General features: G+C 41.8%; 7 protein-coding genes across 17 annotated transcripts in view; 1 reads left to right on the top strand and 6 right to left on the bottom strand.

The window, feature by feature from the left end:
- LOC119915705 (guanine nucleotide exchange factor DBS-like) overlaps positions 1-18,207 on the bottom strand; it is a 37,671-nt gene extending 19,464 nt beyond the window's left edge. The window contains exon 1 of the mRNA XM_038735407.1: positions 17,997-18,207. Coding sequence (XP_038591335.1) covers positions 17,997-18,192 — 196 coding nt within the window. The 5' untranslated portion in view covers positions 18,193-18,207. The remainder of the gene's footprint in view (positions 1-17,996) is intronic.
- A 12,005-nt stretch (positions 18,208-30,212) lies between these two features.
- LOC119902878 (radixin-like) lies at positions 30,213-58,189 on the top strand. Its single transcript, XM_038719262.1, has 15 exons — positions 30,213-30,397; positions 32,355-32,448; positions 42,258-42,341; positions 43,881-43,976; positions 44,613-44,735; positions 45,092-45,243; positions 46,093-46,176; positions 46,397-46,543; positions 49,250-49,346; positions 49,453-49,616; positions 50,073-50,203; positions 50,555-50,715; positions 50,912-51,004; positions 52,016-52,252; positions 55,071-58,189. The coding sequence occupies exons 2-15, from the start codon at positions 32,437-32,439 to the stop codon at positions 55,233-55,235; spliced, it is 1,746 nt and encodes a 581-aa protein (XP_038575190.1). The 5' UTR covers positions 30,213-30,397; positions 32,355-32,436; the 3' UTR covers positions 55,236-58,189.
- A 1,215-nt stretch (positions 58,190-59,404) lies between these two features.
- Positions 59,405-76,457, bottom strand: LOC119902862 (probable ribonuclease ZC3H12C). 2 transcript variants are annotated; one of them, XM_038719250.1, is made up of 7 exons: positions 76,266-76,457; positions 75,200-75,292; positions 65,705-66,591; positions 65,364-65,503; positions 65,031-65,265; positions 64,585-64,691; positions 59,405-64,411 (listed from the first exon to the last, which is right to left on the bottom strand). In XM_038719250.1, the coding sequence occupies exons 3-7, from the start codon at positions 66,520-66,522 to the stop codon at positions 62,841-62,843; spliced, it is 2,871 nt and encodes a 956-aa protein (XP_038575178.1). In that variant the 5' UTR covers positions 66,523-66,591; positions 75,200-75,292; positions 76,266-76,457; the 3' UTR covers positions 59,405-62,840. The 2 variants fall into 2 exon arrangements, with proteins under 2 accessions (XP_038575178.1, XP_038575171.1); XM_038719243.1 differs by lacking the exon at positions 75,200-75,292.
- Positions 76,458-79,967: 3,510 nt separating this feature from the next.
- LOC119902815 (mitogen-activated protein kinase kinase kinase kinase 4-like) lies at positions 79,968-118,185 on the bottom strand. 10 transcript variants are annotated; one of them, XM_038719186.1, is made up of 33 exons: positions 117,913-118,185; positions 117,512-117,577; positions 106,668-106,724; positions 100,972-101,097; positions 100,581-100,691; positions 100,405-100,495; positions 99,070-99,200; positions 98,875-98,929; positions 98,707-98,785; positions 97,688-97,863; positions 97,442-97,514; positions 97,140-97,350; positions 96,849-97,010; positions 96,352-96,438; positions 94,684-95,160; positions 92,674-92,826; positions 91,502-91,771; positions 90,465-90,565; positions 89,928-90,067; positions 89,601-89,695; positions 89,406-89,414; positions 88,102-88,280; positions 87,732-87,861; positions 86,984-87,277; positions 85,439-85,556; positions 84,812-84,982; positions 84,488-84,631; positions 84,056-84,190; positions 83,820-83,920; positions 83,557-83,706; positions 83,312-83,471; positions 83,023-83,162; positions 79,968-82,721 (listed from the first exon to the last, which is right to left on the bottom strand). In XM_038719186.1, the coding sequence occupies exons 1-33, from the start codon at positions 117,967-117,969 to the stop codon at positions 82,638-82,640; spliced, it is 4,533 nt and encodes a 1,510-aa protein (XP_038575114.1). In that variant the 5' UTR covers positions 117,970-118,185; the 3' UTR covers positions 79,968-82,637. The 10 variants fall into 10 exon arrangements, with proteins under 10 accessions (XP_038575114.1, XP_038575118.1, XP_038575120.1 ...); XM_038719190.1 differs by having other exon boundaries at positions 84,812-84,979; XM_038719192.1 differs by having other exon boundaries at positions 87,732-87,840.
- A 2,596-nt stretch (positions 118,186-120,781) lies between these two features.
- On the bottom strand, positions 120,782-124,731 carry chst10 (carbohydrate sulfotransferase 10). The gene is made up of 6 exons (XM_038719183.1): positions 124,577-124,731; positions 123,875-124,018; positions 123,665-123,789; positions 123,344-123,569; positions 123,050-123,155; positions 120,782-122,603 (listed from the first exon to the last, which is right to left on the bottom strand). Exons 2-6 carry the CDS (start codon positions 123,978-123,980, stop codon positions 122,051-122,053), a joined length of 1,116 nt encoding a protein of 371 aa, XP_038575111.1. The 5' UTR covers positions 123,981-124,018; positions 124,577-124,731; the 3' UTR covers positions 120,782-122,050.
- Positions 124,732-126,575: 1,844 nt separating this feature from the next.
- Positions 126,576-128,961, bottom strand: rpl31 (ribosomal protein L31). The gene is made up of 5 exons (XM_038719171.1): positions 128,867-128,961; positions 128,246-128,349; positions 127,859-127,984; positions 126,732-126,844; positions 126,576-126,647 (listed from the first exon to the last, which is right to left on the bottom strand). Exons 2-5 carry the CDS (start codon positions 128,347-128,349, stop codon positions 126,616-126,618), a joined length of 375 nt encoding a protein of 124 aa, XP_038575099.1. The 5' UTR covers positions 128,867-128,961; the 3' UTR covers positions 126,576-126,615.
- Positions 128,962-129,818: 857 nt separating this feature from the next.
- zc3h13 (zinc finger CCCH-type containing 13) lies at positions 129,819-143,374 on the bottom strand. The gene is made up of 20 exons (XM_038719159.1): positions 143,217-143,374; positions 142,261-142,437; positions 141,920-142,023; positions 141,589-141,703; positions 141,265-141,376; positions 140,937-141,103; positions 140,643-140,791; positions 139,970-140,170; positions 139,644-139,811; positions 139,193-139,518; positions 137,397-137,867; positions 137,037-137,285; positions 136,426-136,921; positions 136,232-136,344; positions 134,510-135,751; positions 133,715-134,383; positions 133,476-133,619; positions 133,083-133,283; positions 132,611-132,774; positions 129,819-131,473 (listed from the first exon to the last, which is right to left on the bottom strand). The coding sequence occupies exons 2-20, from the start codon at positions 142,426-142,428 to the stop codon at positions 131,270-131,272; spliced, it is 5,463 nt and encodes a 1,820-aa protein (XP_038575087.1). The 5' UTR covers positions 142,429-142,437; positions 143,217-143,374; the 3' UTR covers positions 129,819-131,269.
- Between the last annotated feature and the right edge of the window lie 439 nt (positions 143,375-143,813).

The raw sequence follows: 143,813 nt of genomic DNA, 5'->3' as shown, positions 1-143,813 counted from the left end.
GATGGACATCTTGTGTCACTGCAAATCACAAGTGCACCCACCACTAACTGGTTACTATAGTCAGAATGTATCCAAAATATCAACTTGAGGGATTTCATAGAAAAAAAATTAGTGGAAAAACAACAAATTTCATCAAGTTGAAACAAACCATCCATGCCTATAGAGGTGAATGGTGAAGGCATATCAGACATTCAGGCGTCGGGCTCCTTTTCACTTGTGCTGAAACTCTAAAACTCCCTGCTTTGTCCTCAGTGGAGTGAATGAAATCAAACTATAGCAGCTAGGCTGCAAGTGAACCCCTTTACCCACCAAACACACACACACACACACACACACACACACACTAGAAGTGGGGCAATGCAGCCAAACACAAATAGTGATTATGGGGGGCCTAGAAAGAATGTCCCTCCGCCTCCTTGTACCCTTCCCCCAAGCCCTGACACCCCCTCACCATTTCATTCATCCTTTTTTCAGGGGCTTAGCTGAGGGGCAAACTGATACATAACCCTAAAGTTTCCCCATTAAAAGTAAATATTAAACCATTCAGCTCTAAATTATCAGGTTCACATCCTAGTTTGCTAGTGATATTTACTTTCCAGTCAAAGTTTGTCTTAATTATGTCCTGATATAACAGATATTGCAATAACATATGTCCAAACATCCATGCATATTTGCAGGATTTAAATATGAGACAAACTCAACGACAAATAAAAGCCTACTGAATCTAACCAATCCACACTCCTGAGTGCTGAATGCCTATTTGTGTGTGTTTGTGTATGTGTGAGAGAGAATAAGCCCTGGATTTAGAGAGGTGAAAAGATAGTGAGGAGCAGGAGGGGGAGGAGAAGAGGGAGAATGAAGCAGTCGGAAAAAAAGAGCGCAGAGGTGCTCTTGTCTTAATAGGATGAAATGGAGGACAGGTTTTCTTTACACATGCCTACATATTTAATGTGTTGGCCTGGTGCTAGTTGATACTGGGGATGTGTTTTCTCTGTGGTTGGGGGGTCAACAGCAGTACCACACTGTACGACATGTCATATACACACCACTAAAACTTACATTACATACTGTATTCTACTAAGTGGCTATCTCTTTCTTTCCAATTACGATCCAGCAATAATTTCAGATGTTACTGAGCAATGCATGACAGTAAATTATAATAAAAAGATAGTTCCTGTTTCAATAACAATACATTAGAATAACACTGTTTCAAGAAGTGCTACTTGTATTGTCTCACTTTGTAAATGTCTAGTGGAAGTTAAACATTTTCAAAAACAATATCCCCACCATCATCGCCAGATTCAAAGCATTGCTCGCTGTTTGGTTAGTTATTATTGTCTCTGTTGTTGAAGAACTATTTTGATAATGGATTAATCATGTTGGTTGCCAAAATATTTCCTGGCCCCAGATTCTCTAATGTGAAACAGTAAACTGAAGATCTTTGGCGGTTTTAGACAGTCAGTTTTAAAAAAGCCACACACAAGCAATTTGAGGACATCACAAAAACCAGTCTTGGTTTGGAACATGCAGACTGTACACAATGTTTGGATTTGATTTGGTGTCAGTACTCAGAGGTGAAAGAAAAGCAGCAGCCCAATTAAGTCTCATAAAGGTACGGTCCATTACACATGCACAAAGCATAAACAACTGACGGAAACCCAGCAGACGTTGTCTATTACTGTCTAACTGACAACCACACACACCTCCTCGCCTTTGTTCTGCAGTCATGTTCCTACAGGTTTTCACTGCTGAACACATTGTCAGTTCAAAGATGGCTGCCAGCTGTTCTCTGCTGGTTAAAGGCTACCAGTGCTGGTGGCTGGTCAAAGTTCAAAGCCACAGGAAGCTGAAGAGCTGTCTGATGTTCACTCAAACACATACACACACACGCACGCACACCCACCCACCCAACCACCCCTGGCTGAGGACTATGCAAACAAAAACTAGCATGAAGGGATGGACACAAAGGTGCACCAACACAGAGAAATTACCTCGGACATACAGAAACAGACATATATACACAATGCAGTCATCGCGGAAATGAACAACTCTCATCAGTGTCCACAGCTAACAGTATACATCTATTTGATTGTTTGTTGCTGGGATAAAATTACAGTAATCTTTATTCATTTAGTGCACTAAGGTTGCGTTGACACAATTAAAATTGGTTCTTAACAAAGTTGGAAAAGAGAATCAAAGGACTGCTTTGGAAAAGTTGGACTTCAGGAATGCATTCATAAATATGCTTCAGCTCTCTTCATCCCAGTATCAAAATGTAAAGCAGACGTTTCATGAGGTAGATTTAAGAAGGGCTTTTGACATGTAGAAAGTAGAAAAACAAGGTTTCAGAATGTAGGAATTCTTGTGGTGTCCAAGTGACTATTGGAGCCCTCAGAATGCACTAGTTTTGTGCTACTGGTTCCCTTTAATTGTGCATTTAAAAGTAATATTTATATTTACAGGTTACATCTTACACTGCCTAATCTACAGGTATGTGCATAATTCCTACCCTATATGTAATATATCTACTGATAAATTGCTGTAAACAAGTGAAGGAATTACTGATGACAAGCTCCAGGACTTTTTGGTGAACTTGGCGAAATGATCTTTCAATGTTTAGACATCATCTGTACTGCGAACATTTGAACTTAATGTGACAATTAAAATAACTCATTGTTATCAGATACGCACCATGAATAAATAATTATCATTTCAGAGATTCAACGTTCTATTCAATATTCATTTGAAATAAATGTATCTCAGAAGAATGGAAAGATATATATTATATTCAAACACTTGCAATAGCTGCACATTTCTGTTGCTTGTCAGCTGGATTCAATAGATGTTTCTGAGATTGATGCATAAAATGATAATTATTAGTATGTAGGACTCCCTTAATGTACTACAATAATGCTTGTTTAATATGCATCCCAATATTCCAGGCCAACCAGGTTATAATGTGAGTACCATAGGAATAAATGGTGATCTAGAGTATGTCTTATGATCTTAGATATTGGTCCCTCCTAATCAATAAAGTAGATGTCGCAGAGACAGACGTCCAGCACTCAGGCGTCACTGAGACCTTCAGCTCTCCATCTGCTACTCTGGTATGCACCAAATGGAAAGGACAGACTTGGAATGTAGACTTGAGGGCACTAGGTTGGAGAAATGAGGTGTGCGTGTGTGTGTGCGCGTGTGTGTGTGGTGAGGGTGTGGCTGAGGGGTTAAAAGTTGCTACACTAGTATCAAATGCCAGCAGAGAGATGGTATTCTGCGCATGCATGTAGGATGCATGCAAGGATTTGCCAGCCGCTCTGCAGCTGTGTGTGTGTACTTGCACTTGTGTGAGGGAATCCAAGGTCTATTATCTGGCATCATAATGCCAGAGAGCATTATTAGGGTTTACTAAAGTCCCATCTGTCACTGCCGAGGGTTAACACACACACACACACACACACACACACACACACTCCAGACCACTCTTGGCCCTGTGACCCAGTTGTTGTACCACCCCCTGCCCTGTGTGTGTGTGTGTGTGTGTGTGTGTGTGTGTGTGTGTGTGTGTGTGTGTTTGTTTGCGGTGCCCATCCCCACATGTAAAGTTCGAATTAGTGTGGATCAGGAAAAACAGCAGCCAAACAAATATTAAAATATTACTGACGGTCACATAAATTCAGTCCTGATTGTTTGTGTTCTTAAGCTGTCGGTGTGCAGCCAAGGGACACCCAGGGGTTATTGAGGAGAGTCCACATTAATTTCACTTTTATTTCCACCTATATGACCAATAGGTTCTCTATGACCAGTGCTTCCTCCCTGCATTCAGTGTAGACACTCCAGTCCAACATTCAGGTTGAGTCCTATTATTTTAATGCTGCAATGCAGCAAACTGAAGTTTAATCCTACATGTATGTCTTGGTAAGGTCAAGAAGGAGAAATAGTGTGCTCTGCCCCCATTAAGCAACAGTTAGAAATCCAGAACAATGGCTTCAGGCCTGACTCTATCACTGGCAGTGAGCCCTCATCTACTGAATAGATGGTGGCATCATCATCTCAGCAAAACAACACACTACTATCCCCCTGTCTGCAGTCTACACTGCAGTCACAACACACACAGACATGCAACCACGGAGACTGGGTTCCCATCCAACGCTTGAGCAAACTGTATTCAAATCTGAAAGAGAGATTCCATTATCTGTGATAACAAAGGATTGGGCTTCCTGAGCGTACAGATGAATAAATACATAAATTGTATAAAAAACTAAGGTAATCATTTGTATTGGACATGTTGTTACACCTGCCCAGGGTCAAATCATGTAAAAATCTAATGCACTTTATTTATTCAATAAATGTTTCGGTTGCCATTTAACATAAAGTGAGCATAAAAACTCCTGCATAGCCTCAAAATAAATAAAGAGAAGTTGAAACTCATACCGAATGTTAAAACAATAGTTCCATATTTTGGGAAGTACGCATATTCGCTTTCATGCCAGAGCTGAATGAGAAGAATGATGCCACTCTCATATCTGTCCAGTAAGTAGGAAGCTAAACCCAGCAGCCAGCTAGCTTAGCTTAGCATAAAGACTGGAAGCAGGAGGAAATAGCCACTATGGGGAATATCCCAACACCTCTAAAAGCTCACTAACTTACATGTTATATCTTGTTTGTCTTTTCCATAGAAAGACTGCAGTATAAATGACAAGTTGTGGTTTTATGGACGGGGCTGGAGTATGTTTTGGTTGGGGGGTTACTTCCTGGAGTTTCTACTGGTTGTGAAAATGTCAAAATATTGCTTTATGTTATATTAAAAGTGGCCAACATTTACTCTAAATCTCACACAAAAAAACCCTACTGTATTGATAACTGAAAGTAAAATTGCCACCATTGTGGCAGCAATCCACATATAATACATGGATAATTTTGCTGAAATGTCAATATTTGATAGTTAAGCAGCAATCATGGCATGACCTTTCTGCACCAAGAAGTTCTGCCATAATGTCGCAATCTGTGCCAAAGTGGCATTGAACCTCCGCCTGCTCTAAGTGCATACAGCAGACCCGTAGTCTCATGGAAATGTATGGAAATGTACACTGTTGAGGCCTAAACTACAAAGCATGTACTCGCAATCCTGTGGTTAAATCTAGGTCCTCCTCTCTTCCTCTCTCCTCCATTAGAGTAAAGAAAATGACTGTAAAAGCTCAGCTCAGAGTAAAACCAGTAGATATAACAACAGCCTTTTTTAGCTGCCTCTGGTCATATACCTACCAGTCATTACACTTCACAGAACATGAAAACTGAGAAAGACAGAGTGGGGGAAGAAAAAGAAAATCACATATGTAGAAAGAGAGAGAGGGAGGCAGCAAATACGTAAAGAATCCAAGAGGACTGTGTTTTTACTTGCCCTAAAAGAAACCTGCAGCTGTAGGAAAAACCTGACACTACTCTTTTACACAATGACATCATGCACTGGAAGCAAGATGTATCTTCTGTAATAGTCTTAAAGTCACTGAGGAAGTGCTGGTTTTTGGGGGGGGGGGGGGGGGGGGGTGTTGTAGAAAGCATTTATCACAATGACTGTGGATTTCATTATTATAACTAAACCCTGTTGTAGGGCTCTGTGCATAGTGCTTTAGCATAATGGGCATGTGATGACATTGTTAAGTGGTTATGCAAAGAAGTTCTGAAAAAAACAACTCAATTTCAACACTGTAGCACTCTACAGAAGACTTGTCCCAGCCCTGAAATTTGATCCTGATCAGCTGATCTGATTTTGTATCTGTGGTGAAGTTGAGTAGGTCATAATCAAAAGGTTAGCAATCCTCAACAGTCACTGATCCTTCTCTTCAAAGCTTACATGTAGGGCATGATGAAAAGTAAGATCTGATTCAGGGCACGCTGCCCCAGGGCAGCTCGTAAAAAGGGGCACTCAATTTTACAGTTCAAGTTAAATTTACTGCAGGTGGAGCACCTGAGAGACATGGCAGGCAGGGAGGGTCATTTTCATGAAAAAATGCTTATGCCAAGTGTAGGACCCAGTGTTTCTGTGGCTTGACTAGGGACCAAAAGTTATGACATATCTCCAATGTATCATTTTCCCCTTTCCCAAAATTAATCAAATTAGTTCAAGCTGTTGAACTGAATGTGACAATATATCATGAAGTCCTCTTGGCTCTTGCCATCATCTTATCTGCCCTGAGGGATCATTAAAAAGATATTCATACCACTTAATCGAATGTACTTCTTTGTATTGAGTTTTTTGATTATGTTATCTTGCTTTTGTGTCGATACAGTTCTTGTGTAACTTGTGAGCTGTAAATGACTCTTAAGGACAAAGTAAATTAACTGGAAGGTACACTACAACAGCTGCCGCTGCTGCTGGTAAATCCAATGCAAACAGGTCATTTGAAAACAAGATAAGAGAGACACACACATACACGGATCCACATCCACAGGTTGCATTATGGGAGCTTAGCTGAGACTTGTCAGCTTCTAATCTTGACTTGGCAAAAAGCAATGCCAGGAAAGGTTGATGCCTTGGGTCTAACAGTCTGCGTGCGTTTGTGAGTGCCCAGCTGTATCAGCTCATAAGATAACCTCAGTCCATCTGCCAGTAGAGCAAACGTGATCGCTCCCTCTGCACCGCAACACAAAACAAAACACACACACCTGAAAAAGCCTGCAGACGGCCAAGAAAAGCATGACAAAATCTTTATGGATTATTATCAACACTGTGGTTTCACAGGTTTTACTGCACATCAAACTGAATAAAAGAGAGGTGGTCCACCATTGAACACACTCACACACACACACACACACTCACACACACACAGAAACACAACTGAGAGTGGTGGAGGGGGGAGGAGATGTTGACATTCAAACCCTCAAAAGGGTTTTGTCCACAGTGTTGCTCCGAACTGACAAGAGGAAACACACTGTTGATGGGATGAATGTGATTAACATGCTGGCAGTGTGCTCCGCTGTGTACTGTACTGAGGATGGACAAATCTCACGTTAGCATCCAGCTCACTTCAACACACAGTCAGGACCTTGGGACAAAAACACACTCTCCGCTTCAGATTGGATTATGTAACTGTCTGATGGATAGTAATGCCTTGAGCAGGAAAAGCATCTTCGGGGGCAATGAGACCAAATCAATGTGGATAGCAAAGTCAGGTCATGTTCATTCATTAAGCTCATTCACAGAGGGTTTACACCAGTTTCTAAACTGCTTTTAACCTCTGTAGATAAAATGCTGGGAACAAGAGACACAGCGATGGTGACTTCAGTATGTTTGCAATGATAAGTGTTTTGTCTGTCTGTCCAACACTTAGTATAATATATCTTTACAACTAGAGACCAGATTGCTGTATTTTTTAAAAGATATTCACGGTCCACAGAAGATGATTCATAATGCCGTTGCTGAATCCTCGACCACAGCGTTCTCTTTTTAATGTACACATTGTTTGATAAAGATCCCTCAAATTAATTTTTAACCAAGATTTGTACTAATAGTGATATTTTACAATTGCAAAAAAGAATCAGTGTTCTCTCAGGACAAACTATGTAATGGTTATACTAAATTACTTCAAGCTAATTTCTGTACCATAGTTTCTTGTAAGTCATCGTCCAACATATATGCCGATACCAGTATTCATAGCACAGTGCCAATACAGTTTTTCAGTCATTTCAAAATTGTGTTCTTCTACAGAGATCATTATGGACAGTGCAGTGGCTGACACCTGCGTTATAAGTGTTCGGTTATACTGTCCGGTTACTAAAAGTTAATCAACATCATCCACCCAATCAGAAAAAGCACAAATGTGTGGAAAGATTCTTGCATAGTTAGCTTGTAACATTCTGAAAGAATATTTGTTTTCTAATATAATTAGAACAGTCTGTAGGGATTTGGCTTGGGAACGGGAGGGTTAGTCCACTACTGACCACTGCTGAAGGTGCCTCTGAGCAAAGCTCTGAACCCCCAACTGCTTCCCAGGTGCTGCACAACGGCTGCCCACTTCTCCTACTTAGGATGGGTTAAATGCAGACAGCAAATTTTCCCATGGGGATCAATAATAATAATTAAATTTTCCCTTTTGTGATCACGATCGATGATTCGAACGAATCGATTCCAGCAAAAAAAAACAACAACATTAAGGCAGAGTTTCCTTTTCCTATTTCAAACTTTTCTCACTGTGAGACAGTACGAAGAATATTAAATGTGTTTAGGTTTTTTGCTTTGACACTGCTCGGACTTGGGATTTGTCTCAGACTCAGTTTGCATTGTTAATTTGTGAGCATATTGGCCGTTCTCTGGCACTACCCTGGGCTTTAGACAATGTGTAGCTCCAAATAGAAAAATTGGTGAGTTAATTCAGTTCTACGCCTTCATCCTTCAGGATATGATGAACAGCTTATAAAGGCATCTAGCAAGACTTCAGATTACATGGAACATAAACTTGACAAACATAAATTTAGGCTTAACTTCACCACCTGGTCAACCTATTATGCCAAAGTGTGCAGTTTGCTGTTGTACGTGATAACAGCTGGACCAAGACAAGAATGCAAAAACACACCCACACCCACAAACACACAGAAAAGCACCTGCAGAATTCTCAGTCTTATCTCTCTGTATAAAACTCAAGACACCCAACACACACACACACACACAATCTAATAACAAATTAACAGTCTACCTCTCTCACTTGCCTCAGACACTCAGTCACATAGACACTCTACCTGTCATCATCTTCAGTTGCAACCACAGCCTGGTGGTATCGTGACAGAGTTGAGAGACTCGGTTTAGAGACATTGTTTTGCTGGAACATGTATGCCCCCTGATACACACACACACACTGTTAAAACACATTCACACACGGCCACATATTCAGTCAGAGCACATCACGGTGGAAGTTCAGGCAGTCCATTGCGCCTCTGCCGAAGACTTCAGCAGCTTACTGAGCTGTCACCGTACAGCAGAGCCCACACACACTCGCACACACCTCCCCCCTCCCCAGCTGTACCAGCCAGCGAGGCGGAGTTTCAGACGGCCCGCCCCCAGTCTCACATGTCTCACTGTTTTCCCGGATACATACAGAAAATATCCATGTGATAGAATATGTAAGTCTCTAAAAAGCAAATCAATAAACCAAACAATGCACTCAAAACATTTACCCTTTGCAGTGCTTCCCAAAACTGATAAAGAAGTGACAATAACTTCTAGTACAACATAATTCTTATTGTTCATTGTCATAATTCCCATGTATAATCTGTCTCCAGTGTGGTTAAATGACATTTAGTTGATAAATTAGATTTCTCCAATCATACCTTTCTTTGTTTTGAACATCAGACAGTATGAGATATGGTCTAAATTAGCTAAGAACAAAGAATGTCTTGGCCGACACTAATCAGTTTTTATGCTGGATGTCTCTCTCTGATTTAAGCAGAATGAAAACTAAAGCAATAGTAAGAATATATAAGTGAGTATGCACAAGTTAGCACAGCTATACAATACAAAATATGCTTTTACACCAATCTTAAAAGCCTTCTTTGGGGTGCAAAAGTTGTTTTGTAAAGTGGGGCGCTGTTAGATCTGCACCTATGTTATGCTCTTCTCCTGTGATAGCAGCTCTGCATTTTGACTGGACCTTCATGCTCCAGGCAGATGCCAGCATAGTTGAAGCAAGTGCTGCCTTGCTGCAGGGGGATGACCAGGGGGGTGGTGAGGCCGGTTAGCTTCTTTTGGAAAAAGTTTAATCTTTACCAGATTAAATAGCAATAGAGAAGGAAGCATTCCCACATATTTGGGCTTTGCAGCATTTTGAGGAGGAGCACCACTTTTGCACGGATAACAACCCTCTGTCGTCTCTTAAATGTCCAAATCAGAGACTAATGAGATCACCATTGTTTCTGCAGTACTATGCCCTCGACATTAAACACGTTAAAAGGAACAAACGTCATAGCAAATGCATTGTCACATGCCCCTCTGCTCTGAATTCATAATGCCATTGTGACATTTTTGCACTGCCCTTGTGACTTACTATTGCTGTTCCTGTTTTCTTAATTTGCCTTTCAGGTACCGTGTTTGCTGGCGGGATGAAGGCTAGGTATATTTTTCTTCTGTTCGCTACTTTTCAGTACACTTTTTACTATCCATGTGGTTTTTTTGTTAGAGGAGCTGATTGAAGTGCCCAACCAGATCGAGAGCCGTTTTAGGCTCAAAGCTGATGGCTGGCATGAAAGAGTTGTTCATAGCCTTTTTAGTGAGAGATGCCACGAAGTTGGAGTGTCAGATATCCCCGATTCCAAACAGCATTTGAACACAGAGTAATGAAATAAATGTAAATGATTTATGGGTGTGTACTGTACACAATTCAAATACAAGACTAATGCCAAAGAGAACAGAGGCCTCTTTCTCTCCGTTTCCCCCTGCTTTTCTCACACTCTCTCTCTCGCACACACAAACACACACAATGCCAATGAAGACAGCAGGGGGACCCAGTGTGCCACACACAGAAGCAGTGAGAAGTGGGACTGGTGAAAATGTTAATAGACCCTCAGGAGCTCAGTTCATGAAATACAGCCATGCTGAGGCAAACACACATTTTTCAACTGTCATTCTATTGATTCTGTTAATTCAAAAACGTGCCAGCTCTCCTCCACATAAACAAGGAATATACTCCTCACATCCTGCTGTATGCATGTAGGCTGATGCAGAAACTATATATATATCTCACTAGCCCTGCTTTCTAAGATCATGATGACATTAAAAAGGGATATAGTCTAAGTACAAACTGATGCTTTAGAGTTAGCACTTCACTAAAAAGAAATTGTAATGATTTTACAGGATCAGTGTATTTGTCAGAGTTGAGAAAGTATCAGGGCTTGGAAAACCCAAATTTATAATACAAAGGCTGTGTTACAGAGAGGCATGGAGTTTAAAAGACATGGGTTGCCAGTAGGGAGAGTCTAATGAAAGATGCAGTTAATGAGTGCATTATGGGAAGTGTAGGTTTCCATCAGACTCATCTTCAGACCTCTTCTATCACCCTGCTGACCAGAACAAAAGGGATAATCCACGCTCACACGCATGGACACACATGCGTGATAACACACACCCACCCACCACACATGCAGTGAAACCCCTTACTCACTCTCAGTGTGATCTCTTGAATTCTGTATGATTACATCAAATTCTGTGAGGACACTGTAGTTTCATGTAATCCTGTGAAAGTTTTTTCTAACAACAAGCCATGGGTTACAAAAGAGGACTTCTAAATCAGAAAGAAATGGGTGTTTATGCTGGTGATAAAGTGGAAAGTAGAGAGGAAGTACTCTTTATGGACAATGACACCAGGAAAACATGGCAAGTATCAGAGATCATCACTGGAAATGGATATTGGGAGCAGAGATGTTTGACTTCAGTGAACAGCAGGGGGCAACCATTGACTTGCTTAACAAAATGTGGGAAGAGTACCTCACAGTAACCAAGGAGGAAGTTGCAGCTCTGTCAGCTATATGTTGCTAAAATCATGTGCCTGGGAGTTGGCCAGTTTCAGTCCTCTACAGACTCCTCTCATATTCCTGCTGTTTTTTTTAATTATTATTTTAAATCGATGCTTAAAAGGACTGTAACATCTATAAATGGACAAGTGGATAAGTGCACGTGATTAAGAACATCTTGAATCTGTCAACTGCACTTAATGGCAAACAACCTCATTAGCTCAGGGCTCAACCCAAGACTAGATTAGTTGATCAGTTGGATTAATAACTTCCTCACCAGAAGAACTCAACTAGTCAGACTTAACTCCACCATTATTTCTGTTAAATACATGAACACCAGTGCAGCCTAGTTTTGTCACCTTTACTCTATACATGCTACAAGAATGACTGCAAACCACTTAAACAGGACCACCGCCATTTCATGAGATATGCAGATGATTCAGCAGTCATTGGTTTGCTGAACAGAATTACCAACAGATGAACGTAAAGAAAACCAAAGACATAAACAATGCGTACCTCCCCATCATGGTTAAAAATGTACTCATTGACAGAGTGACAGTACCTGGAAGTTGAAATTGATAAACTGAAATTTGATGAATGCGCAGCAGCCAAATATAGCAAAATTAAACTACAAATTCACTTTCCTTTGAGGCTAAAATCATTTCACAGACACTTCTGCTGTTACCTTTTCTAATCAGTCTGTTGTGTCTTTCCATTAGCCTTATCTGCTTGTTTGGGAACACACAGCAAAGACTAACTCAAATTGGAAAGGGCAGTTAAACAGGCCAGCAAACTCATAGGCATCAGTCAACAGTGAGTGGGAGGCCTATACCAAAGACAAATAAGTAGCAAGACGAGACAGATAATGTCTGATGACAGCCACCCCCTGCATGGGGAGGAAGCAGGCGTTATAGCAACTCCTTCAATTCAATGGCTATTATATTAACGAGCAGCTGAGGAGATTTTGCCAGTTATTCTTCTTCTAAAAATAGAAATGCTTTCATCATCAGGGGTATGAAATAGGGACTAAGGCATGACCCGGGGAAACTGTGGTAGACATTATAGAAGGAGTGAGATTAGTCACGAGTGGATGAAAAACAATGGATGTGTGAGATTAAGAATTAGATTAAGGCTACATTGAAGATCAATCTCTCAGTCTAGTCGGAGATGAGATTATCAATAAATGAAGAGATTCAAGAGAACTAGAGCTTGGAAGTCTGAATCAAAATGTCAGATGTAGATGATAGAGCACGTTGGCTGTGGGACCGGAAAAAGCAGACTGTTTATAATGGTTCATTTCCTGTCTCTGCTGATTTATGCTGTGACAACTCTGACAGCAACCGCTTTCTCCCACTGGTGGCCGATTTACAGTTCCACCCTCAACACTCACATTTTAGGCAGAAAAATTACACCATAATTATTATTACTGAGCTAACTGAAGACACATTTCGCCTTTTGCCTGAAGTATGTCCAAACATGTATCACATCTCTCAGTTATTGACTACACACTGTATGTGTGCATGTAAAAATGTTCCCGGCGCATCAGAAGATAAGTAAAGATGTTCAAATGTTCAGTTCACTTTTGTAACTAAATTAGGGCTAATTCCAGTTTATTGTGTTAACCTCATTACTTTGGTGAGTACAACGTCATCATAACTGAAAGAAATTCATGATCAAAACTGTGAAAATAAGACCCCAATTATAAGAAGAAGAACTATCCCAGAATAACCACTTTTGTACATATCTATATAAGAGTATGGTATACTGTATTACAGAAAAAAATATTTTTGAAGTCACTATCCAATTATGCACTAGTTAGTCAAAGTAATAATAAAAAATGTCTAAACAGTTATGAGAAATAAATGGCAATCCATGGATCCATCAACCAGTTATTTATGTGCAAGGACATTACTCCTGACATTTGATCCAGGTAATGAAATATAGTACTTTATTTGAAAATTACTCCCCATGGCCGAAACACATTCAACATCTGAAATCAGCCGCATTATGAACTTCATTATGACGTCAGCTTCCAACTTGTCTTAGGAAAGCGTCCTCATGATATAGCACCTCAAATTAAATTTACTACTTTAAATATTTCCAGGACATATGTCCTTCATATGTTTAACTTAAATGGAATAAAAAAGGCTAGGAATTAATTTAACAGGACAGAAAAGATGAGCAAAATGTGATGAAGACTAGAGAAGAAACATATGTGTGGTGTGTGTTTGGGCATCAGTTAATATAACACAAGCAAAGCCTCTAAAATCAACTTTGAGTTAAAAATATTGCATGACTTGTGAATGTGCATGTGTGTGTTTACATGGGATGCAGAGCAGACTTCAGTGTGTGTAAACGGGATGTAAAGGAGACCTGTTTGTGCCTGCATGTGTGTGTATATAAGGGATGTGGTGCAGACTACAGCTAGAATAACTCCCAGCAAAATTATTTATTTGAGACCCCCCCCCCACACACACACACACGTCTGCGTCGTGAAAGATTAGACACTATTGACTCCTTCCGCTCTAGGATCAAACACTATTGGCCAGCTGGAGCGTAAACAGGAAGTCACCAATTGAGAAGTGATTCATGGGCCGAAACAAGCAGCAGAGAAGTATGAGAGAAAAAAAAGGTGTGAACGAGCGGAAAGTTTGGGGTTGTAACAACATATCAGACAGCACCTAACAGGCTTTTTAAATCAGTTATTGGTGAAATTAAATTACAGAATAACCAGTTTACAGCCTTCAAAAAACAGTTGCAATGTCTGAAAGATACAATGAATAAGTGATAAAGCAGAACTGTAAGACTATGAGCCATCTTCATCCAATTTGCCTATCACTTCATTTTCTTTTTGGTAAAAAAGAAACATTCAAATGTCCATCAGACTCTCTTCCTCCTCAGCATAAGGCTAGTAGCAGGCAGTCATTAGGCCAATTTCCTGTTGAGTTTTTGACATGCTTGACATGTGGACTTCTTTATATGTCAAATACGTTTGACAGAAAGCAGCCTACATGGCTGGCTTAAGGGGTAAGACAGACTCCTGTATCCTGTCAACCAGCATGACAGAACAGTTTCCATAAATGTCATTGTCAAATGACATCCAAAACTAAAAAAACTTTCTGTTAATGCTGGGTTAGATATTTTTCATTTGCAGAAATCCTGGTTGATATGTCAGTGAGGACATTTTTCATTTGACAGTGCAAAATGCATCATGTGAAGACAATGGGATGTCCAACAAGATTGAGTTAACTTTTACAGTTTTATAATACATTAAATTAATTCTTTTAGTATGTCCATCCAATAATCAATAGGCATGTTTACATTTGTTAAAATGCTTCTATTCAGACATTTTTGAAGGGTTTTTCGATTCTTTTCAAGGTAGAAGTCTGTGAAACCACTAAAAGTCAGACTGATAGAATTATAGTAGGTGGGTTAGTCAGGTTGAGCACAGAAAAAAGCTTTCTCAGTCATGTCTTGAAGGATGTCAAAGGAACCTCTTTCGTATATGAGGGGAATGGCAGCACTTGATTTTGAAAAAAATATGGTGCAAGTGTGATCCAAACAAAACAAACTTTAATTCGACGTGATCTTGTGTCTAGATAATACATGAGTTATATTTGGGAATAATCTGTAATGCTGTAAAAAAAGAAAAGCTTTTAAAAAGGCCAAAAAATGAGAATAATGCTTTATACTTTGTAGTAATAAACTGCATATGAATTCTTCAAGTCAGTCAGATATCTGTTCATAACTGTCTTTGCATACATGTGAGTAAGTAAATATCTGTGCAACATTAAAGTAATTTCAACCCTTGCTACTTTTTCATCATCATTTTTCTTGTTTTACAAGACGCAAACCCTCCTCCAGGTTTCTTATGACTGAGCGCCATGACCTTGTTGACAGTCAGTCAGTCATTAATCCCACATGTTGTAGAAAGACCCAATAAACAAACAAATTCAATACTGCTGGGATGCTCTGATGACGTTATGTACATACACTACACAGCTGACAAGTGTGTGTCTAAGGCGCATGCAGTGCTACAATAAAGACTCAAATCCGGCACATCCCTCCAATAAAGGTGGCCGAAAAGATGTGTTTGAGTGAGAATTACTGTGGTAGACATTTCTGTGCTATAATATGATCTGATAAAATCTATATTGGGCATACTTACTGGACTTATGTGATCCTTTTATTATTGTAACCCAATGAGCTCTGGGAACACCAGGAAAAACACTGCAACCTCTTACGTGCACAGCCTTGCATTAAGGGAAAACACTTTAAGCTTCTGATATAAGAAACAGTTTATCAGTTTATTTTCCCCTGGTCAGGATGAGGACAATGAACTTGAAGGAGAGGAGTGTGTGTGGAAGGGTCAGGGTCGCTCACACAGACAACTCAGATGATGATCAGGGATTTTAACTTAAGGTCACAAGGTGTCAAACAAGTCAAAGAAACAAAGAGTGTGACAGAGAGTGGGATATCATGGGAAAGACGGCTAAAATGATGGGAAACAAATTGCAAAATCACAAGAACACCCTTGATAGAGGGAGTTTTGCCACGCAGGAACCAAGACTATCATCCGTCACGATGGACCATCATAAGGCAAACACCAGGGGAAGTTGCAGAGAAGACAGCAGCTGACCATTATGTAACCATGACATTTTGGTGTTTCGGCAAAATCAATGTTTATTCACAAATACTGCTAGCCCAAATACTTTTTAATCAATTACTACACTTTAAAAGCTACAGTCACTTTTGATTTTTGTGTGACATTTAAACAGAGGACTACAGTGGAATTTACTAGAAGCAAAATGTAATTCTGCAGGTTAAAAGCACATCCATCAAACTTTAGAAATGTGAAAAAAGTCTGAAGACTTTAAAGATGTGAAAATTAATGGATGGCCTTAAAAGTGCCTAGGCTGTTTTGAAATAAAATCAACATAAAAAGAAATTATCTCGCATCAGGTCTTAGCATCAAGATTTCGAATCACTGAACAAAAAAGTCTTGACTTGACAAAGCAACAATAATGAGGAAAATATGATCAAGAGCAAAAATGCAGCACCTGTCTCAGTGACGCAGCCTTTATACAATAGTTCTTACTAAAAATACACACATCATCTCTAAATACAGACCAAAGCCCGCAGGAAGTGGACCAGAATAAACCTGAACAATCACTGACACGTACCAAGATTTTAAAAAACCATCAAGCTCACACTGCACTGTCTGTGTGATCACTGGTGAGCAAACACACACACACACACTCACACACACACACACACACGCTGTCAGATAATAATGCCACCTTTATTGAACCACCTTGAGTAAATACGGACTTAGTAGTACTTTTTTCCCCACATGAACTTTGGCATCCTCTGATGGGCCACAGAGGAATAAAGTCAGTATGTTTTCTTGTGCAGCTTTACATCCACCATGGGACATAATATCGAACTCCTGGTTACATGGAAAATGGATGGATGAAAAGTTACCTGACAACTAAGCCTACATTTCGTACTTGACCAGCAAGATAAGGTGTGCCAAGTGCTGTGATAGTGTGTAAGCAGACAGCTTAACTCAAACTGACATAGTATAAAGCCTGCTCTGAGAAAATTATCTCAAAGACAACTTTTTGGACTTGATAATCACCCCTTGTAAAAAGGACAGGAGCTATGAAGTGGATTTAGGAGGTAGAAGAGAAGCTTGGAAATGGAAATGGAGACAGATTGCCAACGCAATGCAATTACTTCTTTGTGACTCAAGTTTGTCTGTTTGCCCAAGTGCAGCTGTAATGAATGCTTTCTCTTCATAAGAGGCGCACTCATGACAGCAGTGTCAAAAGGGACCAAAATGTGAATTGATGCTTTTCTGGATGTTTTAAGGGTGTGTGTCACTGTTGAGAGTAGCTATGGAGAGCTTTTAATAAGAATTGAGGCTAATGGAAATCTGGATAATGGATCAAAGATGGGAATTGCAGTTATTTAATGGAAGCAGTAAAATGACTCAGAAAGACCTCTGCAAGAATATTTAGAGAAACAGGGGCTAGTAGAATAACAAATTGCATGTGATCATCATGTGGCAACATTGGAAGCAGTGATATAACCACAACTAAGAGAAAAAATGCATTTGCAGATTATGCCCTTCACTCACAATGATGTACTAAAATGATTTATGCTTCACTGCATCGCTACTACTGCACATATGAACAGTGAATACACAATAATTAGTTCAAATCCAATGTTTAACAAGACGTACTCATAAGCATTAAAGTTGACCCAGTTTGAAGCTGACTTTAGGAGAATATCTGAATCGGTAACATGAAAATATCATGTTATGGTTATATTCTAAATGTCAAGTCCAAACAATTCCAGAAATCTTCATTATTCCGACTTTAGATTTCCGTCTGGATTTCCACTAACTCTGAGTCAACATGAGCCTTCATATGCACCGACACACCTCACACACCACACTTAAAACTTAGTGACACACACACCCCTGCAAAACTCACCATGCAACAGCTGTTGACAGCACCGGCTGTATCTGTAGTAGCTCTCCATCTCCTTTAGCGAGATGCACACAAACCTCTCTCTTCCATATTCCTGTTTTCCTGCGCATTCCTTCATCCTGTTCCCGTGTCTGTTCTTCTCTCCCTCCCTCACCACCTTCATCTCCACAGGTAGAGAGAAGAGTATCACCTGCCTCATCCTGCTCTCCTCATTCGTAATTTCCAAACCCTCCCTGCCTGTCTCTCTCTTGCACAAACAAACACACCTATCACAGTTTCTTGAGTTATTACACCACACCTCTTTCCTCGGCCCTGACTGAGCAAGAGAGAATATACTTACAGTATATATATATACATACATATACACACACACACACACACACACACACACACACATACATACATACATACATACATACATACATACATACATACATACACACACACACACACACACACACACACACACACACATACATACATACACACACACACACACACACACACACCCTATGAGAGTTTGCTCTCACCTTGTCTCAAATATAATCCACATTCAGGATTAATAAAATCACTTGTCATGCAGTTTTGCAGAAGATGCTGCCACACATGCACACAAATATTAAGGACTGAGCCTTTAAAAATCAACCTGGATGTGAAAAGATGTCATAAAAAGTGCAGATTTAATATTTTTAAACACGTAAAGCAAGTTCCGCCAGGACCTGATAGTCAGTGTGAGTCCTCCAGCACAGATCTAAGTTGCCGCTTTGTTGCTAAGGTCCTTACTTTAAACTGAGGAAAGCTATTTATCTGCAGCATTAACACAATTACACAACAACACATGTTTGCTTCTACATTGATATTACCAGTGTTATGCACACTCAGTATCATTGGTGGCACTGTACATGATTCAGCAAAATGTTGCAAGTCAGATGTGTTCATAACACATAAAGAGCCTGAATGGATTACATTGTTTGCATAGATAAGCTCACAAACACAAAATCAGCCACCCATCCAATCTCTACAAACTAAAATTAATCCTCTAACCTGCCTGGTTTGCTCACATGGACAAATATTGATTAGGCTGTGCCACATGCTCAACAGATTCCCAGAAGTGGAATCATAGAATTTCATTTGTACAACACTCACTGTTAGTCTGCGTGCATTTGTGATTCTGTTTTCTTACTGCTTGTTGAAGGCCGCAGCAGAGGCTGGCCAACATGATGAAAACACCTGTTCACCAGTGTGCTTCTCTTTCCAATCAGTTTCTTTGACTTTCTGTTTGGCTGCCTGTTCATCTGTCTGATCTGTCCCTCAACTGTCTAACTAGTGAAAATACATTTCTGCTGCTGGTGTAGTGAGACATATGGTAAGTTATCGTTTAGCATATCACAAGGGCTACATCAGGTAATCAGTTACCAAGGTCAAAACACCAAAGAGGGCTGCGTTCAAGGAATTACACTGCATAAAATTACAGCTAGTGCCCCTGCTGGTCTGGTGAGTACATTTAAAGGAACACTAAGGCGTTTTGGATACAGTGTATTTGTTTACTGTCTTATTGAATGTTAGTATTATCATCTAACAGATTCATTGCTGTGAGAGTTTTGTTAGGCCTAGCTTAACACAAAGACAGGAAGCAGAAGAGAAACCATTTGTTTAGCTCCCTTAACAACTCCAATGCTTTCATGTAATGCTATATGTTGCTATGGTGGAATATGGTATGTGTAGAAATAGAAAATGACACATTGTGACACAGTTTAGGTTTGGCATTGGAGCTTTTTACTGGACCTAACGACTGCACATAGCACCTAACAGGGTATTTTCGTTAAACATTATTTAATTTATTTATTTTTTTATTAGTTTTTCATGTTGTTCAACCAAAGGAACACTGTTTCTTAACCTTGTAGTAGGACCCCAAAAGGGGTCAAGAGGTGAGCAGAGTCAGGAGAGAACTGTAAGACATTCCTGGTGTACTGATATTAATTTGAAATGATGTAAAAGTTAAATCCACTGAGAAAATAGACTACAATTGTATGTAATGCAGATACACACTATAAATTCATAGCTTTACATGCTAGGCTCATGAGAAAAACTCAACATACTACTGTACAACATGAGGTCAATCATGGTATACTGGTCCAAAATAAAGCTGATATATTACCTCTACTAGTCATGGATAATGTTTGCACATATTCACATATGCACAAAATCAACATGGACATCAAAACCGTGCAACTAGAGATTATGTAGTCCCCAATAGGAAATTAAATCCCATTTGATTTCCCCACTGATAATGATTTAAATAAGGTATTTTTTAGTCAGACATTCAGACAAGTAATGACTAAATTCAAGAATATGACACTTCTGCATAAAGAAAATCTGCTATTCTGGATTTGTAGAGAGAGAAGAACATTCAAAATAATATGACATCTCATGTTTGTTTGCCTCTACAGTCTCTATAGTCAAATTTCAAGCCACCTGAAGTATCAGAGATATACTGTAGCATCAGCAGGAAGCTAAATAGTGAGGTTCTTCTATTATGTTTGAATAATGAGGGGGAACCACAGCAGGGGGGATCTCCCGGTGGTGATAGGAAATCATGTCCCCTCATCCTGTCACATCGATTTAAATTACAGACACTCCAGTCCAGAACACTCTCTGAACATAGACGTCCAGTTAACACAAAATACACACACATGAACACACACACACACACAGACAAACTAACACTAACCTATTCTCCAGGTCAGTCTGCGGCTCGTGCTGAATGTGTGTCGGGTCAACAGACTGATAGATATGGACAGATTGCCAAGTAGTCGACTCAACTCCTCTTGGCCCTCTTGAAGTAACTCCATTAGAGACATTGTTGTATCAGAGTAGGCTTCATACTATGTCAGTGAACTTATTCAAGCTGCCTGCCTCTCCCCCTCCTCCTTGATCAGGCTGCTGTGTTTGCTCATGTGAATGTGTGACTGTTTACCTCACTTCATGTCTGCTTTGAGTTTATCAGACATCACAGGAAGAGGGGGGTGGAGGGAAGGCCATGACATAAACCCCCCTGCAGCCAATTATACTAACTTGGCATCTGTGTGTGTTCTGTCCTATGTCATAATTACTGAAGCCCAACAAGAAAGGGGAATGAGAAATTTGTTTATCAATGTGTTTTTCTGTGTGTACACACAAGATAAACTCCAAGCTTTCTGAACAACAGCTACCAAATCACACTGGCCACATGAGGAAACTAGTGACTGATTTTTCACACCAAGGCTACTGTAGCCAAAATTTAATTGAATTTGCTGTGCAGTATACTGAAAATACTCACATTTACACCATACACCTCGTTAAATTTTACTAACTGCAATTGGTAATTTAGTGTTTTCACACTTTCCCAAGCAGAAACAACACTGCATGCAAAATTAGTATGGTTCTTTTGAGAGAAATGGTATTTTTAGGTTCAGTATGAATAAAGATATGTTGAAAAGTGAGTTGATTGTATGTGGGGAAGCTTGTTCTTACCTAATATAATGTATGCTATACATTACATTTTACATAAATATTACACCAACACAAATGTCACTTTATACACACTTAAGACCAAGAATTAGCAGAACTGGCAACAAAATGATTTGCAATTGAGATGAAACAGCTGCCTTTATGATCACAACAAGCCATCAGCCATTTTTTTCCATCAGCACAACAACATGCAGGCTCCAAAATTCTAATAAAAGTTAAATCAACACGTCTCTAAAACAGCATTAACCAGAACATGATAAGCTTTATGAAGATTAGTTTTGCTAATGGACTGCTTTTAACCAAAGCACTTTGCAATTTGCCTCTCATTCACCCATTCACACAGACTCTCACACCAATAATGCCAGAGCTACCAGTCAAGTTTGTTGCTGAAGGAGGAACCGGGGATTGAGGCCACCAACCCTGTGATTAATGGACAACCCGCTCTACCGTGAGTTCACAGCCGCCCACAGCATAAAGTGGACCTAATAAACTGGTAAGTGAGTACATGTGACAGTAATATTGTAAAGTATATTTTTACATTTTCTATTCAAAAAGGAATTTTCTGACTGTTTAGAACATTTTGTTATTAGGTCAAGTGACGTGCAAACAAGCCAACTGTCAGATGACTGTCAGCGTTTAATCATCGATCTTCATTATAATGAAATCAGCAAAACACAAGAAGTTCACTTTTCCTGGTGTCAAGGGAACTTACACTACTCAAGTTAGAGAATTTCAGTGCAAGAAAGTAATAAATAGGAAGTCATAGCAAAGTTCTGAGGCTTAACGATTGATATAAATCTCAGGAGGACATGTGGTAAAACCGTTATCTCAGGTGTGTAACAAATTAATACTACGTTCATTGACCGCCTGTTGTCTACAAATTGTCAACCTGTCAGAAGCCAAGAAAAAACACAAGAAATGTAAGAATTAAGAAAATTTGGGTACGTTTATACAACTGGTTTATACGACATCTTGGTGCTTTTAATTTTATCTTTTACTCAAAAAGCACTTGATGACATGATGCCAAGGATTGCCAGAAGCTACACTAATCTTGAGATAGCATGGTTCTTTTGAGAGAAATGGTATTTTTACGTTCAGTATGAATAAAAATATGTTGAAAAGTGAGTTGATTGTATGTGGGGAATGACATTCGAAAAGCTTGTTCTTACCTAATATAATGTATGCTATACATTACATTTTACATAAATATTACACCAACACAAATGTCACTTTGAGTTGATTGTATGTGGCCACAACAATGTCAGCCAAGTACCGAAGGTAACTTAATGGCCCTTCTTTTAGTTGTTTTAATTGATGTTTCTATATACCGGGAGTCTATGACTTCTATACTATGAAGAAGTGTGCAGCAGCTCAGACAATAGGAGTTTATGACTAAGTGGATTAAGGGTTTTCTTGGGCATCACTGGTATTTGGGAGAAAACTAAAATTACACTGGTGCCATCCATAAAAGGTCTCCACCTCCCTTAGACTATCACATTATCTTTATTTCATCTAATTTATCATCACACAATCACACGAACATTCCCAATTTAAACTTCAAAACGTAGCAAACAAAGATGGTCATGCATTTGTCATTACATGGCATTCTGCTCTATTAGATTTATTAATCAATCAAAGAGTCACAGTCCGGAAGATCAAAACATATGCCCTCCTTCGCTGGAATGGCTTCGAAACTAAATCACACTGACAACAAATGAAATTATTAGGGCTTATTCTTGGAAAAGCCGATTCTCCAACTGCTGTCTTGGAAACTGTGGCATGATTTAAACTGGTTATATCATTTAATACTATTACAATCTATTCATACCGGTACTATTTATATCTGCCTTTCAAACAATAATGGCATGGCATCTCACTTTTAGCAAAGAACTGAAGGCTCAGAGATCACAACAAAGAAATAAAGTAGCTTCCATGCAACAGGTTGTTGCCTTCTGGAGCAGTGCAACCTGCCGCTGCATGTACTGCTGCCTGAAGAAATTTATGTCTGATATAAAGTTACAGGTAATTGCAACATTAGCTGTGCATGATAATCCTTTCTGTTCGAGTTGACGCAGACGCAAAGAAACACAGATGCAATATGCTAACTAGATCTAGATGGTATATCAAGAAGAATACCAGCTTTATATATGATAGTAAGCTGAATGAATCCAAACAGACTACATTTGTTTTCTTGTCTACTATCCTCACCTGACAAATTTTACTAATCAAATGAAACACCATATTGCGATATATGTCGAAGTGTCCTTGGGCAAGATACTGAACCCCGAATTGCCCCTGGCGGCTGTTCCGCCAGTGTATGAATGTACGTGAATGTTAGTTTCTGTTTGAGCACTTAGCTCAGTGAATGAATGTGTGTGAATGGTGAATGCAGATGTAGTGTAAAAGCGCTTTGAGTGGTTTAAAAGACTAGAAAGGCACTATACAAATACGGAGCATTTATATTTACATGTGAAAGCCCTTATACTTCAACTATCTGCAATTTGCGAGCGACAATCATTTGTGAAGCGGGATATTGCAACCTGTGTGTAAACTGTGCCGGCAAATCACTTTTGGACTAACCTGCTGCTAAGGATTCTTTCATGCTGACTGTCAGTAAACAATGTCAAATTAAACTGGCTGTATACGATGGGTTTTGCATAATTTTTTTTCTCAAAATGAGAAATAGAAGCACATTTAAACAAGAAACAGAGGTAATTAGTATCTCAGTACTAAATTCTGTATCAAGGATCCTAGAGAATGATATATGTATAATTAGAAAAACCTGATTTAAGCAATTCCTGGGAGGTATCAAGAAAACACAGCAATTGTTAAAAACCAAACAGATTGAGAATGAATGATGCGAACACAACACTTCCAATTCCTGGTGTTAAAAATGCTCTAATTTTCAACACAAATGCATGTGACGTGTCTTTTTTGTGTCATTAATACATCTGCTGGCTGATTGAATTATATCACACCACACCAGCACATTAACCCCAAAACAATCAAAACCATGTAAAGGTGGCAATTCCAGATCACCATCCAAATGTAATCAGCTGATCATTGGACAAATGGCTCTGTCAACCAAATTTCAGCCAAATGTACAACAAACAGAAAGGTGTACAGAGGTGAAAACCAGAGGCTCGTTTCAATGTCAGGTATAAATAAAAAAACTGCTAAACTGTCAACTCTCAAAACAATCCTGATGTGTCTCAGGCAGAGCAGGCCACAAGATTATGATACAGAAACCCATTTAAAGCTAAGAGGACACTGAAGAGATGCACAAAAGAACCTTCTGGCCACGCTGGGTAAAAAACGGGCAGATATTGCAGGCATCCCTACCACTGACTGTCGACAGCACCTCCAGCGTTTGCTCCAGGTCTTCTGGTACCGACAGCTGCTCTCCCATCCTTGCTTCTGGACACCAAAAGTCAGCAGACTTTATGTCTTCACATGAACTTCACAGCTCCTAAAAGAGCACAGATGCCAAACATCACTAAAACAACAGCTGTAAGAGTTCTAAAAAAAAGAAACTAAACCATGACCATACTTGAGCAGTAGACTCACGTGAAAGCAGGAATAATGAGAACAGAAAGAGACTGATGCCCTTTCCATTTAATTTGGTGAGCAGTGTACAGAGAGGGAGGGGAGGAAGGAAGACAGACACACACACGCGCACACACACACAGAGGACAGCAGTGAGGGCACTTTTGCAATTGCGTAACACATAACAACATTCATACCTCCGTGTACCAAACACACGTCTGTTGTCAGTGGTGTTAACAACATTACTGATGCTAATTTTATCTTTTCATTCAATTGAGCTGTGCAGCAATGTATCTTAACATTTGGACGTGTGCGGTGAATTTAAGGCAACTACTTGTTAATTTATCTCCTGCAATTTTAGCATTGAATATACAAAGTATGTTGGTAATTTTTTTTTAATTGGTTGCATGATTCTACCAAGCAAAAACAATCCATGTCTTCCCAGTAGATGAATGCCTCCAGCAATTTGTGTATGCATGTCCTGAATGATCAAAGTTAAAGGCCCATACTGTACTCAAATATAATTCTGTGTATTTTTCAGCTGATCATAGTTCTAGTGTTAGTGGCAATCAATTAATTTAGCCATGATATAAAGTCTGAAAAAAATCTGATCTACATGGTGTCAAAGTTCAGTTTTTTAAGTTGTTTTCTGACACGTGAGGAGTATGTGCATTAATATCCAATGTTGCCTTAAAAAACTCTCACACACAGATAGTGCACACACACCTGATTACTTCTGTAGAGCAATCAAAGCAAATGTATCCAATTACCAATCCAATTACCAGTTCCCTGACAGTGGCTCCTTTCATTGCTTTGACAATAGAGCAGCATGCCCTTAGTCATATGAACGGAGATCTTGTGATGTGGTGATATGCCAAGTTTTAAATAAAGACCCAAGACTAGTTCCACATGCAAAACAATGTGACACTTCTAACAGCCAAGTTCACAGACTTGGTCTAGGGGATGTCCAGAGCACATGGAAATAAAAGAGTCAACAGATTTTTAGCGCCATAGATATACAGAAAAATCGTTCACCAAACCTTTTTACTTAACTCAAGGGATGACTTCACGTAACTCACACATGCATCTATGTGAAGTGAATGAATGACCCATGGGTGTAATAGTATGCAATGTGCTGAACATTGAGAATTATGCATGATCAATTATTTAGTTTTTAATTTAATTAATTAATTTAACATTAATTGAATTTGAATTTTGTTGGTGATACTAAATCACTTAAGTGATGAGCCCAGTGGGAAGGAGGTACATCCCTGTTCACACTGTAGAATATAGTGACAGCAGACAACATATAGGCTTACTGGTCACTGTATTGAAAACCTACATGTTCTGGGTTTCAATAGAAGTCAATTAAAGTTTCGAAATGGAATATATATATATTTTTTTTATTATATAAATATTATAAACACATGAGGACAAAATTTGCCTACTCAAACACAGTAATTTACCTGAAACCTCATTCCAAAATCTAAATATGATTTACCTGTTAAAATACTATGCAAACCAGAGGCTAATAAATTGGGAGCAATTCTTCATATCAGCAAGGGCCAACACATCAAGCAGCAGAGATCTGAATCAAATTCCATTTGTCCCTCACACCAAACTGCAATTCTCCAGGGGGTTGGGTACTCACATTTGTCCAATATGTCAATAAAATTAGAGAACTAATGATAGGCTATGCCGAAATGCCAGGCTGTCTGTGTTCATTAAAACGTTTAATGTGGGGTGAACAGCTTTCCTTTTTGCCGATATGCAAACATTTAATTTGCCCGACTGGTAATAGAGTTTGGCTTGCTAACGTCTTCATAAGGAACATTCGGTGATGGCTCTGTGAATTAATTAGTGTGCCTACCTACAGACCTGCGCTGCCTCCGCGCGTCCTATAATGAAATTACACTGAAATAACAAATGTGACTTTCACTTTTCTGTAAATTGAAGGTGTGCTTCATTGTGTAAATGTTTATTGTAAATGTTATTAGTACCAGATTACTCGGTTGAATAAACAGTGTGTCCTTACCTGCACGTTATCTCCAACCAAAAAAGCTCCGCCTACCCGTTGGACCCAGTTCAGTGTCCCTCTTCCTCCTCCTCCTCCTTTTCTGCTTCATCCTGTAGGAGGACATTTTACTTGGTCTGTTGGTCCCAGGCCATTTCTAAGAATTGATTTTACTAAGTTATCGGAATAACTTGAACTTCTAAGAATTTGAGATCAAGAGTAGAGTGTGGCTGTTCAAACTGTAGGCCTACACACACTGGCATAAGTGGAATGATCAGATAAACTTAAAACATTCCTGATTAGATAGAAATCAGACAAAAATGAGAGTGGAAGTGGGAGGAAGACAGGAAGGATAAAATAATTACAGAAGGGGGAGGAAGAAAAGAGTCCGGAAACAAAAGTAGGGCATAGAGGATGGTGGATGAGGATGAAGGAAGAAGGGATTGACAGTGACTGTCATGCATGATACCAGTCAAATTTTATAACATTCCTACACTAAAATCAATAGATTGTCCAATATAAATGTCATTTTCAACCAGAGGAGTTTTCAGAGCGTTGAGCGCTGCACTCCATTGTATGAGAGGGGGGCAAACATGATGTTAGTGCACCATGCAATAGGATGAGAGGTTCACCTGGAAAAGTGTTGCAATTTCACATTTACCTTTATGACAATAGTTTTAGTGGAAGACTGAGAACAACTGTGTATTGAGCTAATTGTTGGTCTGCAGGACTTTCCTACACAAGTGTCAAAAACCTGGACACCTCCAAGTTGTCTGCAGCTTACACTAGTTTGACAGGTCAGACTCCTCCGTCCTGAAATTTGTCTTTTTCTTCGTTTTAGGTTATACTCATGACCCAGTGAGACATTTCCTGGACTCATTTCTTGACCTGTCATTATAGTTGGAGCATGCTGTAAGTTTTACTCTGATCCCTTTTACTTAAGGTGACAGCTTTAACACAGAAATGCATCTGCAGTATTGTTGTCTTTAAGCAGCTGCACCTGTTTTCTCACTATGGTGGGATGGATTGTAAGAATGTGTTAATAGGGTAAGGTGACATTAAACACACTCTGAAATCCCTCCTCTTTACCAACAAATGGAGGGGCTTCTGAAAACCCATCTGAGATACCAGCAACAGGAACACCATGACACCTGTTGGTAGAACAAAATAAGTGCAGAAAATGACTTCTGAATCCACACAGCAAACAGAGGAGTGTAACTATTTATTTCAAAATGTGACATTTTTTAGAAACCACTGTGAGGCATATAAGGGGGTAGGACAAAATGTATAAAACACATTAGTAGAGAACAAGAGTTGTCAACTTTTTGTGCACCAAATACTTTGATGAGACACTGATGGACAACATTATATTAAATTGTTCTGAGCAAAATTATCGCTAGGGACGATTCAGTATTGCTGGTTATTAATGCCCTGTTAATACGTCAATTTTGAACATCCTAAGATGCCAGATAACATCTTCCATTTTAGGTGCTGTCGCTATGCTGCTTTATCAGTTTCTGAGAGGAAACCCTACATACAATAACTACAAGAATGAAAATGATTCCCCACTAAACTGACCTTGTATGAAATGATTTATTATTAATAAGTAATCAATATTGATATGCTTACTTATGGAGAAAAATGTACCTAATACAATATCATAGTTAGCATTTAATAAATCTAATTTAACTTTTGTTCTTTCATGAACAGTTGAATGGGAATCACAGTCTTCCCGTTTAAGACACCACATTTGTTTTCAGGAAGAAATTCTTATGAACTGAGACACATACGGTTTGTTGTTCACCTTCTGGGTAGGAAGGAGAGGCTGTAGAGGATGTAGAGTACAATTGCTATCAGAAGAGGTGAGGTTGTTTCTATATCACTTGGACTAATTTTGGGGGCATTTACTTAACTCTGAAATGTATAATTGTTACATTATATTGTAAAATAAGCAATCAATTGACGGCACAATGATTTGTTTTATTTGCGGCTGCCGCACTTGTCTCATTCACTTTTTATCTCCTGATGTGCTCCTCTACAGGAGAGAGAGTAAGAGAAATCTTCTGTGTGGTTACTGTATTTTAGGGCTTCAGGATCATCATATAGGCCGAGACCAATTCTTGATATTATAATTGCGATTGTAATGTTGACTTCATAGAACTACTATTGTGCTAAATACACATTTTATGTAGGCCTATTCTTTTACAGGATGTAGACATTAAAAATCACATTATGGCTGTCTAGTTTACTGAAATAATTTGAATACATTGACTAGAAGCTTACGACATCAGAGGATTATATTTCATTGTTTTGATAAAAATTTTTGCTAGGGACAATTCAGTAGTGCTGGATATTGGGTGGGACATTTCCCTACCATCTCTACTAAATTCTGCGTCCTTAAGGGTGCCTGAGTAGGGTACTCATTTAGCCTATCAAAATAGAATAGAATATCTTTATTGTCATTGTAACAGTACAACGAGATTAAGTGCAGTCCTTATTCAGCGCAAGACAGGGTAATAAAATATAAAACACTAAAATATACATAAATATACAGATAAATAACAACAGACATATTCAGACATTCATTCAACAATATTGCACAGTCCCTTGTAACTTGTAAAAGTAAAGTGACAGTGTAAAGTGTATTTGTGAATTATTTTTTATCAGCATTTACTGCACTGATGGCTGTGGAATAGAAACAGTCTGTTTGTTCTTGTTTTTGAGAGTCCTCACTCTGATATTAATCACCCCCCATACACCTCACGGCACGATGCATGCTCCATACACGCCTTGCATCAACTCTGCGGCTGCTGACAGCCATATTGTACATCGCCACAATTAGCTGCGTCAAGTTTAGAACAGACACCAAAGACAAGACCGGAAATCGGGCTTTTCTTCCATTCAAAGTAATCTAAAAATATCAATATAGGTTGAGAGAAACTATCTGGGTAAGATACATTTGAAGGTTCAGCTCCTATGCGCTCTCCTATTATGTTTGATAGCAACGTCATTGTGTATAGGAGTACAAGAAGCTTTTGGAGAGCCAAAGTTGCAGTGTATCTACTTCTTCTCCTCTCCCGTTTCTACGAGGCTTTTATTTTTAAAGTTGAGACCGGAAGCCGCGGTATTATATTCCGGCTAGCTCGACAGCGGCACCCAAAATCGCCTTATGGTTAAGACTTCAACGGGTTTGTATGTCTGCGGGAATTTGTTTCAGTTAAAGCGCTAAAAGATAAGCAACGAGAACTACAGTGGATTTATCACCGTGGATATTGTGTTACATTTGAAGATACCAGGATTTCGTATCAATTGAAAGACAGACTTCGTCCCCCCGGTGAGTTGCCTCTCCCTAAAAAGATGAGCTTATCTTCAAGTTTGATGCACTAGCGGATATCCTCGTGCTCGGCCAGTTCATATCTTAAACGACGCGGTAGAAACGCTTCAAGTTGTGCCCCTTAAACTGCCTGTAAACGCACCGTTGCTTGATTTACGTAACGTTGGACAAAATCACAATTTATTGGGATGTTTCTGGTTTTCATGGCGAATGTGGTGAATTAATGCTGACCAACATTTTAAGGCTTTAAAACTTCACGTGTGCGAGGGAGGCAAATCTTGGCCAGGCTTGTCCCGTTACACCCACTAGCTTCAAAATGTCAGCGTTTCAACCTTTTTTTTGTCTATGGTTTCAGCGCGCCACCTTTTTACGAAGAGTATTTAGGATTGATAACGGCTAACGTTAGTGTGAAAGTCCGGATAAACTATGCTTGTTTGACACGACAAACGTATCTGTTTTAATTTGTCTCCGTCTTGTCATGCCGTTGTTGTAGATCACGTTATGAGAGGACTGTAACATTGTACACCATTTGATAAAATTGTGGTTAATTTACAATGTAACGGAAGCCAACACTCCGCGGCAAATGCGCAAAGCCAAACTGCTTACAAGCTACAAGTGGGCATGTCTTCATCTGGAGTAGCGTTACAATAGCCACATCTTAAATTGTTAGTCGGCTTCCTTACACAGTTTAACCATAACCATTATTTTTGTCACACTGCATTATACTCACTGTCATTGTTCTTTCTTAAAAATGCAGTTGGAACCTGTCATAGTCTAGTTTAGAAATAGTTTATGCTGTAACAGAGGATTCACTGGACATTCATTTCAAAATGAAGTAGGTGGGATTAGGACTGGGCAATAAAACATAAAATACATTTTATAGCGATATAATTTCTCTTAATAACAATATAACTGTTCAATAAATGTTTGATTTAATTTATTTGAATTACAAACGAATTAGCACTTCATTCTTCTATTAAGATATTTATTGAGATAAAGGGACTGAAAAAAGATTTGATGTAATTTTACTCATGCATGTTTGTTGAAAAAAGATTTTATATATTGTTTTGAATGTACTACCTCAGATTTGTTTAATGATCCACTGTTTGGTATCAAATGTTTGTTCTGACCATAAAGAACAGTTTGAAAACACAGTTGATCTGCTTTCACTCAGAAGCAAACATCAGCATTTAGACTAGAAGAGAAATAATGATTTGACATTTTTCCTGATAATTATTGATATCGAATGAAATGTTTTATAGCAATAACAGTTTTGGCCATATTGCCCAGCCATAGGTGGGACTAATGTAGTTGCCAATTTACTTCTACAGGATTGTATAAGACAAGAACTGAATGCCACTTGAATACCTCAGGAATGCGAATGCCATATGTAGCAACACAATAGTTTACCAAATTTAAAGGATTTAACAACAGTGTTATGTGAAAATTTGTAAAAATCTCAAAATGACAACAAGTAAAGAAAGTATAAAACCTGGTTCCTTTACACCCTTGCAATCGTTACCATATGTACACCATGTACAGCAAAGTGGTAATGCATGTTGAGATGGCATGCATAACCACTTTACTGTGCATCTGGCTGTGCACTTTTGTGCCTTGTAGCCATTGGCTGATTTAGGGATGGGATTCATTTCAGTATTTTTTTTCATTTTGTCACTTCTCTTGTGTACATTTTTCGCTCAGTTCAGTGAGCGTTTTATTTCCCGTCTCCCATAACTTCATAATCGGTTATTTTCTGCTATAGGCATGATTTTGCCAACTCCAATTTCAAAGGGGAATCACTATTTTTAATAATTCAAATGTAATCTTTTGTTTCTTGCCAAATCATTTAGTTTCAGAGAGAATACAAAAACACAAGTACATTATGTTGTATGTAGCTGCTCATATTGTTTTACTCATGTATACTATGTGCCTGAAAGAAAAATTGTCTTGCTTCCAGGTCCTGTGATACAGGTGTTGTTGCCGTCCTGTGACGGATTGATCCTCTCAGCTGTCTGGTGTGAAGAAGAGAGGAAGCAAAAATGCCAAAACCGGTAAGAGGCTGAAAGGAGCTAAATAAGAGTTGGCATGCACTACAAACATCTACAGAAATGCACCGCTAAGGGGAAGAACGGAAATAACACTTGAGTTAGGCATGTTCCCTGCTAATTGATTCAGATTTCTTGATTTAAAAATGGAGTTGGAGAGATCTGGATACATGATATGAATCAGAAACATGAAAGTTGCATGATTGTTCCTGCCTGGTCTGCTTGTATAAACAGACTCTTTAGGATTGCTCTGTAGTTGCCATAGTAGTAGGCATGCACTACCGCCCAAAGCTACGTTTGTGCATTCTGGGAAGAGGCAGTTTCATCCCAATGGCTGCTCCCACTCCTCATACTCCTCTTCCAAGTAAACAACAGCCAGAGTGTGAAATGAACTGCCTGGCCCACAGGCCTTGCAACTGCAACACTGCTGCCATTGTTGCTGAAAGGGTGGAGAGAATGCCAAAGTCCTGGGATGTGAACAACACCAAAACAAAACCAATTTGATGCAGTCCCTTCATGGCTGTCCCACCGTTGTCATGCTGCTTTTTCATCATAAACAGACTTGGGAGGAGATCCCACATGAGTCTGAGGATATTGCATGTTTCCCAATTAGTACAATAAGATATTTTCACATTATGAAATTGTCTAGCCTTCTTGTTACTGTAAGAAATCAAACTATGACACAGCAGTACTGAGTATGGAAATATTAAGGTGAAGTGGCTAAAGCTTACGTCAGAAACTTTCCTATGAACTGGGAACAACAGGCTTCAGGCCTCGCCACAAGTGAAGCACATCTCCTGCCGAGCTCTTGAGGTGGTGGGTGTTTGTGTGTGTCTGTGGGTGTGGAAAGGGGGGTTGGGAAGCTACAGAAGAGGAACTGCCAGGCACTGATGTCAACCTCCATTTCCCCCCCTTGTCCCCTGAGTCACCAGGGCACCATCCCAAAAACAGCTCCTAGGAAAGTGCTGAGCGTGACGTCTCTGTCATGGCACTGAGGCACTGACATGATAAACGGACGAAACAATAGCAGGGTCAATCAGACATGACATTATTTAGGGATTGGTGGTAGACATCAAAACTTTTGAAATAGGCCTCTTGCTCCGGCCTTTCAGTGTCAGCACCCATAAAGGCATCAAAACAATGGCAAGGCTGAGTAACTTAAGAGTTTTTGTGATCTAGCAGAGAGGGGGTACTGCATTTGTTTTTCAGTAGGGATTCTGCAGTGACAGTCACATAGAACTTCAGAGTTTCTTTTAAAACACAGAAACACATGGTTCTAGGTCATGGTATGGCGTTTGAAGTCAACTGTGAGCGCATCCTGTTGCGTTCAGTTGAAAGTGGAGCTGAAATTTTCTCAGTTTTGATTTTCACCCCTATGTGGGTGTGCAAGAAGCTGACTGATTAAAGTTGTGGTTACAGGTTGTTAAGTGATATGTCAAAAAACAGATGAAACCACTGTGTTGAGATTTTTAGTGGCAGCAGAGCATTTAAAATTACATACAATATGTTGCCTCGTAGGTATAAACCTTTTGCTAATTCAGAAAATGTTGAGAATGCTTCATAATGTAGAGATGAACAGATTGTTTAATTGATAGTAGAGAAAATGGTACAAAATAAATGCTTGTCAAAATTTATCAGAGCCCAGTGTCACAACTTTAAATAGCCTAAATTTAACTTAAAATGATATAAAGCAAAGAAAAAATATTTGAGAAACTGGAACTAGCAAATGTATAGCACTTTTTCTTGATAAATAATTTAAATGATGAATGTATTATTAAAATTGTTGCATTTGAATTGTCTTTTGATTGACTAATCATCTTACTCTGATCCATCAACTGAATCAGTGACTAAGCAAAATTCAAGTACAATTTCTCCCAAAACCTAATTGCAAAATTGAAGTTAAAATAATTAGACTGACACACATTATTTAGGAGCATCACTTAAATGGATGTGCAACTACCCGGCCCTCCTACTGACCTGTGAGCCATATAAACCATTTGCCATTGCCACACACCTGCCACCCCAGTGCTCCCACTACAATCGTCTGTCCTTTAATCGTTGTCTTGTTTTAAAATGATGTGTGCCATCACAACCATATATTGTCTAGACTGGCCCCTACCGAAGTTGCTGCAGGAAAGTGTAAGTTTAAATTTGTGCATGTGCAAACACATGTTGCACTGTTGCTCGTAGTAATAAAATTTTGTTGCACTGACTCCAAAAATGGTCGCAAAATGTGTGTAAATGGTTGCAGTCTGGGGCCCTGCCTCCTGTTTGGTTGCCTCTGTAGGGCAGGCGAATTATGAGGTGATAGCAACCCATTGGAAGAGGGCCCCTCGCTGGCTTCCCAGCTTGTTTTCCTGTTTGCTGGAGAAGGGTCCCTGCTGTGTATATTGTGGCTCAGTCTATGTCGACATCCTGTTTCTGTGAAAGTACAGAAGCAAGGTGAAGAGAGGATTATCACCTGATGAATGTTGGGAGAAGGAAGGAATCAGATGGATGAACAGAAAATGTGGCAAAAATGGTAAATCGAGAAAGAGTATGATGGGAATTTGTTGTAGTACTCTGGAGATACTCTTTGTTTTATATATTAAAAGGTAGGACAATGGTGGTGGTTACGGGAAGGGAGGAGTTGGAATACTGGTGCTGGGAAACGACAAACTGTTTGCCAGTTGTGGTTGACCCTTTGCCTCATTTACAATACAAAAGCCAGGTCCATAATCAAGTAAAGTTAAGTAAGGCCCTCCTTTTTTCCTCTTTATTATCCCTCTAGTGTATGTTGTAAAATCACTGGAAGCTTTTCAGACACTGTCAGTACAACAGTCGGCTGGACATGGATAAGTAGATTCTTTTTGTCCTCTTCTGAAAGGGATGCTTCCCACACAGCGTTCACCTTCCCCCAAAGGATGAATGTTTGTGTTTGTAGGTAGCAGTGATTCCTCCTCCGCTCTTGCTCCTCATTCTATTCCTCCCTCCCTCCCTCCCTCTGAAGCTTGCCTCACCCTGCAGGGGGGGTAATCAGAGGGACAGACAGCTGCTCAGGGCCCAGCAGGCCAGATTAGCAGCTCTACTGATTGAAGTGTGTGTGTGTGTGTGTCTGTCTCTTAAAGCTCCTCTTAACAGCTTACAGTAACTTAACAGCTGCACATTTAACAAGGGGCCCATCTGACTGAGAACTCATCTTCACAATTGAAATGGAGAGGGAGATTTAGAAACATTCCAAAAGGGCACAGAGAAAGAAAAACCCAAATGATACAGCCACTGGTTTTGAGACTGTTTGAGAAACTGATTGGCCCTCATTTGTTTACTTGCTTTTCAAGTCAGTGCTTTAGTGCAGTCTTGAAATATACTCGTTGCAACTTGAGGTCTGTTTAGTGACACTGCACATGAAGGAGGGAGAGCAAATTATAGTGTTTTGTAGGAGATAGGAGGAGACGCACTTGCAGTGCCAGTTATCTGCAGGGGAGGAAAAAGATGGAAAAATTGTCATGTGATTGGAAGTGGACATTAAGTTCCCCACAGAAGCAGCAGTGTTGTGTTTCATCTCTGCTGTAGCTGCCAGAAACTATCCACTACCATTCTAGCCAGTGTGCCGATGTCCACCGGGTGTTTGAGCGAAGTGTCTCGCTCTTGATTCACAAAAAGCTCCTATCTCTGCTCCAGTGTCTTTACAAGTCAGGTCCACAAATGTGGTATTCAGCTTAAAGCGTTAATGTACATAAATACCATATGTATTGACAATTAATTAACATAAAAATCATACCTAAAGATGCATTTTGTTTCTGACTTTGTATTAAAATATAAAACAAAAGCAAAAGTATCTCACGTTTTGAAATGAGTAGCAAGAGGGAGAAGAGAAAAAGATGGAAAATAGAGAGGGAGGTAGTGAGACAGATCAGTTCTTCCTGCTGCTAATATACACTGTTCTGGAAATACAGAATCAGGATGGTGTGGGGTATTACTGTAATTAAACAGTAAAGTAAAGCACAGCAACAAAGCATCTGTTACCACATCCAAAATGAGTTGCAAATAAGTGTTCAGAAAGCTTGCAAACACGACAAATGTAAGAATTTTGGAAATGTGGCTGCTGAAGAACAGGCTTCTTTAGATGCTGCACTTCTGCAACGCTTCCAGCAGACATTGGAAATGTGACAGAGATGTGTCGGACCAGTGTTGCAACTTGAATGTGACTCAGCTACATCAAGTTGAATTTTAAAGGCACGTTCAGATCATGACTCGCAGGCTGTATGTTGTGGAGGCATTAAACACCTGAATTTGCAGGTAGTGTGCATGCTGTTATCTGCAGAAGTTCTAGTAATTTGGCCCTTTTATGAACTGTCAAGTAGCCCAGTCAGTGTCATATAAGGACAGCCTTGCAAAAGTCGCTCCTTCAAGACTTCTCAGTTGTCGGAGTGTGTGATTAGCTGTGTCAGTGCCTTGGCATGTTTTTGTCCCCCTTCTCCTCCCCTCTCTTTGCAAGAGACAGAGTGAGAGACAGGATTAACTGACCGTCTGGTCCATGCAGGATTCCACCTCTCTGGTTGGCTATGTTTTGGCAGAGAGACACACAATGGTGGGCCCCACACAAATGCAGGGGAAGGGACATTCATGGCTGGTCACTTGGAAACCCCAGCTTAGCACTACATTCTCCATAACTACTCCCCTCTCAGAAAGTCAATGAGGCAGCTGCTCTTGAAAGCAACACAAAGTCTGCACAGATATTTTGCTGATGTGGCTTTTATCAGGGTTTGTGCACTTGCAAAAGTAGACAGATGTTGCTTCAGCTGACTTCATTTAGTGTAATGGAGTTTGTTGTGGAACCTTTTCACAAAAAAATCAGCACCTGAATAATGCACATGCCTATTTTCTAAAGTTGAAAGTCACTGATGATAAAACACTATGGACAGTGTTTTCCCCTATATGCATTCAGGAGCAGTGGTTGTTTGATTGTCCAAGCGGCAGCGTCCAAGTGATGGTGAACGTGAGTGGAGGAAAATATTCTGGCAGTAAATATACTGTGTTGGTTACAGTGTGTTAGCTTCTCAAGACCAAGAAAAGTCTGTCTGTTTCCCCAACTGATGGAAAAAATGAAGCCTGTTTGCGCTAAGTTAGCGAACATCTTACCCTCCCCTTCAAACTGCAGCTGAGCAGGAAAGCTTACACAGTAGGCTGCTATGTAACTAAACATTAGCTCAATTTATAGAGAGTAACTGGTAGCTGTATTTTATTGCTACTTACTTGTCCAATGTTGAGAACATCAGGTACAAACTTAGAGTAAACTGGTGTAGCCTACAGCTCTGTCCTGTACAGACTGGTTCATCCTAAATTATTTTTCAGGTTTCAGATGAGTCTGAAAAAGTGGTTGTTAGGAAAAGAAAGTATGGTGGTGACTGGAGGAGCTGAGGTTAGTAAAGCAAATTAGTGATGCAAACTAGTCCTTTTAAGCTAATGAGGAGACGTTTCTTTTTGGATTTTAATGTGCAAATAAAATGCACCTCAGAAGGGAGGAGGTTTCTCATGTTGCCTATTTTGTATAATTAATGTCTAAAGATAAATGTCAAAAGCTGTAAAATGAAGACACAAAAGGCAAACAAACAGTCCTATCTGTAATGATTCATTTTAACAGGGTTTTCCCGCCGTTGAGGCTTAGAGGTGATGCCCAAAACATGATGTGCCATAAATGTAAGATCACTGTGGAGAGCATCATAACCAACCGAATTACTTTCCCCAAATCTAAAGGTTGTAGTTCCTCCCCAGTAGACTGATCTTTGGGTGTTGTTTATTATCTGCTCTAGCTTTTCCAACTATTTGTTCAGAGAGATGGTGAAAATAATGGCCCAATATGATGTGAATTACATATTTTTCATTGGAAAACTTAAAATTTTCTTGGGGGAGGACCCCCAAACCCCTGACCATGACTAGCACGAACATCACCAAAACATTCCTCCTGAGCTCACAAAAACCTATGGGAAAACTCTGAAATTTGAATTGAGACATGTTGGGTTTTCTATTCTGACATAGTACGCACTACGCGCACAAAAAAAAATTTGCTTCACCTCCGCTGCTTCAACAACTCCATCCTAGGGGAAACGCTGATGGATGGCATGTTCCATTTACCTTGGAAATTGGAGCTGGGAATAACGTCACACCCAAGTTGACCGTGTTCCAGTGCAAGAGATTTAAGTAGGAAAACCAAGATAAATGCTTCTAGCCATTGTTAGCGCATACAAACACCGTTGCAACATGTCCACAGATGTAAGTTGGACAGTACTATGTGTACGATTTAATGAGACACAAATAAAGACAGAATTGCGATAATTAGTAAATTACTACAGCTTTCACTCTGTTGATGATCAGAGTAGGGCTGCAGCTAACGATGATTTTAGTACTCGAAGCATCTACAGATTATTTCATCGATCATTTAAGAAGTACTTTTGCTTGGCAGCGGTGTTAGTTTCTTTTTCGGTGGACATACGGTAATATTACTGAGTTGTTGTTTTCTTTTAGCTTGAAATAATCCCATACTTTGGACACTTTATTTTTCATCCCTCGCAATTTTCTCTTTCTTCCTCCACTTTGCAAACAGCGAAGTGCAAAGAATTTGCGTCAATGCTTTTTAGTGATCAAATTAATCGATTTAATTAATTCGAGTATTTTTATTTTTTTTTACAAAGTAGGAGAAAAGGGAGTAAACGGTCAAGGAATATATGAAAGACCCTTTTGTAGAAAGTATTCATTGCTAAATCATATCATATTTTGTGTGCAGGACATACACAGTGTAAAAAGAGAAGGTTGGAGGTGTTAATGCTTTCCACCTCTGCTAATAGATTTTCTGAGTAATAGTTCCTCTTGGTTAAAAGTTGTATAGTAGCCTCTGAAGGAACTTTGCAAAATATAATTGTTGGCTTCTTGTTTATTATTTTTTCTTCTTTCTTTGTTGTGGTTGATGGTTTGTAATTGGATTAACATGAATCCGTAATCTGTTGTTTGTGTATATGTATCAGTAAGTCAAGATCTGGTTTTCCTAGTTAGGAGTTCTGTCATGTAACCATATTCTTAGCACCCTCATTGAAATGATGTTCACAGTGCTGTGTTAGGGTGCCATGAATGATCTAGACTCACATGTAGGAACCGAGAAAAAACTATACTAGGACTTAATTATGAGGCTTACCACACTCTTAGCAGTATGTAGAAGTTTTCATCTGAGAGTGAAAAAAATAAAACGGAAGATAACAGCGTGCTTGGGTATACCTTGATATCAGAACCATAAGGTCTGGTTTATTTATGTGTTGCATCATTTTCAAATCAGGTAATTTACATAAATACAAAATATTTGCTTTTGTACCTGAATTTAGTTTATTTTCCTATTAAGTGTTAACTGGAAGATCTTGTGTAAGCAGAACAGGCACACTTTTGTAGATGCATGTAAGTCTCACAAAAGTTAACATTTTATCAGTCTTTAAAGAAATTTGTTGATTTAAAAAAAATCTATCGACATTTTATGACCTCACTGAATTTCTTGTTGTTTGCCACCTGCTGGCACCTCTTAACAGCTAAGGACAGTCACTAAAAAAAACTCCACTCAGACATTGTACTCTGGTGTCACCTTGCCTGAAAAGCCATATCTTATTTTCCTCCTCTGCAGATAACTGGCATGTATTGCAATGTGGGTTGATTTCTCAGACAGGGATTAAGCCTTGGTCTTGATGTGGACTAAAAATAAAGTGCCTCTCTGGGTGGAATCTTCACTGAAAGACACATGGCAACTTGCATGCCAGATATGTGGTCTCAACGAGCACAAAATATTTGTAATGCAGCATCTGCATTGATTTGAAAATTGACCCTGACTGAAAGCAATCATTTAGTCACTTGAGACTTAATCTTGTGGAAGCTGTCCACATTTTTCAACCAAAATAAACTTGGCCTTAAACAGGTTAGATTATAATGAACACGTTTAATCCTGTTTAAAATATTGTTATATAGAAGGATTGTCGCACATTACAGTAATGTGTAGGCCATGCAGGAGTCTATAGTCTACAGTGTGGAGAAAGTGCTGTAACTTTTCATGGGTAATTAATGAGCGGGAGATAGAGGCAGATACATTGTGGTCTGAGCTCCATGTGGTGCAGGGGAGTCGAGCTATGTGCTGTATAGACACAAGTTTCATGGATTATTCATTGCAGGGATATTGAGAGACACAAAGAGGGATGAAGGCAGGAAAGACAGTGAAGAAATATTGAGAATGAGAGAAATGCAAAGTAAGCCTTCTGAGGTTTTGTGTGTACTTGCTCAGAGGAAAAGGAAGGTTCCTCAGTTTCTTCTTTCGGTGTCCCTTCTCCTTTCTCTCCTTGTTTGAATGGTTGGCTCATCTGCAGTAACCTCGCTGTAATTTAATCTCAAAGAGAATACGCCCCAGATCATCTCTCTTACTTCCTGTTGCTCGCTATCTCCCCGCTCTTTTCCCCCCTATCTTCTTGCACTCTTGCTTAACTTTTTGCTTTTGCACTCTGCCTCTCATTTGGTTTCTCGCCTTTCTGTACACCGTGCGCTTCCTTCTATTTTGTCTTGGGTTGCTGAGGCGACATATAGTGTGTGCGTAGGTGTGGGAGGAAGCATGTCGGATGCTTTGGAGGTCGACCCTGCTCTGTTGTGTGCCACCAGCTGCTGCTATAGGCCTTCTGCCGGTGTTGTTTAACAGGCCCCAGCCAGTGACTGAGTTTTACTCTGTGCTCCACCCAAACAGAGGCCCTTGAGTGCCTGGAAAGGTTGGGCTTGCTCACCCTGGAAGTACAGGATGGAAAAAAGGAGAGAGACATGAATTTACACAGTGCATTTACTAAACTTTGGAAATTACTGAATAAACATTCGTCAATTCCCTTCGGTATGAATACTGTAAATTCTTAAAAGATTGTTGCTCGACTGAGAAGAGTTAAACAGTAGTGTTGGTACATATATGCTGTTTGTCACAGCCTACAGTTACGTGGTGTTCCAGGTACTTTTGTTTTTTAGAAAAAAGTAACCCAATGTTTGAAAGAAATACATTAAAGAGGAAGTGGTATTTTGTGACAAATTAGTATACCTACTATATATATATATATGAAGCAGAAGCACATTGGTGACTTTTTCACTGTTTCCTGTAGGAACTTTTTCAGCAGCGGGGGCAGGCCAACACCTGACTGCTGCAAAATGTACATAGCGGAAACCCTGTTTTGTTTTTTGTTTTTTCACTAAAGGCTGTGTGTTCTCACCAAAAGTAATTTGGACCTGTTATGCATCTCTTTAATCTCTTCTCATACCATTCCTTTCCGCAATATTCAAAACATCCGTTTACAACAACAAAGTGCTTAAATGTCCATATATTTATTTGAACCTATGTATTTGCTCCAAAGAGTTAGTGTTGCTTACTGAAGCTAATAAAAAATTTGCATTACAATTGGCCAGTTGAAAGCAATCATTGGGAAGCATCAACACGATGCAAAAACTTAACTGCAAAGAAAACTGAGCTTACGTTCTATAATGTTGCTGTGATTGATGATGGAGATACGTTTAGTTGAGATTAGAAAAATAAGGCATTAATAGTAATGAGCTCAATGCTGGCATCATATTATTGTAGTATGCCAGTTATTGTTCCAGGCATATATGATGTTACTTTTTTGTAGTTTTAACAAAATACTTGGTTTCTGCACAGTAGAAAAGATGTCCCATCCCAGGGAGATATGGTTCTTTGTAATGAGTCAGGCAGCAATGCTGTATCAGATGTAAAATCTTTGCCTGAGCAATAAGGCAAACAAAGTAAACATCTTGTGTTTCGTTTCTAGATCAACGTCCGTGTGACCACCATGGATGCAGAGCTGGAGTTTGCCATCCAACCTAACACCACAGGAAAACAGCTCTTCGACCAGGTGAGCGTGAGTGACGTAACCACAGATGTAGACTGGAGTGGTTACCAAAGCCAAATCTGCTTAAGCAGCCTTTTGAAGTTGGCTTTGGTGCCCTACTTAATTTACCTTAATTGTGTTTTATGTTCAAGAGTGGATTATTACAGACATGTTGGGTGCGGTCACTTGACCCTTTGGCCATAGGCGGACTATATTTTAGTAGTTTCTGACCTGAAAACACTAGTGTTGAAGCACATTTTCACACGATTTTCAGAAATTTCAACTTCAGCTGCCGATGTGGTATGAATCTCGATTTCCTCTTGAGACTATTCAGCAGAAGCACTTGGTGGATGTTCATCTCACTCATCTCCATCTTGCCCCCTGTGAGCTGTGTCATGTTAATTTACTCAAACCATACTATGCTCGTGACATGGGGGAAGTGACCGATGCTGTTTCTCTTGATGTGAAAGTTAGTCCGGCAATGATGGTTGATTCCGTAGTTTCAGATTCTGTGGTTTTGAAGCATTTCTCAGTTGGGTTGCTTGTTGGGTTACTTACCAGTTTCTCATAGGGTTGAGCTGTCAGCACTAATCAGTAGGTTTTCTGTACTGTTTGGTGATACCCCCTCCCTTACAGATCTTATTGAGCATGATATGTAGGGGACACCTCACCTATCATTTCTCGTGGCCCGGTTGAGTAAGGAAGTTTTCGTTGCTGGTTTCCCAGTTGGCAGCCAGAGTAACGTTGTTGTTGATTAGTGGGTTCGGGATCCCCTGATTATGACAACTGAAAGCACCTGGGCCCAGTGTCTTTGAGTGTAGGCTATTCCGCAAGAGGCTACTGTTGAGACCAGGTCAGACCTCCCTGCAGGCCAGCTCCCCGGTTTCCCCTTAAGTTTGGTTTTCTTTGGATTATTGCTTTGTAGTATTTACCTTGTTTTCGCCTACTACAACACCTTCTCACATATATATTCATGCAGCCATCATCCTGTGCAGACACTACTGAAACCACAGACTACATACCTCATATGTTAATTCGAAATAACTATTAATTTGGCTTATTTTTGTTAAATAAACATATGATGTTAACCATTTACCATGGTGTGTCTCCCTTTTGTTGTGGCCTTCTGAGCCGGGTCATAACACCCCCATCATAGTACTTTTAAGAAAAATAATAATAAATAGAGCCTATGTTCCAGTCAGCCCCAAAGGATTTAATGTGCTCCAACACTCGAAACAAGTGTGTTAACCTTGTGGAGCATCTTCACGGACTGGAGTAGTCTAATGTGAAAAGACTGCTGCATGAAAGTGTGTATCAATTGTGACAACAAGGCCCATTCGGTGTCAAGCTGCAAATAGGAGATTTCAAAGACTTTTGTGTCCTTTGAAATCCAACTGGAGGCAAACATTTTTAAACTGATGTAAAATTGTTAGTTGCTGCTAGTGTTATTGGTTATCGTCTCATTTATTGTGATGATCATCTGCTAAAATTATGTACATAGGTGTCGTTGTGGTTGAGTTGTTTAAGAGGCCAGCTGCGTAACCATGACGTTCCTGTTCTCAGGTGGTGAAGACAGTGGGACTGCGGGAAGTCTGGTTCTTTGGCCTACAGTATGTGGATAGTAAAGGCTACATCACCTGGCTCAAACTCAATAAGAAGGTCAGTCTTCCTCTGCTTTAATCTTCTCCTTTGTCATAACAACACACAGCTTTTTCATTGACACGCCTGCTCTTTTACTGTCGTCTTCCCTTTACTGTCTCTCTGCGTCCTTCTCTTTTTCATTCTTTCTCAGGCTCTTTCTGTTTTGCCTACACACTTTATCTGCTTGTCTTTCGTCCAGACATTGTCTGTTGTTGTCTGGGTCTGGAGCCTCAAACCAGTTTGTGTTTATGAGCATGGATATGTGTTCACTGAGGCCCTCCAGCCAATGTAGACCAATGCAGGGCTGTCTGCATGATCTGTGACAGGATTTCTTCTAACTAGCAGTTCTCCAGTGGAAACTACTTTGTATGCATGTTATGTAGAGCCCAGCACAGTAGCACATGTCCTGAAATAATAAAAGATCTGTCCTGACTGACAGTGACCAGATTACAAAAGTGTTATGTGATGAAAATGCTTGTTTATGACAGTCCCTTAAATTATATTAAAGGAATTTATGAATAAGATGATTTTAAATCAACCTCCTTTTTGATCGTTGAATCACAAATCTTTGTGGTGACTTCCTCCTTCCAGGTCACACGATGAGATGTAGCTGTGTTTATTTGCTAATTAATAGATATTGTCTTTATGGTCAAGGTGACCCAGCAGGATGTGAAAAAAGAGAATCCTCTGCAGTTTAAGTTCAGAGCCAAGTTCTTCCCTGAGGATGTCTCAGAGGAACTAATCCAGGAGATCACACAGAGACTCTTCTTCCTGCAGGTAACAAGCCACTTACTAGGCAAGTTTCCACCCAAATGTAGTGAAATGACCACATTTCCAGAAAATCTGCAAAAGAAAATGCAAATGAATGATCCTTTCCATCCTTTACTGAAATGTGAATACTTGGAGATGAGTGCATCGAATAAAACAATTGTTGGTTCCATTGCACTTTGTCGCATCTTGTTTTTAATAATACAAAAACTTTTTCACCTCAGTGAAGCATAAAAATGTGTTTGTGACTTTTCTTGGAGATTCCAGTCAGGAATTTAATTTTTTATGTTTATGGGGAAAACGCAAAGTGACTAAATTAAACAAGTACCATTAGGTAACTCCTTAACTCCCTCCCATTCTGCCAGGTGAAAGAGGCCATCCTGAACGATGAGAACTACTGTCCCCCAGAGACAGCTGTGCTGCTAGCATCCTACTCTGTCCAGGCCAAGTATGGAGACTACAGCAAAGATGTCCACAAGCCTGGCTACCTTACCCATGACAGACTGCTGCCTCAGAGGTACACACACACACAAAAAAGGGCTGCAGCTAACGATGATTTTTAGTATTCAAAGCTTCGATAGATTATTTCAACAATTCATCAATGCTTCGTTTAAGAAGTACTTTTGCTTGGCGGTGGCTGGAGGTGAGTAAAAATGTGCAGCTCCCGACACCCAGTTAACTCATGACTGTGAGGTTACAACTCACAGCCCAAAAAGAACAACAAACTCACGCGTGTACATTTTCAGCTGAGGTCTGCGGCTTACTTTGGCTAGCCTTCAACTCAGCAATCAATCATGATTTCAGTTAAATGCTAAAGTTGCTGTTACGGTTACCTTGTCTGTGGTCCGCTGGCAGAACAACGGCTGCTTTTTGTTCAGGTGCTGTTGCCGAGGCAACATAAGTTTCATTTTACGGTGGACGGACGGTAACATTACAGAGTTGTTGTTGGGTTTTTTTAGCTTGAAATAATCCCACACTTTCTTCTTTGTCCCTCGCTATTTTTTCTCTCTTCCTCCACTTTGCAAACAGCTCCATTATAATCACGTCGTGTTCACAGCATAAACGCAATGTGCGACAGTAATAAATGTCAATGTAAAGTTACATGGATTAAACGAAGCATTGATGCAAAGAATTTGTGTATTTTATTAATCGATTCAGCCCTATCACAACCTATATGGATCTGCTGTGAGCTGATGAAGAGGGATGTATGGGAGGTGTCCCTTGAGTTTCCATACGCAGGCCAGATCTGTTGAAACCTGCAATGTGTCCCCTTCCCTGTTGGAACACTCAATGATTTCCTCTTGAGGAAATAATCTGTGTTGTTCAACATCCCTTCAGGTGAAGTCATGTGTGTTTGTGTGCACAGAGTCTTGGAGCAGCACAAGCTGACCAAGGAGCAGTGGGAGGACAGGATACAGACTTGGCACGAAGAACACAGAGGAATGCTCAGGTATGTCGATGTGTGACAGAAGTTTCCCCACTTGATCTGAGAGTGCTGACCTATACCTTTTGTATTGGAATGTGTGATTTCATTGTATGACTAGGTGGTCATTAGCTTTATAAAATTACTTTTATAAAACTGTTTAACTGATGTTAATGTGGACATTTTCTAATTAAAACCTATAGAATAAAAATATCTTCTAACTCTTTCTGCTTTTCCTCTTCTCTAGAGAGGACTCTATGATGGAATATCTTAAAATTGCCCAGGACTTGGAAATGTATGGCGTCAACTACTTTGAAATCAAAAACAAAAAGGGCACACAGCTGTGGCTAGGCGTGGATGCCCTTGGCCTCAACATCTATGAGCACGAAGACAAGTAAGGGACACACACAGACTTTGATTTGATTTGTTAAGTTTATTTACAAAATAATTGATGCATTCTGGGGGAAAAATAATAGTGAAGACTGTTTTGAGTTAGCATAATATAATAATAATAATCCTTATTTGTAGAGCACTTTTCAAAAACAAGTTACAAAGTGCTTTAACAAGTGTAAAGAATAATACAAAAAAGATAAGAGCATGAAAATTTAATATAAAATTAGTAAAATACAATAAAATAAAAGGGATAAAATTAAGTCAAATAAGATCGGGAAAGGCTCTCCTATAAAAGTATGTTTTAAGAAGGGACTTAAAAGAGTTCACTGACTCAGCCGACCTGATTTCCTCGGGCAGGCTGTTCCAGAGCCTCGGGGCCCTGACAGCAAACGCTCTGTCCCCTTTAGTTTTCAGTCGAGACTCTGGAACAGACAACAGACCTCTGCCCGAGGATCTCAAGGTACGTGCTGGTGTGTATGGGACTAAAAGGTCAGAAATATAACAAGACGAGAGGCCATGAAGAGCTTTAAAAGTGATCAATAGAATTTTAAAGTCAATTCTAAAACATACTGGGAGCCAGTGTAATGAAGCTAAAATAGGAGTAATGTGGTCATATTTCTTTGTTCTGGTTAAAAGCCTGGCAGCTGAGTTCTGGACAGTCTGGAGTCGATCAATAGATTTTTGGGTTAAACAGGTGAAAAGGCTGTTGCAATAATCCAGGCGTGATGAGATGAAGGCGTGTAAAATGGTCTCGGTGTCCTTAAAAGTTAACATAGATCGAATTTTAGCTATATTTCTAAGTTGATAAAAACATGATTGAACAAGCTTTGTGGTGTGCTGCTCGAAATTTAAATTACTATCAAACCAAACACCAAAGGCTGAGGCTGAGAAGCGTTAACCTCAGCGTTCAGATTCAAATACCAGTTTGTGTCATGTTTTGGTATGAATCCTAATCAACATATAGACACATGATTGCGAGAAGGCTGAAGAGCTGTGGCTTGCAGTTGATTACTTAACAGCAGCAGACATGAGGAGGAGGCTTATGACACAACATGTCACAACCAATGTGTGTCAACGCTTGTTGTCACAGTGGCGTCTGTTATACCTGCTGTCACACAACCTCACCACAATTAGAGATCAGAGGTCTATGTCTTATTTATTTGCAAATAACAAGAAACATATTTCAGAAGTTTGCAAAGATTTTGCACAAAGTTGAAATTAATATTATCAGCTCACAACTGGAGGCAACCTTCAGCTGAATTGTTCACACTGTGAAGCACTAGGTTTGTGCGTTACAATCATTTAAGCATTTTGATTGTAGAGCATAATAAGCAAAACATAAGCAATAAGCAAGCTCCGTTCAGCTTGTGTCTTTGCCTGCAGCTTTTTTATACAATGTTTCATCTGAGCATAGCTTTTAATGCTTTTATAGATTTTCAAGGATTTATGTCATCCAATAACCAAATGACAGGGATGATGTGGCTTCTGACTTTGCATGCTCTTTCTGTAATGACCACGGAGCACAAACTATAAACTCTCTAGAACAGTTCAACTTGATTGATCAGACTTGTAAAAAACTGGCTGTTTAGCTTTGACATTGACTTGAGTTATGACAAATATTTTGGTTTTAGGCAGAATCTTTACCTGTCTTCCCAAGCCAGACAGCAGTTTTTAAACCTGAAGTTAGCTGGAGCAGTCACTCTAAATCTGAAACTGTGTATAAGAATATGGATCCATTTGCCACTAAATATTACACCGTTTACTTGGTGTCCACAGAGCTGCTCTTACAGTTACTGTCAGTGAAGCATGATCCAAAAGCTTTTGTAAAGAATTGTGACCAAGATATGTACTGAGTGGGATATTTACAGTAAAAAAACAACTTCTTTTGGTATTCTTATGGAGAATGTAATGGTGACGCGGTTTCAAAACTACCTCAAACTCTTTAGCATTTCTGTATTGCATTTTCTTTGTTTGATATTAACTTATCGCATAAATCAGCCAGGTTAGCTCTACCGTTTTCTCATATTAGCATAGAGGCTCGATGCCAACATGAGATGCACAATGTTCAACAAGTTTAGAGGAAGGAAAGATATTTGTCATGTCAAAAGTGGAGAAAGGAAGACTGTCTGTCCGTTATAGGGAAGTCTTTCCTGTCCTCTGGTCAGAGATGTTTCCCCCTTTTGTGGAATAAAAGGATAGATTTAACCACATCTGCATTAGCGTTTCCTGTCGCTGCTTTTCCCTTCCTGTCCGTTATCTTAAGTCATCACAACTGCCATCCCTCGTCTCTTGTCCAGGTGACAAAGGAAAGGATATAAGGGAGAGTTTGTTTCTCTCCTTAGCCCGTACCATCCTCATTATCACTATGTACTCTGTCTTTTCATTTCTTTCCATTTGCTTCTTCTTGATTAGAGAACACCCACCATCCTTCAAGCTCATGACAGGAAGTCATATTTTGAGTTTAATCCGCCTTCTTATCATTCCTGTCACCATTCTTAACCAAAACAAATAAATTTAAGATTGTAACGTAACCTGAAAGAGTGTTCAGTCTCATGATTTCTTGTAATGTGGTCTGTTTATACAAGGCACCATCTGCTGGCTGAATGTTATAAAACATTCTACAACCAACCTCTATTCTGGATATCCTCATGAGTGGGAAGAGGTGAAATTGGTAACCACTTTTGGCCTTTTCTTGTTTTTTTTCCAGGTTGACCCCAAAGATTGGCTTCCCCTGGAGTGAGATTCGAAATATCTCTTTCAATGACAAGAAGTTTGTCATCAAACCTATTGACAAGAAAGCACCTGTGAGTGTCAAATTCAAGTATAGAAAAGTTAGTGCAGAGAGCATGTCCTGCTTCACATTAATGGATGTATTTTCTGCCCCTCTCTCTTTTTTTAAAAAACATGTAGGACTTTGTGTTTTATGCCCCGCGTCTGCGTATCAACAAGCGGATCTTGGCATTGTGTATGGGTAACCATGAGTTGTACATGAGACGGAGAAAGCCAGACACCATCGAGGTGCAGCAGATGAAGGCTCAGGCCCGGGAGGAGAAGCACCACAAGCAGATGGAGAGGTACTGCAGAGGAACACTCAAATCAAATATTATGTGTTTTGAAATTATTTATATGCCAAAGTTTTGCAGATCATATGAAATGTATAGAATTGTTCATATTTGTTAAGCAGTATACAGTGTATTTATGGTTCAAAAGTAATAAGTGTACGGGGCTAAAATAATTCCACTTAGTCATTTTGGCAAATAGTGTTTAGGGCAACTACCTCCCACTTCACTGACTTTTGACAATACAATAATATATGTCCACTGGAGGGCAGTCTTGTCTCTTTTACATACATTATCTGAAGCAGAAGGAGTGACATGAGTATTTTATTCAAATAAAGGTGCTGCAGCTTTATTCAGGTCAGAATAGGAGCACTTCATTTACTGTGTTTCTCTGTATCATATAGTAAAACGTGTGTTTCTCACTCACAAATACTAAAGAAATCTGAAACATGCAATTGCAAAACTTCTCAGGGCTCAGCTGGAGAATGAGAAGAAAAAGAGAGAGTATGCGGAGAAAGAGAAGGAGAGGATAGAGCGTGAGAAGGAAGAGCTCATGGAGAGGCTGAGGCAGATCGAAGAGCAGACGATGAGAGCTCAGAAAGGTACCAGTTTTTCTTTTTATTCATCTATCTGGTAACTTGTCTTTGCTGCTCCCTCCCTCCCTCTCCCCTCCTTGTGGCTGTCAAATTAGAGAATCTCTCTAGGGCTGGGAGTCAAGGCCAATTTATTCATCACGCTCGTGTAACCAGAATGAATTGACAAGTTGATTGAAGCCATCACTTCCCCTTTCCTCTGGTTGTTTAAATAGTTACTTCATTTCAAACTTTACGTATTTGTAAGCCCTCTGTTCTGATTTAACTGCCTGAAACATTAGTGTCTGACTTGACGTGTGTAGAAATTTAGATAAAAGTAGAACATTTATGTTACATGTTTGCGTGTCTGCCCTTTCACAGAGCTTGAGGAACAGACTCGCCGGGCCATGGAGCTGGAACAGGAGAGAAAGAGAGCGAGAGAGGAGGCCGAGAGGCTGGAGAGAGAGAGGCAAGCAGCTGAGGAGGCCAAGGGCGAGCTGGCCAAACAGGCTGAAGACCAGCAGAAGACCCAGGAGCAACTGGTGTGTGTGTGTTTCTTTTAACTGGTGGAGTGAGCAATTATTGGCTGGCTTATCTGGATATTTATAGGTTTTTGCACACACAATTTTCTTGTGTGTGTTTGATTATTTAAGATGAGTGTTTAAAATAGACTACATTCTTGTGTGTTTTAAATGTAAAGTATTTGTAACAACAGGGTCTTTTTTTTTGTATCCCCAGGCCGCTGAACTGGCTGAGTACACAGCCAAGATCGCTCTCCTGGAAGAAGCCAAGAGGAAGAAGGACGAAGAGGCCACAGAATGGCAGCACAAGGTACAGGACTCCTCCCCCCCCAGTCCTACAGAGGCCAATGTTAGAAATTAGATAAACATTCTAACACTTAGAAATCTTTCAAGCTGCATACCAGGGCAGCCAGTGGAGGCTGGGACAGTATTCAGTTATAACAACAAAAATATTAATAACAACACTAATAATAATAATTAATATAATATGTATTTGTTAGCTCAGTGTCATTCTATTTTGAAGTCTTTCTAAAGAACAAATGGGGTTACTTTTTAGGAATGACATTTTTGGGGCATTTTAAGCCTTAAGTAGAGAGATGACATGAAGCGAGGGAAAGGGATGCAACAAAGGTCCTCGGTCAGACTCAACCCAGGATGTCTGACAACATGGTTGCCATCTTAAACCCTAAGTTACAGGGGCGCCCCAGGATTCTAACTAATTAGAAATCATGAATTATTTCACATATTAAAGTGCTGGTTAGATATAAATTGTATGGGTTTTCACCCACTTCACCCAGGGACTTGAATCTATTCAGAGGATCTGCGCTGCATTTGATCTAAAAAGAATTATTATTTATTACATCATGCTGGCGGAATCAAACTTTAACAGGATTTCTGTTCAGTTTATTTTAAGTGGAAACCTGTAAATACCAGAATGGCTGACACATTTGCTTATATTAAATTCTCACTCAGCTCATTCCATCCTATGGAAATCTTTTCTAATTTAATATGCAGTTTTGCATATAACGGCCAGTTCAGAATGGATACAGGAAAAAAAGTGCCTCTGATCATGGCTCAGTCCGTCTTTCACACACAGCTCTGCATTATGTTTGCAGATTGGGTCTGTAGGAGTCAAGTTACACTTCATATTCGTAACAAGGAATACCCTGTGGGCAGTGAAATTGTAGTCAACAGCAGATGTGTTTACGTTCAGTGCATAACATGGCAGATGTCACAGTGCCCCAGACCATTAGCTGTGTCTTTAAACACTGATGGTCTACCAGTGTAAACACACTCGCCCTCTCCTTGCCCTCACCTGCAGGCTCTGTCAGCCCAGGAAGACCTGGAGAAGACCAAGGAGGAGCTGAAGACGGCAATGACTGTGGTGCCAGCACCTCCAGGCGGCAGCGCTGAGAGCGAGCACGATGAGCAGGATGAGAACCACGCGGAGGCCAGTGCCGAACTCTCCAATGAGGGCGTCAGCCAGCTAGACCTCCGCAGTGAAGAGGCGCGCGTCACTGAGGCCCAGAAGAACGAGAGGGTCAAGAAACAGCTGCAGGTGAGAGCGGAGGGCGTTAAGGGTTGGATAACTGCAGTCAATTTAGGCTGCCAGTGAAGTCTGTCATTTTTCTTTTAAGGACAATATCAAAACTTTTGACATAAAAACGACATTAAAGTTCCTTGACAAAATGATAATAACCCTAGGAAACACTTTTTCCAAGGCCAAATGAACTTTTGAACTCAATATAATGTTCATTTAAATCCCAAAAAAATGTTATTAAAATACCATCAAATAATTGTACCCCTTGTGGAAAGTGACCTGGCGTTAAAATGAGGTCTAAACCTTTCCAGATGAATAAAACCTTTAAAATAAAACCTTTAATATATATCTCTTTAATCTAAACAAAAAATAATTCCATCAGTTTAATTTAACCAAATGAGATTTGCGTCTCAAATAACAACGAGATTATACTATTTTCTAACAGCAGTTTTGTTGCAAAGAAGAAACACCAGCCAGGCAATGGCACATAAGGGTAAGATAAGGCATACGTCTCTGTCCATTCTTCTTTAAACTCCTGCTTTAAACAGGAGTAGATGTGCTGGCTTAGACTGTAGCCTGGCTTTAAAGCAGACCTAGTGATAATTAATCAAACAAACAGATAAAATCAAATCTCTTCATGTCTACCATAACTTCAAATATTACAGGGGCTGTAGATCTAAGCTGGGCTACCGTATAGGCCAGGACTTGTACTGAAGCTATGGCAAGAAGAGTTCAAATATCTACTAAATAGTTTTATTTATATCTTAATTAACAAAAAGATAGAAAACAAAAAGAAGGGGCTGTGTCTCCACTGCACCTGCAAGCCTGCGTTGGACTACCCAAGGGACTGTGCTTGATAGACAGGCCTTGGCCAAACCTACATAACTGCCGACGCCTCCTCCAGGGTGTAAAATAAGTTATTAAATAAGATTTATTTGTTCAGTGAACACTAAATATACAGTACAGGCCAAAAGTTTGGACACAGCTTCTCATTCCATGCGTTTTCTTTATTTTCATGACTTTTTACATTGTAGACTCTCACTGAAGGCATCAAAACTATGAATGAACACATGTGGAATTATATACTTAAAAAAAGTGTGAAATAACTGAAAACATGTCTTATATTCTAGTTTCTTCAAAGTAGCCACCCTTTTGCTCTGATTACTGCTTTGCACACTCTTGGCATTCTCTTGATGAGCTTCAAGAGGTAGTCACCTGAAATGGTTTTCCAACAGTCTTGAAGGAGTTCCCAGAGATGCTTAGCACTTGTTGGCCCTTTTGCCTTCACTCTGCGGTCCAGCTCACCCCAAACCAACTCGATTGGGTTCAGGTCCGGTGACTGTGGAGGCCAGGTCATCTGGCGCAGCACTCCATCACTCTCCTTCTTGGTCAAATAGCCCTTACACAGCCTGGAGGTGTGTTTGGGGTCATTGTCCTGTTGAAAAATAAATGATGGTCCGTCTAAACGCGAACCGGATGGGATGGCATGTCGCTGCAGGATGCTGTGGTAGCCATGCTGGTTCAGTATGCCTTCAATTTTGAATAAATCCCCAACAGCGTCACCAGCAAAGCACCCCCACACCATCACACCTCCTCCTCCATGGTTCACGGTGAGAACCAGGCATGTAGAATCCATCCGTTCACCTTTTCTGCGTCGCACAAAGACACGGCGGCTGGAACCAAAGCTCTCAAATTTGGACTCGTCAGACCACAGCACAGATTTCCACTGGTCTAATGTCCATTCCTTGTGTTTCTTGGCCCAAACAAATCTCTTTTGCTTGTTGCCTCTCCTTAGCAGTGGTTTCCTAGCAGCTACTTGACCATGAAGGCCTGATTTGTGCAGTTTCCTCTTAACAGTTGTTCTAGAGATGTCTAGAGTGTCTGCTGCTAGAACTCTGTGTGGCATTCAGCTGGTCTCTAATCTGAGCTGCTGTTAACCTGCGATTTCTGAGGCTGGTAACTCGGATGAACTTATCCTCAGTAGCAGAGGTGACTCTTGGTCTTCCTTTCCTGGGGCGGTCCTCATTTGAGCCAGTTTCATTGTAGCGCTTGATGGTTTTTGCGACTGCACGTGGGGACACATTCAAAGTTTTCGCAATTTTCCGAACTGACTGACCTTCATTTGTTAAAGTAATGATGGCAACTCGTTTCCCTTTACTTAGCTGGTTGGTTCTTGCCATAATATGATTTCTAACAGTTGTCCAATAGGGCTGTCGGCTGTGTATCAACCTGACTTCTGCACAACACAACTGATGGTCCCAACCCCATTAATAAGGGAAAAAATTCCACTAATTAACCCTGACAAGGCACACCTGTGAAGTGAAAACCATTTCAGGTGACTACCTCATGAAGCTCATTGAGAGAACGCCAAGGGTTTGCAGCGCTATCTAAAAAGCAAAGGGTGGCTACTTTGAGGAATCTAAAATACAAGACATGTTTTCAGTTATTTCACACTTTTTTGTTAAGTACACAATTCCGTATGTGTTCATTCATAGTTTTGATGCCTTCAGTGAGAATCTACAATGTAACTGGTCATGAAAATAAAGAAAACGCATTGAATGAGAGGGTGTGTCCAAACTTTTGGCCTGTACTGTATATTGATACAATTAAGTGTAGCTGTAGTTGCTTCGCATCAATCAGATGTTGACTAAAATGATTGAGGTGTATTTTACCCTTTTTCCTCTTCTGCACCGGTTTCCTTTTTTTCCCCCATTCTTCTCCTGTGCAAGCTCTTTATTGCCCCACTGTTTTTCTTTGCTTCTTCTTTTCGTTTTCTCGTCTTTTTCCTCCCTCTATCTCATCACCCTCTTATCCTTCCTTCTCTTTGTTCTCTCAGACATTAAGTTCAGAGTTGGCCGATGCCAGAGATGAAACCAAGAAGACACAGAACGACGTGCTACACGCAGAAAACGTGAAAGCAGGCCGAGACAAATACAAAACGCTGCGGCAGATCCGACAGGGCAACACAAAGCAGCGCATCGATGAGTTTGAGTCCATGTGAGAACAGCACCTCCGTCCCCTCGCCACTCTGTCCGTCAGGGGGTGCCTGCTCCCAAACTTTCCCCTCAGCAGCTGCTCAATTTTCATGGACAACAGATGCTGCCGTCCTTGTAATCTTACCAAGTCCCCCTCAACACCCTCAGGCAACCTTGAGAAATCATCTTGTCACACTTTGCCAAAGTCCTGCCCCACATTTCCACTCTCCACTATGGATTTCTCCCTCATATGGAGCTGCCTACACGTCACTCTGAAGAAGCAAATATCGTCATACTGCAGAGACCTGTAATCCTTATGCACAGGGCAAAAGAGAAACTATAAAACCAAAAATGGAAGCAATTGGATTTTTTATTTTGAGCAAACGTGGCCATAGAAAGCTACTTTTTGCTGTTGTTTTTTTGTTTTGCTTGATGACTTGTATGCAAAGGTTTAGTATGATTTCATTACTTCAGTTAATGATTACCTTTCCTCTCCTTGTTTTTAAGTCGATCCCCTCTGCTTTTTTTTGACTCGTTTTATTGATGACGCCCTTCTTTTTAATTGTCTGTCGAACACTTTGATGCTAGGTTTAGTCCTAGGCTAAGAATAAAGACTGGAGTTGGGGATAAATGAGTTTTCCATTCAACGTCAAAGCACTGCTGTTACATCATGTCAAAACATATCACAAGCTAGTTATGCTAATATTCTTAGAATCTGTGACTCATTAGAGAGCTGAGGTCATTTCAGTCAATTCAATCAATTCAAAGTGTGTTTTGAATGTAACATTTATATTTACATACAAAATGACGCTGCAGTGTTTTAATAGTTTAATTTCAGGCTGAATATCAAGAATGGCAGTATTTTTCATTTTTCTGTGAATGAAACTGAAGTGAACTGACCCTCGTAGGGAAAAGAGCCACCCAACTTTTCACACGGCAGGTTTTGATGAACGAATGTAGCAAAGTTAACAAAGGGAAAGTGTTTTTTTACATGCAGAGGTGATAGGCTAGCATGTAATGAGCTTGTGCCACTGAGCTATCGGCCTCGTGCTTAAAAGTGTTATGAAGATAAGCTAATTGGTAGGTGTGTGTGCGTGTTTTTTTTTTGTTGCATCTCAGTGTTTAATTCCCAGTCACCATAGATGTTTTTCTCTGCCTACCAGCTCACAAAGGAGCCCAGGGTATTAAATGGACAGACAGAGAAGCAGAGAGATGAGTGCTTTGTCTAGGCTCTTTGTCTGACTGTCCAACCATTAGAGTGTGTGTGTGTGTGTGTGTGTGTGTGTGTGAGGGGAAAAAAAGCATAAACAAAAATGTAGATGTGTGGTAGCTGAGGCCTGGCCCCTCTCTGACTGGGGAGCTTATGAAAACATCAGTCCTGCACCTTGGACAAATCTCTACCTCAGTAATGTAATATTAGCAGTGGTGACTGCCAGTCAAACACTGAGGGTGCCCCCGCCCCTCCAAAACCCCCAAAATAAGGTCAATGTTTTACTTGGTTGCTGTTACATCCTTGTGCAGGCTATGTTTTCTCAGAGCTCAGTGTTAATGCTTTCAAGAGAACATTAAGGGTCTATGTAAAACATACCTCCTCTAGGTTAGCAAGTGTTGTGTGTCTCTCTTTGCTCCTTGCTCAGATGTTTTGGTTCATTCTAATTTTGTCTGGAAATAAAATCCCAAACAATGAAGAAGGTGAAATAAATAAATGCTGCAAATATCAGAATGGAGATACTGTAAAGAGTTCTCTTTTTAAAAAGCTAGTTCATTTTGGCATTACCTAACAGGGTCCTGTGAGGCATTTGGTTCTTAGGAGCCACAAGTTGTTGGTGGTGACAGGCTGGGTCTACAGAGCTGCCTGGACTCATTTTAAAAAGAGGCTCTCATGCATAATAATGAATATGGCCTTCATTGTCTACTCAGAATTTTGTCTGTTGCAATTTCACTTTAAGGAGACGGTGTGCAGACCAGCAGTGGATTAATGGGACTGCAACTTATGAATATTTAAAAAGATGAGTTATTAGTAAGTCTTATGTGAAGGGACCTTGCTATTGTTATTTGTGTAAATCAAAGGCCAATTTTCTTCCCCTGAACTCCTATAAAAAAAATTCCTGTCTTACATTAACATTGCTTAGACAACAAATTGACTCCATCATTTGTGGGGTGGAAAATTTGTTCCAGGGTGCATTTTTTGAAATGAGTGAACGTTAAGTTTTCCTTTTTTATTTTATTAACAATATGATGAAAAATGTTTATTATTTGTTACGCTATACTTGACAGCTGGTGTAGGTTGATATTTTTTTAATAGTCAAGAGTTTTAAAGTTAAAGCTGGGGTAGGCAATTTATTCTGAAGTATTTTTGTTTTTAGTTGAAATTGCATACCGACGGCAATCAATAAATAAAATGCTCTGACACAAATGTAATAAGAATCTGGTATCTGTGGCTACGCGGAACTGTAATAAGCACGGCCAATCATCTAGCTGTCTATTTCTCCAGTGTTGCCTACCCCAGCTTTAAAGAATTTGTATGAAACAAGACACTGAAGCCTGCCTTTTGTGTTTAACTTCAGTGTCCATTGTTATTGTTGTGTTTGCCATAGCAGGTGGGGAAAAAATTATCCTGTGCTTCCAGCTCATATTTTTGTATTGTGTTCAAAGGTCCTAAACCAGCAGCACACATCGCTATGCTGAACAGCTTCATTCGAGGGGAAAATTCTTGTAGACACGTCCACACCCCTAAACCCCCCCACATTCAAGCTGTGAGGCTTCAGTTAGTTTGTCTTCACAGCAGAATGTTATTGGCCTGCCTGTCCCTCCAATGAAGCCAATGTCTGCGATGATGCCTGCTCCGACACCAGCTGTCACTTTGCCGCTTCTTTTTTTTTTTCTCTCCATATGTTCATGTTAGTATTCTTTAAGATAGAAGGCACAGATGGATTGCAGTCCATGTCATTGGTTCACAAATAAAAGTTTTAAATTTTGAGCATGTGTTTTGACCCATTTATATTATTTAATGACAAATTTAATGGCGTTTGAACGTATTGCGGCTCATTTTACATTTTGCTATATGATCGGCTTTAATAAAAAATGTATCTGCATTCTGTAAAAAATACCCCAAAATCAACAATTGATATTGTTATTTTCAGATACTTAGTTTAAAAATGTTGTTGAAGTACCATAAGCGGTGATTAAGTCATCTTGGTTTCACAGACAGTCCAGAACCCCGAAATATCCAGTTCAGTCATACAACACTATGTAAACCAGGAAATATTCACATTTGAGTCTTTTTAGTTAAATGATTCAAAATGACTAACCAGTTAAATGGTTGCAGATTCATTTTCTGTCAATTGACAAATCAACATATTGATTAACTATGCAGCATTATACTTGGCCAGATTTTCCCGCTTTGTGCTTGAAAGTCCCATCAGGCCTGACAGATTGGTTGGGTGCCCCAGTGAACTGTGATCTACTGATTACTAGTTCTTTCCGCAGATTATCATTGGGGTTAAACTCCAGACTTTGCCTTGTCAAAGACTTAACGGTGTTGTCTTGACAGTTCGCTGTCGTATGAGAAGTGAATCTTACCCCCCTGGTCTGAGGTCATGAGCCCTCTGGAGAAGGATCTAGTCTCATTGCTTATGCTTTCAATTAAGACTGGGTCGTCGTTGCTAAGAAGCATCCACATGCCTTTACTTCCATGTTTCAGAGCTGCAGCTAGCAATTATTTTGTCTAGAAAATGTCAACGAAAGGTGAAAAATGGCAATTTAGTCTCTTGAAATGCCTGGTTAAATCCAAAAGACATATCCGAAAAGAAATCCTCTCATTGGAGAATCTGGAACATGGAATCTTTGCTTGAAAGTGAAACAATTAAGTAATTGATTAATTGGCTACTGATTTCAGCTCTAATTTTTATCTGCGGAGGATAAAATCAGATGAAAGCACACGAGTCTAAGAACTCTGAATACACACCACATGGTTCCAATACAAGTTTGATTACAAATTACTGTTAAAGATAGTTCTTATCTTATGAGAGAATTGTTACTTAAAATACTAATATATAACTTTTACAGGAGAACAGCAATTGTAATGCACAGACAAGCTTTCTAAATAATTTTCTTTGTAAATGGAATAACTGGAAATAGTTGACTGAAATTGGGAGCCTTCCATAACTTCTACAATGTCAATTGACAATACATGTTTTATAGCAGTACTCTTTAATGAACAATCACAGTTACAGTTGAAAATGTTACAATAATCAATTAGTTACACTGTTATACTGGCTAAATGTAAATATAATTTGAAACAGAGGGTTTTTATTCTGTAAGAATGTTGTGGCATTGTATTATTTACAGCACAAAAGTCAGTTTATCATGATGGTTTCCATTATCATCATCTATGACTGAGGGCACTTCCAAAGCAAACAATGTTGAAGGAAAGTGGGATGCATTCCAAAACAAGCTTCCTAATCCTTTGGAGTAAATGTCAAACTTAATAGAAAACAAGATAGCATTGCCACTTGACTTTATATTGTATGTCAAGAGATTTATGAAATAAAACATTAATGAGCAGAAAAACAAGCCAGGTTGTGTATAAGTAAGCCTAGAGGCATCTCAACAGCTAGCATCATGTCACAGTAACGGCAAGACAAACTTCTAGGAAACAAACACATCTATGTACACAAATGAAAGACAAGGAAACATGCAGAAACCAAAACAAATCAAAACATGCATAACAGTTAGCTGAACATAGTTCAGAGTATTGGATGTGTCATAAGCACAATGCCATGAAGAGGCATTACTTTGGGCCCACGCTCAGGTGCTACACTGACACACAGTGCCAGGAGGCCAGAGAGAAGGCGCTTCTTCAATACACACAAAGGTTCTCGCTCACGTGTTATTGTACAATTATTCACTATTTGTACAATGTGACACGTTGGACAGGAAAGAAACCAGTGGGCTTTACGTAGCTGGCTTGTGATGAACTGTATGACGAGCTCACTCTGCAGACTTTAATTCCTTGGTGGCCATTTTGAACTTGCGTTACGCTTTGGTAGGACTCAACCTGATCCGGTACAACCAAGCTATGTCCTGCTGCTAACCAGTTAGAAAGAGACAACAGGAATTATTAATTATTTACACAAAATAGTCTCAAGAACCCAGATCAATAAACAGTCAGCTATCATCCTATTCTGGCCACAGGGCTAGGTTTAATACAGCAATCTAGCATAGTCATAGATAGGCTAATGCTGCGGAATATTTAACATCCTAATAAAAGTGCAACGTATGTCTGAATTCATTTTGGAGTATCCCAGGATACGACAGGCCATAGGCAGGTTATATCCTGAACAGGTCAGGTGTGAAATACAACAAAATGTTGTAAAACAAAATTGCTTAGTAAGTGCTCAGGTAGCCTCAGGAGTAATAATTCTCCTGTTTGTGAAGACATTTTCTTCATTTATAAGCAATTTATTTCAACATACCCCTATGTAATGCACTGTGGCCATAGACATTTAAATATGTCTTAAAATATCAAACACATTTGTTTGAAAAGGGCTAGTAGGTTAGCTAGCTAAACTTCCTGCTAAGCAGTTGTTCTCGAGATGTCTTTACTGACTGGATAACTCATGGTTCTATGAAGACCTCATCTTTTTGTTGAAGCAAAAATGATACGTTTGCAGATACTCCAAGAAGAGCTTTGGTAGAGACATTCAAAATGGCCGCCCTGGGATATTAGACTGACCCAAATACAAAACTTTACCTATTAAACATGGTTGGGGTCTTACAACTCAATTTATGATTTAATTGAAACAGAGTAATTACTGATAAAACATCAATTCTCTATTATTTCAAGCATAACGTTGTGTAATGTTAGCTTAAGGAAATCCACCTCCTGACTTAATAAAAAAGCTAAAAGAAAGCTTAAAATTAACTGACCCCAACCTGACCATGAAAAAACAGACTTAATTCACTTCTGTTTTCAAACCAGTAAACCAAAGCATATTTCTTACACATGATTTAATTGGAGCTCCTGTAAAAAATAAGCCAGCTTCAAACCCAAAAGCGCAGATAAGGAAGTTGTGATGCCTAAACATAGTAGGCAGACGACTCCTTTTGTTTCCTAACATGTGAAATAATTGTCTCAAAGCAATTTCCACAAGATTAAAAGTTGGAACATCTCGATTGGAACATAACTGTTGTCAATGCACTTCATCATATAGCAATACATCAAGAGTGTTTGATAAATACAGATCAACAAGTCCATGTACTGTATATAACATCAGCGACTTAGTTAATGATACAATTTGTATCAAACAAGGTTTTTCTCCGTCTAGCATGGATTCAGCTGGGATCTGCTACAGACAACAGTAGACTCTGTTAGCCAGTAGAACAGCAGGGAAATCTGTTAAATATATTTACAATACATACATGTTTGATTTACTGATGTCCAGATGTTCTGTCTGTAGCAGATACCAGAGTTGACCCAAATCAAAGGGTCCAGAGAGAGAGAGAGAGATAGAAAGAGAGAGAGAGAGATGTCCCTTACTAAAACTAAGGTACACACGACAGGGTCACCCATCTCTACAGCTACAACTCTGACCAAAATACCGATGTCATCTCAAATAAGACGACTATCTTTCGGACACCATCTCTTATCAACATGGAACCCCCCCCCCACACACACACAAATGGCCGCACAACACACACAAGGAGATTAAGATAATAGACAGACCTCATTCAAATAGTAGTTTGAAACGGTCATGTGATAACGGTGTACCAGACGGGGATTTGCCACATAAAAATGAAGAAAATGGCATGGAAAGATCAGGAATTAAGACTGAATACTTAACTGTGACACTTTCTTTATAGTTATGAAGTAGAAAATCCTATCCATCTGGTGCTTTAAACATGCAAGAAAGGAAATTCTCAGGTCTGACAGTAAGTACAGTGTACAATGCACACTGTGTGTGTGTGTGTGTGTGTGTGTGTGTGTGTGTGTGTGTGTGTGTGTGTGTGTGTGTGTGTGTGTGTGTGTGTGTGTGTGTGTGTGTGTGTGTGTGTGTGTGTGTGTGTGTGTGTGTTCCATACAAATCAGAATCTGGCCATAAAGGTGGTGGAAATTATTAAATAATCCTTCATGTCAAGGTATTTATGTATGCAATACTGACTCACTAGGTTATGATTTGGTTGTAAAACCACAAAAAGTGCCTCTTGAGAATTTTATGCATAACAAGTCCTGCATGTGAAAGATGCATATAATCACCTACTAAATAAATAAAAGAGAATAACTGGGCAATCTAGACCAATATCCACAAGTTGCACTTTGTGTCAGACATAGATTTTGTCAAATGACTCGCTCTCTCCACACTTCTTAAAGTTGAGTTGATTTAGTTGCCGCTGCACAGTGACCAGAGCTGGATTATCTTCAGCATTTTATTTCCTTGAAACTTATGCATTGTCTTAATGTTAAAAGGCTTTCTTTGCAGACAATCCAAAAGCATTCCAGTATTTAAAATTCCACTTTCAAATGTTGCAAAGGCAAATTCCAGTTTGCTCTGCTGATGACAGACAACATAACTGCTGTTTTCTTATGGGAGATACATTTTCTTTCTTTCTTTCTTTCCTTCTTCCTTCCTTCAGTAGCCTGTTTGGGCTTTCTCTGCAAGGATGGCGGCTGCCAGCTGCTGGGGGTCTGTGACGTGGGGGCTCCTGGCCATCACCCGACTCACCAGCTCCGAGGGGAAGATGTTACACAGGTTCATGTAGACTTTCTCCCTCACGTCCCCGTACCGGCTGTGTGCAGGGGATTCCGGGTGCTGCGACATGTAAGAGGGAGGAGCGTGGGAGGGCACTGTAAGGTGAGCGCAGTGAGGCTGGTAGGGCGGGTGAGGAGAGCGGGCTGGAGGCGGTGGGTGGTTTAAGTAATGTGTTGGGGATGGGTGGAGAGCTGGATGCGAGGAGTGGTGCTGGGCGTAGCCGTCCTGAGCCCACGGATGCCAAGATGACTGGCGAGTGTCTGGCAGGCTTTGATAGGCGGACGGCTCATACCTGGAGGGCGGCAATGGAGCTTGTCTGTAGTACGTGTCCCAGCTGGGCAAAGCTTTTGTACGGTGGTGATGGCGCGATGTGGAGAGGTGTTCATACAAATGTGAGTCTGACACACTCTCTGCTCGTGTGGGGGCCAGGCAGCTGCCAAGAGGAGAGCCTGGAGGGTGAGGGTTGGACTGAGGCAGAGAGTGGTAGTCGCCTGGGCAGCTAGAGCGTGCAGCTAGCGGCTGATGCTGGAGATGAGGGGGCAAGGGGTAGAGAGGGCGCTTTGGTGGAGCCTCTGGCGGAGGCTGATCGTGAGCACAGCTCTGCCCACGTGCCACAATCAGGTGGTAGTTGTGTGCTCCCGTATTAGACGTGTGGCTGTGTTGGATATTTCCATAATCTGCAGAATGAAGGCTACAAAGTTCATGGTTTGAAGCGGCATGATGGGGATACAGCCGGCTGTGGGGATTAGCAAAATGGACGGTGTCTTCCAGTAAGGTGTCTGGGTGGCATCCAGGACACAGCCTCTCACTGTAGGAGTCACAGCTGCTGCTGCAACTCACGCTGCTTTCACTGCTGCATTCGGAGCCTGCTGAGCCCATTGAGCCTATCCGCAGGTCTGTGTCATTGGGGAAGCGGCAGTCTGGGCTCCGCCTGGAGGAAAGGCTCAGGCCAGAGTAGGCACGTGTTACTGAGTAATAGCTCAAGTCTGGAGACTCACAGTGCGGGTAAAGGTCGTGGCTGGGGGCAGGTAGACTGTGAGGAGTCGCTGCTCTCGGCTGTTGCTCCTGAGGAAAGCTAAGACCGGATGGAGGGCCGCCTCCTGGGGCTGGGGACATGGTGATGCTCCCACTGCAACTACCACTACTGCTGCCGCCACACATACTGTTCTTCTGGCTTTCCACCCTCCCTTTTGCCAGCAGCTTCTCCTCAGCATCGCTGTACGACAAAGCTCGGATGCTAGGGTCTGACTGCCTTTTCTGGGCGCCTTTCTTTGCCTCGATGCTGCCAGCTGGCACACTGTGGCTCTTCACCAGCCCGGTGTCCCCCTGGTTTTTTGTGGTGACACAGGTCTTGGCACTAGCACGCAGCTCATCAGCAACAGCACGCTGAGGCTGAGCACCTCTTTCTGGGTGGTAGTACTTACACTTGTGGCCGTAAGTGCACTTCTTTCCTGGAGCAAAGAGACAGATTACAAAGTAAATATACAGACGCTCTCAACAAACACTGCAACTTAAGTCAATATGTAACCTGCACAATCATTTCAACATTTTGAAGACACACCGTCTCCACTACACAACATCCTTAATGTTATTGGTCAGATTTTGTGCATAGCTGTGTTCTCACCATATGGGCAAGGCTGTTTCTTCTGCTCAGGCATGACAGGTCTTTTTCTCAGGAAGTTGTCTAAGCTGGGGCCATGACGACCAAGAGGGTCATCTGGGGGCATGAATCTGAGAGACAGGAAGGGAGGATTAGAAAGACAAGGTAGTTACTATAAGATTAAGGACAATGGTGTTTTTAAAAGTTGGTGAATATTAAGTTACATCTCCTTTCCTGTGTAAATTGATTGGGGGAACAGGTAAAGTGGAGATAGACGGAAGTAAATTAGCTGTAATTCTCCTTTTAAAACCAAGTGAAAATATCAGTTGCCATGGCATTTGTTAAACCAAATGTCAGATGTGTAACCAACAATTTTGGGTTCAAAATTAGAGACGTAAATTTTAAGATTCTTTTGATTCCAAGGCATCATAGTCATTTATATTGACAAAATCTTTCCCACTCCTACTTACTTGTCATTGACAAAGGAGTACATGAGCAGCCGCTCATCGATGAACTTCTTCCACTCTGGTTTCTCATTAGCCAGGTCTCTGTAGTTATCATTGGAGACAATGATGCCGTCTGACTCATAGGCCAGTTTGACAATGAAGCGGTCGTCATAGCAAACCACTCGCCGGCCTTGGACACGCCGCGACGGAGTGAAGACCAGGATCTTTTCCTTCTCTAGGCGACGCAAGATCTCCTGATCTGTACAGGAGGGGAGATATAGTAAGGCTGAGAAAATGCTGTGCCAGAATAATCTCACAACTTTATCGACTGCATATGTGACAGTGTCGCGCACTGACCTGTTATAGGGGCATCAGGGCGGGACTGCTCTTTCCTCCACGCAGGCACAAACACTGTGATGTCATGATGGCCTCGCTCCAGGAACCAGTCTACAGCCAGCTGGATGCCCTGGCAGGAAAACACTTCCTTGTTGCCATGGCTACAGGACCCAGTTGAGTGGCAAAAGGTAATGGCAAATTAACATTTGGGGTGTTAATATAATATAAAGTCATTTTCTACATTATACAAGATGGTACATGAGGCATGTTGTAACAGTCTGCTGTGTGGAATCAATAAAGAGCATTTTATAGTGACTAAACTACATGTCTTTATTAAAACTGTTACCACACAGACTCCTCACCTCATGGCTACATTACTGCCATCCACCACAACTGGCCGCAGGTTGTCCTGGTCACACAGAGAGTCTGAAGGACAGGGTGAGTCCGACCTCTGGCCATCCAGTAAATCAGAACAGCCACAAGAGGAAGAGGAGGATGAAGTAGATGAGGTAGAGGCTAATGATCCAGCCGGCGCCTCGCTGTCTGACTTGGTGCCCAGTTTAACCAGCTCTCCCAGTATGTCATTGATGAGGGTGTCGGGGCCAAGCTTAGACAGCACCAGTCGCACAGTCTCCTCAGAGTAGCCCAGCTTCAAGGCAAACTCCAGCTTAGCCTGGTATTCCTTCCCGCCAGCCTCGGATGCTGGGTCCGATGTGGAGGAATTGGGTGGAGGCTCGGGTGGGTACTTACATGGGGAGCTGGGTGAGGACCGGGCAAGATTGTCGTGTTCAAACTCTGATGGGACTTCAGATGGCGGCTCAGGAGGACCTTCAGTGCCCAAGTCCACACACTGGGTCCGACAAAGCGGCTGGTGGGTGTTCTTACTGTGAGTTAACCCTCCCTCTCCTTCATCCGGGTCGGGGCCAGCAGCGAGAGTGGCGCTGGAAGACAGTGCCGGCTCACACTCTGCATCAGACCCGGTATTTTCCTCCGCCACGGCCGGTGGAGGGGAATTGGCAGTGCTGCTGTTACCGGAGCTCTCCCCCTGCTCCTCCATAGCAGAGGCCCCGTCAGCGCCGCCAGCCTGCCGGTCAGCCCCTGCTACGTGGAGATACTCCAAATCCAGCCCCAAATCCAGGATGTGGCCTGCTCCTTCCTCCACATGGTCCTTGTGGCCCATGGATCTGTCACAGACATCCAGCACACAGGGCCGCCTGCTGCCCTCTCACAAAGCTCGACTCATTGGTGCCTAAAGGAACAGACAGAAAGGAGGATGACGTTCGTGTGAGATACATGGAAATTAGGTACTGACTGACATACTGTATCACTTTAAATACTTGGTCTACAATATACTGGGCCCTAAAACCAGTAGTAGTTACAGTAAAGTAAATACAACTTGAATATTTGACATTTTCTTTTGTAATGATCAGCCCTGGTAATCAAATGAAAACGTTGAGAAGGCTGTATTGTTACATGAGAATTTAGAGTCAACACTGACTCTAAATTCTGAAATTTGAGGAAAATCTGACTTTTTCCATCTTTATTTTCTTAGAAACATTTTTGCCTAAGCCATCCTAACAGTGTAAGCCTCTGAGCCGATGTTGTTTACACTGGCGCGGGCAGTTGGGGACTCCACCGAGGCACAGACTGGCTGACACAAAGAGCCGATGGGGCCTCTCACCCTAATTAATGGACTCCCGCGTTTTTTTCCCCCTTTTTTTTAGTCTGGCCCCAGTGTATTTTAAAGGGCCACGCCACAGCACATTAATCTAAGGGGGGAGCAGAGGGTGAACCGTTTAAGCAAGCCGGTAGCGATGGGGCCGCTAGACCCTTCCTCCTCATATTCTACCTGGTAATTAAGGCCCATATGCTTCTTCCCACTGGGTTGGTGGAATCGCTCATTAAAACAATGAGGGGCCTCTAGGCTACCGAGCCAATCAACGTATTGCGTTCAAGCACGAAGGACATGGGATCTGGTTAGGCTAATCTGATTGGTGTCAAAGGTTTAGCTGCACACAAATTATAGGGAGCGCTTTGGAAAGTTAAGATGAAATCATGAAACTGATATGTTAATCTTTAGAAAAAAATGAATTAGGCTACAGGACTGGTGGTGTATTCTGACTGGACCGCGTTAAATTCCTTACTGGCATCTTTGAATGTTTCAGTATGTATGGTATTTCCTTCACACAAACAGTTGTTTCTTTGTTTGGTTTAGGAAACCCTCCAAAAGGAAACAATAGTATCAATTTCTACACGTGTAATTTCACAGTTAGACTTTTCCAAAGGCACATGCACAACCAAAAAACCTGGTTAGACTTCAGTATCTTCCAACCCAAGAAACAACTCAAACCCACGTTATCTGGACGAAACAGACGATGGAAGGGGAAGTGACTTAAAGATGGTGGGCGGGAGGTGGGAGACGATGGAGGGGGGGGGGAGGTGAGTGTGCATTTTATGAAAAAGGGCTGCCTAGCAACGCAGCTGAGCTACTGTTGCTAAGCTACAGCTGTTGAAAGCATTCACCCTTAAAATGCCAAGACAGAGGCTGTGGCGTTCAGTCGGCGACCCGCCTTCCACATCCATTACAAAAAAGTGTCTGGTGTGGGGGATGGAAGGGGAGGGGGCTTAAGTGTGCCTCACTGGCAACCCACCCTGCCACCCAAGACAACAACAGACCTACAGGAGTGATTAGAACTGGGACACTGGGATTAATCAATGTGGGCGTTGCATGCACAAACAGACACAACGTCTACCTCACAAAGTGACTCATACTGCTGTGCAGAGAGTGGGGCTATTGGGAACATTTCATGCGCACTCCTCTCTGTTGATGGTCTAAAGTGACACATCCAAACTGTCTTTCCATTCAAGTTTCTCTTAAGGCCAGACATCATCAAGCCTCAGCGCAGGTGCGCCTTATAGAGGGGAAAGTTAATATCAAAATTATATTATACACTATATAAACCATTATCATTGAGTATTTATATTTCAAATATAATAATAAAATCAATGATCTCTTTGTTTATGACAATAAAAGTTTCCCATTGACCAAAAAGTAAACATCCACATTGACCGACCACCCCCCTGTATCTGCATGAAATGGTTTGGTCTTGCCTAAGTGCACTGATCAGTGAAGGTGTTTAGTTACAGCCAGGAGATGCGCCAGAAATATAGTGATCACAATGTTGCCTAGTAAACCAAAATCTGGTTTTCGAAAAAGGAAAAAGACAGAGGAAAGAATGTCAATCTGTAACCCAGTATTTCACCAAGAAAGGTGGGCAGCCTTTAGTCTGTGAGTGGTATTAACCTGTTGGCTTAATGTCCACAGTGAAATAAGCTAGCTAGCTACAGACTAGTGTTAGCCTACATTTCATCAACATTTAATCAGTGCAGGGAAACGTTTAGCAAGATATTCATATTAAATCATTGTCCCCGCCCCTTTTAGCAGACTAACAACAGAGGAGTCAGCAGCACCCCTGTCTCCACATAACTGTAGCCTCCCTGTCCCAGTGAAGAAAGTGAGCAACATGGTGATAATGACATGCCAGTTAGCATCATTCCAGGGACTCTGAGGGGATTTTCTCCATAACGAGAAAGAAAATAAGATATTTATTAATGACAGAAAACACAAATTATTTTCTCACATAATGATCATTATGAAATAAAAACAACCTCCTGTCTGGACTGTACTTTGTGAACTGCATACTGTATGCAGACTCACCAGCAGTAAATATTGTGCAAGTACTAGTACTGAACTACAAGAAGCAAGACAGTTGCAAGCTTTTAATTAGGAGTTATGTAAAGCTTTTGATGGGACAGTTAGGTCTTAGAGATGTGGTGACAACAGCTGCGCAGAGGGCGCCCAGTTAGATTTTTTTTGTCATGGGGCCTAAAATTTCTGCTGGCGCTGGTGCCTCAGCGTGAGCAGAACATCACCGCTGTGTCGACATAACGTTACACTAAGGACGCAAACAGAAGTAGATCATCACTCATATCTAACTACACAGAAAGTCTTCTGATCACATTTGTGTAAAAAGCTAATTACAATAAATCCCTAGAATTAACTTGTACCTTGGATCAGCAGTAGGGCCGGGTATCAAACTAGGTCTGCTGACACTTATCTAAGTCAGTTATTAAATGGTAAATGGTCTGTACTTGGAAAGTATAGGCCCTTTCCAGTCTTCCAGCTACTCAAAGTGCTTTTATGCGACATCACATATTGGACAAGATGTGACAGATTCTTATTAAATAAATACAGTTTCTTCATTAGTGTCATTATAAAAGGTCAGTGTTTCCACTGTTAGCTACAGTCAATAACAGCGCGATGATCGAAAACAGTTTTAAATGCTATAGTAATCTGGTGTCATTATTTAACATAAAAATGACTCAAATGAGTTCCAGAAACTGGACCGGCCAAGATTTTAAATCAAGGACAAGGAGAGCACTATTATTGGATTGGTATTAGAAGAACAAATTGCATCAGAGCAATCCTATTATAAAACAATACTTTTGTAACCAACCGAAATGTGTCAATAGCACCAAGTACCAAAAACTGTCAAGTTTTGTCAAACTAGTATCCCCATATCTGGTCAGATTTCTAATTTTGTGTACTATCTGATCAAATAGCCCCTCATTTAATTTGGCCAACTTTGCACTATTTTATTGAAGCAATTTTCTTGTCCAGCTGCTTGTGTTAAGCCAACATTCAACATTTGAGAAGTCTGGCTTTGTGACATGGAAGGTTTTTTACAAATATAGAGAAAATGTGTTCCTCACAAATGGTAACAAAAAAAGTATTGTATTGTGACCCGTAAAACTCAAATATCTTATCAGCACTAGAACCGAAAATTTTAAATGACACCCTGGCCACTAGTACAACTACTACATGTACAATGGGACACAGATCCAACAATGCAGAATAGTGCAGTGGAAATGGATTCTTCAGGGTTTCACCCAGGAAGTAGTAAGCCACACATCTCATCTAGGCTTAAGCTGGCTGCTTAACAGCAGAAATGTGAACAGTGTGCTTGTCACTATTAAAGCCTGTTCAATGTGTGAACTGATTAAATGTGAGTCTTGCAAAGTGCAGTTAGGATTTGAAAAAAATCTTCTAGTGTGGTCCACGTGCCACAGAATAATGCATTCAGTGCATTTTGAAATACCCAAATCAGGCCTAGTCTTAACGGACCAACAGCAGAGAGACCTCATCACACCATCTCCAGACCTCCAGGCTGAGTGGGTGCATCTTTCAAACACCAGCGAGCCAGCTCCCACACACAGCAGCCCTGCTGGCTTTGATGGAGGCAGTAATGAATATGTAACACGGTCTTTACAGCGCTTTGTATGTGGGAGCTTTGTGTAAAAAGTGTGTGTGTGTGTGTACAGTGGGTGAGAGAGGGGGTAAAGGGTTTTGGGTTTGGGAGGTGGGGGCACAGGGAGGACTAGAGGGGGTTGTCTGGTATATAGCTGCATGCCCGACACTGTTCAAAAGTTATTGTAAAAAAAAAAAACCTAAAAAAAAAATCGGCGGGCGTCCCGGGCATAATGATCAGCCAAGGGAATACTGTGTGTGTGGGTACTGGTGCATCTAGCTGGCGCGCAAGGCTTTCCCTGTCTGCAGCAGGGCAACAGATGTCTGCTGAGCGCTACTTGCAACTGGTGTCTCCCCTTCTCTCTCTCTCTCACACACACACACACACACACACACACACACACACTCTGAGGACACACAGTCAGATGTAAAAGTTGCGCACACACACACTTTCCAGGCAAACGTCTTTAGCAACCTCGTGCAGGTAACACTGTTGTGCCCTTTGCATCATCTCTATGGCCAGGGGTGGTAAAAACACGACTTTATGACACTTACCAGACCTTAAAAGATCAACAAACAATGCAGAAAGGGGAGTAGATTAGCTCATATCCACAGACTTAGATCCTTGAAAACCCGATTGCAAAATACTGAAGTGAAAGTGAAAAAAAAACTAGTCCTAAAGCTCCCACAGCAGCTACTTCCAAGGCCAATGTTTGTCTTTGCTGCAGGTACAGCAGAGCATCCAACTCCAGCCAAACACCGCTGTCCTCAGTGTCTGAGTGCCTTCCAGAGCTGTATTTTTTTTCCCCCCCAACAGAAGCAGGCAAGTTGGACAATGAGTGGCAGAACAGATGGACCAACAATGTCTGCCATTCCCTCGTTTAGAGTGGCTGCTTTTCCACCAATCAGAGCGGCGCAGCCGTACAATGAGGAGCACAGACAAGGGGAGGAGGAGGGGAGTGGCTGTGGGCGAATGCCTGCAACACCCAGGTTCCCCAAGGCACGCGTAGTCAACGTGCACGAGCACACACGCACGCACACACACACACACACACACTCTTCTCTCCGCAGTCTGAAAGGGTTTCCCCTGTGTGGCCGATGAATCAACTGGCTGAACAATAGAGCTACACAATGGGAGGCTGGGGAGGGCAGCTGCAGTGTGAGGGCTGGTGCTATTACGACCCGGGGCAGCAATGGAGAACACCTGGCTACAGAGCACCACAGTCACTCTCCAGTCTTTGTCCCTGGCTGGGGGTAGTGATGGTGGTGGAGGGGGTTCAAAACAGAAAGAAAAGGCCGTGGCTGGCTGAAAGACTAGCGTGGCCTTTAAGAGAGTGCAAGAGGAAAGAGGAGAGTATGGCTGGGCTGAAAGGAAAAAAGGACAAGTGTGGGGGGTGAGGGACATCAAAAAGTTTTATGTCCCAGTGAGTATGAGGAGGGGAATTGTTCCTCATTGTTGCGGCACACTTGGGGCAGATGACTCGGAAGCACAAATCTTTGCCTTTCTGTCTTTTATGTGATTGTGAAGCCTGTGTTCACATACAACAGATTTTGAATGACTTTGAACGTTCATATTAATGTTATCCAAAGTAATATAAAAATATATCCACCAGTGTCATTGATGTAAATACATATTGAAAAGACAAGTTCCAAACTGCGTCACGGTACACATGCTAACTTTTAACACTTTGGTGCAGTATTTTAATATACCAGACTACTGGAATATGTACACAATATGTATGTGGCTGTGTGGCACTCTGGAAACGTGGAGGCTGCATTGATATGGTTGAAAAGGGAAGTGCAACAAGTGGGATGCAGCAGACACTCAACAATTGTACTAGACAGAGTTAGTTACATAAGAGAAACTGCTCTGTTCAAAAACACAGTTTAACAGGGCAAATAAAATGCACCAAGCAAGCCAAAGAAGAACATGTAGTAGCTTTGCGTCACACTAAATATTTGTCGTCTCCATATCCCAAAGCTTTTTCTTTATTAAAATAAAGTTCTAATTTTATCATCAGGTACACACACACACACACACACAGTTCAACCACCAATTAATGCGTCCTTATCTCAGTTTAAATCTTCACAAGATATATCATCAAAAAACTCCACATTATGGACCCCAGCAAGCAAACAAAAGAAATACTCAGTGTGTGGTTCAATACAAAAGTTGGCCAACGAAAATAAAACCAAGTGACGCCTCTCGCATCTAGAAGACAAGCTAAGTAATTCTCCGACAACACCGGAGCCCCTCCACCGTAGCAGACTGGGCCTCTTTTGGGCTGGTGTGTTTGGTTTCGATTAGAAACTCTCGTTTTATCATATCGCGATATTGTCGCAAATGCAATTACTTGTTCCACCCTACTCACATACTCACTGCTGAACATACTGAGCTTCACCTCCAAATCCACAGTTTATGAAAAGGTAGCAGGGATATCCATAAAGGTTAAGTCTTTGTGCATATCATACTATAATGCTCATTCATGTTGTCATTGTTCCTGGTGCAAAGCAGATCCTTCAGGTTTCAGGGCTGTCGCTGGGCAATACGGACATTCAGCTCCCTCCAAAGATTTTCTATTGGGTTCAGGTGTGGAGACTGGCTAGGCCACTCCAGGACCTTGAGATGCTTCTTATGGAGCCACTCCTTAGTTGCCCTGGCTGTGTGTTTCGGGTCGTTGTCATGCTGGAAGACCAAGCCACGACCCATCTTCAATGCTCTTACTGAGGGAAGGAGGTTGTTGGCCAAGATCTCGCGATACATGGCCCCATTCATCCTCCCTTTAATACGGTGCAGTCGTCCTGTCCCCTTTGCAGAAAAGCATCCCCAAAGAACGATGTTTCCACCTCCATGCTTCACAGTTGGGATGGTGTTCTTGAGGTTGTACTCATCCTTCTTCTTCCTCCAAACACGGCGAGTGTAGGTTAGACTATAAAGCTCTATTTTTGTCTCATCAGACAACATGACCTTCTCCCTTTCCTCCTCTGGATCATCCAAACTTCAGACGGGGCTGGACGTGCGCTGGCTTGAGCAGGGGGACCTTGCATGTGCTGCAGGATTCTAATCCATGACGGCGTAGTGTGTTACTAATGGTTTTCTTTGAGACTGTGGTCCCAGCTCTCTTCAGGTCATTGACCAGGTTCTGCTGTGTAGTTCTGGGATGATCCCTCACCTTCCTCATGATCACTGATGCCCCACGAGGTGAGATCTTGCATGGAGCCCCAGACCGAGGGAGACTGACCGTCATCTTGAACTTCTTCCATTTTCTAATAATTGTGCTAACAGTTGTTGCCTTCTCACCAAGCTGCTTGCCTATTGTCCTGTAGCCCATCCCAGCCTTGTGCAGGTCTACAATTTTATCCCTGATGTCCTTAGGCCCCGTGTCCACCAAAGCGTTTTTTTCTGACGCCAGCGTCTTTTTTCAATTCATTCCAATGGGAGCGCGGCGTTTTTCCAAGCTGGTACATAAAATATATACTTTGAATCATTTATCACCATTGATGAAGCCCACAGTGAATATTACAGCGTTATAGCATTATTTGGAGGAGCATGCAATTCTCGGCAGGCAGGCAAAACTCGGCACAAAACCGGTCGCTGAGAGTTGAAAAATGTTCAACTTTGGGAAAAAGCGCTGCGCTCGTCACTATCACTTTTTACCCAGCCGTAAAACAACACGTTACTGGCCTTTAAATTACTTTGTTTTGATATCTGCATTATGTCAGCCATTGGCCACCTATATCTAAATATCGGCATCAGCCATTGAAAATCCCATATCAGTCGACCACTATTGCAGAGGTCTGAATAGTTACAGTATGATCAAGCTTTTTAGCATCAGAGGGGAACATGTCTACCAACAGAAATATTAATTTAGAGAGATAACACTAAATATCCAGCAGAATTTATCTTGCCAGCAACCATAACCAACAAACAGCAGCCCATGGCGTCACTGTTTCAGCGTGGGTTCTCAGTCGACTTCCCAACTAAAATAAGTGTTTTTTCAGCTTGGTGGCTCAACAAGAAGACAACTGCCTGGTCAAATAAGAAATGTGCACAGCCTGCCAAGTCAGATAAGGGTGATGAGGGGAAATACAACAGCTGACCAACTGCACACAGGCAGAGGAGCACTCTGTTGACCATCTGTCGTAATAAAACAGGTGTGTGCTGCTGCTCCTAACAACTGCGGCAGCAAAAGGATGATCCCTTTCCACTTTGGAGACAGATAACACTGAATGCACACAAAACGAAGTAAGCTGCAGGGTTCAAAAATGGCAGAAAAGCAAATATAAGAGGAGGAACAGCAGAGCCACACAGAGGCTGTACTTGTTGAGGATTTCCAGAAAACAGGGAATTAATTCTTTGCAGGGCTGCAGCCAACTAAGAATTATTTTGTTTTATTCATCATTTCATCTGGGCAGGTAAAAACAAATACCAAAAAAATGATTTGCAAGGACCTTCCAACCCAGGTCTACAAAACAGACAGAGACCTTCTGCCCTTATGGAAAAAAAAACAGACAGTATATTAAGTTAGGATATCACGGCAACACTCACCAGCTCTTAGTGCGTCTGATGCATGTCTCATTCAAATCACTACTTCTGTGGAAAGCCAAAACATCACTGCTGCAACTCTGAAGCCAGTCAGACCTTTAAAGCCACAAAGACATGAAGAGTGGCCTTTTATCTTTGCAAGTGAACTTTATGACTCAAAACTTTAGGTTGTAAGCCAGATATTGTGCATGAGGGGTTATTTGACTCGGGCAAAAGTGACAGCAGCAACCAGACCTCCAGTCCACACTTAGTGGAGTCAGGGATTATAGAGAGAAGTTAAAGGAGAGGAGGAAACAAAAGCCTCATGGGATGGGGACAGACAGCTGCACACAATCTCACACACGCAACCCCCTGCCCATCAAAAGCTGTTAACCCACACTTGGACTGCTACTGCTCTGATCCTCAGGTAGCCACCAACCAGCCACCCAGCTGTCACAGAGAGAGCATATATGCTCCCTCTGTGACAGCAGGGTTAGCCCTGCAAAGAATTAATTCCGTTTTCTGGAAATCCTCAACAAGTACAGCCTCTGTGTGGCTCTGCTGTTCCTCCTCTTATATTTGCTTTTCTGCCATTTTTGAACCCTGCAGCTTACTTCGTTTTGTGTGCATTCAGTGTTATCTGTCTCCAAAGTGGAAAGGGATCATCCTATTGCTGCCGCAGTTGTTAGGAGTTATACATGATCACTAGACAGGTGGAGAAGAGACACGAGACAGGGTCTACAGTCTCTCTGCCCCTTCGTGAATTCACCATAGAAGAGACTAGTAGAAGCTTGTGTTTTGCTCAGGCCTTCCTTCACTCCCGAGCGCACACACTCCATTAAAAAAACAAAAACATTTTCGCCAGTATTTTTGCTCAAACGGGTTATAAACAACGCCGCAGCACCCCCACCCTCTATGCCTGTTGAAAAGGCTACAGCAGAGAAACTATATTATGACTGTTCGGGGGAGCGCGCAGGGGCGTGCACGGTCACTGCAAACCAACACCGTCACGACCTCCCTGCAGCTTTCACCCACTCCGAGCTGCAGCTCCGAAAGCAAGCCAGTCCGCTCGGCTAACGCTGGTACTTACCTGGTCAGGGCCGCCGCTGGAGCCGCACGATTAGCTTTGTGCAAAAAAAGATGAGCAAATGTTCCCATCACATACTGGCGACGCAAAACATCCGGCTGGTTTGCAGCGTGACCCAGCCAAACTGCGTCAAGTTAAAAAGTGAGTAACGATACGGCTTCCGCTGTGATGTTTCAAAATAAAAGCAAACGCGTGGTTCAAATACGGTTTGAAACGTTTTTCCGTGGAAATACATGTAACAGGCGATACAATGTATATTTGTACGTTTTTCAATACATATTAAGTTCGTTTGGTTTTTCATATGTAATTCCCTGCTTCTAAAAGATATAACGTAACTTGCCTATTCAAATTCACTGTAACACCTTCCTTGCAATACATTTTCAATTTTTCAAAAAAGAATTACCTAATGTCTCTAATAAAGTTTAAGAAAATGCTTGTGGGCCATTGTTACAGAATCACATTTTCGGCGAAAACACTACATTATGAAGTATCAAGGCTAGCTTTACTAAACTGCTGGCCCGTTTGGAAGCGTTATAAAGTGGGATAGGCCGTGTGGGGCACAACACCGCCATCTTGTGCTGAAAATTAACAGTAGCAAGTACTTCTTTATTTTGCTGCGTTAATCGATATTTAATCCTCACTGGATTATTTATTTGATCAGTTACGACCTACGCTGCACAGGTTGGATATTAATTCAAGTGACTGTAAAGCCGGGGTCAAAACAATGAATAGGAGCCCAACTGTATGTGCTTAAAACACAGCTATGTAAATGTATTAAATGGGGGTTGTTCATTTAATTTATTGCATCTGTAGTTACCTTAAATATTTTTTAACTCAATGTAAACCTTTCCATTTTATCATCAACGTGTTTTTGCAACAAATTGAACAAATTGAACAAATTCATATTACACTTCATATTTTGCACCGGTTTCACCCCTTGTGACCACCACCTGTTCCTTTTCACATAGAAGGAATTTGCCTTGGTATAAATTGGTGCTTACAGTACACATGAACATAAATAGAATGATAAATATATAAAAAGTAATGAGATCAAAAATGTACAAGTATACAAAAAATACAACCTTAAACACCACTGGCACCTTACGGTCACTGTCAAACCGACTAAGCCACTGAGCTCCCTTCTCATTTCAACCTTTTCTCCGGGCGAATTTATCTTTTTGCTTTAGAAGTTGCGCTTCAAAATTCACCGAACCTCTATAAGGATCAAACCCACAACCTCTGAACAGCCTCGCGGGGGTTTTATCGCTGGACAACTGCTGAGTGTTCACACACACAACGCGATAACGCGAATAAAAACAACTCGCCGTTACTACAGCTGTATGAACCCAAAGTAAACATTTTGCTGTGATTAAATAGCAATAAACGGCTCAAACTGATGCCGAAATACTAACTAAAATATGATGCAGATTTGTTAAACATATGAATTCGTGCTTTGTCAGGTCTGTCAGCAAGACAGCAGGACAACAACTTCTAAAATGTTTGTTTTCTGAATGGAGTTCGGATCGATCAGGGCTATGCTATGCTAACTTGGTCACAGTAAAGTAGCTGGAATAAAGTTCCATACACGTGTTTTCTGAACTCACCAGGTAGTTCAACCTCCTCGCTTTCTTTTCTCCCAGCGATGTCCGGTTTTTATATATATATGAAGTAGTGCCAAACGACGCTAACACTGGATCTAGCAGCTGAGAAGCTCGAGTGAAGATAAATCAACGTTGTAATCCCAAAAACTAACGTAAAAAGCTAATTTAATAAAAGCAGTTTATTCCGAGCTCCTCACGCGAGCAAACGGCGTAGTTGTTAGAGCATAATCTAGTCCGACTACGGGTGTTCATTTGTCCAAAAGCTGGAACGCTGCTTCCTGCTCCTCTCCCACTAGTTTAGCAGCACCGGTGCCAGCAGATTTTCAATCGCCCGCTCTGCCTGGCCCTCTCCACACAACGCCCTGAAGCCTCGGTGACGTACGGACAATCTCCACGTAATAGAGCTCTTGACTGTTTCTTCTGGGAGTTGCATCAAAACTTGTTGGACCTCGATAAGGATTGATCCCACATCCTATGAACTTCACAGCAGTCCTCTACCACCCTGAGCTACTTCGGCAGACACGTTACCGCTATGTCTTAGACCTCTTTTTATTTTGGGAGTTGAGCTTCAAAATTCACGGAACCTTAATAAGGATCAAACTTACAACCTCTGATTCTCCATCACTCTGAGCTACTGGACCAGACACCTCCTGCTTATGATACACGGGGCAACTTTTTGAGCACGTTGCTGGCGGTGCGGGTGGCAGAGTGGTGGGTTAATAGTATAGTGAAATATTAAAATCCATGATGCAATTGTTTTAACCCAAACAGACAGATAATTTCTGGAAATTCCAAGACTTGAAACTGCTTCCTGGAATACACAGAAAGGATTTCTCTTTCAGTATGTGTTCACTTGAGATCCACTTGTGTTTGTGATAGTTGATACTGGGGATGTAAAATACACACCACCAAAACTTACATTATATGCTCACTTCTACGTAAAGGTGGCCATCTCATCTCAAGTTCAGTTTGGAATCAATAATTGTCAGATATTTGGGGGCTGGCAGGGACCCTGCTATTATGCTAAATACATATTTTGTGGAGGACTTTACTTTTACTGGATGTGAACATTAAAATCACCTACTGGCTGTCCAGTTTATTGAAAACAATTTTGAAGTACACAGATATTACTATTTCATGCCAATTTCTGCTTAAACACTACTTCAATTCAGATTATAATATTGTATAATATTTTTACTCACACATAATTTATTTAATCAGGAAGTCCCTGGACATAGATGACCTCTTTTATAAGATAACAAACATTTTTATACAACATTCCCAAAAGTGCAAATAACAAAGTCTAATGATGTTAAACTGTTATTTCTTCATGAAACGTTTTGAATGTGGTGTTTGCATGCCAGATATGGAGGCGGTGTTTCCAAATTAAGTTTGCCATAATAAGCTTATAAAATACATATTGTAGATTCTGTAACTATAGTGTAATAACCCAGACCACTGGTGCTTTTTCAGCTCAAGACCGGAAGGAGAAATCTTGTCTCCCTGTAACCCAAATTGACAAAAATACATCTACATTTACAAACTACAGATAAAGGGCAAAACAAACCATGTATTTAAAATGTATTAATGTACTTATTAAAGTAAACAAACATTTAGTCTCTTTCTGAATTGTTTTTTCAGGTATGCCAGAGTGGGAAAGCCAGATTCCAGAACTATGTTGTGTTTATTTAATCAACACATCTTGAAAGATTCTTCTTTGCAAAGAAAAAAAATGTTTGGACTTTCCCAGATACAGCGAATGTTTAGTTTGGAGATACATGCCCAATTTATTCATTTTAAATCCCTCATTACCGAGCACTTTCCCACATATTACACAGTGAAGCATCTATAAACTTGTCCTTTAGTTTAGACATCATAGGGATTGGCAGTGACAGACAGTCGACATAAAAATTCTGGATGAATGTGGACAGAAAATCAGGTTAGGAAGAAGAGAGAGAAAACCTCACAGCATCTGAGCTGAACATATTAACATATTATGAATTTTACTGCAACCCATTTTGGGTCCTAAGTTTGGGAAACATGGACCTAGACAAAGGGCATAGTTATGGTTCAGACGAAACTAACACAAAGAATGACACCACACTGTAAATTACTTCTGATTTTATTCAATGGAAAAAAAGACCTTCAGGAAAATACAGTTATTCCCATAGTACACACAGAGAGAACATAAATTAGAGAGGCATGGCAGAGAGACGTTTGAGGGGAAACATGTCACCTGGGTGGTAGAAAACATTTGATCCCCGCTGCCACACAGCAAGGGGCACACTGTGCACTAATGCAGGATGTAGAGGAATCAGTGAAATCACACTCTAGACTTACGTAATTAATAACGTGAGAAAAACTCGATAATTCCTGTACACAAAAGTCTAAATGATAGTACAAAAAGGGAATAATACAAAATACAAAACAGGGAAAAACTGCCCTCAAAATAAACCATAAATATTCATATCGATGCACATTGGTTGAACAAAACAATTGCTTCTGTAAACATTTTCAACATAAGGTGTGCATTACAATTTAAAAACCACTGCAGTCGCATACTTATCTGAAGGGTTACATAATAAAAATTGCAGAAACAAGACTAAAAACTAAGTCAGTTAAAAATATGCCGCTTAGTTCGCACCGTCTGAAGTGGTTTTGTAACACTGCTTTTAGAACGTGTGACTTTTTGCCTTTGCTCTTTACAGATGATCAGAAAGTGAAAAGCATCTCGCTCCCAGGTTCTGCAGCCCTCAGCGGTGGCCAGTGAAGGCACCGCCCTTATGGAGAGCGGGATCAAAGAGTCAAAGAGTTTATGCAAAATTATGTGATCTCGTTTTTGACTTTTCGCATCCATACATACAGTCTACAGTTTAACAGTGGAATGAGACTTGACATGAAGTGACAAAACATGTCTTGCCTTGTCGTGCAGGTTTTAGAAGATGAGAAATGCAAAAAAGTAAAATGAAGCAGCACAATTCTGTGATGGAGTAATGATCCAGTTAAAGTAGTGTATTACTGCACTGAATAAACTGTCTGTCTGGAGCCCAGAAGAGGTCCTGTATTGAATCACACGGGTTATTCAGACTCAAGTGTTCCTACAGTATGCCAAATCCAAATGTCTTCTACTTTTAACATGTCAAAACCTGCAGAGGATTTTGAGCCGTTTTAATCAGCTGGAGACAGCTTTAAAAGGAAAAATATTAAGCTAAAGTCTCCTTCAAAATACAGAGTTGGGTGATCGTAGAAGTTGCAACTGTGCAGATGGAGGACAGCTAACCCCGATTTCCTCCCCTGGAGTGTGATGTTCAAAGTTTCTTCTTCAGCCCGCTAGATTTATGCACAATGCTTTCATTCCCTTTCTGTCACTACTGCCCACTGGCCTCCATGCTACCTTAATGGCCACCTGCTAAAATCTGTATGTCTAATTCACAGTTTATCCTAGCCCTACTTATGACTGACATTAAAGGAAAAATCCACCTAACAAACAAAACAAAACAAATCACAAAGCTTTTGGTAATGCACGTCACATTTCTGGGTCCATTTGTGGTTTTGGAGGTGTGTTTTTAGATTTCCAGTAGAGCAACAGACTCCAAGGCAATGACCGTATGAAAATGAGCAATTGATACAGGCAGAGCAGATTAAGGAGAAGCCAGCTGACCAGAACACTTAATAACAATATGGAAAATTACAGATTGACGCTAAATGGGGTGAATTTTTCCTTTAAAACCATCTATGGGTGGGTGTCTTGTATTCTTATGCTTTATTTATGTGCAGCAAGTCACATACAAAATATACAGTGTATGAAAAACCATGGCTAATGGTGTGGATAACACCAAAGCAACATGCCGTCATAAACAGGGCTACTTCTGTCCGACATAACCTACAGTACACGTGAGGCAATGTGGTAAAGGTTGAGAAAGTGTCTGTAAAACCTGGGAGAGTCTGGAGCCCACAAGGTTGATGCAGTTAGTATGTACAAGCTGATATCCAGTACCCTGTATTTAATGGATATATCAAGAAGGTCCCTTCAAAAAAATCTTCACTTTAAGGAGGAGAAGGCAAACAAAGTGAAGACACAGAGGCAGATTTACATGTCAAGCGTTAGGAAAACTGTGGCTGTGAACTAGTGTTAAATGACATGCTTGACGTAGAAATCTAACGTGGTGGGAATATGAGTTAATTTTGCCTAAACACAGCTACAAACAGCTACACTCAAGGTGTGGCGTATACAGTATTGGCTGTCTTTGAAACAGCAACAGCCGCGTTTAGCCTCCTATCAACCCCTCACATGCTCAGTGTTTCCTCAACACATACACGATGCAAAGTTTTACTATGACACAAAGATTAACCATCAACAGGCAACAGATCCCGCACCTTGCAGAGGAAGAGGAGGAGGGGATCAGCTCAAAGTTTTGGGCAGTGGGGCTGGGGTGAGGAAAAACCTGGAGGCTGGTGAGTGTGTAATATATTTAACCAGTACACTCAGTGGACTTGTGACAATGCACACAAACTGAACGCACCTCCCCGCCCCCCAAACACACACACACACACACCCATCACTCGCTTCTTTTCAGCATTATAGTCCAATCCGTTGTTTGTCTGCCCGCCCGTTCAAGGCGAGAGGAAGCCGTTCCCTCCGTCGAGATGCTTCTCCACTTCAGGCTCAAGGCTGTTTCTCTTCATCGTCGTCGGTCATGGTCACAATCGTCATCTGTTGGTCACTGCTTAAGGTGTGGTCGTCGTGTTGGCTGGTGTGGTGGGATGTCGTCGACTACCAGCTCATGAGGGAAGTGCGTCCCAGGGTCATAAAATACACCTGGCTGGCACCTCCGGGGCGCACGGAGGCGAAGAAGACCTGACAGACGAGGGGACAAAGGCAAAAATACATGAGCTAAATGCTATTTAGTGACATTTCTGATCCTGCCGATTGGCACTCAGGAAGGTAAAGGATGTGCCTCTTTACTAGGTCTCCTGGACTCCAACTCAAAAATTTAAATGTAGCCAATTGGTATTGAGCTCAATATGTTGTGTGGCTTCCTTTGTAACTGTGATATATAGGATTTGCTGCTTTAGTTTGCATAAACAGCAAACTTAACATGCACAGCTTAGAAACAATAAGGATAGCTGGAAGATAGAAAGAACAGTTATGTTCTCACCTTGTCATTCCTCTCACAAAGGAACTTGAGTCTCTGGGCTCTCTTGTGCATGAAGACGCCATCCAGGTGGCCCGTCTCCACTGAGCGGATCTCTATGGCCTTCTCACCCCAGCCCATGATCTGGTTTGACCTAATGTAGGCTGCTCGGCCACAGAGGGAGACAAAAGAAGGGAATGACTAAAAAATAGTGACGAAATTTGAGGAGGCTCCACCACAGGGTCTTTAGCTCGCACTTGTGGTGCATGCTGAAGAACAGATAATAGTCAACCTGAGCTGTTTGTCCACTTACCCACTGAAGTTGGCATTTCTCCCCACTGCAGCACCACGTCCTTGGTGATGCGTCCGTAGGTGTTGACGTAAACGCCCTCGTCCTCGTAGCACACCAGCAGCTCAATCCCGTCTGTGTTGGGCAAGATTATGATGGCGTGGCACTGAATGCTGGTTTGGATCTGCAGGGAGGGGGGGAAGAAAGAAGAGTTAGAGGGAGAGAGAGTGAAGAGCATGAAAAACAAGTTATGATCAGACCGCGCTTACATGTGTGGGCAGGTAGATGTCGTAGACGGCACCGGAGTCCACATCCACAGCATGGAAGCCTGAGCAGGAGCCGTAGATGACCTTTAACCTCTGACCCTCTTCCACAGTCAGGTCAACCAGCAGAGGCCTGTGCACCAGGTCACCAAAAGACTAAAGCCAACCATGAATAAATAAGTTAGTAGGGTCAACCTACACAGTTGTAACAACTAAAAGCATCAGTCTTTGGTGGAATGATTAAGAGATCCAGATCCAGCCATGCTTACCTTAAAGGCCATGAATTTGTGGTAGGGTTTGGGTGCCCAGGCGTACACCTCCACAGCGTTTTTCAAGGCCAGCACCAAGAATTTAATCCTCTCATACTTCACTGAAATGAAAAGGAGAAGTGAGTCACCCATGAGTAATAGTATTGCTTAAAGTAGAGCTTATCAACACAGCCAAGAGTAACCCTCTCTTCGTGTGTATTATTCATTTGAGGTTCAGGAATCTTTGACAGACGTACCGACTTTGTAGTGGACGCAACCCTCCAAGTCGCCCACGTTAACCCAACCCTGCTTCTTCTCCACCTCAGGGTCGTTGTGCAAAATCTTGTTTCTCAGCCACGACAGGTAATACACTCGCAGCTTGTTCTTTTTACCTGCAGGAGGTGGAGTTTGATAGAGAGAAAGGAGTGTGAGTTACAAGATGGGCAAACACAGCTATAAACTGTAGAGCACATGCAAATGCAAAGTTTAGGCCTGTGTTTTCTGTCCATTCTCAAAGATGAGTCAGACTGCAGCAATATATTTCTCCAAAGAAAATAAAAGTGGTTTCTAAGCGGTGAAGTCCAATGAATAAAACCAACCACCTATCCATCCAAACCTTCATCACTAAAAAACAAGACTAAAAAAACAATACATGTGTTCAGTGGCCAAAGGCAGCACACGTTCTGTACCCGATATGGTGACCAGGACATTGAGTCCCTCCAGGACATCCATCTGCTGGATGCGTCTCCTGTTGATCAGGGGGTAGACCTTCCCCTGACCACTTCGGTCCAGCAGCATGAGGCCGCTCTCTGTCCCCACCAGCAGGTTCACTCCTGGAACAGCCACACAAACAGAAACGAAAAGCCCATAATTAGCAGAGCTTTGATGGAAACCAGGGTAGAATAATTAGGTTTTACAGGCAACCACCCCCACTGATGTGCTTCTGAGCAAGACCAGTCGTTGTATGCGGCGCGCACTGCCAAATCACATGTCGATTTTTGAGATACACTTACCCCAGAGTGCAGCACACAGGATCTCAGAGTTGAATCTCTTCTTGTACTTGCGAATCTCCGGCGTGTCACTCGGCGGGCGCGTGTTGACTGGGTTGACGTTCACCACCGAGCCTTTACGGGACGGGTCCGACCTCAGCGGGTCCGCCAGCCGTCCGTCCTGCCCAAATGCTGCTGGAAGGGGGCACATAGACGTCAGGCTGGATGCCACCATGCACTTATTATTATTATTATAAAACAACCTGGTGCCTGGTTTTAACACATGTACACTTCATCTTCATCAATCTCTCAGTTTATTAACATCCCTCTTGTACTTGTCCCATGACACCTTCTTATAGTGTGAGTGCATGTGACTATACTGCAAATATCCCCTTGCAAAACAGTGTACATTACTTGACTCATCACCTCAGCTCAGATGTTTCAACATCATTTCTTTATCAGTGACAGAAATGTTTTAGTTTTTTTTTTTTTTTAATCTGCGGGGGAAGTTATTGCTCAGAAAAACACCCTCAGCAAAAAAACAAACAAAAAACTTCTGTCGTTGCAGAAGTGAAGCAGGATGTGTTCAACAGTTTTTCCATTACTGCGCTGCCCTAATAAACACATTCGCTCGTTTAGTTGTTGACCTACCCATGTTGCTGAGGGAGCTGCCGCTGGATGGAGAGATCTGGAGAAGACGAGGGTCGATGAAAGGAGTGAAGGAAGAGGAAGACTTGTGTTTGGACATGGAGTTGCTTTCTGACTGGGACTGACAGAGATTTTAAGACGTTTAGAAAACAGAGACTTTCAACTTGTGCTTAACCTGCATAAAAAGCAGTTCATGTTTGTCGGGAAAACTGGATTTAATAGATCATTATAAATGAGCTGAGGCCTTTGGTCCAAACCATGACATCAAGATTTGTTACACTGATTTGTAATTTTGAAAACTGACTGTTGACTTAAACTAAAATAGCAATAGGCCCCCTCAGTTTGAACATAGAAGTTACAGCTCCACATCTAGGGGCTAATAAAACAGCAGTCAGCTTAACTATCTTCAATCAAACTACATTTCTATGGGACAGACAAGTGGGAACTCATAGCTGGCACTGCAATTCAAGTCTGTAACAAATCAAATGAGAAAAATACGACGTGCAGTTGTGTTAGTGTGTGTTGAAGCTAGCGAGGACAGAAATGTTAGAGGAAAAACAACATGTGCGACAAGGAGAAATGTGTCCAAACACCGGCTGCTGTGAAGCGTTAGAGGAAAAAGCTGCTCCTAATAAAAGCACAGAGGATCGTTATTCCAACTCCCAAGATGATTGATGTTGTTTACAACGCAGTTATGTGTCACACTGCAAACGAGACAGTTATTTGGAATAATCAACGTTAAAAGTAAATGTGATTTCTTCTCATTAAGTAGGTCATACGTACTTGAGGATTTGTGGCCCGTTCCATATTTGACACACTAGGCCTAAAACCTTTAATATATTGTCCCATCTACCATCACACCAGGCATGCCATCACCCAACACTGCTAAGACTACCCAAAGTGGTTATAATGCGATACAGAGATGTTTGTTCAACCCGAGAAGCTTCAGTTTAGTTTCCCCCCCGTGCCATGACCACGTTCTACCACCAGGAGGCACCAGTGTTAGCAGTGACACAATGAATGCAATGCAGTGAATTGCAGGACAGAAGGAGGTTGCAGCAGCTCAGAGGATTCAAACCAGGTGACAGCCAAGCCAGAAGCGAGCAGAGGAGAGCCAGAATGAAGCCAGAAGGGGACAGAGAGGCTCTGAACAACAATCAAGGACTGGACGGCGGGTGTGTACAGGCTTAGAGATGGAGGTGTGTTTGCTACAGGAGCAAATATTACCCGATCCTGCTTAAAATAACTAGACAAAATAGCGTTTGCAAATCATTTATTTTACCTAGCTTTACGTCCATGGAGTGGATGACGATATAAAAACTATAAAAATAATAATAATACAAGAAGAACACTCAATAATAATAATTCTCTAAGTTTGAAACTTAGTCTTGAAGCAGTAAATCTTTTACCATCTTGGACAAAAATTTGATAAAACAAACAATTGCAACTGCCATTTGACCCAAACCTGCTTACTGCATGTCTAAGCCTGCACACTCTGCAACAGTTCACTCCTCGGTTGTTTGTCTCTGTGATGTGAGGGTGACATACCTCTATGGCAGTGAGCTTGTCCAGGGTGTTCTGTGGGGACATGGCAGGACTGGCATGGCTAGATGATGAGGGGAAGGAGGAAGAAGAGGAGGAGGAAGGGATGGTTGTGGAAGAGGAAGGGGAGTGATGGCTCTGCTGGATAAGGTCTGGCAGGTGGTATATGCGGCCTGCAAAGCCATTTTTCTCTGGGAGGCCATGGCCGGGGGGCTGAGGCTGGCCTTGGCCATGACCAGGGCCAGCCAAGGAAGAGGAGGAGGATGAGAGATTGACCAACCGCTTTATGTCAACGGTGCTCTGGAAGCAAGAACAGGCACACTTTGGCTCGAGCAAGCAGGCGGAGAGAATGAGGAGATGCATGTTTGGCTGCTAGTCTGCTGCTTTGCATCAGGATCCTCTTATCCCGACATCAACACATTCTTTAAATTCATCTCTGGAGGCCACCACTGCTGTGCATGTCGCGTTGCATGCAATCTATAACTATCTGATGCATTAGTTTACCCGTCTGTAAATGTGAGATGTGAAGTAGCAAGTCTATAATAACAACAACAACATAAAAAATGCCATGGTAATGTACAGGAACACAGCGGAAATAGTGGAGAATGAGTGGATAAATGTCTGACACTGGACAAAGAAAAATGAAAATATTTCTATCAACAATATTCAAGCAGAATATGCCTTTAACTTAACAAGAACTTGTCTTGATGAGTAGAACTTCTCATTAGGTCCGATTTCGGTCTCCTCCTCTTACCTGTCTGATGACCAGCGTGCCATCCTTGCAGGGAGTAGTGGCTTGGTCACTCTCCGAGTCTTCAACCAGCATGGTCTTGGCAGACTCCGTCTCCCCGTTACTCAGCCTCCTGCAGAAGCCATGGGAATATCTGATGTCCGTAACCAGACCAGTGTTAACAGTCATGCAGAAGAGCCATGCAACACTGATGAGTCTCACAATGCACATTGTCTTGGGTCACTATCTTTAACATTATCTGACAAGGAAATATTTATTTATAGATTAAATTAAAGAGAAGTGATTGAATAATGTCTTACAAAGAAACATGAATGCAACAGACAGTGCAAACACTGAAACTACACTGGCACCACATGATCACGGTTAAACCTACCCAGCCCTGGAGTCCTCAGCTCCTGAGGTGGACTCGTCTCCCGCCTCCTGGTCCACCTCCTCATCGTCTTCCTCGTCGGTGGTGCCCGAATCCTCACTTGAAGAGGAGTAGTCTGTGACCTTATGGGGAGGCCTCACATCGTCTACTGCACGAAGCTCTTTGGCCAGAGCTGTCAGGTCCTAAGAGGAACAGTAAGGAGGTCTTAAAAAGACTCGATTCTGATATTGTGTCATAACTCAGGTTGTCTAGAATGATGCTTGATTAGTTTTAAAATCTGGTGCAGTTTATGCACCAACCAAATAAAAAAGCTACCAATCATAGTAACATGCAGGAATGTAATGCCACACTTATATATATTTTAATTCCAAAAGAAATTAAGTAATCTCAGGTGAATTACTGCATAACAGACTCTTGTTTTGTAGACAACCTAAAAGGAGCCTTGAAGTCATCCCTCCTCACTTCATGTAAACTTTTTTCTATTCAGCTTACATATACCTACAGCCACCGGCCTCTGTTTTTGCATTGTTTATTTTTAGCCCAGCACTACATTTATCTATAAAAAGAGACCTGTACTTGAGTCGACATGTTTAAACCTCTAGAGTAAAGCAACTTCACCTTGGGCTTGAGAAAAAGGCCAGTTTAAAACCTTGTCAAGATAAGATCCCAGTAAGTAATAGATGCGGTGAGTTAAATGGCATATTGTTTGGAAAATCAAGTAATCAGATCATAGTATAATTGTTTTCTAATTCCTAGTTAGTATTTATCCCTCTAGAGTCAGTGTCTTGTAAGGGCAAGTTCACCTCGGCTTGCTTTCCCCTCGCATACTCTTAATAAAGCAGCCTCGTAAGGTTAGTGACAAAAAAGGGAGGAGGGACACTTCCCTGACATGCTCAACAAAGAAAGGGGCCACAGTTTATCCAACAACAAAACCAGGTGAGATTTGGAGCAATTATGGCAAATACAAGGAAACAGGAAGTGTGTGTTTGCATTCAAATGTGGCCGCATTCAAATCTAGGCTCGGGAAGCTGCTGCAGAAGGTTAACCCTCCAAGTGCCGTGTGCGATGACAAGCACTAAAGTGAGATAAAAGTGTACAGGCAGGAAGACATATGCCGGTAGAAGGCAATCACATCACAGGCAGAGAGGACAGTTACCACTGACAGAACTACAACAAATTACTCCGTTAATCCTCACAAAGGAGAAACAGTTCCTTTGTCACAAACCTTTATCATATAATGCAATGAGGGGGGCAATGGTGCAAGCATAGCATAGGTGTGATTATTTAATCTCATTTAATAGGCTTACCACATCAGCCTAAGAGGTTCCCCCAACAATCACGAACCAATGGATTTGTGAGAAGTTGCACACACCAGGTGGTTGAATAATTAGAGCAGTAGAAAATAGAGATAAACACAAGTGGAAAAAAAACAAAAAATAAACAGTTTTCACCGATTCAGCATCAAACAAGTTTAACCAGCACTTTAGTAACAGTGGACTTACAGCTGGTCGAGTGGGCCTGGCAAGGTTCTTTTCATCTTGTTTTTTGGGAACATTTTCAGGCCGCTGGAGAGGCGACCCTTCAGATTTGGAGGAAGCTTTGAAGGAACAAAAGAAAGTAGCGTTAGTGAGGGGAAACAGAACTGGGCAAAGAGAGCTGGCTCTGAAACAATCTTCAACTGCCTGAATAAAAAAAACAGCAGTAAAGGTACTAGAGCGTGAGCAGACAGCGCGGCATAGTAATGTGTAAGAATGGTGGTATTACAGTAATAATGATAATGTACTAATAAGCCGTTAGCAGAGGTGGTGAAATGTAGACGAGTACAGTACCAGGGGACTCACAGCGTGGCCTGAAGCGATCACCAGAACTGGCCTGGGAGCTGGAGTTAGAGGAGCCGGAGGAGCTGCCACTGCCTGGCCGGGGCTGCAGCTTCTCCACTCGGTCCCACAGCGGGCGCTGCTCCACATTGCTGTCAACAACAATGGGGCTAAGACTGATTCACATATTTATAGAAAAGCTAATAAGTAAGCCATTTAATGAAGAACTTTTGTTTCATCTGCCTGCAACTAATGATTTAATAAAAGCTCTATAACTACTTAGGATTTTTAACTGCAAGTGTATATAAAAAGGTAATTTAATCTGTTACATACTCTTATAATGGTAAGAATTTACCAATTTTACATTCATGTTAAAATAAACAGACATTTGTTGGAAGTATTTGCTGAATCTATCACTTCTCTATAAATATATTTAGATATGTGACATTTTCTACCACTCTAACATTTCCAGACTTAACAGACACTGGCAACAGTAGTTCCTATAATACCCTATAAAATCCTTTCAAATTGTGATGTCTCTTTACTTACACGCCAGCGTTCCTCTGTCCGACCTGGCTGCTGGGCTGTGACGGCAGAGGGGACTCTCGGCGCGACAGCACTGGAGACCTGGACGTTGTCCTTACTGGTACCTGGAGGAAACAAATTTCAAAAAAAGGTCCTCACACAGTGGCAGGTATTTGTGTGTTAGATGATCCCATTAAAAACAGACATCAGCGAATGAATATCTTCCAAAATGAACATCTACCTATCAGAAAATGAACAGTGTCAGCATACCCGTATTCAGATCCACAGTTGCAGCAAAACAGAATGCACTGCGGCATCATCAAGCATAAGCTTCAACGTGTCACTGAATGCCAGAGTAAATGATCTGAACAAATTTTATTGTGACAAGAAAACAGATAAATGTACTTTATTCAGTGATTTTAGCTGCAGACATTGAGCATAACATTGTGACTTACTGCTGATAATTATAAAATAAGTATTATTAATAATAAAAATTAAAGTTCACAAGAGTTTGGGGAAAATAAATGAAGTACCCAGAGAAGAGCAACATACCCACTATAATTTGATAAACCCAATATTTGCAGTAGATTTCCCCAAAATAATTCTGGCATGGGTATGGACACAGGTAGAAAATCTTGAAGTGATACAGTACACCAAAGCACCTCTAAGCCCACCACAACAGAGCACTCAGAGAAAGCTGGACTTCACTGTAGAACAGCAGAACCCGGCTCCCTCACCACACCACACACATCAAGCGCAAATGACTGAGTTTTGAATATTGCAAAGTTCAAAACCTCATGAGGTCATTTGTAGGGCAAGAAATGCAAAGTTTCCTGGTTTAAATTGAATACAACTTATAGTAGTTGTATTTCACAGCAGTGTTCAGTGTTGATGTTCAAGAAACAAGACTGAACACAGCAAAGCAGACACAAACAGACACAAAGGTTGTGGTTGAGCAGCATGATAAGTGAAGTGACTGGGATGAGTGAATGAGGGAGAGGAGAGTCAGGGTCAGGGTCAGGAAACGGTTGGGGAGAGGGGGGCCCTCATCAGCTCCTTACCTTGGGAGGTACCTCCTCGCTGCTGGCCTGGTGTTCGGACCTAGTATGGGCCTGAGGGTGGTGGAGGGGAGGTTGGGGCTGGGGGTCAGTGCGTGCGGGCGAAGGGTGGTGGTGGTGATGGTCCTGGGAACGCAGGTGGAGTTGTGCAAAGCTAGAAGTCACACCGCCGGGCTCACTGAAGGACTGGGAGCGAGAGACCACGGGCGGAGGAGGAGGAGAGGGGGCGGCACTGTTGCTGCTTTTTAGAGCAGCCAGGTGGGACCACTGGACCTTTTGGGGGGGGGGCAAGGAGGAGGAGGAGGAGGAGGAGGAGGAGGAGGAGGAGTGAAACAAGCAGACAACACAGTGAGACATGAGGGAAGATGTGTGTGGCTTTTTTACATTCAGCTCTGATTTATACACATGTAGACAAAACCACAACACGACACAATGATTTGTTTCACTCATTCATTCAAGTGGTATCTTTAGATTGATGCAAACGCTTAAAGGACTAGTTAGGTAATTTTGTGGAATACCCTTATTTGCTTTCTTGTCGAGAGTTAGAGAAGATTGTTATCAGTCTCATGTTGGTAAATATGAAGCTCAAACAACATTGTTTCATTTTTATGCATTTATGTACGGACTAAGCATGCCAGATATTACATCTTAATTAAGGAGTTTCAGATGTGCTGAGAGGCAGATTTTTTCTTCCTTCTGACATAGCCAGGCAAGCTGTCGCCCCCCATTTCTAGTCTTGTTGCTAAACTTAACCGGCTGCTGGCAGTAGCTTAAAATTTAGCATATAGATATGAGAGTGCTAGTGTAAACACACATACGTTGGCCATTTTAAAATACTCTACATGGCCATCCCTTGTTTAGATTAGTGGTTCTCAGACTCAAACCTCAGACTGATCCCAGGCAGGCAACACAACAAGGATGTGTTTGGTTTTATAAGCAAAAAGGTTGCACGTCATACACACTTGTGTTCGAGCGTGCACTCCTTGCCATTTGCTCAGAACTTGTTGCAGTAGACAGTTTCATTGCAGATGACTTTCTATCTCGCAAAATGTTTCCATGTAGAAGGAACAGCAGTTTACCGCCCTGCTGCCCCAAAACCGTGTGAGTACACAAATCCAGCAGAGAGCAACAGCAGGAGGAAGAGGAAAAGAAAGAGGAGGGGAGGAAGGAGTTACCTGAGGCTCCATGGGCCGGTGCATGGCGGGGGCCTCGGAGGAAGAGCCGCCATTGGAGAATGGTTCAGAGGAGCGGGGAGGCAGTGGGGGCTGCTTGGGAGGAGCGGCAGTCTGAGGGGAGCCCTGAATGTTCTTACGGTAGCGCTCGTCGGCCTGGTATGAGGGAATCGTACAGGGAAAAGCTGGAATGAGCATCAGCGGAAATATTTTTATGAATCTCTTTAAAATGGATTTTAAAAAAAGTAAAAAAATCAAGGAGAGGGGAACCATTTCTAAAGTTTATAATAACAGTGGCAAAGATGAAACGTGTGCACAGACCATGAAATATGGCCTGAATGCAACCATGCAGGTTCTGGGAAGTGGTTCCCATCTTCTTGTTTTTTGAATATTATTGTCCATTAGGACTTTTAGGTCTTTTGTCATACTCAGAAACCTTCATATTTGACTGACAACAATCAACAATAAAGACATCTCGTGACAATGGTATCAAACATGCTTGAAGCCCATTCGAGGCAGCCGTACAGACGTAGGTGCATGTGCACAGACAGGTGAAGACAGGACTCTTTAAACAAATACTTCCTAGAAAATTCTTCTTAATGATAAATGGTGGGAAAGATCATTGTTAATGACACAGAACAGCTCTGTTGATGGTGGGTGTCCTGCATGTTAGTCTGGGCCTCAGCCATCCACATGCAACAGGCCCAATCCACACACACAGAGTCAAAAACAGCCACATTGAAGAGAATCACAGGTCAGCCATTCAAGATCAAGAGAAATCCCAAACACATCTGTATTGTTCTGACAAGAAAAACCTCAAAAGAAAAGGATAAAATGAGCACTTGATTTTTCCTTCTGATCAGAAAAGGCTCAAAAGGCAGTAGATTACAGAGTGAAAAATTATGGGAACTAAAGTAGTAAGCACCAAAAAGATGCTCATGTATGCAAGAAAATGAATTGAATCCAATCATCTTTTTTCATGGGGAAACAAATTAATTCTGAATGTGGAGACTTAAAGATTTTTATGGAAGTTAAACAGGAATCCTACAAATTGATTATTTCTCCTCCTCTTGCTCCGCCTGCTTCAAGTGAAAACTGCGACAAAAATATTTCAAACACCCTAATGGTTTTAGTAATCAAGGACACTAGCAAGACTGAAAGTGAGGGCGAGTGCCAAGAGAGAATAGAGGAGTTTCATTCAGCTCATAAAAAGGCTGGTTGCGAGCCTGTAGGTTTCCATTCTCAACCTTCTCCCCCTGCTTGATTTATTCAAAGGGTCTGGTTATAGGGCTTGGTTGTAACAAATTAGTTATTGGCCTAGAATAACACCAAAGTGTTCAAAACAGAAATCACTAAATTAAATGTACCTATTTAGGCTAAAGAAAAAACATAATTTGCTGCTCGCACCACCTCTATCATACGACGGCATATTAGGGCCATTGTAGGTAAAAATAAATTAATGATAGAGCCGGGGAAGGAGGGTAATATTCGATGAAAAAACTCAGAATGTCTGAGATCTGTCTGTCTCTAAAATTGCAAAATTACAAGAAAAAAAAAAATCTGAAATTCTCTAAGATTTATCATAAATGTACGAGAGAAAAACTTTAAATACTATTTGTGTTATTAAAGGCTCTGTACTCTATTAAAAGAACCTGTCACATCTAATCTACTTTCACAAACCAGTATTGTAAGAAAGATTCTTCTGTTCAAAGACTAAAAGCATTAAAAACTGGGGAATACATTTATAAAAGATTTGACACATGCTTTAAAGTGGCTTTGTTGCAGTCCCTCATATCTGCCCAACCGTCTGCCTAACTGATTCTTGTCTTGCATTATTAATGACTGAAAAAAACGAGGCAAATTTTTTCTCGTAAATGTATGACTTCTGTTAAAAATCTACAATGCCCTAATGCACCATTGTACTATCCTCATGGTCACTGAGGCTGTGTAAAGACAAGCAAGAAGAAGCTGGAAAGAGCAGGCAGCGGGGTAGGCAGAGGCAAGGAGGTTCACCTCTCTGATAGGCTGCGGAGGAGGATTACTGACAGGCTCTGCTTGCCTATCAGTCTCCAGACTTTCTGCCTGGGGTGGTTCAGAGTCGGTGGGGGTTTCAGTCTGAGGGGGGCTGGGGGAGTTTGAGAGCTGGCTGGTACAAGTCTCATCAGAATCAGTCTTCTCTGGCACTGCTGCCTCGGGTTTAGTGTTGTCTGAGGGGATTGTCTGAGGGGCTTTGGACGACTCACAAGCGCCTTTTGCTACAGAAACAGGACTTTCAAGGACCTGAGCTTGAGGAGTTGTGGAGAGGACTCTGTCAGGGGGCAGGGTGGAGGTCTGTGGAGGTTTGCTATGGTCTGAAGAGAGTTTGGTCTTGTCGCCTTGTTGCTGTTTGGATTCGTGCTGGAGCGACAGCAGGTAGGCCTGCTCCTGCTGCAGGCGCTTATGGAGTCGCTCGGCCTTGCGCTGCTCCTCGAGCTCCCGCCACTTGAACTCCTATTGCAGGGTTGATTCAAGGTGGTGAGAAGAGACTGAGACCTGGCAGCCTGCATCGGCCTGACAAACTTCAGCCGACTAAAATCAGTGCCATCTTAAAAATCCTTTCATTAAAAATTTTTTACAGACAGACTTTGAATGCATTTGCCTGTTTTACACTCCGGAAACTCCATTTTATTTATATGCAATATTTTAGCATTCTTTAATTGTAGTCTTCCGACTCTAAAACTAACTTGTGCTGTGTAGTGTGTTATGTAAAAATACACAATCTTTATTAAAAGGGCAATACATGGTACAGACTCAATGAAACAAATAAAATATACATAATGTATAATAATAATAATAATAATAAAAATAAAAGAGTTTGGAGTTCCAATCATCAAGCAAATTAATGGTTTGGTTCACCTGACAAAAACAATGTGAAACATGATTTTTTAAAAATAGGATGCACTGACAAAACATGATACAATGGAAGCACACAAAATGTCTTTGTAGTATAAATCAGTGGCTTTTGTCAAGGACCCCTAAACTGACACAAATTAAAGACTTTGTCCCAGGGAATCCCCTTCTGATAGGATTTTTGCTTTTAGATTTTTTATTACAGAAAGTAAATTAAGCCCACGACCATAGTAGTCATCCATTCTGTCATTGTGTTACTTAAATAAATTGAAATGGGAAATGACTCAATTATTTGATGATCTGAAGATGACTCTGATTGACAGAGTTTAATCAAAGTGCAACTCTAATAAACTCGAAAAAAGATTTTTAAACTTTCCTCAGATTTAACCAGTTTCTCATTGTTAGGTTGTTGGTTTAACTTTCAATGTATTGATCAAAGTACTTCACTGTAATGTCTACAACAATTTATATAAAAAGAAAATTAAAATTACATCTTGCAATGAAATAAAACTCCAGGAACATTAAAAGCAAATTACCTACACACCTTAAAAACAGTCTTTAGTTACTGTAATGTTGAACTACTAAGTGATACATTTTAGCTCAACTATAAGCGTCCTCAATATTATGGAGATTATACAGGATGTGGTGTGTGTGTGTGTGTGTGTGTGTGTGTGTGTGTGTGTGTGTGTGTGTGTGTGTGTGTGTGTGTGTGTGTGTGTGAGTGAGTGAGAGAGTGTGAGAGAGAGAGAGAGAGAGAGAGAGAGTGAGTGAGTGAGTGAGAGAGAGACTGACCAGCAGCATGGCCTGTTCACGGAGCAGCTGCTCCTGGAGCATCTCCAGGTGTCTCTGCTCCTCCTCCAGCTGACGCCTGATGTACTCCTGTCAATCGAAGCAACGCAAAGCAGCCAGTGGGCATTATTATCATTCCAATAAAAATTTGAAAATTTAAAAAAGTATTATAGGAGACATTATACACTACACTCAACATCAAATCTGTCTTATTCTCTCAGTCATTCCTTAAAACCCAGCCTCTGAATCAGCTCCCTGAATGCACAAGGATCTACCAAAGTTACTCCACCTCCTGTGATTATTTAGTTTACAGCCACAGCTTGTGTTGTCTGCATTTTGGTTCTCCGTGACCATAATCATCTCTTTCTCTATGACTAGCAAATTCCACCTTTCTGGTGTGAGCGGACAGACCTCCAGTCATCTCAAAATAAGTATGACAGAGCCTTTAGTGAGTCCTCACTTGATACATTGAAGGCAAATAAATATATTTTAAAGCTGACCTGTTCACGATCGTTCCTCCTCTTCTCGTCCTCGGCGCGCCGCCGTTCCTCCTCTTCTTTACGTCTACGGTCCATCTCTTCGATACGCCTCTTCTCCTCTTGTTCACGGCGACGCTGCTCGCGCTCCTGTTGCCTCCTCATCTCCCGTTCACGTCGTTGTTGCTGCGAGGGCAGTGGACAAAAGAAACGTCAACATTTCTCAACATAAACATGGCTTTGATCAGCCTCATCTCTTGAGAGCTCGGTGACACAGTCCGTTTATTCCCCCCAAAAAACAAAAACAAAATCTACCTCCTCCAGCCGCCTCCTCTGCTCCTTCTGTTGCTCAATGCGTTTCTGCCTCTCTGCCAATAGTTGGCGCTTATACTCCTCCTGCTCCCGCATCTGCTGTTCCTGGAGCAGCTGCTGGCGACGCAGCGCCTCTGACCGATCCTTGTTCTCCTGCTGCAGGCGGATGAAGTCGCGGCGCAGAGTTGACTCACCTGGCACATTGACAATGGAGCTGGGTTCCAGGAGAAATTGGGAAACGGGTAGATTAGAGAGACACTGGGTTAAGTTTGTAATGTATCCAATAAATCTTTTTTAGACAATACCTGGGCTCTCCCTCCTGCTCTGGGGGATCCTCTTCCTCTTCCTCACTGCCACTGTACTCGTACTCTGTCTCATCTGTACAGAAAAAGGAATGAACAAGTTAGAATAAGAACTCAAAACCTCACCACAGCTAAAAACAGGCGAGAGATGACATGAGATTTTCTTTTATACAAAATGTTTCAAGGTTTTCTGCCACAATAAAAAGAGAAGCAAAGTTGGCAAGTGAAGACACAGAGAGACAGACGCACCTTTCTCTCCCCTCTTCTTCTTGGTACGGTCGATGTGGTCCTTGAGCTGAATGCGGACTTGCCTCTCGTTGGGCTGGTCTCGGATGAAGGGGTGCTTCAGCAGCTGCTCCGTCGGGGGGCGCTGCGTGTAGTTCTTTACCAGGCAGCCTTCGATGAAACTAAAAAACTTTTTGGACCTGTGGGGATTGTAGAGGAAGAGCAGGGAAGAGGGATCAGAGAGAAACGCAAGAGTCAACCGAGAGGAACAATGAATGACAGAGAGGGTGCCAGACAAATATGTCTGCCGTGAAAGGATAATGCACATCCAAGGATCCTAAGAGGAATGGACCCTTCATGTCACTGAAACACTCCACAGTATGACAACAGCCTCTGGTTTCTCTGTGTTAATTGAAGTTTATGCATGTAGACAGGGAGCATCAAAGCTTTCATCACATATATACCATGAAAAGTCTGAAACATTGGGCACGGCACAATGGAATTATCATCACCACAGCACCTGCTGCCATAAAGGTGTGGGTTTATTTTACATTCAATTAAACTATTTAAAAATGAAACAATCTCACAGCAAAACAATCTACGATTTAATGCAAGATAGGATCCATAATAATATAGAAGCTTATGCATACCACAACTTCTGTTAAAACAGGAACTAATGCATCTCAGCTCTACTGCCAGTTTTAAAAAAAAGTCAGAGGTTGGAGTTTTTTCTGCAGTGCGTCCAGAGCAGCGCTGCAGTGAGTGCCAGTAGAGGCTGATCCTGCCAGAGCAGGTGTACCACAGATGTTCAGCTCAGCAGTAAAGTTAAGAGGAAAGGCCAAGCTCTGGATTCAAGCCTCTGAAGCTGGCTGGTCTGAGGTCAGAGATAAAATAAAAATGCACAGGAGTACATATAAAGTAGGAAATCTATACATAAAATCTCTCAAAAAAACCTATGGCAGGATTTTTTTGCACAAAAAGAGGATCAGAAAGGATAGAAACACTCACATGGAAAACAAACATCTTTTCTGGGTGGTACTCACCATTTTTTAGATTTGAGCCTGGGAGGAGGGTTTCTTGGTATGAGGAAGAGTGCACGCATGGGGTGCATGTCACAAAGGGCTGTAAGAAGACACACACATGCAGAATGTCAATAAGAATTCAAGAGACAGAGAAAACAAAGACTACTATTAAGAAAATCTGGCACTCACGTGGCGCTCCTTCAGCCATTTCAATTGCTGTGATACCACAAGACCATAGATCACTCTGCAAGAGAAGATGACACCCATTAGCCACATGCACACATGCTCAGACAAATCAGCGTGTTCACAGGTGCTATCCACCTGTTTTACACAATGATATAATGTCAGGCTTTGAGTGCTTGAGACTTCTACGGAGGCTCTTACTCTGTAATCATATGTAGCGTCTGGGTTCTCGTCACAAGCAATGACTTCTGGGGCCATCCAGTAAGGGGTCCCGATGAAGGTGTTTCTCCTCCCCACTGTCCGATCCAGCTGAGCGCTCACACCAAAGTCAACTAGAGAGAGAGAGAGAGTGACCATAGTCAACAGGGTGTTCATGTTGTTAGGAGAAAGTAATCATCATTTTTCTACCTGATCCGTCACAGCTGATGCTATGAAAGCAATTCATGCTTAAAGTTATCATCCCCTAATATCATTTATGATTTTCAGCAATAGGCATTCAATGTACAGTATTTATATTCTGTAAGTACTTCTCTTTATGGTGATTTTCATTGTTAGTAGCGGAGTCCGTCATTCCCGTGCAGGATTCAAATAGTCTCCCTACACATGAGGGATCTCCAGGAAATAATGCATGCATCACCAAATCAACCGCGAGTGAACTATTAAGAAGGATTTTTATGGAACAACAGAGTGCCGTGCTTTCGTTTTCTAGAAAAGGAAAATGTAATTTTGGAAAGAGAAGTTTGCTATAAAATGGTCAAAACTATAAATTTAAGTGGATAAAAACATCACTGGTTTGTGGAGGAAGATGAACTGCAAGTCAGATGAAATGACCTATCCTTTCTGTTGAGGAAGCAGACTAAAGGCGCCTATAGACTGTGAGATGACAACAATCATTGCATGTCATGCTGAGCGAAAGGACTCTAATAAAACCCTTGTCAGAATCTGTGTCAGACTGGACAAAATCAATTTTGAGGCATGTCAGATTGTAGGAAGAATGCCTGGTGAATCATATCACTACAATGTAAATAGAGAAAAAACCCAGATTCAATCAGACACATATCAACAACCCCTGTCATCCATTTGTACTGCTCTCATATTTTCAAAATGTGGTCAAACAACAGAATTTTGATAAAACCTGTCTTTGGTGTTGGAAGCTTTAAAGGGCCCTGAAAACCCTTTTTGCCATCCAGCTTCTTCTTAATGAGTGACCGCGTCCTACACAAACACACAATTTTCTGATGGCAGGTTTGGTCATTTCACATTAGAGACTTTCACACTTGTTGGTCCTTTCTTTTCTAACAGCTTTGAAGTGGAAGGGGGCTCAGTTGGAAAACCATGATCCGTGTTTAGCGGCATTTGAATGTACAACAAAATGTAATGACCACAGTTTTTGTTCGACGACCAAAGAATTCACCACCTTTCTCTCAAGATTGTCAACTTGTTTGGGCCCAAAATGCACAGCGTAAATTGACAATAGATCCTCAGCAGCTGACACTGATCTGAGACAGTTATTAAAACACATCACTAGCCCCTCACCTAGTTTGACTTCAGCATTCTCAGTCAACAGGACATTCTGGCCCTTTATGTCACGATGGATGACATGGTGGGCATGTAGGTGGGCCAGACCCTGAGGAGCAGAGAGACACAGGACATGAGTGACTGTGGAAGGGGAGAGGAGAGGAGAGGAGAGGCGGAGAGGACAATGAGCTCACTCTGAGGATCTCTCTGGAGATGTACGCGATCCAGTCTTCCTTCAGCTGGTTCCCCTTGGTGTTCTTCACCAGGTCTGTGATTGAACCAGCTCCACAGAACTCCATCACCAACTAAGAAACAGGGATATGATATAAATCATCAGAAGATTAGTCCATGATATCTGACCAAACAATAATACCTTTAATGCATGACCTTTGAAAACATTGCCCAAAGAGACCACAGTAGTATGAACTACAAGAAAAAGAAAATACTAAGAGGGTTGAGCAGAAAAGATAACTGAAAAAAGGAAAAGTTTTTGGAAGAAATAATCATGGAATCTACATTTTTCTACCTTCTTCTCTTCTTCTCTTCTTACTCGACCTTAATTACTGAATGGATTTGAGGACTTACCCATAGCTGGTCATCGTGTCCCGGGGGGCTCTTCTTAATGAAAGCACCATAGTAGGTGGCTATGTTTCGATGGTGGGAATACTTCTTCAGCATATTGATCTCCAGTTTAATTTCCTCCTCCTCATCCTAGACACACAAACAAGTTACAGAAGTAAAAAAGAACAAGAGGGTGTTTGTTGTATCCTTCCACTGGAAAATCTTTATGCCGGAATACAATAATCAGTGTGTGTGGGCATCGGCCTTTAATCATCATATGGCCTCGGCTGATTTCATTTCAGACCCAAATCAATTCACTTCCATATTTAGGGTCAAAGCAAGTGTCAAGCTATGGGACAACGCCCTGGTGGGGTTTCATTTCAGCTTGGCCAGGCCTCATTCATCCTGCGTCTAGGACTCGGCTACGGAACAATGCAGTATGATTTGTCTAAATAATTCCTTTGTTTAGGGATTAATGATGCATGAGTGAGTCTCATTGTGAGGTGATGTGTACAGTAGCCATTAGCAGTATTCCATGTAAAAATAAATAAATAAATAAATACAAAAAATCAAATATACATTGGATCTATGGCAAATCCCCCCACAGATAATACATTAGTATCAGGCTGATATTATCATGATTACAGCTGTTTAGGGCTGGGAAGGAAGCCAGATCAACTGCCAGATGTAGCTTTGATGCAGTGTTAAGTGAAGCCTCTGTTGGGTATGGCCTTTAGTGCAAGTAAAATAAGTAAACCTGTTCAGTATCACATCTTCATAAAAAGGTCATAATTAGCTGCAGTGCTAACTCCCTGCTTGAACCCAATAGCAAGATGACAATGATTAACAGTGACAGTGAGTTGAACACACGCAGGGATCAACCCATGGGTGGTTTGCTTTATGGTTACATGGCCACTCCTATAGAAAGTACAGTGGGAGGAGGGGGGACATAAACCAAAGGTGGGGGGGGTTGTACAGCAATCACTGCAGACTAGAATGTGTGAGGTTTGCCTCTACTTATTAACAGTGATTTTATTTCATTTATCACCAGGCGGCACAGCACCAAAATGTGAAAGAAAGGTGATGCTATGTGGGTGTTACCATACTGTATTGTGCATCAAAAATAGCAAAATGGCAGTTGGCTGTCCATGCAGGCGGCCATACTGCTGCTGCATGACTCGTTTGAGTTGACGTAAGCCTTTCTGTTGTGCGCACCCCCGCTTCCCAACCCTTCCCCCCCCATCTCTGCTGTGCAGCTGTTGGATTATCACACTCCCGACAGTGAAAGCCTCGCCGCCACAATTCAGGTTGTGAGGTGAGGGAAAGACTGACACAATCATATGGTGATGCATGTCAGAGATAAAGCAGAGGAGGAATGAAGCTTTGTATTCCCTCATATCCTCTGCACTCAATCAAAATACACACACATAAGACACAACTAATCTGTGGTACTAGGTCACACACTATCTTCATGCATTATGCTTTAAGATACACTCAAGAAGAAATAATAAGGTACAAACTATATAAAATACAATTTTTTCTCAAGCTTAATTTTTTATTGTCCATCATATGGACAAAAGCCAAAATTCTGGTTAAAAGAGTTTAAATGCTGGGTTCCAAACTGCAAAAACAAAACCCGGCCTTTACGAAATTGAAGCGCAAAGCCCAAATCACCCAGTCATCTCTATACCAGACAAATGGTAATGCTTTTAATAAAATTGAATGAAAGTAGAGAGGCATCCATTTTTAGCTTCGGGAGCTATATGACGGCACAGAAGAGGAGTGGAGGAACATTTGGATTTGAGAATGTGGAGCAGGGATGAGAATGTGGGTCAGAGTGACACTGGACAGGCCAGCGTGCCTAGGGATGAGCTCCGCAGGCAGGACAGTGGAGAGAGCACAACATGGCCTCACTAAACCACAGCGAAGATGATCAAGTAACCGTTACAAGAAAAAGAAACCCATTTGAGTGCGATTAAGATGCTACAAAGTTAAGTCAAGTCACAAATACCTTGTTGGGTTGGTCACAGATGGATGTTTTAGCATTACTATACTAACTTGGAATATCTGTAAGAATATATTCTCTACCCATTCGGGTGCTTGCGATTTCATTTTAATGAGTGATTATGAGGTTTAGGGCTGCAACTAACTGCCATTAATCTGCAGATTATTTTCTCGATTAACTGATCAATTGTTTGGGCTAAAATACGTCAGCATATAGTGAAACATTCCTGTCACAATTTCCGCAATCAAAAGGTCTCATAGTCTATACTGACACCTTTCAAAGTGCACTCATATCACATCAAACTGTCTCATTATCCACTTACCACCAAATGCAAATTTGTCACTCTAATGGATTAGCATACTATTTAATGCCCACAAATTGAATCACAGTTAAAAATCACTGAGAGGTCTAACAGTAAGTAAGCTTTATCACTTTAATGGAGATTTCTGTCTAGGACTTTTACGACAGCATAAGCTAGCGTTAAAGGCACACGCCCAATATTAGTCACTGTTATGTACAGTCCTAAATACAGCCAAGCTCTGTCACAGGAAAACCAACATAGTGTGTTGTGTAAGGTGTTGGGACGCTGTGAGCCTCCAGAGCAGCTTCAACGCACCTTGGCCTAGATTTTAAAAGGTCTCTGAAACTATACTTTGAGTCACATCGTTTTCACACTGATCAAATAAATCAGTGAGCCCTCTCTCAACTTATTTTTCCTTTAATTTGTCTCCTTAATTACAAAAATAATTTCACTTCTAAATGAGACGCAACAAGCGGCAATCATTTTCACAACATATGGTAAAAACAGGTTTAGCCTCAGTGGGCCCCTGCTACAGTGGGTACGGAAAGTATTCAGACCCCTTTAAATTTTTCACTCTTTGTTTCATTGCAGCCATTTTCCAAAAATCAAAAAAGTTCATTTTATTTCTCAGTAATGTACACTCAGCACCCCATCTTGACAGAAAAAAAACTGAAATGTAGAAATTTTTGCAAATTTATTAAAAAAGAAAAACTGAAATATCACATGGTCATAAGTATTCAGACCCTTTGCTCAGTATTTAGTAGAAGCACCCTTTTGATCTAATACAGCCATGAGTCGTTTTGGGAAAGATGCAACAAGTTTTTCACATCTGGATTTGGGCATCCTCTGCCATTCCTCCTTGCAGATCCTCTCCAGTTCTGTCAGGTTGGATGGTAAACGTTGGTGGACAGCCATTTTCAGGTCTCTCCAGAGATGCTCAATTGGGTTTAAGTCAGGGCTCTGGCTGGTCCATTCAAGAACAGCCACGGAGTTGTTGTGAAGCCACTCCTTCGTTATTTTAGCGGTGTGCTTAGGGTCATTGTCTTGTTGGAAGGTAAACCTTTGGCCCAGTCTGAGGTCCAGAGCACTCTGGAAAAGGTTTTCGTCCAGGATATCCCTGTACTTGGCCGCATTCATCTTTCCCTCGATTGCAACCAGTCGTCCTGTCCCTGCAGCTGAAAAACACCCCCACAGCATGATGCTGCCACCACCATGCTTCACTGTTGAGACTGTATTGGACAGGTGATGAGCAGTGCCTGGTTTTCTCCACACATACCGCTTAGAATTAAGGCCAAAAAGTTCTATCTTGGTCTCATCAGACCAGAGGATCTTATTTATCACCATCTTGGAGTCCTTCAGGTGTTTTTTAGCAAACTCCATGCGGGCTTTCATGTGTCTTGCACTGAGGAGAGGCTTCCGTCGGGCCACTCTGCCATAAAGCCCCGACTGGTGGATTGCTGCAGTGATGGTTGACTTACTACAACTTTCTCCCATCTCCCGACTGTATCTCTGGAGCTCAGCCACAGTGACCTTTGGGTTCTTCTTTACCTCTCTCACCAAGGCTCTTCTCCCCCGATAGCTCAGTTTGGCCGGACGGCCAGCTCTAGGAAGGGTTCTGGTCGTCCCAAACGTCTTCCATTTGAGGATTATGGAGGCCACTGTGCTCTTAGGAACCTTAAGTGCAGCAGAAATTTTTTTGTAACCTTGGCCAGATCTGTGCCTTGCCACAATTCTGTCTCTGAGCTCTTCAGGCAGTTCCTTTGACCTCATGATTCTCATTTGCTCTGACATGCACTGTGAGCTGTAAGGTCTTATATAGACAGGTGTGTGGCTTTCCTAATCAAGTCCAATCAGTATAATCAAACACAGCTGGACTCAAATGAAGGTGTAGAACCATCTCAAGGATGATCAGAAGAAATAGACAGCACCTGAGTTAAATATGAGTGTCACGGCAAAGGGTCTGAATACTTATGACCATGTGATATTTCAGTTTTTCTTTTTTAATAAATTTGCAAAAATTTCTACATTTCTGTTTTTTTCTGTCAAGATGGGGTGCTGAGTGTACATTACTGAGAAATAAAATGAACTTTTTTTTCACATTTAAGTAAGTTTTACTTACCATTTTTGGAAAATGGCTGCAATGAAACAAAGAGTGAAAAATTTAAAGGGGTCTGAATACTTTCCGTACCCACTGTATATGCAAAATGATTTCCATTTAACAGAAGCAGTGTTTTCATCAAGTTACGACATGTCTAGAGGGAGCACCTACAGTAGTGTCCTGTCATACAGAACAGGAAACAATTGGGCAATATTCTTTGTACTGGTTATGCACGATAACAAATCAGTGTGTAACTCTGACTCGTCCTGACGTAGCTTTATGTGAGGAGTGGCAGCAGGCAAGTCGGGGCACACGGGCTACTGCTGCTGCGTCAGTGGCCTCTTTCGGGGGTTATGCTGATCATAGCGCCAGTGTATGTTGGAAATATGTGGCACCCAGTGGTGGTAAATGTGTCCTTATATAAATATGCGTGGGTGAAATTTAGCAGATGACTTTAGACTTTGTTGCCCCAGGGAAGACGATGAAACCCTTAGTGCAACTCGTTCACCAGTAAGGCCTGTCATTGGTGTGTACCAGTTACACCCATATTCCTCCATCATCATTATGGCAGTGTGGGTGGTTGGCCCTGCTGGCCTTCGCTGCTACACTGAAACCTTCTGCTTTGTGTTTCTGCATATGTTCATGTGCGGTTGTGTCCCTGCTGCAGACAAGACCTCCCACGGCTAAGGGCAGCCTGCTGGTCGCTAAATGACGCACTTCACTCAATAAGCATCCTGTTGCCTCTACCCTTCCTCTGCTGTTTATGATGTGTGTGTGTGCGCGTGTGTGTGTGTGTATGGGGGGGGGGGGGGGGGGGGGGGGGGGGGGTCATAGCAGAGCATGGCATTTTCTCCTCTGTAAGCTCAAAACCATGTGCCAACAAGTGATATCCAAGTATAATGTTGTAGAGCTGATAACTTCTGTTCAGTACAACCCACAATTCACAATACAAAAGGGGGTGAGGGGGCAACCCTCTGGAGTTGAAATAGAGAAGAAAACCCTAGCAATGACTTCATCACTTCAAGTTCTTAAGATGTGACAAAAACCTCAACAAACACTGGTCATAACTAATCTGTAAATCTGTGGAAAGGCCAGGCAACACATGCATGTGAAGCCAGTGACGTGATTGAAGTTAGGCTAAATCATGTTATTTATAAGATGGACTAATCTGACTGTCTTTGTCCAATCAAAAAATAAAGTTGTTTATATACATCATAGTATGGTGTGCCTAATTTGCATTACATTGAATCCTCTGAAGTGACTGCCACACGTACATTGTGGTGTTGAAGCTGAAACCATATGTTGTTTGGCCTTACCTCTGTGACGTCCATGACTTTGATGGCAGCCAGCTGTCCAGTCTTGACATGTCGTCCCTGTGACAAGACAAAACAGAGGTGAGCATCCATGTTTCACTTGGCAAACTCAATGTCCGGTTAATAACTGTCAACTGGGTGATAATCAATGAACTAAGGATGAATGTAAGCTCAGCTTCCTAAGAAGTTAAATAAATGTAAAAGGTATCAATTTGTATTTTTATACATAGGTTGTAAATAATCATACTCTCCACATTATTTTCTATATTAATGGATTATCTTTTTATATAACCACAAATGCCCATCACAGTTTCCAATTATGTTGTTAGCTGTTTTTAAATCTGCGGCAGTTCTCGTGAGACTGGTGTCAGAGTCATCTGGATGTCAATTCCTAATCATTCCATAATCAACTGCCATTTATATGTCACAAGGCAATCAATTGTTTAATTGTTCTCATGAAAGATTGCAATCTCAAACCAGATAGATCCCACAGTGAAGTAAACCAACTATATACAGAACATACCACATATGAGCATATTATTCCCAAGCTATGTAGTCCCAACATTCCCAGACTTCTCTGCTCTCCTAACACCCTACTGCCACTCCTTACATAAACAAAAGACCGAAATAGAGGCCTCTCTGTCCCATCCCTCCCACCCTGCTACCCCAAGAGGAGATAAAACATGGGACATTTTTTGGGAGCTGGCCCAATTGGGTATGGGTATTCCCCTTCCGACTCTTTAGGACAACACAGCAGTGATATAGCTGCTTTGTCTCTCAGCAACTGTATCAGGGACACATGCATCCAATACACTGTGCAGAGCCCGTGCACGGCTGTAGAAGGAAGACGCATGTAAATGCACATTCGTTCACACAGACACACGTGAACGCCGCCACCACCACCTTCGCCACTGCATTCCATAGTCAACTGAAACAGTATGGATTATGACAATCAAAGCCATGCGGGCTTAGGGGCCTTTTCTTTTCACAGGGCAGGAGAGGGGAATGAGAGGGACACTTTACAATGCCTTTAATCCTCTCCACTTTGATCCCAGGGGTCGCCACTACAAAAACAACACTGAAGCTGACATTACGGCCGTCAACTCCACATGTACTCGCTGCTAGCGCTGATGCAGCCTGCTTGGCTGCGTTCACTGCTAACAGGTGTTACCCAGAGAAACTCAATAGTCATCCTTACTTTTAAAAGGTACTATGTACTATTCAGTGGAAAAAATTAATCAATTAGTCAATTAGCTGAATGACAGGAAAGTAATCCGAGACCATATTGATGAGACAATGTAACTTCTGGCAGAACAAATATATTCTTCCTCTTACAAATGAAGCTCATAAGCAATAAAATGTACCTTTGCTCATTTCAACATGCTGAGAGGCCACAGCCTCACCTGGTCTGGTGTGACCTGTAGCTTGTTGTGGCCAATGTTAGCAAACTTTAAATACATATTGCTGTAACACAGACATCACTGAGGTATTTTGTTGACTTTATTTTCTATTTATGGTCCCACGCATTCTCAGTCAGGTCACCTAATGATGGTGTCTTTAGAACAACAGACCATAGATAATATTGTGCCATCATCGTATAATTGCTGCTTGTGGCCGCTATTCAGCAATTGCATAGTTTTGCTTCAAATCATTAAATTCACGGTTCACAGCCCCTCAAATGTGAATATTTGCTGTTTTTTGCAGGTTAAATGAATATTTTGGGTTTTGGACTATTGGTCAGACAAAAGACATCAGCTTGGGCTTTGGGGAAAATGTGACAGGAACCAATGTTGTAAAAAGCCCTCTAGCCCACACTAGGTGTAAACACTGCACCCGTAGGGGTTAAATGGTCTTAATCTTAAAAATAAGTAGAAAGAAAAAAAGGGGTCAGGAATTGAAGAATCAAGATGCCAATTGTGTTTCTGCGCTGATAAACCTCCTCTATTAGCACTACTCACTCACTCTGAGTTGAATACTTTTTGGAGACAAAGCTTGCTTTGATCCAAGGATGTAATCACAGAGAGGCCATCCAGATACTTGTGGGATACAGCCAGCTCGCAAACAATGCCATTTATCTGTCTTTTTGGCTTTTAACAAACCCAAGGGGTGGGTTCTTACACTTTTGCATTTGACATTTGCCTAGATAAATGTGTGTAAATATATGACCGCCTAGCAGAAATGCCTGTTTACATTGGGTTTATTGATAATTTGAAAATATGTGTTTGGAGAAACCAGGAGGTGAGAATACAAAGTGTTTTTTGCTATGATTCAGTCTCTGTGAGCCTGAAGAATTTATGGTCGTAATAAACGCCTCTCAGCTTCTGGGTGGAGATAGGGTTATTTAGGCCACAAGGTTATTGCATTTGATACCACAAAACAACTGGGTTACACAACATTAGCACATGAGTAATGAGAGTTTCTTGACATGCTTGAATCCCTTTCCTTCATCTGTCTATTGCCCTTGAAGTAAGGAAAACACTGAGCAGTTACTTGGGATTTAATTACAAATGATGTGAATCAGCACAAATTAAAGAGGCAAGTTTTGGGAAAGTCAGATATGGAGAAAGGATTCTGCCAAGTCTGCTCAATAGATCCTAAAAATCTACTATTAACTAGGTTACTGTATGTACTAGGAACTGGCCATGTATTCTCAATGAGACTGTAAATTATCCATTAATTTGTGGCAATTTCTTTAATTAATTTATTAAAAATGTTTTGACTGTAATATAAAAATCTTCTAAAATATCTGTCAACATTTATTTTATTCTTCATAAGCACATAATACATTGATAAGGATATTCCGCCAGACACTGAAACCATGCTCCTGACCTCAGTTTCAACATGGATCTGGCACTCCTATGTTTTGGTTGGGAAGGGCAGGTTTTTACACTACTATTAACTTATTACAGATACTGGCGACTACTTCTAGCCCTCTGAACCATAAATTATGCCCTCCTTAATAACAAGGATATTTAGTTATTGAGCTTAACGGCTCACAGAGCATAATTTGCAGCATTCAATGACTGACTAGCAAGCAGCAGCAAGTGACATATTGAATTTTTACTTTCACTAACTTCTGAATAATGGCAACACGTGATAATAGAGAATTCATAGTCCATCATAAGTCTATGGCATAACCAGAGATTAATCAAAAAATGCACCAACGCAGACACTGCTTCATTCTATAATGTCTTCCTTAACTTGCACTTGCTACAACATCAAGAAAACATCTACCGCTCTCTACTTATAAGGCAAACTGTCCTATATATGGCGGCAACAGATGAGTATTTTCATTACCGATTAATGTGTTGATTATTTTTTACACTTACCTGATCAATTGTTCTAGGCTAAAAATGTCTGAACATAGTGAGAAATGCAAGGTAACAAATTCAAAGAGCCAACGTTCGAGTCTTAAAATGTCTTGTGTTGTCTGACCAAGAGCCCCAAATCAATTTACAATATTAAGCAACAGTTTTCACATTTTGAGAAGCAAAATGTTTGCCAACTTCCTTGATAAAAAACGTAAACAATTAATTAATTATAAAACTGCTGAAAATGTATAATAAACAAATCAATAATCCACTGATCGTTTCTTATCCTGTGGCTGTGCCCCTATTACAGACCCTAGAAATAGGCATGGCTTGATCGCTAGAAGGCTGCGGCTAGGCCCTACAGGGCCCCTTGAAGCAGCCAGCTAGGCGTGGCTGTGGAGGGGTTATCTGAGGCACTGAGTTATCACTCAGCTCTCCCTGGCCTCCATCTCCACTCCTCCCATCGCAGCTCTTCTTAACCATGGCCAGATGTGCTGCTGGCCTCCCTCCAGCTCAGCACTAAACCACTGACTGACTTATTGCCTTTAGAGCCAGAGACATTAAGTTACAATCTACCCTAAAACAAAATACACGAGTCTATGGAGGGCTCAATTAATAAAACTGTGGAGGAGAAATCTCAGTCAGCGCTAGAAACTCTGTAAGAGCTGCTCAAACAGGTTGCTCTATTAAACTGAGTGCTGACATAAGGGTTTTGTAGAATTTCCCATTAAATGAGCATTAGTTCACAGGCATGTATAAACTACAAAGTGTGCCAACAGTGCCATTTAAAGAAAATACACGTCAGGTGTCACAGTGTTTCACCATTACTCCAGCATCTCTAGGTACATAAACCAAACACAGTTCTCGATATTTGTTAGGAAATTCGTGCTTTAGGGTGGATTTCCACTTAAGAAAAGTGAGCAGTAATGCACAGCAGTATTGTTAGTGGTCTGCCCACAGGAGTTGGGTGGACAATGGGGGAGTACAGTTTCCCATACACTTTTCCACAAGGCTCATATCGTGATTGACCAGAACACAAAGAACCTCTCCCCTCCCTGCATCATTCACGTTAATGTAACATCAATTACAACCATTTCAAAATGCTGACAGGCTTTCAAACAAGGTAAACCTAATGTTCCCCCACCCCACAACAGGACTCTTGGCCCTGAGAGCTGAAAATGAGCGACATGCTTTCTCACTAGCCATGTAGGTGCAAAACAAACTTGGTTTCATATTATTAGTACACACAGCGAGGGAGGGAGAGAACTGCTGGGTGCCATGGTTCGGATCTGTAAAAGGTCACAGGTGAGTGTGTGAGCCTGTAGTGCCGCATTAATGAGATGGATGACCCCTCACGCAGGGTCATGTGAACATCTAAGGTGATATTTGAACTGGCAGACTGAGTAGGTGGGTGGACAGAAGGTGATAAACAGGCAGGTCAAACCCCCCCCCCCCCCCCCCCCCCCCCCTCCATCCACCTTGGGAAGCAGATGCAGCAGCAGAAGACGTATAAACTCAAGTTCATTTCAAAACTTGACGCTGCACACACACTTCTGCCTACGCCTTCCACAACACGCATCAGATAAATGCTGGGGAAAGGAATGATCAATTAGCAGTAAGCAGCAGCACGTGACATCCAGGGCTGTGGCTTGCCCCTGCCTCTCTGGACTCTACCACTTTTCATACTGCCGCTGCATACCAGCACACTGACCCAATTCTCACACACACTCAGCCTCTGCCCTGCTCCTCTACTCCAGCACTCCCCAGAGAAGTGAGGATGGAAGCGGCAAAGACAAAGAAAGAAACAGTGGTGAGACTGAACGGAGAACGAAAGAAAGGGAGTGGACAGAGGAGGAGAGCAGCTTTGAAAAGGGAAGGAGGTCATCGCATGCGAGAGAACAAGATAACGTGTGAAGTGCAAGTACACACAGGAAGCTGAATAAGAGTGTCACACAGGAGGCCGGTTGATGTGACTGTACATCTATTGATCACAGTGCAGCAGTTGGCTGCAGTAAGGGGTCAAAGATGGACTGGCTGAGCCTTTCCTCAGGACGCTTAGGGTGTAAAAGTAAAAATAAGCCAATAATCCTGTAAATTATGGCTGCAACTGATAGGTGCAGTATGTTAACTTTACTTGCTAGTTTGCAGGTTTTTAAATAAGGAAAGTGGGATTCCCACTGTGAGAAAATATCCTTATCCCTGGTATGAGGTCATTAAACTAATAAAAAACAAAAGATGAGCTGTTGTCTTGGAAATGGTTTTTAACTGCATGTGGTAGGAATAGGAGCAAGTTGAGCGGGTCTTAGAGAGAAGAAGGATTTTACTCTGGAGAAAATACCATCCCCTTGATTTGGACTCAGGTGTTCCCACTACATGAGAGGATCTATTTGTCCCAGCACATTAGCACATTAAAACAAGACATTTGTTAAAAGGAAATGCGATCTTGAAGAGAAAAGAGCTGTCAAGGAAAGGCACTGGAGAAAGACAGGCCAGAGACTGTCTCGTCTGCCAGCGCGCCTTTGTGTCTCATCTCAACACCACTTGGGTAATGAGGTGGCTCAATGAGCTACACACAGACCATGGCATGAACACACACACACACACACACACACACACACACACGGACACAGAGAGTTTTGTTCAGGCAGCATGGCTGGTCAGGGGACGTTGCGGGTCTTGTGACACCCATTAGGGAGGGAGAGGGTCACTGTAGGGGAGATGGGCACAAAAGAGATGTACACTGCAGTGTGTGTTGCTATCTTGAATGTTTCATGCATGACTTTTGACTCTTTAAAAAGAGCTCAAACTAATGTACTTGCAGTTACACCGTGTCTGGATAATAGAACAAGAGTGCGAGTGTGACACAACACAGGACCCTGGCCGCTTTTGTAGCCTGATTCTGACCTAAAAGCTACACAGCCAATTAGCACTGAGGCTCTTTACCAATGAGCCCCATTCAGGAGTCATTCATTAGGCAAGCCCTTCACTGCCACAAGGTCCAGCAGTGGCATCCAAGCTACTGCTCTGCAAGCAGCAAGTCATTAGTAGCATTAGGCTATATTAATTAAATTCAATTTGACTGGCAAAATAGGCAATTCTACATTCCACATATTCAATTAAGGTGGTCAATGTATATTCTATATTTCAATATTACAGCTACGCCAATGTCTGATGCTTCCTTTTCATTTACAATAGAAATAAAGAAATCTCAAATCTGTCAAAACACCATGTTAAAAATCTGATTTACTGTCACTATCAGCTTTGATAATAAAGGTGGCAAATGTTACAGTTGAACATGTTAAAGTTTATTCTACCAAACAAAAAACACATTTGAGGGATCCTTGCCAAAAAGCTACGTGAACAAAAAAATACTATTGGCCAATACATCATTATCAGATATTGTATACTTTAAATATTAATACTGACTGACCAATACTGGATTATTAACACTGATGTCTTAATAAGCCAGTATTAGACTCTTGCTCTGTTAAAGGACTGACGCTGGACACCCACAAGGGTTGATGAGGATTAAACTTAAGTCAGACAACATCTCATTGTCAACAACATTGGCGAACTGATGCACCTACATGGCATGATTTAAAGTGCAACCTGGAGCATCTTTGACTTGTTTGCAGAATAAAGATTTCAACACCGGGGCGTATTTTATAAAATCCACAATCCTCCGTTTCTAACAAACATTCAAAGCACCTTTCTGCTTTGATCGCCGATAACCACTGCCCTGAGGTAAGCGCCAGTCTCACCCAGCGCCATATGGCACTGTTAGGCATTTAACAGATTGCACAAGATGATTCCGCTCCCTCCTCAGCAGCAGCTCACACCCCTTGTGGCCGTCAGGCATAGCGAGCCCCCCTGAGGACAGAGCTACTTGTCCTGAGGGCAGGGGCGAGGCTGCCCCTAAGGCTGGAGGAGAAAACAAAGGAAGGAGATGGAGGACATGCGCTGGGAGAGGAGAAGCTGCTGAGCTACAGAATAAACTTGCTGAAGGAAATTTGTCTTTAGCATATGATATCACTGGATAAGTGTGCCTACTAGAAAAGCCTGTTATGTGTAGTGCATGTGCACGGTAGAAAATAAATCTTATTTCCATTTGGTGCTTCTGCTTTGGTGAGTTTTCAGCCACATGACCTCGCTGGTTATTGTCAGTAGAATCCCCTGGTCAATTCACCATAGATTTTAACCATTGGAAAAACACAGGGACATGGTGGTTTGAAAATACTGGTGGGCACAACCTTGGCACACTCCCGTGGATGCAATGCAGTCAGAGAGTCAGGTCAGCAAGAGCTCTGGTGCCTCAGGCCTGACTATATATGGCCATTCTGTGGAGCAGGGGGAATCTTCCTTGCATACCATGCTCAATTTGAGGAATTGTGTCTTTTTCTATGTTATCATTACTCTCTCTCTTTTTTTTTTTTAAATCCCTATATCCAGAGAGAGGCACCTGAGATCCTCTATTGAGCCAGCTGGATTGGTGCCAGCTGATAAAGAGTGAAGGAGGGAGAGAAACTCAGAGAGAATCTCATGTGAGAGCAGTGTTTTCAAATAGTATGGCTATGAATGCATAATTCAAATAAATGCACATGCCATTTTAAAGAAGAGTGAGGAATATGGCTACAGATGCAATGTGAGGGATCAAGTTAGGGGCTCCTGCAGCTACTGAATTAAAAAACCCTGCAATAGAATTTTATTGGAAAAAAAATCTAAATAATGTGGTTAAAATCACTGGTATATGTTTTCAGTACAAGCATACAACTACAATACTTTTCAAAATGAATCACTTTTGGTGATAACACTGTAACAAGTGTGTTCAATCTGTATATAGATCCAGGCTTCCATTTCGATCAGCCAGCTGGCCAAGGCAAAATTAAGTGATTTTTAAAAAAGGAATTTTTAGCTATAACATTATTTTCTTTATGGCCGTCAGTCAAAATCTGCAGCGCTGTGTTTTCAGAAGTTGACTGTCATCTGGCCCCTTTCCAGGGGCAACTGCTGCCCTCTTGGCAGAGAGTACAGCTAGCCTGCACAGCATGGCCACAAGAACCTTGACATGGCTTTTTGGGGTCTTAGAGAACAGCTTGGTTCTTTAATTTTCTGAATAAGCTGCAAGCAGTGCAACACAGCAGATACATAAATAGGTTTTGTTGGGATCTGATCCTTGGCCAGCAGTGATAGGTCTTAATCAGGTCTACAGCTAAGTGTTGTCTGAAATATTGCAATAGTATTGCTGAAATACAGTGGAAACAAACCCCCTTTTCTTGTTCTAAAGTGTTAAATGTTGAGTAAACACAAGCAGCCGTACAAGAACGTAGTCTAATAAAATACAGTTTTAAAATGTCAGAATTATGATTTAAACCAGGAACTATCTGATCAAAGAATAAGTGAACAAGACTGCAAATATGACCACAGTGAAATGTATCATTACACTACCTCTATGTGCTGATTTTTAATGCACCAAAACCCATGAGTGTATCCCTCAGTGAAAAGCTTGCAAAACAAATAGTCTCCATATTCCTATAGCGAGGTCTTTATGAAAGAATAACACTGTATATCCTCTACAGTTAACATTATGATCAGCTTATTGGAACGGTGAACAGCAGCAACAAAGAAATTCAAAAACTGCACTTATACACTTGACATTTGTTGTGAAAACTAACTTTAAACTCAGTATTTACCAGTATTTTCACTCCCTACAGCCCACCTTAAATAACAAAAAAAAAAGCCAGAGGGTAAAGTCTCAAAGCAATCAAAAGTCACTACAAATCAAAGAGTAAAGAAGCTTGGTCACATTGTGTTAACTAAAAAGGGCCTTGCAATCTGTGACCAAGTGCTTGACAAAGCAGAAAAAGGCCTCAGAAGGAGAAGAAACTCCACCCCGTTTTCAGTTGGGGGGCTGTTGTGATTATTCAGTCGGTTGGCGTTTGAAACCCTGCAGACAAACTCCTCCTTTCTGCGGATCTAACTGACTGACGGACTGAGAGATCCAAAAAGCGAGGGGACAAACTCAGCTTTGTCAGAGCGGGGTGCAGGTTCTTTCTGGAACTGGACAGCTGCTCTTCTACCAGTTGCAGCCCCTCCTCACCACCACCACACTCCCATTGCACATGCTCACAGGCCACATGCCCATTCAACTGGTTAACATGACAGTCAAAGCACTGGTCGATGGCTAGTCGAAAGGAGGCTACTGCAGCAAGCTTTAGCATTAGGCTACAGCAAGCTATGACTTTGCTTTACACAGCTTGGCTCATCTCTTCCAGGCTGCTACGACCGTGTCTTCGTGCCAACTGCGGGCTAATCTGACAGCCCTCTCTTGTACGAGCTCCATTCCCACACAGCAGCACTCGCAAATAGAATTAGCATTGGACAGTGAATGGAGGGAGAGATTATGGTGACAAAAAAGAGGGAGAAGCAGTAATTCTCCGTCCCATAGGCCCGGATCAAACCCATCTGGTGGGAAGATAGCATGCAAGCATCACACTTCCTAATGACACAGGGCTGATTTAAGGTGGGCACATTGCACACAGATGGATTCACTCTGTCAGTTGAGGTGGGGGAGATCCTGGAAGTTCACAGCACTGGGGGATTGAATGCAGGTCACTGGAACACTGTTGGCTGTCAGAATTAAATACTCAGCTTAGCTTGCTGCTTAGTGCACAAGCAAATTGATGGGGTTTTTTTGCTAGCCTGCAAGTACTTGCCTATTAACAGTCTGTGCCTAGCAAACTAGATGCCTACTTAACATATAGGTGTGTGGTTAAATGTCATTAAGCAGTGGGCAACAAAATGGAGCCTCCAGTGACTAGCTAGCTGCAGCAATAACACAAGGAGGCCCATTAAAACAACAGTCTATGGAGGATGCCTCTCCAATCCAAGGCCATCCCTCCATCAAACTGTTCGACCACATCTTTGACAGCGCTCGCTGTCCCTCTCTCCCTCCTTGGCAATGTCTTTCAACAGCCGCAATGTTCATTTTCAGCAGAGAAATGTGACACCAAGAGCAGATGGCCCAGAGAGTGGGATTCCCATCCAGTGAACTGGAAAAGTCCTGATTTAAACAGGATATAAATGTTGGTTTTGTTGTTAAGAAACGTTTAAAAGAAAAGAATGGCCTGCAGACAGAGACCAGCGGGAGCGGTCTTATGACAGAAACTGTTTCTCCATCCTTGCCTCCTCACCTACTTTTCAGTAAGGCAGGTGATGCAAGATAGATGATGCATCAGACGGTAGACTGATTCACTCTTTACACACACACAAACACACACCTTTCAGATGAACAATCAATGCAAACACCAGGCTCTAATCTGACTGATACCAACACAAGCCACCATTACTGGAAACATTACATCCCTGTGCTTTTATCAACTGAATCATCAGTGGTGTGGTCTGGTAGCAACATCTGACACGTCTTTTTAATGTCAGCTACATTGTTCCCAGACTTGATAAGGAGGTGGGGGAAACATTGTCTTTCCTGAGCGTGCACTGTGAAAACAGGACAGGCCATGCACTGCGCCTCCAACCAACCTTGTATACTTGTCCATAGGTGCCATTTCCAACTACCTCCACCAATTCAAATATTCCAGCTGGATCCTGAAAGGGAAAAAGACAGAAAGGCGATTCAGTGTGAATAAATAGCAATGTTAATATATTTCTTTTATAGACAACATTGTCCTCTGTGAGCCAGCTGTTGCGCCCTGGTTTACCCTACATGCCAAATGCATCTCGAACAAAGGAAAACCAGACACTGGCAACACCTCGCTATGGCTCAGCGGTCATTTTCATGACTTCATCTCAAACAAGAAGGCACAGGAAAACAGGCTCAAACTTGCCAATGTTAGTAACACTGAGGGACGTGTGTTTTATCGAGCAAGGTGAAATATAACATCGCAAAACAACAACAAAAATATGTGTTCGGCTGCACTCACCCGCAATGAAGCCAAGTCTATGTCTACTAGACTTTTAGCTGGAGAGTCGTTCGCCATCTTTCAAATAAAAGCCGAGCTTTCCTTTGCGTTTACGAAAAACAGCCACTGCTGGAGCATTTGCGGGGACTTCGACGGATAGATCAAGCAGAGGCCGTCGCGTATTCCTCTCTACGGGATCTGCTTCTTTGCAGCAAAGGCTGGGATCTCGCTACTCCATGTTGAGGTGGCAGCAGCGGGGTCCCTGTCCGCTCTCTCCCAGATTGAGCCACAGGGAGGCAAGCTAGACGGAAAACTCACACTTCTGCCCAAGAGTTTCAACATAAAAGCCTCACTATTTTTTCCATTGTTGTTGACCAAAAACACTGTGATACCTATGATTACATTAAAACAGAAATCAAATGTGAATTAATAAAATATAGCGATTGTTCTTTTTCAAATAAGGCCATATGTCTTATCAAAGTGTGCTTACATTTACCAGTGGTGGAGGAAGTACATACTTGACTTAAATAAAGGTAGTAATACTTCAGAATGAACGTACTCTATTAGAAAGAAAACTGCATTCAGAATTATATTAAAGTAAAAGTACGTACATGGTGCATTAATGTATAAACATTACTTTAATGTTCCAGCTGGTAATTTTATATATCGCTTAATTATTTCAATAAACTGGACAGCCAGAAGGTGATTTTAATTCAATAAGCAACCATATCACTTTCCATAAATTAATCAATATTATTTCTTAAGCCCAACTTAAGTCATACAAGGTAGGTTGAGTGGGGAATTATTGCTGTTCTTGCAGTTATTGTATAGGGTTTCCCTTCAGAAGCTTATGAAGTGGTAGTACCCAAAATGGACAACCCGCTACGTCATCTTAAGACGTTAAACTGTGACATGTTAACACACTCTTTTTCTGCTATTTTGAGAGTACAAATGTGACACATTAACGTGTTATTTTTTGTAGTCTTAAGATGTTAAACTGTGCCCCACCCTGCACCCCAACAGGGTGTTTAATGTTCGTCTTAAGATGACCATTAAAAAACATTCACTGATTTGCTCCTTTTGCCAAGAAACAGTGGTGTTTTTAATCCAAGTATCATAAATCATTTGTTGATTATATTATGACAAATTTTTGATCCTACAAGTCAAAATTTCCTTCAAAAAATATTTTATGTTAAAAGTAAAACTGCCTCATTTCCGCTGTTGTCCTGCCTGCTCCTGTCTGACTTGACGCATCTTTGATTGAGAACGGCACAAACACAGGAAGCCGGTCGGCTTCACATAGAAAGAAAAGGGCTGGGTTTCAATCCATCAAGCATGGATAGCGAGATTATCTGTAAAGTAGGCTACTCTCCACACAGACTCACCTTGCCACCAGCCTGCATGTTAATGTAATATTCACACAAGCAGCGTGGCAGGTAAGATAAATAGAGGCAGGCAGGAAAGGACCCCCCACCGACCCGTAAAGCATCCTCATGGACATGCGCACGTTCGACTTCGGTGTCAATTCTGGTAATCATGGGTGTGGCAAGTGAGCAATCTCAAATGATGCTGGGTAATGTTGGTACAGTGGTTCCCAAAGTGGGGACTAGGGAGCACCATGGGACATGATAAAAATAAATAAAATAAAATCAATGACCTAATTTCATCATCAGTCTCAATACTGGATTTTAAAATGAGATGTTTCACTATTCGCACTCTTCTAAAAGTTAAATAATTTTGTCGCTGATGTTTTGCCAGCATTATTTAGCTGGGTCACTCTCTCTGAAGATTTTTGATAATTACCCCCTTAATAATAAGAAATTGGTTAGAGCTCACTCCATAATCAGCCCGAGTTGCAGCCTCCAAATCAATGTGTAGGATGCTGAATTCTTAAAGGCCTGTCAGCAGTGCACCCAAAGGTGCTCCATTGCTACGCAGTCACCTCACTGATCTAGGTTAATTTCTGCTCTGCACTATCTTACCATACTCTTAAGGCATGACATAATTGAATGTGGTGTGTGTATAGCTACACACTACATTATGGAGTAATCACATAAAGATAGGATGTTTTGAAATCCATTGGCACTGCGCAGTATTTCACAAGCCTGGGTCTTTACTAACAACATCAATATGGGACGCAGTGTCTTAATAGGAGCACAAGCCAGTCCACTGCAGGGAGGGAAACTGTTCAGCTGCAGAGTTTCAGTTATTTATCATAACACCACAAAGAAACTTTCATACAGGCCAAGATAATCTTGTGGTTAAACAAACTTCGACTCAACAGTCAAACAACAGGGCAGGACAAACCAGTCAGACAGGATGAGAGATGTACCCTGGCAGTGGGGAGACACACACACATACACATCATGCAAGCTGAAAGCCTTAAACTTATTTACTCACTCCAACACTCAACTAACAGCTCCTTAAATCTACTTAAATCCTTCCGCCATAAGGTAAGTTTGTACAGCTGACACTGATAATGTAAATCCTGTCCCACCTTCCACTGTCTTGAAATGTTTGATGCCGACATACGGCTATGAAGTCATTGTTTTGCCCTTATTCATGTGGTTCAAATGGCAATTGCAACAGTCCTGTGTGGTGACAAATAGTCAAGGGTTCAACAGGGTTTGTGGCTTCTTAACTAAGCAGTCAAACTTTAAATGACTTACTGCCACCATGTGGATATTTGATATTACTGCAGGAACATACACAAAGGACATGTTTATGGTGACCACATACAGAAGTATGAACCAACAACTTACATAGTTCAGGATGTGCAGGAGAATTTGTTTAAACTACGTTCTCATCACCTGGAATTCAGCATTTAAAATAAGTAATAATTGACACGTGAGCTCCTGCCAAGGTGTGAAAGTGGCAAAGAAAGACCACCTTTTAATTCCACATGGAACTTTATTGCTAACTAGCGTTGTCTTTGTATTATGACCACCTTTCCTAAAGGTCACCAAGTTGCTGGTGGCAGGCAACACTTTTTGTGCCCAACCAGTCAGCAGGTTAATAATATTATAAATAGCAACATGTAATACAAATGTTGAGTTGCAAGTCATGTGAACATTTAAACATATATACATTTCTGATAGAAAAATGACTCTGTGCCAATTTCCTTCAATGTCCCAGTGCAGTTGACAGCTGAATAAATGGAGTCAAAAGCAATTTGATTCCTTTGTCAGTTCTAGAAAAGGCAGAACAGCTAGAACAATGGCTACAATATGGATCAGGGCAGGACTAAAGTCATTTTGTTACCATTTTGATGCTATTTCATGATAGTTGTAGGGTAATTCACTATCTTACAGAGATATAATACAGCTTGCAAAAATCAAGGTTCAATTATTTTTTTTAAAGTTAATACTGATTTGCTAATAAAAACAATGAAAAATATCAACGTCCAATCAGTTGGTATTGTATCTTTGAGTTCACTTTCCTTGTCCAAAAATGTTAGCATCCCTGATACAGACCGTCTTTGCCTACATCTAGCATGACAGCAAGAAGTACAGAAAAGACACCACATGTAATAAACGCATAGCATTGCCTGTAACCTTCCTTGACAGGTTGAATCATTGATACAGGCGATTCATACAGTGCAGTATAACGGCTACATTACAGGGTAACGGGCCTGTATCCCTGGCATTACATAGTACACCTCTTTGATAAACGAGGACAATTCAGTCATAAACATTAAATATAAGATAACAAATGTGTTCTCCATTTGACCTGTACCTGATCTGTATATTGTGAGAGACACACACACACACACACACACACACACACACACACACCTTTTATCGCTGCTGACTGTGACGGTGTTGCCTGTACTCACGTCCCATCTTTTGCAGCAACACCATCTTTCTTCCTTCACTGTACTGTGACACTACAGGTTTCCAGAAAACTACTCTTTCCATAAAAAAACACTGTTAAATATATGATTAGGCAACACTTTTCAGTCATTGCAAATACAGCCAACATAGTAACCTGTCAGTTATTCCAACACAAGTGGTCAGAACAAAGATATTACAGTGTGCAATCTACTGCATTTGAGCCCGTTAGGTCTGCCAGTTTGATGGCACACAGTCCGCTATGATGCACCTGTGTCCTCAGTAAGGATTTTATAAGAAAACATGTCTTTTAGTTATTGGTAATCATTTCAGTTCATTAGAAAGTCTGGGCTTGGGTAACCAAATAGGTGGAAGTCACCCTGGTAGCGTGTGTATAGACGTCTGATGTCCCTCTTGCTGATGCCTGAGAAGTAGTGCTCCACCTTGGTCCTGTTGTAGCGTGTGATGCCTGGAGGAATAGCTGGATAGGACACCAGCTGGTCAATGCCTGCTGCTTTGAGGATGTATGGGGCGTCTTTCTCCAGTGTCTCGTGGTGGCCCACCACACTGTAGTGTATTTCACATGGTGCGCACAAGTCTGCATAAGTCACCCAGTGAATAATGTGCTCACCAAACTGCCGGTCCACTCGGCGACGGCCTTCCACATCCCCCAAGTAACGGACAAAGTCCTCAAAGTGCAGGCCAGAGGCGGCAAGGTCGTTGTCCCGGTGGCTCTTGCGGTACTTACGAATGATGGCCGGAGCGATGTCATGCTTGTACCAAGGCTCAAAGCGGGGGTTCTTCACAAACTTATCCTTGAAGGCAGAAATCAGGCGCTCAAAGGGATCTCTCACGATGAAAAACTTGAAGTAAGTGTTTAATCTGTTGAGGCATATATGGGTTTATTAGAAAAGAGTTATTAAGGATGGAAATTTGAAATGTCTTTTATTGTCATTGCATGAAACATACAAAGAGATTCAGGCGCACTTCCTGAATCATTGCTCAAAAACCATACATAAATAAAAACAAATCCACCCATCTAATATTTACACACATGCAGCTCACACATACAGAATATGCATAGTAAAAAGTGTGGGGAAAAAAAATAGCAAAGTGTGTATTGCACACTTTATTATGGTTAAAATAATAAATAAATTACGTACATTTCATTGATTGGTTGGTTGGTTGCACTGTCACAGCAGGCATTTCTGCATTCTTGCTGGCTAACAAATACTTGCCATGCTTTGCAATGGATCACAAAGTAGCATCAACTAAGCTAAAAGTTGACGTATGATCATCCACAAGGATCACAGTAACTCTTAACTAACCTGTGAGTAATTTCCTGCGGTGTGAGTGATGAGAGGCGGGGCAGGCCGTTCTTCTCATGATCATGAACAAGGTTTTCTGGGATCTCCTCCACAGTGGAGAATGCTCCTGACAATGTTAACAACAAAAGGTCATCACAGGGCACATATGTTTAATTTCTAGGAGATTGCTGCCATTGTGGTCATGCTTTGCCCGTGTGTGTGCAGCTGACAACCACAAATGGTATTTATCAGTCATTCCTTATCATTATAGTAAACATGGGCATTGTTATGACCTTCATCCAAACCCATGCTTACCATTGAGCACAATGAGGACCTTTTTCCATTGTGTGTTGCCCACTTTAGGCGTCTGGCAGAACAAGATCTTGTGTTTGTCACACACAAAGATGCGGTCCAGAACAAACTTGCTGATGGAGACATGAGTCAAATTCCTGAGGCTGCTGTTCTTACACACAGTGGAGAGCAACTCGATTCGCCTCTCAGAGACTGCCTGCCAATCTGCATCTGTAGGTACAGCTGAGGGCTGAGACACACATACAGCACAAATGTGAGTAACTGCAGAGCAGAAAAGTAGTTTACTTTGTTTTAAATTAACTCAGTGGTACAATTAGTAATTACCTGCACAGTCACCGGATCAGATGGCTGTGGAACTGGTTTGTCTGGGCTGGAAACAAGATTGTGTTTAGCCACTTTGGTGCCTGGCACAGTGCCTGAACTCTGACCACTAAACCTCTCTCCGTAGTCTGAAAATACATAGAAGGCGTATCACATTTACATCACATATAATTGACTGTATGTAGTATCCCCATAGAAGAAACGAAAGGTTACCATCTATAGCTCTGAAGCTGATGAACTTGCTGACGAACATTAGGATGAGCAGCACCCAGCCGCAAGCCCCAAGGAGCAGCCAGTGGTGCCGCATCGCTTCGCCCATCAGCCGACGTCCATGGAAACACTAAGCGGCGCTCCCACCTGCACACACAGACACACAGACAGCTGATTGAAGGCTGGACTAGACTAGCTAACTTAGCTGTTAGCTTAAACATCTGTTGCAACACTAATCCTAATACTAATGTGTTGTTATAAACGAGCTATATCCCCAAAACAAAGATTACGCCTTACTCTAACGTTAGCCGAGTGACAAGTTATGAGAGTTAACGTTAGCTGGGGATGTTACTTCATTAGCTACTGAATGCATAAAGAGCTAGCTAGCGTTTCTGCTTTCAGTTGGCGAATATGAATATCATATATATATATATATATATATATATATATATATACACACACATACACATATATGCACCAACGACTGACGTTAGTATCCGAATACAGTAACGTTTGCTACCGTTAGTTAACTGCATTTATGCTAGCTAAGTTAGCTGGTCAGTTAGTTAGCCCAGCAGCTAGCCACACCTGTCCATCCCAGACAGCGGTGAGACATGAAGCACACTGAACCATGCTAGTCTTTCTCTTCGAGGTTAATGCAATAAGTCAAGACCGGTACGGCACCAGAGCAGCCTCGTGTCTTACCCTCTTGCTGAGTTACAGCAACACACGCACAAACTCTGGATAAAATGTTGGACGATGCCATAGCTTGTTCTTCACAACATCCGACTGCTAGCAGATAAGTAGCTCCCACTAGCGGCGACATACTGCTGACATCCATCTTCATTTACGTTACATTTCCCCAGCCGGGGGAAGCTGTGGACTTGATCCAGTCTAATAAAGTGATGCTGATCTGGCCGTATAAAGGCCCACGCTCAGTCAATTTGGGATGTAATATTTCAAATGAATAATATACAGCTCAGTGCTGTTTGTATGTGGATTGTGCTGTTCAAAGCCATTTGAATAGCACATAACGTCAGTCATTTATTTACTATTACATAATGTGCTTAATAATGGATTAAATGCGGTCCTTTCATTATGCAACCATGATAGTAACTTATTTCAACAGCCAGCACATCCAGTTTAAATTTTAATAAGATTCATCTCTGCTTGTACATCTGAATGAGCATCTGTGCCAAAACGGTATACTGTACTGTCCATCTCTGATCTTAAAGACCTGGCCAAGCACTTTTGTTCTACCATCCCGTTTGTGTTAAAATTTTTTAATTAAAACAAGCTGTGTGTATTGTGTCCTAACTGCCAAGATAGGACTGACTGTTCAAGAAGACATACTAAGGCTGAAACAATGTACCTTTACTGTAGAAGGGGACATGGTCTGTTTCATCCCTGAAACAATACTCTTCACTGTAAAATTATTTGTTTTTTAAGTTAAGGGTTAATATTACTGTTGAAGACAGCAGCATGAAGTGTCTCAGTATTGAGTCAGGCCACTATGAGCCTCCAGAAGAGCTTCAGGGCTCCCTGCCAAGTTTGTTGAACTCTACTGGAGGAACAAAAACCATTCCTCCCCAAGTTGTTCCCTTATTTATATACACAACCTTTATTTAATCAGGAAATCTTTTGGAGATCACAACAGATAGAAAGAAAAACAAACATAGCCAGACACAACAAAAGATGTATAGAATCAGAAACATTCCCAGACATCACTACGGCTGTAAGTCAATTTGAAGCTAAGTTTATATTGATGGAAAATAAATTACAACGTGCTATGTCAGTGGCTTTGAACCGAGCAGCCCACATACAGACAACAGTCTGCGTTATACTCCATTTATTTAAAATATTCCATCCTGGCCTAACACATAGATGTGGGCTCATCGGCTTGGATGTGTTGAATAATTTGGGAAGCTCTTAGTGCCAAATGTGCAAAGAAGCTCAAACACATTTTAAAGCTTTAGGTTTTAACAGGGCGCTTCAGTTTTCATGATTCAATGTAAGAAGTCTATGATGATTTGTAAACACTGGGCTGAAAAATGGATCCATTAAATGATTATGAAGATTAGATTCTCAATTCACATAACTCTGGTCGACATCAAGAACAGTTTTTCCGAGTTTAAATTGCTCAAAGATTTACTTCAAATTCTGCAAAGGGCTGACTGGAAGGATTTAGTTGATTATTAAGGTAAGGGAGCTAATCAGAATCAAGTCCAAGTATGTCTACCAGTCTTTTGATGTGTCCAAGAAAACATTACCTGCTTCACAATAGTCTGGTGTCCTACAGACATACAGGCAAAAGGAAACACTGATTCAAACCAAAGGCAGTTCATGAGAAGTTTTACATTCAGGGTTAAGTCAGAGAAATGCTACTTTCATCAGTCATTGTTTCTTCTGGCGCACAGTACAATGAACTTGTAGATTATACTTTTAACTGGTTCTCTTGTGGAACGATGACACTGGAACTCATTTAGATATAAAATCTAGTTGTGCTCACAGTATTCCCATAATCTAATACAGGGAGAAACTTGTTAGGTCCTCCTCTTTTGTGTACTTTTAGTATTGTTTTAAAAATCAGTTATTTTACTTGCATAGGTATTTTTAAAGTACTCATTCTTTATTCAGGTTTTTCCTTTTAATTTCCTAATAAAACATTCAGTGTAGAAAAGAAATAAAGACACAAGACAAGAGGTCCTTTTTACTCATTTATTCCACTCTCAGAGGGGACAAATTTAGTTTTCATCAACATTGACTGTCTGCAGACCTGTTGGAAAAAGAAGAAAAACATTGAATCAAATGTCTGATGCTTCAGTAAGTGAACGACAACGTCAGCTAGCAGGATACTTACCTTTGCATGTGGTGACAGGAACATATGTGACCAGGGTGTACAGTTTGTTGGGAGAGTCCTCGTCTTCGTTACGCTTCCTGGACAGCCGCACGCGTATCCTGTACGGCACGTTCCTGCACAACACATGACAACTTGATGGTTACCATCTTTACTAAATGCAAGACATTTGATATGTTGCTGCAACTGTACATTGGCCCGCAGATGTGCCACGAGTCCAATTTCATGTACATGTTGGAGTGCAAGAGTGCTTTGAGAACCGAACGTTAAAGGCCTTGTGACATGAGAGTGATTTGGTGTTAACCAGAGCAGTCTCAGAATGCAAACACCCTGCCCCACCTGGTGAACAAAACCACATTCTGATGCTGAGAACGTCAAGGTAAGCTGAAAATCTACATTCTGAAAATTCTGTCATTTGGAAATGAGGTTTTCCAATACAGACAGAAATCCGGGAATGCCATGTTTCTTACATCCTGCAGTCTCTTCCCCCCCCACCTCGCTGACAGAACTGAATGTGAAAAACATGTCTGTAACACCTCTCTAATAAAGTAAAGGATTTGTCACCAAGTCCTCCAACCAACTTGTGTATTCATGAAGCATAGCAGCGTATGTTCAGTTTCTACACATCTGTCTGGGAATCCTCAACCAGCGCATGTACAGAAGACCCTTCATGCCTGAGCTGACAGAGCAGTCAATTTCAACAGTTTCATGTCATGACACTGCATAGCCTCTGCGTAGCCCCGTACCCCTCATCAAGCTTAAGACTACCTGTAGAAGCTTCAAGTTGCACAAACATTGATACAACCCAAACAAACTTCTTAAATTAAAGCTGGTGGCAGTCAGTCATTAACTACAGCCACTTTAAGGGTGCAGTGCCTTAAAGTGATCAATGCAATACACATTTAGCTATATGCCATTTAACAGAAATCCAACAAAAACTTTGCCCTTTCCCTTCTCCATACATACAGAACAAGCAGAACAATGTGCAGTGACAGTAGATTACTTCAGAGATATAGATATATATTTTTTTACAGTCATGACTATCAGAGATTATTAGGACTTAATACATCAGTCCAAGTTAGCAGTATGTTTGTGCTCAGATATTCCGTATTAATTGTGTATCATCTCACCTGACACCCTTGCTCCACACCGCCTTGTTGAGGCGAGTGTCAATGCGGACATCAGGAGTTCCCATCTCCTTCACGGCAAACTTGCGGATCTCCTTGATGGCGCGTGGAGCCCTCTTCTTGAAACCTCTGCAAGACAACAAAGCCATTAATCACGTATAATTTCTATACTGATAATTATTGTCATTTATCAAACACTTTCTGCCATCACTTTTTTGCACAAAAGTTTGTACTTTTATCATTTCACTGTATCTGAAGTTAATAAAATTTTATATTTTGGATTAATTTAACTGGCAAGTAGCAGATATAACTGGATATCAGTCAACAGGCAGCCTACGTTGTGCATTAATGTCCCAGAATCAAGCATTTCCAGGCCCTTGTAATACTCACATTCCATGGATGCGCTTGTGCACATTGATGGTGTACTCTCTGGTCACAACCTCATTGATGGCTGAACGCCCCTTCTTTTTCTCTCCTTTCTTGGTTGGGGCCATCTAGAAACGACAAAAAATAAAAGATTAAAATAAATAACGCAGTTTGGACAGCGCCATCAGCTTAGCTATGTTGATGAGATTTGTTTTGATGTATGCTTTAACCAGAAATGTTCGATAAATTAATGTAACGTCTACAGTTAGCATGAAACTTACTTGATTTAACATTTCGTTAGCGCGAGCTAAACATGCAGGCTAGTCTAATTTAATAGCACATTTGTTAAAACAGATTCTTAAACAAGTGCAAGTGCTTTACGCTAAAAATAATTTAGCAGTATTTTTAATGCAGAGAAAATGAGCAGCCAGGCAACCTGACGCCACTCCGGCCGAGTTAATGCTAACGTTACCATTCGTCGCGTTATAATTGTCTTTTAAATATTATCAGCCACATCAAAAACCTCATATACAAGACTATAAAGCATTAATATGTACATGTAGATGAAATTTGTAGCCAACGGAGGGTTTAATATCGCAGGATGGCGTTAGATTGTAGAAATATAATTTCCGAAAAAATGCTCACCTCGGCTCTCAGTTGAGACGGAAGTCGGAAGGACGGACCAAAGGCAGAGGATTGTGGGTAAAGGAAACCGGTCCGTTTTAAATTATGTTCATCAACAACAAACATACGAGTAAAGGTTCCTAGTATGGTTATCTCTCGGGACAGACGTTGCCAGCATGTGAGCTGAAAGAAATAGAAAATTAAAAATTTTTTGAGCAACTGGTTTATTTAATAGAATTTAATAATTGTTGTACCTTTTTAAATATTTTGAGATAAAGATGACACACGTTTCAATTATCAGACACTGAAATAAATGTTGAATGGTTAGCATTTAAACTGTAGTGCTCTATTCTGTGTAAATCAGTGTATTTTGTTTAGTAATATGTATAGTATGGTATATGGATGCATTGAGTGTGGTGTCATTCTGAATTAGGCTTATGAGATGGGCAATTTAAATTGTATGATACACAAAGAAAAGTAATTAATAACTGTGCAGGGATTTAAACCATACTGTATAAAAAACAGGACATAAGAGGCATTTCAACCATTCACAACAGATCTTTTATTTTGTGTTTGACTTATGAGACAGTCTTCAACCAGCTAACACTAATCCTGTTATCAAACCTCAGAAAGCTGTCATTTTAACACCATTGCACAAATTATAAAATTGTGACTTGTCAAAAGTTTAGGGTCATGTTTACCAAACATGCACTAAGTGTAGCACTTCCTTCCCAGGACTTGAATTCTTGAGAATAAAAAAGCTTATTTAAAAAGGCAACACAATCCTAAACTGGTTGTGGTTATATGTCAAATTCATCACTTACCTCAAAATGCAAAAAAGTTTGCATCTAGTGGCTGTCCTCATAGCTCGTTATAGTAATTTAATATGATAATCCTGATAAACTAGCACTACATTTGAATTCCTTCAGAGCCACAGTTATTCTTATTTGGCAAAATGTCATTACAATAAAAAAAAAATGTCACTCTACATTTATTTAACAGTAAAAAAATACAGCGTTAATCTAGATATCATTACTTGCACATCTGAAAATTGACCTTGAACCTTAGACAAAATAAATATGTAGTAGGAAAAGTGTTTTCCAACAACATAGAGTTGTGGTCAGACTAAACGATAACGGGCTACATCAGAGCCCACTCTCTCCGTGTCTGAAATGTCACTTAAACTTCAAGTCACAGTTGCATGGCCGTGAGGTGGTGTCATGTTGAATCCAGGCCTCTAAGATAACAAGACACTTTCCCATTCTTATTATGGTCTTTAAGCTGTTCAGTGATGCCAGTTTGTCCATTGAATGTGTCCAAGCACTCGCAGCATACACAATCTGCTCATTTCAATTGTCACTTCTTGAACTAAGTGTTCATACAACCACATCCCAGAGGTTCCATTTATCCACCTGTACACAAGTCTTTTTATTGTGACTCTGGATGGTCAACCACAGAAATGTGATGTAAAGTGGAAGTTAATTATCTTTCCATCCATTTTTATCTTAACAGTCTACCGTCTTTTCCTATTGGGAACCTTTTGGCTCCTTTTTGGACGGTGTGGGCTGGTGAAAGTTAAGGAGAAGAATTCCACATGGCAGTGTTGGAGATCTGGTACACTGCAGTCTATATAGTGTGCTCTGCGCTTACTTCAGTTCATTTCATTTCAGGGAGACATTGCCAAACCATTCAAAACAAACACATCAAGCAAAAAGCAATAATGTTTCCAAAGATTAACAGTTAGAACAAATAACATTCAACGAAGGAATAGTTTGGCAGTGCTTATTCAGGAGAAATGTTCATTCAAGTCCCTGCAGGATGTTTCAGTGTTGATGGTCAGTAACACGCTGCAGCAAATGCTATAGATTTGCTTTGCAGATTTTGTAATATGGTGTAAACAAAAACATCAAGTGTCACATTTGAAGGCTAAACAGTCACTTCATACAAAGCAAAAGACCCGTTACAAAAATCAACATCTAACCATTTTAATGCACAGTTGTAGTAACCAATGCACAATATATGAAAACAAAACAGTAATTTGAACTTGGTTAGGCAGGTGAAATAGACAATTAAAAAGCTGCTCTAAAACATTGTAAAGCACAAAAAAAAAAAAAAAAAAAACATGAAGTCATTTTAGGTATGTTTTATGTTTCTCGTACACGGTTCATTACACACCTCCATAGGCTAGAATGTCCAGTAGTCTATGGCACAGCACTTGCAGATCATCAAAAACATGTAAAGCATAACTGGGCAAGACTCACAATTTTGCTGTTTTTCTTTATTTCCTCTCATGACTAAAAAGGCTATGTATGTAATGAATGTATGCAATACAATGGGACAGAGTCAGGGAGAGTTAGGGGCTGGAAGTAGTAAGGGCTTAGAAGCGTTCACTTTCATGTGTTTGACTCACTAAGCCCATTTCTTTCAGGACACACACACCTCAGGCTGGACTGTGCTGAGCTTACTACTGCTACCAGCAGCAGCAACCTCGGCACCTGGCACTGACCCACCGTCAGACCTTTCTGGGCCTGAGGCCTGGCCAGCCATGGTCCTTCTGAAGAGACGCATGCTCATCTGCAGCAGCTCGCTGTCTACCACAGGCATAGCGGGGTACTGCTTGGTCAGGCCCTGAAGGAGGAGAAATAGATTTAAACACATCTGTCATACACATATTTAAAATGACATTCAGAGACACTGGAGAGAATATAGCTCAGATTGACACAAAGTTATTGCAGTATTCTACAGCAGCATCCTACAATATTAATTACTCAGAGACTGAATAACCCTAATGGTCTACAACTTGCTCTGACCCTTTTCGTTGGTCCCATCAGGTTTTATCTACTTAGGTATACATATTACCCCCTCCCTCTCTGGCCTGTCCAAAGCTAATTTAATGCCCCTATTTTACAAGATTAGAGAAGACCTAGCTCGCGGGAAAGCCTTGCCACTGTCTCTCCTAGGAAAAGTGAACCTTTTAAAGATGAATATACTTTCACGGTTGTTGTGCCCCTTTCAAATGATCCCGGCTGTTTTAGCAAAAAAAATCACTATCGGCTATAAACGACTTATTAAACACTACCAAATTGCATGCCTCTGTAGTTATCTGTTGCATTGGTTTAGAGATGATTATTATAGGTTCCTTATTTACCAAAAAAGCTTGGGAGTTGCAATTTAATGTTATACTCGATATTACTCCTGTAAAACGTAACAATTTCAATCCTTTGCTTTCAAAATACTGTAGTAAGTGTAAAACTACTGAAAGCTCATATCACCACTGTATTTTTGAATGCCCTCTTATTAATGACTTCTGGGTCAAAGTGTGTAAAGAAATCTGCTGCTTCTCTTTAGTGCAAGAAGATGTGTTCTTCAGTGGAACTCTGAGTGCAATGGAAGCTATATGCTTCTGGCCCAAGGACTAACCATTAAGTTTTCCCCCACATTTAGGACCTCTTTCTGGACTGGCCTCTACAGACTAAATTGGTCTGAGAGCTTAAGGTACATTTGCATGTAGTGTTTAATTTGCCGCTATCCCTTCACTATGCCTGATTACTCCTGTTATATGTAACCATATGAACCTTCTGTCTTGGTATGTTTGGTGTTTTATTTTATGAATTAATTATGTGTGAAAATATGTTTTGTGTTTGGAGAAGTTTGCGAAAAGGGTATGTGTATTTATCATGCTGTTCCATCTTAAATGGTTTGACCCTTTGGAAAGCAAATATACAAACTTTTTTATTGTCCTGTCAGTGATTGGATGACATCTACCTTGTCATTTTTAAGGAGCTGCCGTCGGATGGTGAAGTCCCTGCGGGCACACAGGGCCTTGCAGCAGGGCCCGAGGTTGCTCAGTAAACCTGCCCTCTCCACTCGCCTGTTCAGGGCTGCCATATTCAGGGCCCCCAGGTCATGCTCAAACAGCTTGTCAGTATCTATGAGGACACAGTTGCAGAGTTTTAGAAGCACAGATCACACTAGACAGACTAAACTAAACAGAGTTCTCGATAATGAACATTAAAAGTGCAAAATAATGGTCGTTATTATAATCCCTTACCGTTATAAACTGATCAAAATAACTAGTTTTGCAGATTTAAACAATGTAATCATGTTTACATTTAAAATAAAATGAAACATAAACAAGGAAAGCAGTAGAACAAGCACTGTTGTTAAAATCAAATAAAGGTGCAAATAAATGTGATCAAAGTTTTATTTTATGGTGACATGACGTCAACACTCTTACCTTTGGGGTCGTCCAGCTCAGACTTGCACACCTCTCTGGCCTGCTCCATGAGCTCAGGCCCAGCAAGTCGCTTGGAGATGCCTGCCCTAAGAAGCACGGCCCCTGGTGTGAACCGGAGCAACGCTGCCCCGGCTGCCCGGGGTTCCTGCTTCTGTTTGGGCATCAGGCTGGACCAGTCCACATCAATCACATCCAGAGGACCTGTGAATACACGGCATAATCATTCATTAAAAATAATGTTTTTGATCTTATAGTAGATCATCAGAAATCAGCAGAAGAAGTTAAAGTCAGGACAACATTAATAAATATTTGATATTATCGTCTTTATGGATATTACCCATGGGAAAAAAAAAAAAAAAAAAAAAAAAAAAAAAAAAAGGTATTTCCTGGTACCTGTAATTTTGTCATCATCTTGCTGATCCTCTTTTTTCTGGCTGTCAGCAAGGATTTCATCCAGCTCATCGTCACTGATTGGTTCATACTCCTCTCCAACAGATGCGACTGACTGGCCGTCGTCTTCTTTCCCATCATCGTCCCCTGAAAACACAGCACACACGTTCCTATAAATACATGTTGGATTTTTTATTTATTTATTTATTTTTTAGGTGACGCTCACGCATTCATCTTCTTACCGTCAATACTGTCCGTCTTCTCCAGCTCCCTTTGATCTCCCATGAGATGGTGACTGTTACTCGGTTTCTCCGGCTCTGGAGGGCTGAAGGCTTCTCTTGGCAGCAGAGGCTCATAGTCGCCCCTTTCCTGTCTCAACATGTCCCCTCGCAGGTCTCCTCTCATTTCGCCTCTTAGTTCCCCTCGTCCTGGAGCCCTGGGGTCAGGGTGGGGCGGCAGGTCCATCATCATCATCCTTTCCCTCTCGCGATCGCCGCCTCGGTCACCTCTACTGTCTCTCTCTCGCTCCCTCTCTCGCTCCCGTTCGTGCTGCTGGATGAGTCCCTCTGGGAGTAAGCGTTCCCTGTCCCTGATATCCCGCTCCCTCGGGAGAGGTTCACGGCCAGGACGCATCAGTAGGGGCTCCCGTCCCCTGCTAGGCCAGTCCCTAGGTTCGGGCTCCCAGTCTCTCTGTTGTTGCAGGGGCTGTTGGAGGAGCAGGGGCTGCTGCTGTTGCGGCTGCTGCTGAGGCCGAAGCTCCTTTCGGTCTCGTTCCCTCTCCCGCTCAAACGGCTCCCTGTCTCTCTCCCGTTCTCGACTGTCGTAGGAGCCGGCGCGGGACCTGGATGTGGTCTGCCTTTCAGAGTCAGGAGAGCTGCGCCTGGAGCTGTGACTGCGGGAATCCTGCCGGTCTGTAATGCAACAGCGATAGATATATGTTAGGATGGTGTTTTAATTGAGCATGATCCTGGAAGTAGAGTTTTGGGTTAATATTAATATATGTTCAACAATATGTGTGTGCACGAGTGTTCATCTACCTGAGGAGGTGCTGCGGCTGGGCTCTGCTCTCCTCAACTGGTCAATTCGAGACTTTCTCTCTGCCCCTGGAGGCTCACTCACGACTGGCCTCTCTCTCTCAGCTACCCTCTCCCGTTCTCTGTCCCGGTCTCGAGAGTTGGTGCCCTGCAGCCTGCCCCGGCGGGATCGCGGCCCTTGGGGGTCCTCTCGGTGTGCCGACTCATTGGATGGTGATCGCAGGCGCCTGGATGACGTGCGGCTCTGGTTGCTTCCCATGCTGCTGCTGCGCGTCTGCTCTGGGGGAGGTTTGCGGAGCAGCGGCTGGGACATGAGGGGCTGCGGAGTCAGAGTCTGCAGCATCAATGGAGGCTCCTGCGGGAGTAGAGGGGCGATGGGAGGTGGGTTGCACCGCTCCCTGTCCCTGCCCACCCTGGGACCACTTCTCCTAAGAGGCTCAGCAGGAGCCCTCTCAGCAGGACCCGGGGGTGCTTGTGTTTCCAGCGGTCCTCCACCTCGCTCTGTGACCTCCTCATCTGACCAGTCACTGAAGTTGTCCATTTTGGGCAGTGGAGACGGCTCTGTGTTGCCTCCAGTACCGCGGTGATCGGGCCTCATCGAGGGTGGTGGTGTCCGGGGACCTCGCTTCCTCTTGCTATGTGGCTGGTGGGCTGATGAATCCTCGTCAGACACATCAGATTCTCCTCGTGACCGTTTCCTCTTTCGTTCAAGCGCCTTCTTCTTGATTCCTTTCCTGGGGGAGTGTAAGGGTGGAGCTGCATCTGTAGTACTGACAGTTGGGGGCTCCGGGTTGAAACGATCGCCCGCACCAGCCAGGCTGATGCCACCGCCAACCTCCTCTTCTTTACGGACCTTCTTCAAGCCCTTCCTCCACGACTTTGTCTTCTTTTTGCCCTCCTCGTGGGACTGGGAGCCAGCCGTGTCTCTGTCTTCGCTGCCGGTGGCTGAAGAAGGTTGAGGAGGCGGCGTGGGTTCTCGCTGCTCTCTGCCTCTGCTACGGGAGTCAGACGGGGTGTCTGTACCAAGGTGCTCTCCTCGTCTGTCGCCTGCTGCTCTGCTGCGTTCCCCGCGGGGCTCCAGGTCCTCTAGGCGGCCGCGTGCTTCCCTTTTGTCCCCGGCTCCTCTGCGTTCCTCGTCCTTCCAGTGACTGGGCTTGTCTTCAGATGGAGCAGCCCTCGGTGGAGAACGCAGCAAGGGCTCCTGGGGCCGCACCACCTGGCTCAGCAGACGATGCTTGTCGGCACCTGCACATGTACACAGAACGGTCACATAAGCACACTCGATACAGAATGCTGAAAGGGTGAACTCCTTTTAAACTCAACAAAAAGGTGCCATTTAAGTTGCCGATGGCTAAACTGGAATAAACAAGAATGTACACTTTACTTTAGTGTGCGTTGTTCTAAAGAATTATATGCCTTTATGTTTCTGTTCACTTCGATATTGTTTTATTAGCGATAAAAGGGGCAGCCAATACTTTAATGCATACAAACAAAAGACATGACAAGTTATACCAAAGAGAAATAAAACTTAAAAATGACTAACAGTGTGTTTCCCTTTATAAAAGAGTGTGTTTGTTGTATGTAAAAAGGTGCATTCCCCATTAAACAGAAGGTGTGTCCTTTCAAATAGAATTTCCCTACTGTCAGATGGAGGCGGACACACTGGGCTGGGGAGGAGGGGCTGTGGGTGGAGCTTGGCCTGCCCTCGGCCAATCGGGCGCTCACTTTTCTCTTCCGTGCTGTTGTAGCCGTCGCTGTCTGCTGGACTGAGGTCCCGCGTTGCTCGCTTAGGCGAGGTCCGGGGGCTCGGGCTGCTCTCCACCCTGGACCTCTTTCGACTAAAAGAAGAGGAGAATTATTACAAAAGAATTTAGAAACAGAGGAGGTAAAGAAAAACATGCGAGTAGGCTGATACATGCCTCGTCTTGCGATCGTCCCGGGTGTCTCGGACGGGCCGGTCGTCCCTCACGTCGTCTCTCCTCTCCCGCCTTTCCTCTCTCCCTCTCTCTCGCTCCTCCCACTCCCGCTGCCTCTCTCTCTCCCGCTGCTCCCTCTCTCTCTCCCGCTCCCTCTCTCGCTCCTTCCTCTCCCTTTCGCGCTCCCGCTCCTCCCTCTCCCTCTCTCGTTCCTCGCGCTCCTTTTCCCTCTCTCGCTCCCGCTCCCTCTCCCTCTCTCGCTCCCTCTCCCTCTCCCGTTCCCGCTCCCGGGCTGCCCGCTCCCTCTCGGCCTCCCTCTCCTTCTCTCGCTCCTTTTCCCTCTCCCTCTCTTTCTCCCTCTCCCGCTCCCTGTCTCGCTCCCGGGGCCTGTCGTCTCGTCTGTCTTCTGCTCTATCTGTCCTCCGCTCCTCCCTCCTCTCTTCCCTCTCAGACTCCTCTGATCTGCCCTGGTGTCTATTCGGAGAGGCTGCTCTTTGATCTGGGAAAGCAGAAAGTTAAAGAGCTTAGCCCAACAGATTTTATTTAATTTTACATTATGTGGACAGAGTTTGGATTTTGTATAGGCTTAAAATAAAGCGAACCCTGACCCCTACCTCTCTCTCGGTTGTCTCTGCGATCCCGCTCTCCATGCCCTCCTCTCCTGTCGTAAGACGAGTCTCGTGCCGGCTCTCCTCTCCTGTCGCTCTCATAGCGATCTCGGTCTGAACCCCTCTCGGAACTTCTTTCAGCAGCACTGCGATCGGTGCTCCTCTCTGCGCTGCGTTCGCGCACCGAGCTGCTCCGTGACTCCCAGTTGTCGTGGCTGCTTTCTAGTTGGGAACCCCGGGAGTTTCTGTTAGACCCTGGTGAAAGAAAATAAAAAGATAGAAAGACTTACGAGATGCTTGTAAACATTTTTCTCATGGTCGCAAATAAACTATGAAACTGAAAGCTGAATGCAAGTCAGTTCTTGCCTTTATCAGATGTTTCATTAGCACGCCCTCTCCCTCGTCCGTTCCTCTCCGCTCTGTCAGTCCTGTTCTCCGTCCTTACTTCACCTCTCCCTCCGTCATCGCGTCCATGACCTCTTCCATAACTCCTGTCTTCCTGGGCCAGTTCCTCCTTCCTGTAGGTGTCAGCCCTCTCCCTATCTCTGTCCTTCTCCCTCTCCTTCTCCCGGTCCCTTTCTCGTTCCCGCTCGCGAATCTCCAGTGACTCCCGACTGGAGCGCGTCTCTGTCCTGCTCTCTCTGGAGTCCTTTACGTCCCTGTTGTCCCGGTGGTCGCGAGAGTCTCGGGTTGTTTCTCTTCCCCGATCGCGAGTGTCCCGTCGCTCACGGGCCTCTCTAGTCTCTCTGTCATCGCGAGCGTCTCGTGATGAGATCAGTTCGGAGTCATAGTCCCGGTCGTCACGGATGCTGTCCTTCTCTCGCTTACTGCGGCTTCCTGTTTACAAGAGAGACACAAAAGATAAACTATTGATTTAAAATTCAATAAGCTCAATATACACTGAGGATATGGTATTGGTCCCAGAAGGGACGTGTAACTCTCTTGCCCTCTTCTATTGGAAGGAATAAACAAATTGATTGCAACATTTCCAGTCATAGCAAGAGATGCAGCAATTCGGTCAGCCAGTGACCAGAACTTTCAGAGACCGTCAGCTTGATCAGACATGACCAGTGACTGATATTTTATAAGCACAGACCAAGTAAAGCACCAGTGAAAAACACCTGTTGGTGCAGATGAAAAGAAAAGCAAGGTGAGCAGATTACAGTAGTTTGAGAGAAAACACTAAAATAAGGTGGAGAATTAAGTAAAATTATAATGGTGAGATAAGAAATAACCAACTACAAATAGGATAATGTATATATTATAATGTAATCTAACATTCTTTCAAATATTAGCAGTTATACTGTCATTCTGTAAGAAACACTGAGCCGTGTTATACTACAATAAATATAATATATATATACACACACACACACACACACACACACACACACACACCCTAGAAGGTGCTGCAATCTGGTGCAGTTTTAGAGAAATGTTATTTAATTGTCAGTGTTTTATTATGAACATGCAATTGAATGGACACCAGGAAGAATAATCTTCATGCTGGTGCTTACAGGGATCCCAATAAAGAAAAAATGATTTCCAATAAAGAAAAGTTACAAAAATATTTGTATGCTGTCAATTATAGTTCTTAGAAAGAAAGGAAATTGCAATCAGTCCATCTCTAATCATAGCCCAAACAATGCAGTGCAAAATGAGCCAGACTCTATTCAGATCCAGTCATTTTGAGGTTAGAATGCAATGTGTTTAGGGGTGGGAGAAAAAATTACTTTCTGAAAAACCTGTATGAAAACAGTAAAAAAGGTCCAAGTTCCCAGAACTCAAGGTGACATCTTTACATTTTAAATTTTGCCAGACCAACAGTACAAATCTCAAAACAATATTAAAAATTTTTTTTTTCCCATTTTTGATTAATATACAACTTTAAATGATAGATTGTCAAAATGGTTGATGTTTCATTTGCTTGTTTCTGCATGAGATATGTATGTACATCTAAAGAGATCAAGTGAATGACTGGGGTTATGTGTAACATAACCCAAGCTCCATTATTTATGATTTTATTTTTACTCACTACTATGAGACTTAGACACCACAAATAAAAATCACAGTGAAGTCTGACAATACATACTGTAGTTATAAAACCCTCCAAAGCCAAAGTATGAAAAATTTAACTGACAAATACAGTACTAGAACATTACCATCTCTGCGCTCATGTCTGCGCTCCTGGGCAGGCGGGCTCCTCTCTCTTTCACCACGGCTCCTCTCGCGGCCCCTGGAGTGGCGCCGGCTGGGGCTCGACCTGTCAGATCGGTCATGGGAGGCAGGAGGTGATCGGGAGCGTCGAGAGCTCGGAGGGGAGGAGGCCGAGGCCGGGGCTGCTGTGCTCCGGTGGTAGGTGGGAGAGGACGAGCGACGGCGACGAGGAGACAAAGAGTGCCGCTGGGCAGAAGAACCCGAGTGGGAGGAAGGGGAGTGGTGGCGGGGAGGAGTGGGGGTGCGCTGGCGGCGCGGAGGAGAAGGAGACCTGCAGTGACAAAGGATGGTTATTTTCTGCCAGACACCATGTCCACTATTATATGATGAACCTTCACTGAGTTTATTAAGGCATCGAGCAAGAAAAGCTTCACTCAGTGGCCCACATGTGCTAACCTGCGAAGAGGGGAGGCCAACACAGAGGTCTTATGCGACGAAGCTTTAGGAGACGTAGATTTCTTCCTGGCTGAGGGTGAAGTGCCCCTGGAGGGAGATGACACACTACCAGAACGCTCCTCTGATGTCACAGACCGCTTGGCCTTGTGGGAACTGTCTGATCGGTCCCTATAAACAGCACAGTTATGAGCATTATAAGTTGACAATAACTGAAGAGAATTTCTTTGCATAAGTGACCACCAAGAGCACTAATACAACGGTGATTACATACTGTGTGATATTATTTAGACAATCCAATGTTGACCTGCAATAAGTCCACACCGTACCTGCGTTTTTCCTTCTTCTCTTTGTGTTTCTCTGTATCTCGTCCCCGATCTTTCCCGTCCTTCTGCTTCTCCACAGACTTCTCCTTGTTTTTGTGCTTGCCTTTGTGTTTCTTCCCAATCACAGGAATGTCCAGAGGTACTGGGGGAGGAGGACTGGGGGTACGTGGTCCTTTCTTCTTACTGTGGCTCCCTTTTGAAGACCTGGTTGGAAGAGGATAGAAAAAAATCTGCCACATGCTTCATAATGTCAGCAGGTCACACAACTCATAATCCATAAACTGTAATTTAGGGACAGTCCCTCCTGTTTGGCACTAATTTAACAAGAACTAGCTAAAATAAAAAAAATGTTGTTAAATGTTATTTAAACTTATCATGTTGCTATAGCTTAAAACTATTAACGAAAAGAAATGAAATCACTTGGAGTTCAATATGTGGGTTACATGTCACCTAAGCTTGGAAAAAGGTGAAACGGAGTCTTGATTTGTGTTGAACCGGGGAATCCATGAAAAGAAATATATGTAAATCTGAACACAAAACATAATCAGTTCATCCTTGACAAATGCCTTTACTTTTCTCTAAAAAGCATGTAGTCTGTTGAACTCTGAGAAGTTTGTGAAATATCCTGGCAATTCAAAAAAAAAAAAAAAAAACAAGCCCACCCCCAGATACCTACCTGACAGATTCTGTAACAGGTGAGGACACTGACAACTTCTTTTCTTTCTTCCCAGAGCCTGAGCCTTTGGTTCCACTTTTGTGTTTTGGGGATCCCATGGACTTCCTGGATGAGGGTGAGTCTTTATTGCTTAACTGCTCCGGGGAGGCCTGAGGGACAGAGATAACAGTACTGGCTGATATTCAAATCTTGACTCCCTGCTTCAGGTGGCCACTTCAGTAAGGGTAGTGAGCTTTCCCGGGGGTTGAGATACTTTAAAAAATACCCAAGCTAAGGTAGAAACTAGTTATTTACCTTCTGCATGGCGGTGGCTCTTGTTTTGGTGGGGGTCTCATCTTTCTTGATGACAATCTCGTCTCTCTTTTCCAAGTTCTCCTGCTCTAATTTCATCAGCTCACGTTGAATCTTCTGGCGCTTCATCTCCAGGGATAACTCGTAGTCGTAGTCACCGATATCCGAGTCTTAAAGTAAAAAAACAAACAAACATAAGCTTCTAAAGAAAATTTCTTAGAATCTGTCAAGTTAAAGCCATATTAATGTTAATGAGTTCATTTCAAATCATAACTTTCACAAATCATTCGGTCACTTGTGCTTTAAACTTGAACAAAACAAGTTCTTGAACCTTCACGATTGGTTTCCCACTCTGTGGGCTCTTCTTCACTGGCTGGGGTCCGCTCCTTTGTGATCTTTATATCGTCCTTTTCCCTGTGTCGGCTTCTGGAGGAGTCTCTCTTCTGTAGACAGATACACACAAAGATGTTAGAAGGACACCCACATGTTGCATTGCTTCATGTGCTTATTCTTATTTTATAAAGGTTGTGTTTTTTTCACATTCCAAGTAAAAAACAGCTTTTGATTCAGGGTCCGTGGTGGCCTTTTATTTATTTAAAAATAAATTAGCCACCATTTACACGTTTGCCAATAGATTATTACAATGTCAACTCACTCTCGGTGTGGGGGATGTGGGCTCGTCTACGTCTCGCTTCAGGTTTTCTGGGTCAGCATCCTGTCTTTTATTCTTCATCCTCTCCCGCAGATCACCTGTGGGTCTCTCGGCTGACCTGCTCCATAAAGACATACATAAACACACAGAAGTAATGTGTCAACAATATGGTGCTAGAGATGATAAACCATTTGTTTTGACATAGACAGGGCCACAAAAACACAAAGGAAACTCAATAAAACCAGCATTGTGGGTCCTGAAAGTCATATACCTAATATATCAAATACGAATTCTCATTGCTAAATTATATTGCAACTAAAACAAGCCATCTTACCGACTAAAGCTAAATCCTTTGCCTCGTGGCTGAGTTCCATGTGTGTAGCGACAAGTGTTGCCGTAACTGCAATTACCGGTCTTCAGCCAATTTCTACAGTGACTCTGAAAAACACAAACGAATGAGCCTGATTAGATAAAGCACCGCCCACTAAAATGAGCCATCGCAGTAGGGATACTAAGAGGGTATCAAGTTCAGTATAACACACAAAATATATTATCAGACCGCAAAAAGGGTGCTCCCGCTTATGGGTCCCTAAATGGTACTGAATCTCTAACAACTCTGCAACAGGACCACAGGTTTGTGGCCAGCCGTGATCTTTGACTGCAGGTTATACATACATCAGCAGCATTACTCCCAGTGCTGGGGCCGAGTCTTTCGAACACACTGGGCCGGCGGGAGGGGGCAGTGGGGTTGCTGGTGCTGCTGGTCGTGGTGCTGCTGCTGCTGCTGCTATCAGATATGGTTTTTGAATTCTCCACTGTTACCTTCCGCCTGATCTTGGACATTCTGCAGGACTGGAAAATATCACAAACAATGCTTAGTGAAATGTCAATACAACTATACACCACGCACACAGTAAGACTTATCAGAAACTTAAAGTCTTTATATAATGAGTTAATTAACTAATTGAATTAGTCAGTGTGCCATCTTTGCTGCGGCTTCTGAACAATGAGAACGTTTCAAACAGTAATCGGTTCAGATCAAATGACATTAAAAACAATATTTCTGAAACTGTGGTCCACCTTACTTTCTCTGCTGTGTGACTACACCGTCAGTTCTGAATTCATTCATGCTGAGTGCAGGGCTACACACATTTTAGCACCCTAAATTGAGAGTAAGAAGATCACTTTAATCTAGCAACTGTTTTGGAGATTGGCGTTTAGAGACTGGGCTCCTTGTCGTTTTAGTTCTCCAATAGGTAGCGGCACATCCAAAACATAAACACATGCAAACGGCTCGGCCCGTTGTTGTCTGTGCAGCTGCTCTGCGCTTCACGTTACTTCTAGCGAGCAGTCGTGCATGCTAGCTTAAGGTTAGCTAAAGTTCCTCGCCAACTGCACGACTACAATGCTATTGTTTTAAGTGCCATACGTCCTTATACGTGTATGTGAGATGCAGTTGTTCGGTATGTTAGAGACTGACGTTAACTGTTGTGCAAAGCGAACGGAGGCTAATGCTAAAGTTAGTTAACCAAAGAGCTAATGACTTCATGTTTTATCTCAGCGCGAGGCCTTGTAGCCACCTTCAGCAGCGTGCCTGCTAAACACCGAGTGGAAAAGAAAAGCCGTCTCACCCAAGATATTAATTCGGTGTCGCATCTACTTTAGTCGAGTTAGTGGATTCAGCACCAGTAGACATAACACGGCTTATTCTTTAAAATCAAAGGCAGAAGCTGCCCCGGGTGCCTTCATATTGGCGGAGGGTCTTCTTCTTCTTCTGTGGTTTGTAGAGGCAGTTTGTCCTCCGGGGTTCTTTCCGCTTTTATTTTTCAGTGCTTTTCGCACTGCTCCGTTGTGGACGACAGCTGTCTCCTCGAAAAATGTCTTTCAAATCCTTTCATTAATTTGACTAATTAAGTCGTTTTGGCTGTAATATTAGTGATCAGTATTCGTTGATTGTTTGAAAGCTTGTATGCTAGCTAGGTCTTATTTTGAAAGTTCTCACCGGAAGTGTTTTAGCTATTGTGTCTGCCTTGATATTGCAGGGGGAAGAGGGGTTGGTTATAGTTACTACAGAGCATATAAATGCGTCCTCGGACTAACCACCCGATAAACTTGTTTCTCTGAGGGACCTGGTTAACTTAACCCACTGTCTATCATGGAAACATATTAAATATAGTGCAGTTACTCTTAGTCACCACTACAGGGCAGTACAATTCACGGTGATCATG

The sequence above is a fragment of the Micropterus salmoides genome, unplaced genomic scaffold (assembly GCF_014851395.1).
Source record: "Micropterus salmoides isolate LMB-PRFRI ecotype aquatic unplaced genomic scaffold, ASM1485139v1 Ms_hic_scaffold_1, whole genome shotgun sequence".
In the NCBI taxonomy this organism is placed as follows: Eukaryota; Metazoa; Chordata; class Actinopteri; order Centrarchiformes; family Centrarchidae; genus Micropterus; species Micropterus salmoides.
The sequence above is the reverse complement of the archived record's forward strand: the minus strand, read 5'-3'. Positions and strand labels throughout refer to the sequence as shown.

Excerpts from the sequence above, each read along its gene's own strand:
- LOC119902878 (XM_038719262.1), top strand. Across the intron at positions 42,342-43,880 it reads GAAAACAGCTCTTCGACCAG|GTGGTGAAGACAGTGGGACT; the intron begins GTGAGCGTGAGT and ends TCCTGTTCTCAG. Across the intron at positions 51,005-52,015 it reads CCACAGAATGGCAGCACAAG|GCTCTGTCAGCCCAGGAAGA; the intron begins GTACAGGACTCC and ends CCTCACCTGCAG.
- LOC119902862 (XM_038719250.1), bottom strand. The coding sequence starts at position 66,522 with ATGGGCCACAAGGACCATGTGGAGGAAGGAGCAGGCCACATCCTGGAT. Across the intron at positions 65,266-65,363 it reads CCCTGATGCCCCTATAACAG|ATCAGGAGATCTTGCGTCGC; the intron begins GTCAGTGCGCGA and ends CCTCCTGTACAG. Across the intron at positions 64,692-65,030 it reads TACTCCTTTGTCAATGACAA|ATTCATGCCCCCAGATGACC; the intron begins GTAAGTAGGAGT and ends CCTGTCTCTCAG.
- LOC119902815 (XM_038719186.1), bottom strand. The coding sequence starts at position 117,969 with ATGGCGAACGACTCTCCAGCTAAAAGTCTAGTAGACATAGACTTGGCT. Across the intron at positions 100,692-100,971 it reads GACACGATGACCAGCTATGG|TTGGTGATGGAGTTCTGTGG; the intron begins GTAAGTCCTCAA and ends CCTGTTTCTTAG. Across the intron at positions 90,566-91,501 it reads GCGAGGAGGTACCTCCCAAG|GTACCAGTAAGGACAACGTC; the intron begins GTAAGGAGCTGA and ends TGTTTCCTCCAG.
- chst10 (XM_038719183.1), bottom strand. The coding sequence starts at position 123,980 with ATGGGCGAAGCGATGCGGCACCACTGGCTGCTCCTTGGGGCTTGCGGC. Across the intron at positions 123,570-123,664 it reads CTGATCCGGTGACTGTGCAG|CCCTCAGCTGTACCTACAGA; the intron begins GTAATTACTAAT and ends TGTGTGTCTCAG. Across the intron at positions 122,604-123,049 it reads CCGCAGGAAATTACTCACAG|ATTAAACACTTACTTCAAGT; the intron begins GTTAGTTAAGAG and ends ATGCCTCAACAG.
- rpl31 (XM_038719171.1), bottom strand. The coding sequence starts at position 128,349 with ATGGCCCCAACCAAGAAAGGAGAGAAAAAGAAGGGGCGTTCAGCCATC. Across the intron at positions 127,985-128,245 it reads CACAAGCGCATCCATGGAAT|AGGTTTCAAGAAGAGGGCTC; the intron begins GTGAGTATTACA and ends GTTGTCTTGCAG. Across the intron at positions 126,845-127,858 it reads GTGTGGAGCAAGGGTGTCAG|GAACGTGCCGTACAGGATAC; the intron begins GTGAGATGATAC and ends TGTGTTGTGCAG.
- zc3h13 (XM_038719159.1), bottom strand. The coding sequence starts at position 142,428 with ATGTCCAAGATCAGGCGGAAGGTAACAGTGGAGAATTCAAAAACCATA. Across the intron at positions 137,868-139,192 it reads CAGACATGAGCGCAGAGATG|GAAGCCGCAGTAAGCGAGAG; the intron begins GTAATGTTCTAG and ends TCTTGTAAACAG. Across the intron at positions 137,286-137,396 it reads TAATGAAACATCTGATAAAG|GGTCTAACAGAAACTCCCGG; the intron begins GCAAGAACTGAC and ends TTCTTTCACCAG.